This window comes from Lycium ferocissimum, chromosome 1 (assembly GCF_029784015.1).
Source record: "Lycium ferocissimum isolate CSIRO_LF1 chromosome 1, AGI_CSIRO_Lferr_CH_V1, whole genome shotgun sequence".
Lineage (NCBI taxonomy): Eukaryota > Viridiplantae > Streptophyta > Magnoliopsida > Solanales > Solanaceae > Lycium > Lycium ferocissimum.
Window position 1 is genome coordinate 6812404 of NC_081342.1, and position 144179 is coordinate 6956582.

Consider the following 144179-nt stretch of genomic DNA (forward strand, 5'->3'; position numbering starts at 1 on the left):
AAAGTATCTGAAGTTGGCTTTGTCAAGGCCTTAACTTTAGTAAAAATAAAAAATAAAAAAAATCTGAAGTTGATCTTGGCAAGTCATTATAGTTCGAAATGCAACCATTATATGTGCAAGTTAGACTTTACCATGACCACGACTTCAGTAAAAACTATCTGAAGTTTGGCCTTGCCAAGGCCACGACTTCAGTAAAAGAAAGTCTGAAGCTTGGTCTTCCTAAGGCCACAACTTCAGTAAAAAAATGTCTGAAGTTGGCCTTGGAAAGTCATGCCAAACTTGAGGCATAAGTGCTTGATGTCTGGCCTTGAAAGTTGAAAAGGCTACACTTCAGACCACAAATGTCTGTAGTTTGCCAAACTTGAGATATAGGTCTTTTGCAACCTTGAATTCCTGCATATATATGAAGTAGTTTCAAAGTAGGTATATCTGGGGAGGGGGAAATTTAACTTCGAGTACAACTTAAATGGCGGTCCCCAAATCAATTATTTGCTCAATTTCCGAATTAACTCTTTCCCTTTCTGGCCCCAAATTTGCTCAACTTGGGTAGCTCTTGGCATACAAAACACAAAAGTATAACTTACAATAGCACAACATTTACAAAATTTACATGCCCTGACTACGGGACATTGAGTAAGTTATTACAAGTTATTCTTTGTTTTCTTTATTAGTTCATGGCTATTTAATACATCCTATTGGAAATTAAGTTCTGCAAAATTGTATAATTGCAAGAACAAAGCAAAATAAAGTTGAGAGCTGATCAAATCCAAGATTGCTTGATGCAATAGTTGATTTTGAAGGTATTCACACCAATAATATGTGGAAATATACACAACGACTCCACATCTTCTTCTTTCATCGTCATATACTGTCACACAATATATTTTAAGAGTTTAATTACACTGATATTATAAAGGAATTCTTACACTCTAAAACCACCTAAAAATAACTATAAGTAACTGTTCATAATAATGACATGAGTAATCTAGTAATAAGACAGATTACATGCTACAGCAAGTTAGAAAACACAAATTCCTTAGGCCATTAGTGCACATTTGGACGTATTAGGTAGGGGTGGCAAAAACAACCCGTGAAACATGATCCATCCAACCAACCCAAATTTGAGCAAGCTAATGACTCCCTCTATTTATTAACTCAACCCATTTTGATCCGCTCAATTCAATATATCTAAATATTGGGTGATTTTAGCTAAATATGTAGCCCCAATTGACTCAGGAGAAACTTTTTGAAAAGTTTTTATTGTTTGACGTATTTTATATAGTTATAATAAAGCAAAAAATTTATTAGGTAATTAAAAAAATTATAGCTAGGTGTGTTCACGGGCTGATGTAGCCTTTTGGTTACGTGTTCATCTGAACCCATAACTTTTGACACGGAGTATCAATATATATATGTAAAAACCAACTAATATATCAAGAATATTAAATATCAACCCATAATTTTAGCTAGGGGTTTTCACAGTTTGATGAAAAATCAATCCAAACAGAAAATCAAACCAAATCGATTTTATAAGCCGATACTTCTTTGGGTTTGGTTTTGTTTTATATTTTAAAAAATTAACAATATTGGTTTGGTTTATTTTCTTTAAAAAAAAAAAAAAAAAAAAAAAACAACCGACAACCAACCAAACCGATAAATTATATACGTAATTTAATAATATACAATATTAAATTTTATAAATAATTTTAAATATTTTGTATAGTTTTTCATCAAAATTTTAGTTTTATCCTTAATAAATTAATGTGCTTTAGGCCTGAAGTTCATTTCTTAAAAGAAAGATATGAATCCAAACCAATTTATGTGAAGAAACAGCTATGAGATTTTTACCTTAACTTTTTTGTATTTCTTATAAACTTTATTCATCTTATTAAAGCTTATGGATCTCAAGACATTTCTCCATAATCCAAGAAAATTGTAGCCACCACAATGAAAAAGTAATAAAGGATTTAAGTTGTCAGAGAATGAAAATTCTTCTAATTATAGGACAAAAATAAAAAGAAAGAGAGAAATACAATTAATTTTCTTGAAAATGGAAAATCGAGCGAACTAAACTGATAGATGTACATTATCTTGGTTCGTTTGGTTTTGATAATTGCAAAACTGAGTAAATTGTGTTGTTTTCTTTTGGATTTTAACTAAAAACCGATCCATGAACCCCCCCTAAGTTTAGCAGTACAATGAGTTTAATGCTAAGAATCTTAAAAGTTGAACTCGTTAAATTAAATTCCGGACTCACCTATGATCACAACAAAACTAACTATTAACCCAGTCATTTTTTTAACTCAATTCATTTGACCAGTCTAATTTCTCCCAACACGCCTATTTAACACCCTTACTAGCGATTTGTTTCAGCCTGTTATATGGTAATTTGCCTTATTTACTAACATGTTACCTTATATACACTAACGGTATAAAAAAACATGGGATGGGTTGTAGACGAGTACCTTGTTATATGTAGAGGAGAAACTACTGGAGCACATTGGAGAGCTTTATAAAACTCTAGCTAGTGCATTTGACCATCTGTGCAATAGAGAGGGGTGCACGTATCATAGGGACTAGTCGATACATGACAATTGGAGGTGAAAATTCGACCATTATTGTCATGATAAGTTGAAGAAGCAACCATATTTGGATCATGATGATGATACATAATACTATTGATCCTTACATCTTCAGTACTAACTGTGTCCTCTTCAATAGTTCCACAAGAATTTGCTTTACTTGCCTCACCAAATTCATCATTTCTTGCAAATCTTCCCCTCACTCTTGGCCTACTATCTGCTAGTGTTTTTCTGCATGCATACTGCATAAAGGCCTCCAAAATCAAACTCAGCAAAAAAAAAAAAAAAAAATGAAAAAAAAATGCAGGATATCAAATATAATAAAATGGTAGGGTTAATTTCGCGTATAATCACTGAATTTTACTCACTAATGTAAAGACATAAAACTTTTCCTTTTGTCGCATAAAAGTAATTGGACTATCCGTATGTTACAAAAAAAAAAAAATTAAAACATGTACACGTAAAAGGGTCTCGGCGCCAGAAATTTAACCTTTTGATCATTTGTATTTTCTGAGCAAGTCAGTTACTTAAATTGATAAAAGATAATTTGTGACTTTACTGTTATAGTTGGTAAAACTTTGTTTGTGTTACTATGACAAGAAAATAGTATGACATTTAGTTACTTCACTCTTATGGTGGGTATAGTTCAATAACCATACGTGTAATTAATGGTAAGATGGTTTTTCATTAGTCTTTCTGGTCCGGAGATTTCTAGAGGGAGGTTGAGGGGAAATAAAAGTTGAAAGAGTTTTTAAGTTATATACACCTTCAAATATAAGATTTTTTAACATCAATTATAGTAGGTAACCTGTCTTATTTTGTTGATGGCAAATCTCATACTTTAAGAAGTCTTACATGTAAGCATCCTTCGAATAATTTGGTAATATAAAAAATACCTTGATTTTTTTGCTGAAATTCCTCTCATTTCTTTTCTTCATGTATCTATGAATCTTCTCCCTCCTTTCCTCAGGTGAACACCTGCCGGTTTTATTATAACTAGGATCTTCAAAGCTTGTTATCTCTGTCGCCAAAGTGTTAGAACAACCAGCACCACTAACCAAATGCTGACTCTCACTGCTGAGTGCCTTCAATAAAAAAAGAAAATTATATTTAACGAAAGATCAAGAAGAATCAAGTTTCACACCAGTGGTAGAACTAAAATTTTCACCGAGAAATTCAAAATATAAAAAAATATGCATACGAAGAAACCAAAAGAATTCGACATATAGTGTGTATATATATATATATATATATATATATATATATGAAAAAAAATTGATCTATTTACATAATACTAATTTTCCGGCAAAGGGGTAACTTCGAAGGGCGCAAGGGGTGCATCTGAAGCCCCTTGCAAGAAAAATTACCACTTTATATTTTAAATCCTTTGCTGAAAAATCTTGGCTCAGCCACCATCTATCATGCACATGAAAGGAAATCAGTACCTGAAGCTCACTATTGTAGATCCTTGGCAATGCATCAGGGCAAAAAAGTCTACTATTCTCTCCTTGAAAATCCAATTCTTGATTTGGCAATTGAGATCCAAAGAACAAGGCACTATTAGCAGCTGCAGCAAATACTGATGAAGTTTCAGAATTGATTGTACTGTTGAGATTCCCTTGGAGGTAATTTACCATGTTAGGATCAAGAAGTGCACAAGAAGGAGAAGAAGAAGAAGCGAGGCGCATGTAAGGAGGAATGGAGGACAACGATTCGTCTTCGTATGCATGACCTAATGGAGGCCCCATAAGGGAATGATACTGATGAGACAGGGGACCATTTATAATATCTGTAACAGGGCCATGATGATTGTTAAGAGGATTTACGTCGAATTGTCCCTCTTGTTGTTGAAGGAAATGATACGAGACTGTAAAATTTGCGGATGGTATGAAGTCTATTGATGCAGAAATGTCATTCTCAATTTCCTCTTGAGTATCAAATATCATCGATAGACTATTGTTGTTGTCCTTATTATTGTTGTTGTTGTTGTTATCGTTGTTGGGGCTAACATTGGTCGTGCTGGTGGCTGCTTTTGTGATAATATCATCATTCTTTTCACTAGTGCTTTGGAATTTGTTTAGATCAAAATTGGTATCATAAGAGGATTGTTCATCATAGCAACAACCATTTGAGCTAGAAGCTACTTCTGAATTCTGTATTTCTGAAAAAAGTTCAGATTCACAGAACTTCAGAATTTGATCATTGAGTGGGCTTGACATTTCTTCCTGCAAAAACAAAAAATCATAATCAAATTTCTTTAGCAGAAAAAAGACTTATTAGTTGCATCTTTTCTACTACGACCTTTTTCATAGAATAGAATCATGTTGTTACGTATATTAGCTAAAAACTACCTTTTTCATGCAACTGCCGAGACTAGAGAGATGCCTAACATTTTACTAGGTACACTTAAAACTCTTGTGGCATCTGAATTGTACAAAAAGGGCATGAATTCTGAGGATCATGTAAGTGAAAGCAATAGTGCAAAACATGAGAGAATCCAAAGTTGGACAAGCAATGGGAACTTTTGTAGCTTTAAAAGCCTATTATGATAAGCATGTGACTTGTCTATGCAATTTTTGAGTTCCTTTCATCAAAATCCCGTTTACAGAACCTTAGAAACCGAATCATATTTCATAGTTAGAGAACTTGAGCAATAAGCTGAAAAGCTAAATATTCCATTTTAATTCAAAGCTGAAAAACAATAAGAACTCTTGATTTTAATGCAACGTAAGAAAATGACAGGAATAGTTGGTCAGGCACCATTTGAGATAGCAAAAATTTTAAAAAGAAAACAGAAAAAAATGATGAAATCTTATTGGTCATAAAACCTTCTCAGTACTAGTAATACTTTTACTGAAAATAAATGAATGGAAAAAATCTTGCAAATGGCTGGTAGAAAAAATCACACAATGAATGAAATGAAGGCAACAACATAAACATAAATTGTTAGTAGTAAAAAAGAGTTAAATTTGCCAATGAATACAATTAAGACAGCAAAAAAGTTGTTAAGATCTAATTTAAGATCTTGACAGAAAATTAAAGAGAAAAAGTCAGATAAGAGAACAGAGAAAAAAATATTCAATTCTCAAAACCCCATTTCTATAAGACTTGAATCTTGTCTGTATATCTGTAAAAGAAAACCTATAAGAAATCAACATAGCTTGTTTTTTGAAAAAAAGTAGTATACATTGAAAAGCTGGTGTTCTTGAGGATGAAACATCATGTCCTGCAACATTGTTCTTTCTTGATTAATTTTTTTAAAACTTGAAAATTTATACCATGCATAATATCAATGGAGCAAATTAAAAAAAGAATGATTAAACAGAGAAACCTGAAATTACCACTCTTTCTGTTACCTTAGTGATACTCATGTTTGTAACCAATGGAAGAGAGAAATCCATGCAAGAAAAGTAGGATTATTTTTTGGGCTGGAAAACAGAGAAAAGATATTGGATTATTATGAAAATTAAGAAGATGGTATATGAAACATTTGGGATTATAATAACCTGTGTTGGTCTAAATGGAAATACAAAGGTACGTTTGTTATATAGGTTCATGGATTGACCGTACATTTGAGTCAAACCGAGGTTGTCGGTGGGCCAGCCAACTTGTGAGATATTTCATTGGTTTTTGACACGTGAAAGGATGTCTTATCTGGCATTTTGATTTTTTTTTTCCTTTTAATGTTAAATGGTATAATCATAAAAGTACCCAATTTGATGAAGTTGTATTTTCCATACTTTTTCAAAAAAAAAAAAAAAAATATATATATATATATATATATACACACATATCAATGCCCTTACGAGGTAGTGATGAGGTAGATTAACTATGTCGGTATGAAAGTCATTTAGATAAATTGATATCATACTATATTCAGTACTTTTTTTTTCTTTATGTATTTCTGCAAATGAACGTCTGTCCTATCCTTGATGAATAGAGTTACCTGGTACTTGTTGTTGGTGGGAGGTGGCAGGTTGGGGTGTTCGATTTGGGTCGATTTTTAGTCAAAACCAAAACCAAACTAATTTAGTCGATTTTTTCATTATTAAAACCAAACCAAACATAATATATAACCATCAGTTTAGTTATTGTCAGTTTTGGTTCGGTTTTTAAGAAACCTAATGATATTTCTCTTTTTTTTTCTATGATTAGGAAAGACTTTTCCGTCATTTTTCAACTTAATTAGTTATTACCCTTTTACTGTGGGAGCTATAATTTTCTTTGATTACGAAGAAAATGTCTTAAGATCTATAAGCTAAAAATCAAGTGAATAAAGTTTATAAGAAATACAACTTTTTTTAGGTAAATCTCATAGTTTTTTTTTTTTTTTTTTTTTAATAAATGAGTTTGGATTCATGAATTTCTTTTAAGAAATGAGCTTAAGATGTAAAGTTCATTAGCCTAATAGAGATAAAGAAAATTTTGATTAAAAAGTAAACAAAGTATCCAAAATTATTTATAAGAATTAATATGAAGCATATATATAATTGTAAAATAGTGTATATTATTATATCGGTTCGGTTTGTTTTTAATAAAACCAAACATTATCAGTTTTGCAAAATTTGAAACCAAACCCAAACAACTATCGGTTTATTTAATTGGTTTGATTTGGTTTGCAGTTCAAATCTGTTTTTAACTAAACCGTGAACACCCCTAGTGACAAGTATCTCGTGGAATTAGTCGAGGTAGGGGTGTTCATGGTCCGGTTTGACTCGGTTTTGGTTAAAACCAAATTAAACCAATTAAGTCGATTTTTTCTAATATTCAAACCAAACCAAACCATTATAGTATAAATTCTATCGGTTTCGGTTTTGTCGGTTTGGTTCGGTTTTTGCGAGTTTTTTCGGATTTTAAGAATGTATTAATACAAAAAACCTTTGATTCAAATGATAACTAAATACGGCTTTGACCGTGATCTATTCAAATCTAAGAATCTTCTTAATCAATTCATTAACTTTATTTAGGTATAGGCCTGTGGCTATGGGTGTAGGCATTATAGAAACATAACATCTACCTTTCATGATTCTAGTTACCTTCCTACATATAGCCTTTTGATATTATGCAGCCCTTCGGAATTTTTGTTATCTAGACTCATCGTGTTTATGAAGCATTGAGAAGAAAGCACAGAAGTTAAAACGGAAAATGATAAACAGAAAGACAAAGTCATCTACCCAGACTTTTTAAATTCTAATTGCCATTTGCTTCCCTTTAATTTGTTACGGATAAAATGCTAGCTTATTAGTAGTAATTTAGCAAATTTCTTTTTATTTTACCTTAAACTTAAATGGGCTACAATTTTCTTTCTAATTATTTGAATTTGTATTGGACTTGGAATGAGCCAAATTTTGAAGAATATATATATATTTTTTAAATATGTATGTATCTATCAGTTTGGTTCGGGTTTTTTTGGTTTAACACCAAACCAAACCACATGTTATTGGTTTTTTAAAATTTAAAACCAAATCAAGTCAAACCAAGCTGGTTTTCGATTTATTAAATCGGTTTGACTCGATTTATCGGTTCGGATCGGTTTTTTGGTCTCATTTGAACACCCCTAAGTCGAGGTGCGCGTAAGCTGGCCTGGACACGCGGTTATTAAAAAAATGAAGATCGGCAGTGGAAGGAATTGAGAATAACTATCTTATTTTTAGGTAATATTGAATTCTCATGCTTATTGTTTAGCCTAAAAATGAATTAGGGGGCACAACCATGAATACAGTTAGTGAGATTAGAGCGCAAGAACTCAATGGCTTGCTTGTGTATTTATATGAAACAAAAAAAGAAAGACTCAACTTGCTTAGCAAAATTGTAATGGTGGACAGGAGATTACATAAGAAAAAAGTTTGCAAGGAAAATTATGGGTGTTACATGAGTTGTTTTATAAAAAACTTTAGTTTTTTGGAGATGCGTGCATCATTAATACTAATTATCCATCTGAAAATGATATTTTTTGGGATAGTTTTTTCAGTCAAAGACATCAATAACAATAAGCAAGACTATCCATATTCGAAACAAGCAGCTCTTCGGGGAGAATATTTATTGTAACTTTGAATAAAAAGAACTCACTTTTAAGGGTTTGTTTGATACGAAGGAAAATGTTTTTCTGAAAAATAAGTAATTTTTACTTATTTATTAATGTTTGGTAAGTAAGCATAAAATAGTATTCAAAAGCAATTATACATAATCCTAGAGAAAAGTTTTTCTAAAATTTTTGACTAACAAACATGAGAAATTGAAAGTATTTTCCTCCCTATCAACAGACCCTTGTTCCACAATAATTTTGCTCTGCGTATATATATGTTATAACTATTTCCCATTTTTGCAAAAGAGGGCTTTTAGAATAAATGTTTGTGAAGGTGATATCAATTTCTAGCATGTTAACTATATAGCTTTAGTGAATGCATGCTTCTCGAATATTTCTTCAATTATAGATAGGTGCTCAATTCTGGTACAATGAAAGTGCTATATTACTGTAATGAAAGTGCTATATTACTGTACTAACTCCCAAAAAGTGGCTCTAATAGTAAAAATAATTAAATTGTATCATTAGAAATTCCGTATTTACTAGCTGTTTTTGTTGTAAAGGAAAACGTTTTAGAAATCTTCTCCGTGTTAGAGATCGAAAAAGAAAAAAAAACTTGAAAATCCTTTGCAGTGCGACAACATTTTCTACTATTCTCATGTGTATAATTTATTATGCAAAATTTATCTTATGTGGAATATGAACATAATTCTATCTTTTAGTTGAAGATCACTACTAAAAAAAAGGGCTTTTTCGACCAAAAAATTTCGACCACATTTTTGGTCGAAAAAAAATCGACCACACGCGGTCGAAAAATCAACAATTTAATTTTTATTTTATTTTTCAGTAGAATTTCGACCACACGGGGTCGATTTTTTAAAATAAAAATATAATTTCGACCACGTGTGGTCGAAATTAAATTTTGTATAAATAATAAATGGGAAACATTTAAATTAAAAAAAAAAAATTTAAAAAAAAAAATCAATTTTCGACCACATGTGGTCGAAAATTGGAAAACATTTCTACATCAAATATCTGCCAATTTCGACCAGTGCACTGGCTGGTCTTGTCTTTAATTTTCTAATTTCATTTCATTTCTCTCTCTTTCTCTTACCTCTCTCCCTCTCCTCTCTCTACCAACACACACCACCTCTCTCCCTAGATCTCCTCTCTACCCACACCACCAGCCCAGACCCTCAACCCACCGCCTTCCGACCACCGCCAGTCCACGTCGGCGGCGCAGCCATTCATGTACGTTTTTCGTTTTTCTTTTTTCTTTTTCCAATGTCATGAACACTTACCAATGTATAATAATCTCATGTTATTAGCTACATTACCTTCTATATTTAGTAGATTTGATAACTTTATTTAGTTTATTTAGTGTCCAATATTTGTTTTAGGGTTTATTTTAGGTTTTTTTTTTTGGATTTTGAGTTGAAATTGTATAATAATCTCATGTTATTAGCTACATTACCTTCTATATTTAGTAGATTTGATAACTTTATTTAGTTTATTTAGTGTCCAATATTTATTTTAGTTTTTTAATTTTTAATTTATAAATGTTTTTGTGAGTGATATTTTTTTTCCCCTTTTGGTTCCGACTTCCTACTAACGCTATAAAGTATAAAACCGCTCCTTTTTTTTTAAAAAAAAAAACAGTCATTCTAGAAAAAAGTTTTGCAAGAATTTGGAAACACTTAGTCTTAAACGGAGACATTTTTGGGGCAGCTCTTTTTGCAAGATTTTAAAAAATCTCCACAAACAAACGACAAATTTTACTCTGAAATTGACCATCCAAATTGGATTGGACGGATTTACAGAGGATACTAGTAAGCTAAACAATTACTCCCTCCGTCTCAATATATGTGACACCATTTGACTAGACACCTAATTTAAGAAAGAAAGGAAGACTTTTAAAATTTGTGGCTCAAAATAAACCTTAGATATTTGTGTGTCCCTGAATTTAACCTCTGCAACAAATTTCCCGTAATGAATCCTTCTTGAGAGTGCCTTCAACAAAAAAACATTTTAATTTCAGCTTATAATTATTGCAATTCAAGTCAGCCACTTAAAGTAAAATAGGCTTTAATAAGAAATGATAATTTAAATAATGTGTTGCTCATTGTCTTCTAACATGTGTTGAAGTCACATTTTTAGTATAATCTGCAAGTTGCTGGAAAAAGCAGGGATATTAAAAAGTAAAGAGTTCATAGCTTTATTGGAAACTGCAAGAATCAGAATTTTGTTCTTTATGTTTGCCTTGCTGGATTAATTTTATATGGGGTTAATGTTTGGGTGTTAACAAGGTTGATATTTTATTCCCTTTGGTGTAACAGTAGTTTTTGTTATGGACTCAACAGGACATCTTGGTTTATTACCAAAGTTTGTGGTGAGATGGTGAGTGTCCCTCCACCTTAATTATAGGGTTTGAATGTGGTTTTAATTTGGACTAGAAGTACTTTTAATTTTAAGATGTTTAAGTGTTTGAACGTAGTTTATGATGTTTAAGTGTTTGAATGGACAATGTTTAAGTGTTCAATTGTTTGAACATTGTTTATGGTTGTTGTGTTGAATTGTTGATGAATTGGATGACTCTTTTGGTTGATGAATTTGGTTATTTGAAAATTGGCAGGTGGGATGTCAAAAACAGGCAAATGCTGAAAAAAATATTCCAGATTTTCGACCACATGTGGTCGAAAATCTGGAATATTTTTCAATTTCGACCACAAGTGGTCGAAATTGTGCAAAATTTTTTTTATATATTTAAATATAAATAATGTTTTCGACCACACGTGGTCGAAAAAGTTAAATATAATTTAATATAAAAATAATTTTTTCGACCACATGTGGTCGAAAACAATTTTTCCCTTAATTTCGGTAGAATGTGATTTCGACCAAGCTGTTATCGACCTACGCGTGTGGTCGAAAAATTGGTCGAAATATAGGCTTTTTCGACCTCGTGTGGTCGAAATTTTTGGTCGAAAATCCCTGTTTTTTTAGTAGTGGATTAGATTAACTGTTGGCTACTTGGTTAGTGTAAGAAATTAAATATTATCACCTCATGCAAATTTTCACTCCGTCGTACAATTGTAGTACTTTATTTAAATTTAGATATAGAGTTTAAGAGGGCAAAAAATAATTTTTTGTGAGTTCTGATCTTAAATGGGTCATTTGATAATCAACTAAATCTTCAATTTGTTATTTGTAAAGAAGAAATTGAAGCAAAATAGCCATTAGACAATGACTTGGGTTTACTTGAGACATCAATATAGTATTTAGCTCAACAGAAATAAAATTATTTTCCCTAGGATCCTATTAAATATAATAGAGAACGATAACTAGAAAGATTGTTAAAATCGCCCTCTTCTAAAAGGATCATCTACAAAGTCATTCGTGTAATCTGTATTGAGGCCAAAAGCTGACATAAATGTTATGGGTAGAATTCTTTCGAATTTTGTTCACATCTTAAATCTATAAATTGACTCATCCCCTTAAAAAAGCCTAATGGAACCTTCCATATTCCATTTTGAATGAAAGACCTTTCAAATAATGAATCTTATACTATGATCCTGAGCCTTCCAAGCTAACAATGCTAGTTCGATCCCACTACATGCTCTATTTTTCAAGTTTTAAAAGCATACAATTAAAGATATACGAGAAGTTTAAAGTTAAATTATTTTTAGATATATAAATGTGTTGTTCTTTTTAAATTGACCAATAAAGACATAGTGTCACATGAAAGAACAAAGAGAGTATTAATTATATGCTTCATTGTTCAATTTACATGTTTAAGTTGAGAATATATACTAATGAATTATCATTTAATAATAATAATGTACGTACAATATATATTATGTATTTATTAGATCGAACAGAAACATGGAATTGGAATAATATTTTACCTTGAAACATTGTCAGCGGAAACAAAAACATCAAAGCATAAGACATAAACCTTATCCTTCAGACTAGCATATAAGTATCTTATTCTTTGATATTATCGGTCCCTATAAATAAGAGTATCAAATTACTTATCACCTTAAAGTTCCTGCACTTTTTTTTGCACAGATTGTCCGTCAAAGGCGCTGGTATTTAATTTTTGTCCTTCAAACTGCTGGTCTTTCATTTTTGCCCTTCGCTTAAAAAAAGGCCGAAAATATCGCGAGATTCTAGGTTCGAACCCTGCTTAGTAAAACAAAAAAAAAAAAACCGCAAGGCAGGTTTTCTTAGCAAAGTAGGCCTATTCGGGCAAAAGTTTGCCCCTTAAGGCCTAACTTTTGCTCAAATAGGCCTACTTTGCTACGAAACTCTGCCTTATGAATTTTTTTTTTTTTTTTTTTTTACTAAGCCGAGGTTTGAATCAAGAACCTCGGGTATTTTAGGCAAAGGACAAAAATTAAAGCCTAGCAATTTGAGGGGCAAAAGTTAAAGACCACCCCCAAATAAGGACAACCCTGCAAATTGCCCAAGTTCCTGAAGTTCGGAAATTATACGTTTTTCTTCAAAAACCTATGTGGATTACGCTTCATATGGTCTTTAATTTTTGTCCCTCAATTCGTTGGTCTTTAATTTTTGCCCCTGCTTCTCATTTAATGAAAATTTGTGGGCTAAAGTACCCTTTTCGCACCAGAGATTCTAGGTTTGATCCCCAGCAGAGTCGAAAATAATAATAATTTCGCAAGACATAAGTTTCTATGAACCTATGCCCGTTTGGGCAAAGTAATATAGAACCTATGCCTTGTCCGACAAAAGTTTGTGGAAATGAAGTTCTGCCTTAATTTCGCCATAGGTTCTATGTAATTTCATAGAAACCTGTGTCGTGTCCAACATAGTTTCTATGTAACCACATAGGGAATAGGCTTAGTTTCATATGAACTTATACCTTATTTTTTATTTTTTGACTAAGCGAGGGTTCGAATCCAAAACCTCGGAGCATTTTCGACCACCTTTTTAAGATAACGGCAAAAATTAAAGACCAATAATTTAAGGAGCAAAATTTAAAGACCAACGCTTTTGAAGGGCAATCGTGCAAATTGCCCGTTTTTCTTTCCATAGCCCATAGGCAAAGGTGGGTTGAAACCTTTGTTTATTGGATTCAACTTAATTTGGTATTTTTGAATTATTAAATATTAAAATCTTGTTCCATTATATCATAAGTATAATCAATTCAGAGCTGAATTTTTTTAATGTTAGTCTTATTAAGTTTAAATTATGAACCAACCTTTATCTATAGGTAGTGTAAACAGTTTCTAGTATTTAAATTGTTTTTGATAACTGCCTCACCTAATTTTATGATTACTTGCTTCCGACCAACACAAATATAGGATAAATGAATAATCTAAAAATAGCGTAACATAAAAATTTATAAAGTGGAAAGGGAGAAATCTAGAAAAAAAGGAACAATATTTCGTGATTCCAAAAATCTAGGCCACACTTTGGACTAAAATACCCAGTCCTAACTGGGTTACTTTGCATAAAAAATCACCTTTATGTAGTCCAACATGGGAGGCAAACACACCCCACCACCCCTATTCCCCCAAACCCCCAATCCCCCCCCCCCCCAAAAAAAAAAAAAAGCCCAATCCGTGACAACAAGAAAGAATAATATAGGAAGTTATAAGAATTCCAAGAAAACCTTGTACTAAGGCACCAACAGAGGTTATTCTAGTCTTTTTTCGAACCAAGATGGCAGGGCAAATTTAGAATTTGAACATTAAGGATTCGAACAAGAAATTTTACCATAACCCATTTAATTTGCCAAATTCGAAATCTATTATTTGTATTTGGTAAATTAATTAACACATATACATGGTCCAAGTAAAAAATATTAATTTTTAATGAACTCATAAGTTATACATTAGATCCACCCTGCAACCAGGTATATATAGTTGTTTACAATTGCATCAAAGGGTGTGATCTTGTGATCAATGAATTGGGTTGAGAATTATGAGGTCCTAGGTTTAAATTCCAGTAGAGTAAAAAATAATCGTAGGTGATTTCTTGACAAAGTTATCTGACACTTATGCTGGTGGAAATATAGTAGCTAGGTATCCCCTGAAATTAGTTGAGGTGCGCACAAGCTGACTCAAACACCGCTGTTATAGAAAAAATATTTGTTTAAAATGGGCAATGTGCATGATTGCCCTTCATTGGGGGTGGTCTTTAATTTTTACCCCTCAAATTGGTGGTCTTTAATTTTTGACCTTCGCTAAAAATTTCTTGGTCAAAAATTTTTAAAAAATTTGCAAGGTAGAGTTTCGCAAGGCAGAGTTTTGCATGGGCAGAATTTTACAAAATTCTGCCTTAAGGCAAAGTTTTGAGTGCCTTGCGAATCGAACCACCTGCCTTGCGAAAATTCCTTCTTTTTTTTACTGAGTTGGGGTTCAAACCTAGAATCTCGGGATATTAGACGAAGGGCAAAAATTAAAGACCACCAATTTGAAGGACAAAAATTAAAGACCACTCCAAATGAAGGGTAGTCCGCGCAAAAAAAAAGGTTTAAAACAGATGGTTCACCCGTTGTCCTCACAATGGGCTACTGACTAAATGGTTTTGCTAATGTGGTAAAATGCACTTCATGTAAATCATAATTCTACCAAAAATAGCAAGCAGGCCTTTCTAAGGACACCTTCCTTTTTTACTAATTATGGAAAGATTCCAGCTCTTCCAATACTAATCCCTAATGAAGTATATATATCTGAGCAATATATAAGTAGGAATCAACACAAAGAAGATTATATTTTTTTTCTTTTAGCATTGAGATATATATATTCCAAGCATTGATGAGATGGTTGTAAATTGTAAGCAAAGTTTTTGTATGTGTTGTTCATGTCAATGACTTTTATGAGCACTATTTATTCACACATGGTAGCATCAATGCCAATAGGTGTGGAGATGGGCATCAAGGCTCTTGCTTGGGGGGCTAACAAGACACTGATTCTAAAATGATATGACTGAATGATTCATTCTATATCGAGGTTTGTTGTTTAATTTTGATATGATGGCGCACCACCAAATGAGACTAGAACCTGAATTATTCATCAAATCAAAGGCCTATAGATAGTAGGCACTTTTTTTTCCATAGCATGCATTCATTGGATGCAATAATGCCTTTTTCTGATATGTCTAGGTTAAATCAATCAAAAATACTTCATGCAGTTAAGTCTGTGAGGTATCCTTGAAAAGTTTCACATTATTTAAAGTATTCCAACACTTTATATATCTAGCTTTCTTTTTTCTTTTTTTCTATTCAATTTTCAATGTGGAACTAAGTTCACGGTACCGACAATCTCTTATTCACAAACTAAATATTACATGGCTCGTCACAAAGATTTATGGGTTTATCTCTAGAGATTCATGGTCCGTCGTTCAATTTATTCCAGTATTTATGATCATCAATGTTTTTATGCATGTGTCTCCAAACTATGCATAAAGACAATAAGCTTGCCTAGACAAGCAAAGGTAGTAAGCTAGCCCGTTTCACGTCATCACTCTGCCATCTCAACATATACTCGTCTCCCCGCACTATTACTTGTGATTCGAACAATTGGGCTGCCTCATATTCATCAAGAGTACTTCTTCCAATACCTTATATACAATTTTCCCTTTTCTTTTCAACTTGTGTCGCTACACTTTATTCGCACACAGAATAATGGCCTTAACACGGGATAACAATCTCTTACAGTAATATTGCAAGGTAAAATAACGCACGATAGACTTATTATAATCACGTCATTCTATGAATTATGCATGTGTGTAGTAGAAGCTCAATGCACTGAGTGGTTCTTTTTAGCTTAGGTGTAGGCTTCAATAATGGTCCTTTCCTTTTCCCATCCTCCAGCCAATTCTTCTTCCATGAGGGACTTCAATGAAGCAACATTTTTGGATTTCCCGTTCATCGTGTCGACCGACCCAGACCCCGTATCTGTCCCCGATGAAAGTCAGGATGAAATCTACTTTCATTCAAAACCAACTCACTCTAAGGAAAGGAGAGCTTTGCGAAAGTTTCAAAAGAAATTATTTATTTATTCATTTATAGGTTATGACTTGGAAAAACAAACCTAGACCTATAGATGGACAGTCTATATACCTCCCTGTTTGGTGATATAAATCTTTTTTAAGTCTGTTCTCATTCCCTTTGATATCAATTAGAGCTAATGACACGAACAAAAAGAGAAAGAAAAAAGATAGTAGTTCATGCATATTACAATCAAAATCATTTTGAAATTCCTATCTTAAGGGCCTGTTTGGAAAGCCACCTGTGTAATTAATCATGTAATTACACGGTTTAGGTCCGTTTTTGTTTGACTGTGAGTAATTACACATTTAGGTGGGAATTGAGGTGTAATTACACTCTCCAATTCTCAAGGGGGGGGGGGGGGGGGGGCTGAGAATTGGGTGTAATTACACCCTATAATTACAGAGTTACTTTTTAGTTTATTTCTTTTTAATTTTATTTTAATTTGTTTTCTTTTTTAATTTATTTTTTATTTCTATTATTTAATTTATTTTTTAATTTATTTTAATTTGTTTTATTTTCTAATTTATTTTTTATTTCTATTATTTGATTTCTTTTTAATTTTTAATTTTTAATACTATATTTTTCTTTTTATAGAATTTATATTTCATTTCCTTTCTTCTCATTCCCAACCTTTACTTCTTGTGGTTCTATGTAATTGCTCGTATTTTTTTTTAATTTTTAATTTTATTCATTTAGCATAACCGTGTTAATATTTTAATTTTTGAAACTACATCTCTTAATATTACAAAGAATGAGTCATTAGCAAACTTGGCATATAAAAAGTGACGTTATTAAAGTAGAATTTTGTTATGAATGAGGTTATTGACTTATATTTTCCCTTTCCTTTGAATTATAGGAGTATTTACTTACGTTACGTTGAAACTTACTTATATAATGTTAGAATTTGACATAAGAGTAGTATGTTAAAAATATTCTTTCGAATTTTGAATTTAAGTTATATTTTCAATTTTAAAAGTATTTGCTTTAATACTATTGACTTGTTATTTCGCATTGCATGTTGTTTATTTTTCACTTACAGTTGATAGAATTATTGTCAAACATTTGAATAGTATTATGGCATTATATTTATAAATATTCTTTTTTTGTCAAACATCCAATCCCATGATGTTCTCACAAAAAAGGTATGCTTTTAATTTGAAATTATATATCAATTATTTTTTACAATATTAGTTACAAATATATGATTATTAATTAACATATTTTCAAGAAACAATGTATTATTAATTATTAAATAACTAATTTAATATCATTTATAAAGGCACATATTTTTTAAATATTAATTTTAATTTTTTTATAATTAATTTTAGTTTAAATTAAACCAACTGTGTAATTACACTTGTGCAACTAAACAAAGACGGGTGTAATTACACTGTAATTACATTATGATAAACAAACAGGTCGTTGTAATTACAATACTGTGTAATTACTAGGGTAGTAATTAAAAAATAGTTTAAATTAAACCAACTGTGTAATTACACTTGTGCAACCAAACAACACAGTTGTAATTACACTGTAATTACATTATGATAAACAAATAGGTCGTTGTAATTACAATACTGTGTAATTACTAGGCTGTGTAATTACTAAGATAATAATTACACCAATTCCAATTACCAGGTGGCTTTCCAAACAGGCTCTAAGAAAAGAGAAAATCCTAAGTGGATTCAAATCCAATATTAAGAATACAAAAGTCTATGCTAATTTGTCTCGGAAGTCTACATAGAGATACGTACATAAAAAAAAAACAATGTTAAATTTGGCTGGACACCTTTTTATTTTAAGAAACTTTAATTGGTACAGAAATACTAAGATTAGGCTGCTGGGCTGATTTAGCGTAGGCAAAACGTTTTTTCCACTGTTTTAGGGATGAAATTTTGGCTGAACAACACTTTGGTGGCTCTCACATCTTAGAGAAAAAAGTTATAGTAAATGCTAAGCTGTCGATTCTATCTAGTTTTAGAGTATCAGTACAATGTTCCCTATTACCCCCTTATTCTAAAAAAAAAAATTAATTAAAAAGGCCTCAATGGACTTAACCAATTGAATCAAAGATATCTTAGTATATAACAAATCAAAACCTTATATATTGTGTAAAATATCATTGATCAATTGGAGGCAATGACTTCTTTGACGTTTGGATTCTGCTTTGCCAAATAACAGTATGGTTTAACCTCTTAATTTGTCATTGATATTAGATATTAGGTTTCAAATTCAGTTCGGAAAATTATGATCAGCTCAAACTTAGATGGATTGAGATGAAAAACTTGAGCCATGAATCTGCGATGCCAACGTGCAAGAAGGAACAGTGTCTTTTTCATTGATGTTGAACAAATATATACAAATGGTTCAACCCAAGAATCCCTAAAAATATGTGAAAAAAGGTTACATAAAATTCCTAAAAGATTACAAACTCTACATTATACATATATTTACCATATATGTACGACTTATACGGCTAACACCCCTGTCCCCCCTCAAGTTGATGGATGAAGATCCCGAATGTTCAAATTGCAAAAGAGGTGATCAGACTGTGATTTTTTCTAACGCCGCCTTCATAGAGATGTTGTTTATGTGAAGGAACGAAACTACTACAAATGTTCCCAGTAAGTATCTCATCATGAATGAAATGACATATCTCATCATGAATGAAATGACATTCTTTCATGAAAAATATAGGATTCTAGGCTATGTGCAATGCTGTTTTGACTGTCACAATGTTGTTCTTCGACTAATAAAATTGATTTCAATCATTTCATCTCGCATATTGTTATTGACTTATTGCCATGGCCCCACAGTCTGCCTCTACGGACGATCGTGATGCGATATGATGCTTCTTAGTCTTCCAAGAGATGGGAGAATCGTCTAAAGAGATAAACCAACCCGTGAGGGAGCGTCGAGTCAAAAGACACGTCGGCCTAGTCAGAATTACAATGGTAACTCATAAGGTTTCAGGTTCAAATTTCAACGGAGACAAAAACACTAGGTCATCTCCTCCCACATCTGTCCTAGCATTGGTGGACAGAGTTACCTGAAATATATTGTTTGTAGGAAACGACACGTATTCTGTGAAATTAGTCAAGGTGTACGCAAGCTGGTCCAAACACAACAACAACAACAACAATAACAACCCAGTGAAATCCCACAACGCGAGGTCCCAGGAGAGGGTAGAGTGTACACACCGACTCTACCAAGGTAGGACGGATTGTTCCGAAAGACCCCGGCTCAATAGAAGCATAAAAGCATAAAAAGAGGTCGGATAAGGCCGCAGATTCAAAGCGATATGGAAACGCAAATAACTAAAGCGACTAAGCCGATGAAGCCGGTTTGCCAAGGAGCGTAGCTATCACGTATAAAATAAGATAATTAAAATACAGAATAACAAATAGTAGAAGAAATCAAAACACAAGAACTTATATCGCGATAAAGTGACTACTAATATGAAAGGATAAACGTTACTATCTACTAGCATTCTACCCTAATCCGAGTCCTCCATACCCTCCTATCTAAGGTCATGTCCTCGTAAGCTGAATCGCGCTATATCCTGTCTAATCACCTCTTCCCAATACTTCTCTCGCCTACCCCTACCTCTTCTTCGAAACCATCCATGCCAACCTCTCACACCTCCGCACCGGGCATCTCGTGTCTCTCCTCTTCACATGTCCAAACCATCTCGGGGCCTCGCTTCCCCGCATCTTGTCTTCCACCGAGGCCACTCCCACCTTGTCCCGGATAGCCTCATTCCTAATCCTCAAGTCACTCCCCGTGTGCCACACATCCATCTCAACATTCTCATCTCGGCAACTTTCATCTTTTCGAACGTGAGAGATCTTAAGCGGCCAACACTCCGCCCCCCCCATACAACATAGTCTGCCTAACTACCACTTTGTAGAATTTGCCGCCCCAAGTTGTGGTGGCACCTTCGTATCACATAACACTTTCCGAAAGCGAGCTCCATTTCATCCACCCTACCCAATACGGTGTGACATCATCATCAATCTCCCCCGGCGCCTTGTATAATAGACCCAAGATACCCGAAATTACTTGTCTTCCGATGACACAGGTACCAAGCCTCACTTCCACGCCAGTATTCGAGGTGCTTCACCGAACTCGCACTCCAAGTACTGCTCTCGTCCCACTCGGGCCTGAATCCTTTAGACTCCGCAGTTTGACGCCAACCTCTCGACACTTAGCGTTGACTCCGCTACGAGTCTCGTCGATCAAGTCTATGTCATTCGCGAAAGCATACACCATGGCACCTCACCTCGAATATGCCGCGTCATTCATCCATCACAAGGGGCAACAAAAATGGACTAAGAGCCGATCTCGACGCAACCCCACCGCCAACCGGGGTTGCCGAGTCTCTCTCCACCGTCCTTACCTCGGTCTTGGCTCCCTCATACATGTCCTTGATCACCCTAATGTACGCCCAGTACACCTTTAGCCTCCAAGCATCTCCACAGATCCCTTGGAACTTTGTCGTAAGCCTTTTCCGTGTCGATGAATACTATGTGTAAGTCCCTCTTCCTCTCCCTATACTTGCTCACCGCCCCCGTACGATGGATGGCTTCGTAGTTAAGTGTCCCGGCATGAATCCAAACTGTTCTCTCGAAATAGATACGCCTCCTCACCCTCATCTCCACCACCCTTTCCCACACTTTCAGTATGGCTTAGCAACTCGATACCTCTATAGTCGTTGCAACTTCGGATATCGCCCTTGTTCTATGTGGGGGATCATTACACTCGACCTCCATTCTTCGGCATCATCGTCGTCTTAAAGATGACATTAAACAACCTAGTCGCCCACTCCAAACCTCGCCGAGCCCGCAATCTTCCAAAATTCTCCAGAATCTCGTCGTGTCTGCCGCTCTTCCTCGCGCATCCTACGAACAAGACCCTTAACCTCCTCAACCTTAATACTCCTGCAATACCCAAAATCGCGACGCCTCCCTGTATGTTCTAAATCTCCCAACACAATGTCCCTGTCACCTTCTTCATTCAAGAGTTTGTGGAAATATGACTGCCATCTCCGTCTAATGTGAGCCTCTTCTACCAATACTTTGCCATGCTCGTCCTTGATGCACTTCACTTGATCCAAATCACGTGCCCTCCTCTCCCTCGCCTTGGCTAGCCTGAACAATTTATTATCCCCGCCTTTTTCCTCTAGTTCGGCGTAAAGGCGTTCAAAAGCTGCCGTTTTTACCATCGAGACCGCCAACTTCGCCTCCTTCCTCGCCATCTTATAAAGTTCCCTATTCGTCCACGTCCACCTCATCCTCGCTTTCTATCAACTTCTCGCATACGCCACCTTCTTTGCTTCTACCTTCCTTCGCACTTCTCCATTCCACCACCAATCCCCTCGACGCCCACCACGACTACCTCGTCGAGACCCCCACCACTTCCCTAGTTACTACCCTAATGCAACTAGTCGTTTTATCCCACATACTTAGTTTCGCATCCCCACTACTATCCCGTGCCCCTATAGTCGTGCAATCTCTCCCATCTCCGTGGCACTAGTCATGGTCAAACTCCCCATCCGATCCTAGTCCGATCACCCTCGCCCTCTTCTTTCTCGTCATCTTAATCCCTAAATCCATCACCACGAGCTTGTGTCGGTTGTAAGGTTGTCGCTCGGGATGACCTTACGGTCTTGCACAAACCTTTATCATCCTTCCTAAGGAGTAAAGTCTATCCGAGTCTTAGCCACCGAACTACGGAAGGTTACCAAGTGCTCCTCCTTTCGGGAAACTCGAATTGGCTATCACCAACCCAAAAGCTCGCGAAATCCAAAAGCGCGAATCCTCCTCCATTCCTCGGCTCCGAAGCCAAACCTCCATGCACATCATCATAACCCCCGAAATAGGCCCGATATGCCCATTGAAATCACCTCCCACGAATAACTTCCTCGGTGGTGGTATGCCTCCCACTACCTCGTCCCCGAAATCCTCCCAAAATCGTCTCTTCCTCCTCGCCTAAGCCCGCCGCGGCCCATACGCACTAATGATGTTCAAAGTAAGCCCTTCAACGACCACCTTAATCGACATCATCCTATCAGTGACCCTCCTAACCTCTACCACCTGATCCCTCAAATTACTATCTACTAAAATGCCTACCCCATTCCTATTGTTATATCCCGCATTTTGTACAATGGGATATTCCGAGTAAATTGCGAAAAGTTAAGGACAAAGTTACATTTTTTTCGGTTTGCTAAGAATAAGAACATAAGTTGCATGATTATCTTTTGTTGGTATGGAGTATTAAGGGTAAATTTGGAGTAAGGAAAACTAGAGAGCTAAGAGTTGAGAAAAAAAATTCATGAAATGGCCAAATGGCCAAGGTGTGGGCCCCACCTATATGTTGGCCAATTGTTTTAAGCCATAAAGGAGCCATGTGTTCACTTCATATTGTAGGAGGTACGTGTATGTATGAATGTATAATTCATGACTATGCAAGACTTATTCATCTTTGTAATTCAAGAAATTTCTAGAAAAATTGAGAAAATTTGGAGGAAAAAAAATGGCACACGACCGTCACACGCTTACATATATATATATATATATATATATATATATATATATATATAATTAGGGACAATATGAGACACTACTCATCATTTTAACTTCAAGAAAATTCAAGAAAGAAGGAGAAAAAGAGAGAGAGGAAAGGGTTCGGCCAAGGTGGTCGAACATGGCCATGGAAAAATTGGTCAAGAAAAAATTCTTTCTCACTAGCTTTCCTACTAATTGGAGGGTCCCTCACAACGTGGAGTAGTTGGTGGAACAAGAAAACCGTTCGTTCTTGCGAAACAAGTCTTAGCCAGTGGAGAAGATGATTGGAAAAGGTGAGGTTTAACTTCCTTTACATGTTTCATAGATGGTTGTGTGTGTTGTGGTATAATGAGATGAATGAAGTTCATAAAGTTATGGTATGTTGTGTGTGGCTGTGTGTATGTGAGATTATATAGGAGTAAAGAACTAACTCACTTAGCATGTTTGGATTGTTGTATTATGGATAGTTGTGCATGTCAGTAATGTGAAAGAACGGATAAAATTCATGAAACCATGGATGTGGGTGCTTGGCCGAATGGGTGTGTTGTGTAGGAATGGTAAGATAAATTTACTTGGTATTGTAGTTGTTGTTGTTATGGAATATGCGATGGAAACGAAGGGTTGATAACTCAAATCAAGTTGTAATTGGTTGCGTGATTTGGAAGATAATGCGCTTCTAATATGGTTTCTTGTTTTAATGAAAATGATGTTGCTAACGTATGGAATTGTTGATATAGTTTATGAATTCGGAAGAGAGAAATGTATTGTGGTTATTCTTATGGCATTTGGAAGTTTTAAGTGAAGTAAGACATGGGTTGGATTGTCTTGGATATTTTGTGAATGGATTATTGATGTTGTAAATATGATTGTTGGTTTCGTTGGTTGTTGATTTGGCCAAGATGAATTATTGGGGATGTTGAAATTACGAGTAAGTGATGAAATTTCGTAGATAAAGTGTTAATTTGGTATTAGATTCTTAAATGATTATGATCGATGGTTGATGCTTAATGGCATTATCAGAGATTGTTGGAAGCTCAAGACTTAAGTTCGGATTAGCGTAGAAGCGGATAAGGTATGTAAACTCCACCTTTCTTTCTTTGAGTATGCCTTAGGGTAAGTAAGCTATGACACGAGGCTCGAGGTAATTCTATTCTCGCGATCCGAGCACGTCTATAACTCTTATTTGTTTCTCGATGTTCATATCCTCAACGTAGTTGAATTATGGTCTTATGTTTTTGCATGACTAGATTTCAAAAGTTGTATAGAAAGTTTTATTTTCAAAAGGGTTTTGTTCCTAAATGATTCCGAAACTACGAACGTCCGTAACTTTCACAGAAAGGCTCGGATCGCTTCAAAATGTCTATGGAAAGTCCTAAAGTGAATAAGGTTCGTAACTTTCCGAGGCGGGCTCGGATTGATTTGACATATGGCCATGACCTCTACGACACTTTGCTATGCTTATGATATATGTTATGTTTCCGAGAGACGTCCGAAAGATTTTTGATATAACTATTGTCCCGATTTTCAAATGACGATTCGTTTATGATTACTTATGAGTCTTTGATAATATTTTATGTGCGTATGGTTTCTCACTACTCTGCTGTGCAGCCCTCAACATGTCTTTCACTTTGCGTCCCGGGCCAGGGCACGTATTCGTGCACCTCGTTGCATTATTCACGCGTCCCTCACTAGGGGGGCGGGGCACGTTATATTTACCGCGTCCCACTTGGGCGGGCGGGGCACGTTATATGATACGATGATATGGGGGAGGTGGCCGGGATGGCATATGATGATTCCCTTTACCGCGTCCCTCCCGTATGGGGGCGGGGGCACGTTACATGTACGTACGCATATGATTTTTTTTACTCTTTACATGATTTTACTTACGCGCGTCCCTCCTTAGAGGGTCGGGGCACGTTATATGTATATATGATGATTTTATGATTTTACTCACCGCGTCCCTCGTTGGGGCCGGGCACGTTATATGTTTTTACGATGATTTTATGACATCGACATGCATGATTATGTTTTAAAGGCAAGTTTTATGATTTTCTATACTCTTTACTTCGGTATGATCCCGCTTCCGTGTTTTAAATATGCTTTACATACTCGCACATATTCCGTGCGACCCCTTTTCTTCGAAACGTTTCGTGCCGCGCGCAATACTGTGTGAGTCAAGATATTAGTAGAAGATGTTCAATGCCGGGATTGGCGAGCTCATTCTCTCGGAGGCTTTGCCAAGTCGATTATTATGTTATGGTTTCACGTTCCGTGTTAGAGACTTTACGAACGATGTCGTGGGTATAAGATGTCGGTTATGTAAGCTATGTAAGCGATGTATTATTACGCATTGTGTTATAAGTTTCATATGTTACAAATTTTTATTTGATTTGATAAGGATGAAAAGCATATTTGACTTTCCGAAAAACTTCCCCGTTATGTATTTATATTATGGCTAAGGGCCAGTATGGTTATGAATGTCACGCAGTCGGCGGTTCGCTCGCCCTCAGGTAAGGTCGGGTGCCATCACACCCATCGGATTAAGGGTGTGACACCTATAGTTCGACTACCGAGAGAACAAGCCTTATACCCGTCTACCTCGCTTAGCTTTGGGAACTGCACGGTTGGTATAACTTGAACCTGACTATATTAATCTTCCTCTTTCTTAAGAATCTTAACTAGCTGTGGACTTCCCGATTAACGTCCCAATATTCCGAGACCTCTCTCGGCCCTAGTAACCTTCCTGCTCTCACCCACTTACCACTCCCAACCCTCCCCGACGAGAACATGACCCTAGTCTACCATCAATAACCAAAGCCACGAAAGCTAGTATGAACTAATAAATTATTGAAAAGGACTACGTCCGCAAATATAACTACAAGTGTATGGACAAAGAATGGATACGGCAACGACGGAGGTACCCGGCTCGATGAGCAGAACACATTGGCCAAACCCAAAACGCTTTGACTACCGCCGAATTCTTTGTTCACACAGTGGTACAATCTACTGATACACTTTGTTCGATGCGCATTCACAGACACGAAAGGGAGAAGAAGAGAGAGAGGAGGGGAAAAGGAAAAAAAAAAAAATGGAGGAGAAAGAGGAGAGCGGATTGGCACGAAAAATGACGGCAATGGAAAAACTCGCGGCGTCGGATCGACGGTATTCGGCCGGGGTGGGACGCCGATGGCAGAGATAAAAAGGGAAAAAAAGGAGAGAGTATAGAAGAAGAAGAAGAAGAAGAAGAGAGAGAGAGAAAAAAGTAGAGTACGTAGGAAAAGTGACGGGCGTTACGGTGTTGTAGTGGTCGAGAAAAAGTGGCCGCGTTACCTAATCGCCGACGTTAGCTGATACGCGATCGCGGAACGATGGCGAGAGCCGGTACTATGACCGTTATAAGAGAGAGAGAGAGAGAACTGAATGGTGTGTCCTAATGTTGTGGCCTTCAATGATATTGATCGGGTGAACCAAAATTGTTAGCATCCTTGAAGCTAACATTCTAATCTTTTAACTCAACCATGAGAGGGAACACTACAATTATAAAAAAATGTCAATTAAAAATATCTTATGTGGACTAAAACCCCTACCTAGTTTGTAAGAGGACTCTTTCTAGGACCAATTAGTCAGAGGGGTAAAAAGGATTAAACATTTAAGCGAAAAGGAGCCCCTTTGGATTAGCTGAAAAAAGTGGCTTTTAAGCATAAGTGCTGAAAGTTATTTTATAAAAAATAGTTACGTGTTTGGATAAAAGTGCTTAAAGATTTTTAGAAATAAGGGCATCATTAGAATTAACAGAAAATATAGGAGATAAAAGGGTAAAGTTATTTGTCAAACCAAAATGGCTTTTAAGCCAAAAAAAAAAAAAAGTTGGGATTGAGCAACTTCTTGGTTTTGACTTATTTTAAGCACTTTTTAACTCAATTTAAGTTATTTTTTATTTTACCAAACACTCAAATAAGTTAAAAAATGACTTATAAGCCGATTTGACCAACTTATAAGCCAATCCAAACGGGCTGAAGGACCAAGAATACTCCTCAACTATTTAAAATAAATCGAATTTACCCCCATTACATTTTTTGCTCAAAAATGTCCTCCAACTATTCAAATAGCTCCAAAACACCCTTCCTAATACCAGTTGCTACTAGGGTTGTTCACGGTTTTGGTTAAATCAAAACCAAACCGAAAATTTAACCAAATTGAATAAAAAAATCGACATTTGATTTGATTTGGTTTTAAATTTTAAAAACTGATAATATTTGGTTTGGATATGGTTCTATTAAAAAGTAATTGAATAAATAATCGATAAATTATAGACATAAATTTTATAATTATTTGTATGTATAATATTAGTTTTTCATAAATAATTATAAAAATTTTATTCCTTTTAATCATTAATTTGATTTTTTGGTCTACTTATTTCACATGATTGTTTAAGGCCGACGTTTTTTAAGAATATGTCCAAGCCCATATTTTAAGTCTTTTAACTCTTTAAGTGTTAAGCGTAAATATATTAACAGAACTCACGTTAGAGTCTAATGTCTTTAACTTAAATTTTTAGTTTTTCTTTGTTAGCCATTTGATTTTAGTTTTTTTTTTTTTCCTCGAATTTATACCTTTCTTTTTTCTTGTCTGAATAGGTCCTAAACTTCTAATATTTTTCATATGAATAGGACAGAGGTTGTAGATTTGGAGGTTCCTATAGAAGATAATTAAGTAACTATAAATAAAAGTTATCTTTGAACCAAAAAAAAAAAAAAGACATGTCTAAAAATCGAACCAAACCAACAATAACCAAACCAGTGGTTATTATTTTATTTGGTTTAGTCCAAACCAGAGGTTATGGTTTTAGACATTTAAAAATCGATTAAATTGGTTTGGTTATGGTTTTGATCAATAACCGACCCAAACCGAATCATGAACACCGCTAGTTGCTGCAAAACAAGGAAAAATTGACCAATTTTATCATTTGAAATGGGGTAGTTTGGAGCAACCGTTAGTTGAAGGGCACTTTTGAACCAAAAAGTAACGATCAGAGGGCATTTTTTGAGCTAAAAAACATAACAGAGGGTAAATTTGATCTTTTATCTCCAATACCTCAGGGGTATATTTGACCCTTTGCCCAACATTTAAACTTGAAAAAAGAGCTGGAGGTCAGGTCGGGTCGGGTCGTACCATATCCCATCATTACCATGTGAAACCCTCAGTAATCATTTCTTTCTTTTCCTTCTCTTCCGCTCTCACTCCACACATCACCTCCATTTCCGCTGCTTAAACCCTAACTCTAAGCTCTTCCCCTTTCTCTCTCATTACACAATGAACTGTTCAAGTAAGCTTCGCTGTTTTTCTCTATGCATATTATTCATAATTATATACGTCTTATTTTTGTTGTCTCTGATCTATAGTGTTTTCACTGATTTTTTTGGAAAATGTTTGGTTACAGTTTCGGGTGAGGTGCCGGAGGATCCAGTGGTTTCGAAGAAGTCAGGACTCCTTTTCGAGAAGCGTTTAATTGAACGACACATCTCCGTCAGTTTATATATCTCTCTTTTTTTTTTTTTTTTTAATTATGGATTTAAAATAGGGAAACAGAGAATATTTACACGCTTTAGCTCATATTTTGAGTTTGTTACCCGGTTTAGCTCACATTTGTGTATAAACACCTTTTGTACAATGCTTTCCCCCCAGTTATAATTTTGTATAAACTGAAAATATGGCTACATGGTGTAATGTTTTATGTTGGGCTGTGTATTATACACAACAACAACAACTACATATCCAGTAGGGAGGGTAGAGTGTACATAGACCTTACCCCTCTACCTTTTGATGGGTAGACAGGCTGTTTCCGATAGATCCCCGGCTCAAAGGAAGGCTTAAAATTATATACCTGGACAGTATACAAGAGGTTTAACAAAATCAGTACAATTTTTATAATTTGTTGGGTTACCAATTTATGCTTGCTGTGTTATTTACAATCCTTTGTAGGTTATTAATCTATGTTTTGCTATAAAGAGCTATCTGTAATTTGAGTTAAAGTGACTAATAGCTTTAAAATTCTCTACATTGTCGGAATACTAGGAGCCATTTGGCCATGAGAGTTTCGCTTTTTTATGGATTTTTTTCCACTTTATTTCAAAATCATTGTTTGGTTATAAAATTTTCAAATCCAACTTGGAGTTGGATTTCATATTTGGAGAAGTGCTCCAAACCTGTTTTCCAACTCCGTTTTCACAAAATCCCAATAAAGTGCTCTCTTCTCTCCTTTGCAAAAATATAACCAAATACAACTCCAACTTCATAAATTCCAAACAAAATGAAAAATATTTGGAATCTATGGTCGAATGCCTACTTAAACTCATCTTCTAATGCTCTGTGCACTAAAAGAGCTATTTTTAATTTTTCTCCTGTATTTTTAATTTGATTTGTGTTGTTCATTTTGTGGTCAATCTTGAAAAGAAAAGGGTTGAGTGTCCGAGCTTGTTGTGATGTAAAATATAGGAAGGAGAAACTTAGACACTACTTTGTTAAACAAGATTGAACAACTGTGCCTCAATCTCATGCTAGTTAGGGTCGTCTGTGTGAATCCTCTAATATGCCATCTGTTTAATTTGGGTCCGTTTCATTCAAAAACTTAATAGATTGACTCCTGTATATTTATCAAGTACAGAATCTGAATCACTGGTCTCTTACCCCCCTGCTCCCTCCCCCTCTCCTAATGGGTTCCATAATAGCTAATAGAAACTTGAGCTGCGCCAACTTAGGTTTTCTTGAAAAATGAAAGATTGAGCAGAAAGATTAGCATCTTAGCTTGATTGTCGGAGATTTTCCTAGTTGTATGGAGGGAGAGTATTACCATATATTTTTTTTTTGGGTAAAGTGGTATATTTTGACCTCTAGCTGAACTGCTGAAGGCTGCCTGCATTTTTCTCAAGCTTATATGTGTTTATTTCCTTTTGGTTGGTACAGGATTATGGTAAATGTCCTGTTACCGGAGAGCCATTGACGGCGGATGACATTATCCCTGTTAAAACTGGCAAGGTAATACTGTCTGAAATTTATAACATTATATGCTCCTAATATTTCCCAGTATTAGCTTTATGGTATGATCTCAAAGGGTTTACATTGTGGAGCTTACTATTATTGGTACTTATTGCAGATAGTTAAACCCCGACCTGTACAGGCTGCTAGCATTCCTGGGATGTTGGGAATGTTTCAAATAGTACGTGTTTTTGATCTTTGATTTTCTGCTTTCAGTTTCTAAGGTTTGTTGGCAACTTAATTAATATGTAATGCTGTGGAACCGTGCTATTCAATTATCATTTTGCGAAATTATGTTTTTGTTAATCATCTCCTTTGAAAGCATTTCTGCAAAGATTTACCTTTGAGTGTTCTGTTGGAAGATTTAAGCAGGTTTCTCATGATATGCCCCCATATCCCTCAGAATGCTTTTTTTTAATAAAAGGGATTGCTTAAGTATTTGTCTTTGTCCATTGTTCAATTAGAATGTGGCAGGCAGCCCAGGTTAAAATCATCATCTCAAGATTTATGGTCATAACTTAGTTCTTGATTCCAAATAAAGTCTGACATCATTACATGTGAATATTAATTTTAGCAGCATTATTTCTAGTGCGTTGTTGATAGCTTACTCTTACTCTTAACTCTAACTGGTTGTTTAGCAAATAGCGTTTTCATCACTTAATCCTTTACTTGTTGTGACTACTAAAAAGAATTACCATTTATCTTGGAGCATCTGTTACATTTGATGCTTCTGTAGTCTTAATTTTCTTTTGTCTCGTAGGAGTGGGATGGTCTGATGCTGTCAAATTTTGCATTGGAACAACAACTACATACTGCAAGGCAAGAGCTGAGCCATGCTTTATATCAGGTGAAGTGCCTTACATACACTTAAGCATCTAGAACTCTTTATTCCGGAGAGTTTATCCTTGAGATCGTCTTTGATGGCATAGATGCGATTATTGGTTTTCTAAACTTTGAGGGCTTACTTAGGTTGAGAGGAAGTACAAGTTGAATGTTCTGAAAACTAGGTGTTACAAAGCATGAATAGTACTTTCTTTAATTGACCGTGAAATCCGCCTGGATAGTACTTGAATCCATGTTTATATATATCATCTTGTGAGATATCCAAAATTTCTATTCCACAAGTTTTACAGATTATGCATATATCAAGTAGTTGAAGTCAGTTAAATCAGAATGAAGATCTAAAGGAAATATTCGCTACAGTTCCAGAGAAACATAAAATAGAACCAAACATCTAAATTTAGTAGTGAATTTCATCTCTTTTCCTTTACACTTGGGGCATGATTAACTAAAGAGTTTGAAGCTAACCTATCGACAAAATTAAAAAAAAAAGAAAAGAAAAAAAAAGTCTTGTTTGTTGTGGTACTGACCCATTTATTCCACTATGGATTTTATTTGTGCAGTGGAAAAAGAAATTTAAATGAAGGGAAAATAATGTCCCACTAGTTGCCATAAGAGTGATATGATATATCACTGGCGTGTTTCTAATTCGTTGATGTTTTAAGGCTTTATTTAAGTTCGTCGTTCTTATCTAAGGGCGAGGCTGGTGGTTAATGAAGTGGGTAGAGAACTATGAGGTCACAGGTTCAATTTCTAGTGAAGACAAAAATTACTAGGTGGTTTCCTCCCATTTTCCTAAGCCTTGGTGAGCAGAGTTACCTTGTATCTATGTTGGGTGGAGGTAGTAGGTTCCTGGTGAAATAGTCTAAGGTGTACACAGGCTTGCCCGGACACCACCGTCATAAAAAAAAGTTGGAAGTTTTTTTTTTTTTTTCTTTCTTTTTTTCCGGTTATATTTTTTCCATTATAACATGTCATTTATTGTTTCAAGTTTTCTATTTTGTATAACGGGAAAACATTATTTGTTTGGTTAAACCCAACATCCTTGGACTCCCTACCTAGGCGCTCAACAGTGTATCTTTTCCACTTTTGCTCTCTTTATGACTCAAAACTCCAACTTTATATTGGAGATGGGGGTTCCTTACTACCAGCTATCTCTCTCGTGTCACAATGGAAAAAGAATTTTAAGCAAAGCAAAGAAATAAGTAGTGCCTGTAAAGTGACATGAGTTTTTTCTTGTGTGACATGAATCCTCCTTTAAAGAAAATCACAAGCAAGAGTGGTACTCATACTGGTGTCTGTTGGAGTCAAAATTGAGTATGAATTAGCATCTTAAGATTTTGTACTGTTGCTTCTTGAGCCAACAATCAGGTTCTCGATTCACTGTACAATTTCAGTGTTTTGTCATTTTTCCTTGTCCTGTCTTTGAAGTCCACAGTTGTTATCTCTTCTCAATCTCCAAAATTGACATCTGGACAATTTTCTCCCGGTTCTCTCGCCTTATATTCTTGTAGTAGCTGCTTGTCCATAATACATTGTTCTGCGTGCTTCATCTTGTACATGCCTTGCTAACTTTATGTCTTATCTTGGCAGCATGATGCTGCCTGCAGGGTAATTGCAAGGCTGAAGAAGGAAAGGGATGAGGCAAGGGGGTTGCTTGCACAGGCTGAAAGACAAATACCAATGGCAGCCACTACAGCAGTTGACACTGCTGCTTTAAGCAACGGGAAAAGAGGTAGTTGATGTTTATGCTTTTATGTGTCTTATACCATCTTTTTTCCCATACTTATGATTCATGTTGTCAACCTTGATCAATAGCTGCCGAGGATGAGGAGATGGGCCCTGATGGAAAGAAAATTCGCCCTGGAATATCACAGACCGTCATTGAGACTCTTACAGACTGTAATGCTGCCCTTTCACAACAAAGGAAAAAACGACAGGTAATACTGCTACACGCGCTTAGAGGGCTTTATAACTAGTATTTTCCCTCATTCGCTTCTGATATTGCATCCCTCCTTTCTTTAGACTAATGTGAGTAGGTGTTATATGAGTTCTTTGTGCTGCTGCTTCTCCCAGTTAGATGATAAATGATATTTCACTTTTTTCCCACCTAGATACCGGCAACATTGGCCCCTGTGGATGCTGTTGAGAGATATACCCAACTGAATAGTTATCCTCTTCACAAAACCAACAAACCTGGAGTTTTGTCCTTGGATATTCATTATGCTAAGGTAAGTTCTTTCTTCTGTGTTTCATTATTGCCCATAAGGGAGATTCATACAAAATCTGTTTCTTGGACTTGGCCTTGGGTACTTATCCAATGTGCGGTTGTGAATTGTGATCCTGGCCAAGTACCGATGCCCGTGTCACGCCTGTTTGACACTTATGTTGACTCAAATGAAGGATCCATGTAATGTAGACTAAAATATATCCCCATTTGGGTTTCACATTAGCTAATATGAGTCATTTAGTTTTGAAACTTCTACTTTTAGTACAGTTGCATAGGCGTTGCATAAATGGCCTTGCCACTGAAAGTTGTCTTTGTCTCTACATAAATATTGAGTGCTTATCTAGATAAACATGTGATAAATTTTTTACTTTTGTGTTAAGGCACAAGTGGTTTTACAGTACTATGTTCCTATGGCTATATACTCGGAAGGTGAGCTAGTAAGTTAGATCTAGAGCCTGTTCATACATCTGCATTATCACATTAGCGCAAAACCGAGGAATAATTTGTGTCATTAGGAGATTCTCTTTAAAAGATGAAATATTTGATTCATGTTTATGCCAAATGTTGCAGACGTTCAATGATTCGTGCCACTTAAATCTTGTACTTTGACGTTCAATGATTCGTGCCACTTAAATCTTGTACTTTCTTGTGTTCCTTGTTTCATATTTATGGTTCAACTTCTTCAGCATGTCTAATTTCTAATTTATGCTTTGTCAGGACATAATTGCTACTGGTGGAGTTGATTCAAATGCTGTGGTCTTTGATCGACCTTCAGGACAAATTATATCAACACTAAGTGGTCATTCAAAGAGGGTCTGTCATCTTATTGATACTTCCTTTTCTTACTATTACTTGATAATTCATTACCTGTGTTTCCTTAGCAAGAATTTCTGTCTCAGTATATTCTGCCTGTATAGGTTACCAGTGTAAAATTTGCAGCTGAGGGTGAAATAGTAGTCTCTGGTTCAACAGATAAGGTAAACCTAATTGTTTCTCTTTAGTCCGAGTTGAACATGCACTTATCATTCAATAGTAGCCTTCATCTTCCCTCGTCTTGTTAAAGCTTATACTGTCTTTAGTATGTTCTCACCTTCTATGGTAGGTATGTGCTACTTTTTTAGAATTACTGAAAAGGGTCCACTTCTAAAGAATATCTAAACATGAGCTAATGATATTAGATGTTAAAGTATAGAGTTTCTTTAAATTTTGCTCCCAAATTTACACTTTGATGTCATCAAAATTTACACTTTGATATGCTTTCAAGAACAGAGCGGTATTAAAAAGGAAAAGGATTATTTTGATTAAACTTTTGTGTTTGTATCTATTGCTTTATCCCTTCAGTTCTATCCTCTAGGTTCGGATCTGGTTAGAAGTGGGATTTGGAAGTTTTTCATATGACAGAACAACTTTAGATTCAAAGGTTATTGTCATTTCAGATTGGTTTGGCATAGAGGCGAATTTATGTAGAAAAATTGGGTCACGTGAACCCATGGTCACTTGACTAAACTCGATATATTATGTGTATAATTCTGCAAATATATCTAATATTAACTGAAGGAACACATGGTCAAACCAGGTCGAGTGGAGCACTGGTTAGGGGCTGGGTTTAATTCCTCAAGGTCGCGGGATCGAACCCGACCTGCTGGACTTTTTTTTTTTCTTTTTTCTAAAGCCTTTTAACTTTCCTTTTTTATATTATTTCTAAACCCTTTTTCTTCTTTAGTTCTAATTACCTAAAGGCAAAAAACGTTTTCCTTTTCCTGTGCTCGCCAAGTTGACGTCACTATAAAATTTTATATCTTTTCTTAAAAGCAATGGTTAACCCATCCTCTTGAAATCCTGGATTCGCCTAAGTATTAATAATATAAACAGTATGCCGTTGTTGTTTAATGCACAGTTGCATGACTAGCCTCAGTTGCATTCTTCCTTCGATGTTTACTAAACTGTGTAGCTGGGTTTTGCAGACAGTTCGCGTGTGGCAAGATTCTAAAAATGGAAGTTATGACTGTAGGTATGTCTTGAAGGATCATACAGCAGAGGTAATCTCATATTAACATCTCATTGATCAAATACTGAAAGTTCTAATATTGAAATACCTTCTTATTATTGAAAAACAAAATGCTTGTAATTGCCTTGCTTGGTTGCACAAAACTTACTATTGATTCTGGAAAATAAACTAATGACATTTCTGGTGGTGATCATCAATCTCGGTGCCCCATTTAGTATTCGATTTCTTTGGATAGTTCTTTCTAGGCTTAGATAGGAGAATGGTAGAATAGATTATTAAGAAATGAAAGATGGGATTGAACTAGTCTATTTGACTAATGCTTCGTTATACTAGAAAATTGTAGTTTTTTATTGGTAGTCCTGTCTGCCCTGACGTCGGAATAATCATTATAATATGATGATAGCACCTGATTAGCAAGAAATTCCCTGCTCTTATAGTGCACAGCTATAGCCCTTTGTATAGGTTGGGTGCTTGTTTAAGGCCATAAAGTGCTGCCTTCCACTGGATAACAATGCTTTCATCTCCTACCACTTTATTTTATACTCTATCCAGAAGATGAGAATTTTTTTCCCGATTTAAATAGGGGTAGTCCTAGATCAAAATATTGGGAATCGCACCTTGTACTTGTGTATGAAGAGTAGATTAATTTCATGCATAGTGCAAAAAATGTTTTGGATCCGAAATTATTTGGGGAGTATATATATTTTTTCAGAATGGTAAGGTTGACTTGGGGAGTGTATCTGCTGTTGTATCAACTATCAAAGAGAAAAAAAGTATTTCTTTTGTCCTTGGAGTTGTCTTTACCTCGTGGTAGTAGTTCCTTTGTCACCCAGACTAGTTTTACAGGAGCTTCCACCTCTTGAATGCATACCTGCATGTCTTTAAAAGTTTTTCCAATTCTATTTGAAGGAAAAGTAAAAATCATTTTTGGGGAATAAGGGGCCGAGTGGGATATTACCTGCCATCTAATATAAGTTTTGCAGACCCGTGAAATTGCCTTTACCTTTACATTTTAACATTACTTCAGTTTTATGTTGTAGTTTTCAAATGAATTTAGTTCATTCTCAAACCTTTTAATCAGTGATTGAACATATATATCTACCAATGATTGCAGGTACAAGCTGTCACTGTCCATGCAACCGATAATTATTTTGTGACTGCTTCTCTTGATAGCACGTGGTGCTTTTATGATCTTGCTACTGGTTTATGCCTTACACAGGTTTCTTTTTCCTCTGGTCTCATTGTCAAGAAACAATGTATAGATGTCTGGAGTCGTCAACTTTTAAACTGTTGACTTTTGAAAAGAATTTAAATTATAATGCAGGTAGCAGATGCTTCAGATTCTGAGGGCTATACTTCCGCAGCTTTCCACCCTGATGGTTTGATCCTTGGAACAGGGACTTCAGGGTCTCTGGTCAAGATATGGGATGTTAAAAGTCAGGTCTGTTTGCCTCAAAGGCAGCATGAGTGCTCATGTCATTCCTTTTTCTAGTATCCAAGTATTCTTACTGTTTGTTTTCTCTGTGTGTGTTGTGTTTTTTGGGTGCTTCTCTTCAGGCAAATGTTGCAAAATTTGATGGCCATGTTGGGTCTGTAACTGCTATTTCCTTTTCAGAAAATGGTTATTTCTTAGCTGTGAGTATTCTAATACTGAATTAAGCTTTTGATAATCTTCCTTTCATCAGCGTAAAGCGATTTATGATTGAACTTGCGACTGATGTTTCCTTTGTGTGTTAATTATCAGACTGCTGCTCAAGATGGTGTTAAACTTTGGGATTTACGCAAATTGAAGAACTTTAGAACTTTCTCTCCTTACGATGAAAATACACCAACTCAATCAGGTATACCTTAACTGTGTTCTACTGAAGCAAGACACTGAATCCATGTTACGAATCAAAGAAGCTTTGGTAGTTCGTAAACGAGATATTTAGTGTCTGCATTGAGCACTTTTGGAAACTCAATTTTTTTGTTTCATGAATGAATTACTGTAAATATTAGAGCATACTTACTTAAGACTCGCTGTGGCTTATGAGACATTTGCTTTTTAGTCTGGAAGCTTTCACATTAATGAAGTATGTTTTGAGTATACTATCTCGGGTTTCACAGTTGTTTATGGGCCATTACCTTTTTTTAGTTTGGTATCTTTTTAATTTAAAAGTCTATATCAGAGAATCATTTTTACACTGCATTGACATATTATTTACCACTCAGGCTCCTTTGGAGTAGTGTCATATCAACTCGATCGGACCTTCATCTTTCGGGATGTTGTTTTTTACTATTTTTGTCATAAATTCATCTTTTCTTGCAATTTTATGCACATGTAAGATCGTCTAATGTTTCTGTTTCTCCTTTTACTTGCAGTGGAATTTGACCATAGTGGAAGCTATCTTGCCTTGGGAGGCTCAGATATACGGTAAGACATCTACACAAATATTGGGACACAGATAGTTCTCATTTTTCTTTAACTTAAAAAGTAGTTCCCCTTACTGGGTCCCAAAAGACTTGGCATAGCTCAATGAAAAAATAGAAACCATGATTTGGGGTGGATTGTTTGTCATCATTCTTTATTACCCTTATTATAATTGCCATTATGTATCCCTAGTTAAATGATATCAATTAAGAATTAACGTCATTTCTTTCGGATTGTTTGTCATCATTCTTTATTACTGTGTATCTAGAAACAGAGTTTATCTTTCTCTGCTGAAACAGAGTTTATCAAGTCGCCAGTGTTAAGGCTGAGTGGAATCACATCAAAACCTTCCCCGACTTATCAGGCACAGGTATAGTGTTTCCTCTCATTTTAGACTCTAAAATGTGCTTTCAATTACTTTTGCTGCCCCATATGTTTATTAAGAGAATAATAGTCATTGCTATCATGTAATGCAGGTAAAGCAACATGTCTGAAATTTGGTCCAGATGCATCTTACATAGCTGTCGGATCTATGGACCGGAATTTAAGAATATTTGGGCTGCCTGGTGAGGATCAAATGGAGGGTTAGGCTCATTTCCAGCATAAATGCAAACAGCGTCACCATAGCTTCTGCCTTTGCGTCTGCTGCAAGATCACTGTGTTATCTCGAGGGCAGGAGGTCGATGAGTTCTGTTCTTTAATATGTAATTCTTCTGGTTTTTGCTTAATTTTTGGGGTGGGCAGGCTAATAGACATACCACCAACTTGGGAAAAACATCTGAAGTGCAGAGTTTGTTTCAGTCGCAATATCATCCTTGGGTTTAGTCTAATGTACCATTATTGTGTAACCATTGTCCATTCTGGAAGCAAAAGTAAGAATAGAAATGATCAGTTACAGTATATTGAAATGTCATGTTAGTAGCTGGAGTAGATATTCCTATAACATTGCATTTATGGGTTTTGGATGACATTCAAGTTACCAATTTATCTCCATGGACTCTTTACTATATTTTTCCCCATGTTAACCAACATTTTGATTGTCCCTTCAGGGACATCTGATTAAAAAACCAACATTTGATTCGAATTCACTGTTATGTGTAATTTTAGCAGGCTTCTGAGAGATGAGACTAGCATGTCTTAATTTATTCTTTATATTTTTGTTGAGGCAAATATTATACGAGTCATATAACCCTTTTTATGGAAAACATTTTCACAAGATCTTTAAAGCGTAATAACAATAAATAACTGTTCAAAGCATGGATTAAAAATTGAGAGCAAAGTTTTCATATTGGTCGTACTTGCAATCTAGACTCGTGTCGAAGTTGGTAATGGTGTTTAAAGAAATGGGAGATGATGACGGTAGTGGTTTTCAAATTTGAGGATGACATTAGTGATGATTGTGGTGGTGGCAGGCCAAATTTGGACGAAGGTGGTGATGGTCGTTCAAATAATGAGGACAAAGTGGTATGGTGGCGGCGATGACGACAGATCTGAAAAAGAAACAAGGTGGCGACGGAAAGAAGGGGAAGGAGAAGGGTGGATGGTGGGGCAATGGTAAGCAGGACGGTGATATATGGTAAGAGTAAAATGAATAAGAGATGAAAAAACAAATGGATAAATAAATGCCTTTCAAGTGTATCACACACCGCCATATTAGCGAAAAACATCTAAAAGACAAGTAATGTTCAATAGGAACAAATCCAAGTTTTAGTGTCGAAGTGAATAAGTTTAGGGGGTGGGTTCAGTATTCAGCCTTATAACAAGACATCAAATCTCTTGCACCTTTTCCTCATGAAGCGTGAATGTTTGTGAGAAGTATGTTTTAAATTGCTGTTCATCCAATTAGAAATGCAATTCTCTACACTGAAATATGTAGGTAAATGCAACTTCAAGAAGAGTTCAGCAGGTTATATTGTATGCTAGAATTAGCTCAGTAATAAAATGCACAGCTTAAAAGGCTCAAATAATACTCAAAAAGCTTATGTGGTATATATAATATCACATTAATCAATACACTAGAAAGACTCCCCTGGCTGGAAGGATAGAATGTGCTAAATAGAAGGACAAAAAAACTCTCTACATGCATTTCAACTCTCAATTGCTAGAATCTCATTCCTTGGCTATAATTGGCCCATATACAGCAGGAAGCCTCTAAAAAGGAGGAAGGTGCTTCATGGACATGAAAGAATAAATATAGGTAACAAATAAATATAGCTATTCTACAATATAGCTAACAAATAAATGAAGAGAAAATTTAGGTTTGTCAAGCGGTGAGGTATCGAGACGCGTGCGCAAAACCCCATAGCTACATTAAGAAGAACAAGAAATTGTCAGAGATTGGTAATAGAATGTTGAATGAATTGTTCGAATATTTCATCAGTCTGCTACAAAAAATACAAATGTCCTAGCCCTAGAACTCATTCCTACTGATTTTGAGACAATTTATAACAAAGACATGATAATCTTAAGCTCTTTATCCACAAGAAAGTATGTTTGAGTTTTGAGCACATTATTTTGACTTCTGAAAACTGCCCAAACACTTGAAACAGCTTATAAATAATCAGTTTTTCCGACAATTATTCGACGTTTCTATTAAGATATGACCCTTGAAAGTGCAAATAGGAGTAATACATCAGTTATATTTTTTCATATTTTTCACTGGTATGTGCTTTTAACGTTAGATAAAAGTTAACCTCCTAGACTTTTGGTTCTTAAAATTGAAGCAACTAAAAATCTCCGATTCTCCTTCAATCAGTCGATTAACGATGTCTCAGTCTGAAACTAGTAAAGGTCATCCACATGAATCCTTTATATCTATTCCGCTCTATTTAGGTCCATTTCATATCAATATTGGTAAATAATTTGCTTTTGATTGGAAAACTAGGAGTTGTTTAAATATTACACTTATACACCACGACTGATCTGTATGTCTCTAACCAAACTAAAAAGACTCATCCCAAATATCAAATCCAATGTAGTACAATAACTAACGAACAATTCAGCATTAATCCTCATCCGAGCATACAAGGAATTTCTCCTTTCTTTGACACAAAACTACTAGGAATCATTGATATACATTTAAGTAATAGGCTGAACCACTGAAGTATACATAGTTAAATACACATGATACAATCAAGTGTACTCTGCGTGTGTGTGTGTGCGGGTGCAAAGCAAAGCAAATTCACTCCTCGGAATTATTAGGAATCATGAATGAGTTTTACCTAAATTGACCTTTCTTGGCTAGGTTTCCTCTTTCTTTGTCTCTCTCTTTTTAAGTTGGTAAATCATTGATCCTCAGATAGTTCTTAGAAAATAGATTGGAAGTAGAATAATTAATGGGCAAGAAGACAAAGGGTTAATAAGAAAATTACCTCAACATTCTTCAGTTCAAACTCTTGATCATGTGCCAAGAATGAGTTCCCAAATGTTTCACAAGGTCCACTGCTGCCAGATAACCTTCGCAGAAAATTGGAAATAAGAAAGGAAGAAATTTGCAACTTGCAAGCCAATGTATAGTGCAAGGCAGAGAAACTCACAATTCACTGTCCAAGCTTAAAGCAAAATTTCCGCCTCCTCCAAGTGCCAGGATGTCATTCAAACACAAATGAAAATATCTATTGGCACCTATTCCAAAAATGGCAACAGTTTAGCTTATGTCTGCATGAATTACTTCAGATTGGGATTCTTGGGATTTTCTTCAACTAATATATGGTGATTTGCCTTTTGTATCGTTGCATTACATGTATCATAATGTGTATACAAAGCCCATATGTTATGTTATACAACAGAGACCCAAGTTTGGATGTGTATGTATCATACAAAAATGCTTAACAAAAACATGAACAAAAACATGAACAATCTCACTAAGACATTGAAATTTATGTTATTTTATTTTATTTTGTATTCGGTGGTCTGTGTGTAACATTTGAGCAACAAGAAGAAATATTTTTTCAGATTAACTGTTCAAAATACACATTTTCAATCAACTCTTGCTCCTCCTCTCAGCAAACAAAAAGAAATACTCCCTCCATTTCAATTTATGTGAACCTACTTCCTTATTAGTCCGTGCCAAAAAAAGAATGACCCCTTTCTATTTATTTTGTATTTATATACACAAAATATATGTGGTTTAAGCTCCCGTTTGGCCATAGATTTTGGGAGCATATTGTGAAGATTTGTTTTCAAATCTTTGTTTGGTAGACAGATTTTGAAGACAAATCTTCAAATCCCAAACTTTGGCTCAAACCTATTTTTGGGCCAAGATATTTTTTGGCCTTTATTTAACTTTTTAAAAACTACCCCAAACTTATATATTTTATAAAAAAAACTCTATTTATGACCCCTCCTCTCAGCAAACAAATTTCCAAATTAAAGCCTCCATTTCATAAAGTGAACGACTAAACTAGTTAGTCCGTTTTTTTTCTTGAACGGATGGATCTTTGTATATTTGAATTGAAACTAGTAAGTGTGTTATTCAATGATTTAAAATACACAAAATATATGTGATTAACAAGTATATATGTTTTGTACCACATAGTTTACGTAATGTTACGTGTTTTCCAAAACAAAATGTAAAATATGTTTTGAAAAACTATGTGTACATTTTCAAAACTTGAAAAACTTCACCCAAATTAAGTTTTTCAATTTTTTTTTTTTTTTTGGTTCCAAACATAAATTGAAACGGAGGGTTCACATAAATTGAAACGGAGGGAGTAAGAAAAAAGAGGGTAAATATCATATTTGGAGATTGAAAGAATCTCATCAAGGGTCACAATAAAGGACCATACCAGGCTTTCAACTAAGTTGCAGTGAATTAATTTGCTGATAATTGTTAGAAAGGGTTAAGACTTTTGAGATATGTTTATCACCTCAATTTGCCAGTGACAGTACACACAACAGTACCTACTAAGAAGTAAGAACCAGCCTTCATTTTTCATCAGAGAGACTAAACTATGTCGAAAGGGGGAAATTAAGGTTCCTGGTAAACATGTAACAACGCAACATAATAAAACTAGCGATAGCTTTTTTTTTTTTTTGAGAGAAAAAAATTCTGAAAGTTTTATTATGTTGCACTCTTTAAAGCAGGCTTTTGGCATACATCTTCGACGGTATACTTAGCTGGGGTGAAAAGCATAGAAGGGAAAGGGTTACTTCTCTTGTTAGGTAAGGAAATAAAGAGGGGATAAAAAGTGGATAGGTAATGCCAGTTTATCAATCTCTCCTAAACAAGACAGAGAAGGAAGTATATGGCTTTTACATACCTTCCAAACATATTAAAAACATGGAGACGTTTATGAGTTATGGAAGTAAAAACCTTCCTCTTCTCAGAACTAGATATAGTATAAATGTGCATCGATTACATTGAAGATAAGTAGATTCCAATCAGCCGTAACAGAGTCAAATACTTTCAGATAGGTTCATCAAATGGCCTCTATCTCCAACCATAATGGACAACTTTCCTCGTGAGTCTAAATAACCATACAACACAATGCAACAACTGGAAGAGCCAGTTTCCATAAATAATGTTTAAACAAATTGGCTCGTGTATATAATTGTGAGGGCTCATAATTCATCCATGCAGTTTCTCCCAAACGGAAATTTTCTAGTACTGCTTTCATACGAACTGAAATGGTAACAATCATCCAGACAATTTCCTTACCTGTTGGTCTAAATAACCTTGGTTCGCCATATAGCGTTGTGAATACAAATGTTTGATTTGTTCCCTGTCAACAATAATACAATAATAATATTAGCCATGTAAACAAAATCAAAGCTAGGTGAAGATGAGAAAGGCAGATATAGGCTATTGTTTTTTAATTCTTCATTTGGAGTTGAGGGGGTTTGAGACCCCGTTTCTGCACCAAGTCAATTACCAAGAGTAAGATTACACAAGAAACTGGTGGTTTTCTTTTTGAACATTACTTCGCTATTAGATTTTTTTCAGTTAAAGAAAATTTAATCCTGCATTTGATTGCTTTATTACTTGGTACTTCCTCTTTGCAGTAGGCCTCAAAGGTGCATCAAGCAACCCACCAAATACTGCACCCTTCTTATCACCGGTAATCTGAGACAAACATTATAAAGAAAATTCATCTTCAAAAGAAGGAACGGATCCTTTAAAAATAGCTAAAATGTCGGGAATGCATGCATGACAAATATTTGCAGCAATTTAGGTGAACATACCAGCAAGCAAGGACCAGAAATATCAGCGCTCTTCCGAATAAGAGTACGAAGTGATATACCGTGTCTGGCCGTGCTGCCCTTCATTAGAATGAACAGGTTAGTTATTGATACTGTATTCAGGCTACCAAAGTTGCATCAGAAGTAGCAGTAGAAACAATTTTAAAATCAAGATTACCTATATAACAAGATCCATTGACAACCTTTCACTATATTAGGAAGGGCAGACTGGAAAAAATCATATAAATGTGGAGTAATGAAAACAGAATCAGTGGTGAGATAGGCCATGGACTGGTCAAAACTGTGTCTATCAGGAGCATCTTCAAAAGTTTCCGAACAGCTGGCAATGCTCCCAGCAGAATTAGGCTCTCCATTATCCTTGTCTGTATTTACTGTTTCCTTTTTTTCACAAACTGAACTACTGATGGAGCCATTTTCACCTTTTTCTGGAAGAATATCTGGTATGTAATCATCGTGAACCTCAAAATTATCGAGAGGTTTATCGCGCCACGAGAAACTTTTACTTCTCCAAGTATAAGAATTTGATTGAAGTGGTTTGACCTCTCTTCGATCTCTTATATTCACAAAATATGTTGATGGTAGAAGGAAAGAAAATATCGATGTGATAGATTTTCCCTCCTTGGTATACGGCCTGGCCTAAACACAGAGAGAGGTAATGTTACAAATAATATGTAAGCCTTAATCAAACAACAAATCTTCCAATGCAGAAAAAGGAAGGGAAAACAATGTAGAGCTTCTATTTATGCTTAAATAAACAAATATTCTAAACAACAATAGAATAAGATAAATGTCGCATGAGTAGTAGCTCACTCTCCAGCAGGAAATGCAAACTCTATATGAATATACATATAATTCTATTCAATATCGCAGCTGACAAATGCTGTTCCATTTAGTGACAAACAACTATAAACAAACCCGAGCTTGAACGCCCAGTGTTCTTTCTTGTCAACTTTTATTCTCATAATAAATATATCAAGTACTTCATATTGTGCAACCTCAAAATAAACAACCATGAAATAACTAACTAAATACTTCGATACTTTTAAAAGTTTCATCTTTTATTGTCATCTTAATTTCTGCTTTCAGTTACATGATTCACCTCATATACAAATTCCTTAGACATGATAAATAGCTTTTATCATTTTACTTTTTAGTTTCAGTTACCTATATCATATTCATATACAAATTCTTTAAACATCACATATCATTTTTCTCTTTTTTTTATTCAGTTACCAATTTCATGCTCATATATAAATCCCTTAAACATCATATAAAGTTTTCATCTTTTTTTTCTTTTTTTAGTTATCCAATTCAGTTTATGCACAAACTAATCACCCCAAATTGACAGATCACCAAAAGTTAACATTTTTCCAGCAAAACCAATTGAATTACACATATATTAATGAACAAAAAAACTTTAAATTAACAAAACATTCAAGAAAGCTTAAATTCTAACAAAGAAAGATGAAAAAAAGAACCTGAGATTGTTGATCAACAGATTTAGAAGGTGAAGCTGAAAATAGACGTGAAAGTTTCTCAGAAACTGTATCCTTTACAGCATACATAGTTCTTTTTTTTTTTTTTTTTTTTTTTTTTTTTTATTTTCAAGAACCTTTGAAATTTAGAACAAAACTGAGATTTAAAGAGTTATTTTGAGATACCCAAATTCAAAAATTTATTGAAAAAGGCAATGTGAATGCAAAAGGGTGTCTTTTTCTTGAATTGCATTTGGATTTTTTGGGATCTTGATCTGAGCACCGACGGCTTTTGTAAATAACAGCTGAAAACAGAAGGAAAAACAAAAAAAAAAAAAGGATGAATTGGAAAATAAGGGAACTTTTTTTTTTTTTTTTGGTCGAAAAATAAGGGACTGTCTGATTAAAATTTTAGACCAGGATATTCTGATTTTGACTTTGTACCGACTTTTTTTTTTTCTTCTTCTTTTGACTAGTTGGTAGGGAGAAATGGGGGGAAACTAATTTTTTTTTGGGAGAAAAATGAAATTAATTTTATGAATGGGTGATTTGCACAAATAGGATCTTTGGGTATCCCAGTTAAACTTTGGCCTGATTAAGAAAAAGTGCAACAATTTCGTTAGGATTGGGAGCAAAATCTGAGTGAATTTTCTTATTTGAGATTGGGAAGATTTAATCCTGATGAATCGCTAGGATTGCAGTCATACGATTTGCCTTAAACAATAAGTCATACACTCATAGTGATAGATTTTGGCCATATATAGAGCGTGATGATCTTTTCAGCATTGGTGCCCGAAATTTTGACAATTCATTAGGCTAAAATCCTGACAATTACCATAACTTATTGTGCATAAATTTTAGCAACATATTTTTGCTTCAAAATTGATTGAAATTGTTTCAATTCAATTTCAAATTTGATATCCAACCTTCTAATGTTAGTAAAAATAATTTTCATGTTAGATTTTTACCCAATCCTTCAAAAATTAATAGACTCGTTTTATCTCCTCTACAAACAAACTCAATAAAATCCAATTTTAGTGCCCTTTAAGTTTCTATAATTCAAAATTATCACAATAAATAACGCGTCTTCAAATTTCTACTGCACAGAAGGAGGAGAAGAAAGAAGAAAAAGTACAACAACAACAACAATAGCAGGTGAGTCCCACAACGCGAAATGCCAGAGAGGGTAGAGTGTACGCGACCTACCCCTACCTTAGGTTGGAGGGCGTTTCCGGAAGACGCCGGCTCGAAAAGCATATGAAAAGGTCGATACGGGCAACCAAATCAAAGTAATTATGAAAATGAAAACAATGAAAGTAAATAAGTCGTTATAAACCAACAAATACTCGCAAAATCGAGAGAAAATAGAGTAATATAACTAATCGTAAGAAAGGATAAACGCGACTACTTACTAGCCTTCTATCCTAATATGAGTCATCCATACCCTTCTATCTATGATGAATGTATATATTTGCACAACTTTATTTTAACCTAGTCAAATTAAACACCACCCTTTCAAAAGACCAACTCGTGAAAATTTAACTTTGTAAATTGGACATCTGTAATCACGTTTAGATTAGCCGAATAAAAAGCATAATTTAAACATCAAGTCATAGATTAAGGTAGGGTCGCAATCCTAACATATGAATGCTTGTTGACGTCAAGTATAAACCAATTTTAACTCAAGGAATTGACTAATCACATAGTTAATTTGATCGTTTAAGTTTATACTTTGTTTTTGTTCTTTTGAAGTGTGATAACCACGACAGTGACAAAGTCTCAGTAGAAATAAACAATTAAACTCAGGACATGAAACGTCTTCTTCTTCTAAACCTTAATCATAGTTTCGTAATATTCTTGTCTTCTACTTCAATTTTAGGATAAAACATTCTTCAAAAAGACAAAACATAATTTGAGAATTAATTAAATTAAAAAGAACGCGGAAACAGTCGCCGCGTGTGATCGGTTGAAGCTTATGGTATAGAAAATACAGACTACAAAGGACCCATAATTGAACATTTATTAAAAATTAAAAACAAGAACACTAAAAAGTAAATATTGGAAGCTAAAAATATACTAAAGTGCTTCACATGGCGGTGAATTTTTTTACAGGAGCAGTAGTTTTTTGCAACTCTTGTTTCTAATAACCCTTTCAGTACAATTTATTTTCGTCCTTTAGGGATCAACAATAATATTTAATTTGCACATCCAGTGTGAGTCGAAACCCTACGAAAATATTTCGGTATTATTTTTTATAATTTAAATAGAAGAAAATGATATTACGAATGATATGTGAGATATGATTCATTTTTCGAGTGATTGATTCCACGAGGGCTTAAACATGTTTTGAACCACCAAGAAATTTAGAAATTGGGACAGATTTGAGCAAAATGAGATGGATATCAAATAGAAATCAATAACGGTTGAAGAGTCCCACATCGGATAAAAAAAAGAGAAAAAAGATGGATGGTCTGCTTATATGGTCTTGGATAATCCTCCCCTCATGATCTAGCTTTAGGGGTTGAATTAGGCACAAAATCCATTTCTTTAGAATAACTTTTGTAAGCAAGTCTTGTAATTAACCCATACTGATTTAACTTAAATAAAAATAACTAACACCAATAAGAGCATACGTAGTAGGATAAATGAAATCTCTCCACCTTTAATCATGGATTACGAATTGAGTCTGAGAATAGAGAAATTCATGGTAGGGTGTTGAATGCAACCATTTCACCTAATCGTTTAAGACTTTTAAGTTATATACCCAATATCGTCCTCTCACATGGGGGTTTGATAACTCTTAATTTCATAATGAGAGACAATGAGACTTGAATTCATGACCTTTGCTTTTGTACCACTTTGAAGTGTGTGCCATCTAAAAGTTTAAGCTAATTAAAATTAGATATCAAACTTTTAATTTTTCTTAATTATAGATTAGCGATTTCCACTTTAATAGGCTCTATGCCATACTAATATGGAATAGTCGAAATAATGACCATAACAAGATAAACAAAAAATCTTTATGAGCTACTGTTAGCAGCTAATCTCCCAAATCTTGCCAATTTCAAGCAATCTATCTTGCAGTTACTGTTAGAAGCTAATCAATCAAATCTTGCCAACTTAATATCTTGCAGTTATCACATGATAAAGACTGGTTGCCATAACTATATCAAGCCATTAATAAATAAGTTCAACTATCTCATGCTAGCTTATAGATAGCCGTACTTGTACCATTGATTCTCAATAGTGATTCAACCTCCATTAAAGAATGTTCAATTTCAGACAACCAAATCAAAACAAATATACCGTGAAACTTAATTAATGATTTCAAAATTCAAAATCTTGAAATTTACAGTATGTTTTTCATATGTACTTTGGTCAAACTTTCACCGTTTATCCATGTTTACTCCCACTCTCCCAACTCTCTATTACCTAGGGAATATTTCTTAACACTTTACGAGTTGTTTTTTTGTTGGTTTTTAAAACCATATTTTTTTGTTCTCATTCTCTTCAAATACTACTAAAATATTCTGTCTCAATTAATAAAAAAAAAAAAAAAAAATTCCCCCCATATGGCCATTGTTAGTAAAAAATAGATTTAGAAGTTAAAATACAGTATCAAATTGTCCTGGTACATATATATGTGTACTGATAAAGATACAGATACCCTATTTTCTCAGCTCTGCACATCCAAAGATAGACAATAGTAGGCCATCTAAAAAGAAAGTGAATCCCAAACACCACTACTAAAACCAAGACCCCTTTTTCCAGATTAAAAAAAAAAAGAAAAAAAAAAGAAAAGAAAACCAAACTTCAAGAAGAAAGAGTACTAGTGATATCCCTTACTAATTTCTTAAGCAAAAAAAAACCCCTTCAAAGCTGCATTCTTTTCTCTCTCAAAACCTTCATAAGAGCAAAAACCATGCTATAATTTTTCAAGAATCTTCAATGGGGTTGCCCAAGAAACCACTTTGTTGCATTTTCTCTGTTTTCTTGGTCATTCTTGCAATTTTCAAACTAATAGCACCAGTTGAATCTGCATCTGGTGACACTACTTTAGTGTACAAAGGTTGTGCAAAACAGGCATTATCAGATCCATCTGGTGTTTACTCACAAGCCCTTTCAACTCTTTTTGGCTCACTTGTTCCACAATCTTCAAAGTCTAATTTTTACAAAACTACTACAGGTACCGGCCAAACAACAATAACAGGTCTTTTTCAATGTATAGGTGACCTTTCAAATGTTGATTGTTATAAATGTGTGAATGGTTTACCTATACTTTGTTTTTGTTCTTTTGAAGTGTGATAACCACGACAGTGACAAAGTCTCAGTAGAAATAAACAATTAAAGTACAGGACATGAAACGTCTTCTTCTTCTAAACCTTAATCATAGTTTGGTAATATTCTTGTCTTCTGCTTCAATTTTAGAATAAAACATTCTTCAAAAAGACAAAACATAATTTGAGAATTAATTAAATTAAAAAGAACGCGGAAACAGTCGCCGCGTGTGATGGGTTGAAGCTTATGGTATGGAAAATCCAGACTACAGAGGATCCATAATTGAACATTTATTAAAAATTAAAAAAAAAGAACACTAAAAAGTAAATATTGGAAGCTAAAAATATACTAAGTGCTTCACATGGTGGTGAATCTTTTAATAGGAGCAGTAGTTTTTTGAAACTCTTGTTTCTAATAACCCTTTCAGTACAATTTATTTTCGTCCTTAGGGATCCACAATGATATTTGCACATCCAGTGTCACTCGAAACCCTATGAAAATAATTCGGTATTATTTATTATAATTTAAATAGAAGAAAATGATATTACGAATGATATGTGAGATATGTTTCATTTTTCGAGTGATTGATTCCACGAGGACTTACTACTCCTTCGATATAAACCAATATATCTATCACTCTCAGCTAGCTGAAACATGCTTTGAATCACCAAGAAATTTAGAAATTGGGACAGATTTGAGCAAAATAAGATAATGCCCTTTGGTAAATCAAATAGAAATCAATAATTGTTGAAGAGTCCCATATCGGATAAAAAAAAATAAAATTGTACAATCCTTTCCTCATGAGCTAACTTTAGAGGTTGAATTAGATATAAAATTCATTTCTTTACATTAACTTTTGTAAGTAAGTCTTGTAATTAACCCATTCTTATTTAACTTAAATAAGAATAAGTAACACCAATAAGGGCGTATGTAGTAGGATAAATGAAATCTCTCCACCTTTAATGAGAATAGAGAAATTCATGGTAGCGTGTTGAATGCAACCATTTCACCTAATAGTTTAAGACTTAAAGTTATATACCCAATATCGTCCTCTCACGTGGGGGCTTGATTCTTTTTACGAGGCAAGCACAAGAAAACTCTTAATTTTCATAATGAGAGACAACGAGACTTGAATTCATGACCTTTGCTTTTATACCACTTTGAAGTGTGTGTCATCTAACAGTTTAAGCTAATTAAAACTAGTCATCACACTTTTAATTTTCTTAATTATAGATTAGCTATTTCCAAGCTATTTCCACTTTATTAGGCTCTATGCTGTACTACTTTGGAATAGTAGAAATAATGAATTTCGAAGACCATAATAATAAACAAAAAATCTTTATGAGCACACTATTTCTAGCTACTATTGGAAGCTAATCTCTCAGATCTTGCCAATTTCAAGCAATCTATCTTGCAGTTACTGTTAGAAGCTAATATATCAAATCTTGCGAACTTAATATCTTGCAGTTATCACATGATAACTATTGGTTGCCATAACTATATCAAGCCATAATAAAGAAGTTCAGCTGTCTCATGCTAGCAGTACTTGTACCATTGATTCACAATATTTATTCAAACTCCATTAAAGAATGTTCAATTTCAGACAAACAAATCAAAACAACCAATACAAAACAAATATACCGTGAATCTTAATTAACCATTTCAACATTCAAAATCTTGAAATTTACAGTATGTTTTTCAAATGTAATTTGGTCAAACTTTCACCGTTTATCCACGTTTACTCCCACTCTCCACGAGTCCGGAACCAAAATGCCCTCAAAAAAACCACTTTGTACCAAAATACCCTAACAAAAAAAAATGGTACAAAACTACCTTTAGCGCAGTAATTTATTGCGCTAAAGCAGTTCACGGAGACGGAGCGTTAACTTCAACTTAGCGCGATTTTTCTTGCGTAATAGAAACGATTAAAAAAAAAAAAAAAATTCTATAACGCAGTAAAATACTGCGTTACAGAAAAAGTACAAAAAAAAATTAAAATTGGCCAACTTTATTTTTTTCAACACTAAGTGTTTTTTTCCATAATTTGACCAATGATTAGTCGTGTGTCAAGACTTCGAAACGTCAATATTTTATATAGAACCTGATTTTTTTATTGCGTACAATAATGTAGGCTCAATACATCAAGGATATGTAAACGTTCGGATCGTCATTTTAGGGGTTGAAAAAGTGCCCGAAGTAAGTTTTGTTTGTAAACTTTAGGTTTAAGTGTTCTATATACATAGACGTCCATTTTTGTTTGAAGACTTGTTGTCATTAGCTTAAAGTTTTTTATTTTTAGGGTTTAGATTTAAATGTGTTATTTCGAATATACGCGATTTTTTGCGCTCGGACGTCCAATTTACGCGATTTTTTTTTTGTAACATATTCGAAAGAAAGTTATGCATTAAAAAATAACACACTTAAGGAACTTAGTGTTTTTTTCCATAAAAAGATCGCAACATCTTATTTTAATAAATCTTTTCTTTGCAGCGCTTAGTGTTTTTTCCATACTTTGACTAACGATTAGTCGTGTGTCAAGACTCCGAAACGTCAATATTTTATATAGAACCTGCTTTTTTTTTTTGCGTACTATAATGTAGGCTCAATACATCAAGGATACGTAAACATTCGGATCGTCGTTTTAGGGGTTGAAAAGGTACCCGAAGTAAATTTTGTTTAAGGTTTAAGTGTTTTATTTTTTAAGATTTTGATTTAAGCGTGTTATTTTTTAATCAAGACATAACTTTATTTTGAATATAAATATAATTCTAAAGAATATAGGGAAAAAAACTAGTTGTAAAGTGGTCAAACTTTAGATGGTCATAACTTTGCGCTCGGACGTCCGTTTTACCCGTTTTTTTTTAACTTGCGTATTTTTTCGAGATCTATGCGGACAAACAGCCGCAAGGCGGTTTGGTCGAGCCGATTTTTTTAAAAAACACCTTTTATCCCATTCAATTTCAATTTTCCCCCAAATTGGCGTGGAATTTTCAGTTTTATTTACTTATAAGATGATGATACGCAATAGATTTCAACGTAAAAATTCCGAGGTAATATAGCTATGAATGTCAATTTCACTTGCGGTTTCAATTTTTGAAAATAAAGTCTAATTTTCTCGACATATAAAGTTGACTAAAATAACCTTACGGTCAAACACTAAATTTTTTCAAACAAAACTTACTTCGGGCACCTTTTCAACCCCTAAAATGACGATCCGAACGTATACGTATCCTTGATGTATTGAGCCTACATTATTGTACGCAGAAAAAAATATCAGGTTCTATATAAAATATTGACGTTTCGGAGTCTTGACACACGACTAATCGTTGGTCAAAGTATGAAAAAACACACTAAGTGCTGCAATTTTTTTTAGTGCTCGCTATTTTACTGCGCTATACAAACCAAAAAAATATATATTCTTTAGCGCAGTAAAATACTGCGCTAAAGCAGTTAAAAACCTTTTGGCAACGGCTTTAGTTTCAATAAATCTAAACCCTAAAAATAAAAAAAAACCTTAAGCTAATGACAACAAGTCTTGAAACAAAATGGACGTTTATATATATAGAACACTTAAACCTAAAGTTTACAAATAAAACTTACTTGAGGCACCTTTTCAACCCCTAAAATGACGATCCGAACGTTTACATATCCTTGATGTATTGAGCCTACATTATTATACGCAGAAAAATTATATCAGGTTCTATATAGAATATTAACGTTTCGGAGTCTTGACACACAACTAATCGTTGGTCAAAGTATGAAAAAAAACACTAAGTGTTGCAAAAAATAAAATTGGCCAATTTTTTTTTTTTTTTTAGTTTTTTTTTTGTTTCTATAACGCGTATTTTACTGTGTTATAGAATTTTTTTTTTTTTTTTAACTGCTTCTATAACGCAGTAAAATACTGCGCTAAAGCAGTTAACGGCTTCGTCTCCGTGAACTGCTTTAGCGCAGTAAATTACTACGCTAAAGGTAGTTTTGTAACATTTTTTTTTGGTTGGGGTATTTTGATTCAAAGTGATTGTTTGGGCGGCATTTTGGTTCCGGACTCCACTCTCCACCTCTCAGTTACCTAAGGAATATTTCTTAACACTTTATGAGTTGTTTTTTGGCCAAACCCATCGACAAACACCTGTGGCCGTCCACTTCTTTCACTTGAGCACCTAAAGTGGCCCTTGTTCCATTTAGACACTTCAGTTGGGTCATTCCTATTCCACTTAGACACTTTTTGCATTGTTATCGGAGTAAAACCAACACCAGTTGTCTCCTACGTGGATTAAGTGACCAATTAAATTGTGCCAGCTCATTTAAATTGTGCCAACTCAATTAAATTGTGCCAACTCATTTTAATTGCAAATTCACTAATTTGTAAATTCGTGGAGTTTTGACCATTAAAAATTGGGGCTTTTGGGCTGGTTGGATGTGCAATGAGGTGGCGCCCCCTTTGGTGTTGATTTTGCTCCGACAACGGTGTAAAAAGTGTCTAGTGGAATAGGAATGACTCACCTGAAGTGTTTAAATGGAACAAGGGTCACTTTAGTGCGCTGTGAAAGAATTGGATATCCGGTGTCTGTCGATGGGTTTGGCCTTGTTTTTTTGTTGGTTTTTAAAACCATATTTTTTGTTCTCATTCTCTTCAAATACTACTAAAATATTCTGTCTCAATAAAAAAAAAAAAAATCCCCCCATATGGCCATTGTTAGTAAAAAATAGATTTAGAAGTTAAAATACAGTATCAAATTGTCCTGATACATATATATATTATGTGTACTGATAAAGATACAGATACCCTATTTTCTCAGCTCTGCACATCCAAAGATAGACAATAGTAGGCCATCTAAAAGGAAAGTGAATCCCAAACACCACTACAAAAACCAAGACCCCTTTTTCCAGAAAAAAAAAGAAAATAGAAACTAATTTCAAGAAGAAATAGAGAAATAGTAGTCTACTAGTGATATCCCTTACTGATTTCTTAAGCAAAAAAAAAACCTTCAAAGTTGCATTCTTTTCCTCTCAAAACCTTCATAAAGAGCAAAAACCATGCTATAATTTTTCAAGAATCTTCAATGGGGTTGCCCAAGAAACCATTTTGTTGCATTTTCTCTGTTTTCTTGGTCATTCTTGCAATTTTCAAACTAATAGCACCAGTTGAATCTGCATCTGGTGACACTACTTTAGTGTACAAAGGTTGTGCAAAACAGGCATTATCAGATCCATCTGGTGTTTACTCACAAGCCCTTTCAACTCTTTTTGGCTCACTTGTTTCACAATCTTCAAAGTCTAAGTTTTACAAAACTACTACAGGTACCGGGGGGTCCACAATAACAGGTCTTTTTCAATGTATAGGTGACCTTTCAAATGTTGATTGTTATAAATGTGTGAATGGTTTACCTATACTAATAGACAAACTATGTGGCAACCCTACTCCTGTTGCTGCACGAATTCAACTTTTAGGATGTTACATGTTATATGAGGTATCTGGTTTTCCTCAAATATCAGGTATGGAAATGTTGTACAAGACTTGTAGTGGGAAAAATAATCCAGGTAGTGGATTTGAAGAGAAGAGGGATACTGCTTTTTCCACATTGGAAAATGGCATGGCTAGTGCTAGTAATGGATTTTACACAGCAAATTATGAGTCTATTTTTGTTTTGGGACAATGTGAAGGAGATGTGGGAAATTCTGATTGTGCTGAGTGTGTTAAAAATGCTGTCCAAAAAGCTCAAGTTGAATGTGGTAGCTCAGTTTCTGGCCAAATTTTCCTACACAAGTGCTTTGTCAGTTTTAATTATTATCCAAATGGGGCTCCCAAAAAACCATCAGCATCTTCAAATTGGTATCCATCTGCTTCAGCAGGTACATTTCTTGAATTGATATGACATCTTAATTTTAGGGATTTTTCATTTCTGGCCGGTCAACCCAAATTAATTACTGACGCTAGCTAAAATAGACAACACATATACACTGATTTTGTATATTATATGTATACCACACATATATTATACGTTTATTTATACTTCATATACAAGATATACACATTTGCAGGCTATTATTTTGTCAAATTTGTTACTTGAATGGTTTCTGGTTTGTCCAAAGAGTTAAAACACCCTAATCAAGATTTTGTCTTTCTTAGACTTTTGAGCTGTCCACTTCATTAATTTAGTTGTACATGTTATTAAAAAAGGATCTTGGAATAAACAAATAAGGAGCATGGTAAATTGATTTTATAAGATGTCACTGTCAACAAGATGTTTGTCTAGCTTAGATTTGTGTGCTATCATTATATACTTGTTATCAATAGTTGTGTAGTAATGAGAGTTGTGTTCAATGAATGTGTTGGGATAGGCCAAGACACAGGGAAGACAGTGGCTATAATACTAGGAGGAGCAGCAGGAGTTGCTTTTCTAGTCATTTGCATGCTGTTTGCACGGAACCAAATGAAGAAACATGATGGTAAGTGCAAACTTAACCAAGTGGTAGTAAATATTTTGAATAATAACATTTTTGATCCCTCAATTATTGATTAATTATGATTTTGGTCCTTATAATGTACGTCACACCACGTCTAACCTTCACTTATATAGGAAACATGTTATATTTGGACCACTTCTAGAAGTATATTACTCTCAATTATGGAGTAACAGTACAAGCTTAACATAATATATGCATAATTAAGATGGTTAATAATTTTGGGAATATGTGAATATTCATAAGTAAAGGGATCAAAAGTATACATTTCAAGTAATTGAATGTTAAAATGTGTTGATAAGTCAGATATCACAAGGTATAAAGTTAGAATTTATCAATAATTGAGGGACCAAAGTGCTATTAGCCCTAATTTTTTCTATGGTTTAAATATCCTTTAAATATTGCCATTTGCTTATGTTATGTTATGATTTAAATATTTGCTGCAGATTATTGAAGGGATCAGCTGTGTATTATAAAGGCTGGCAAAAGCTTTTTCTTAGGTGGATTCTTTCCTTGTTTAGATTTTCTTCCTGGAAGAAAAAAAAAGAATTTTTATTTTCTTGAAATTCCTAAAAGTGAGGGAGTTTGTGAGCTGTAATTCTTGGAATTATTAGGTAAAAAGGGGAAAAACAAAAAAACCATTGAGCAGAGAGTAATTTTGGGGTGATGAAACTGAGATGAATGGGACATTAAATTTTGGAGAAATGATGTAAGAGTACATGTTTTTGTCAACTATGAAGAAGATTGGAAAAGAGCAACTAATGGTTTTGGCCTTTTTCTCCTATTGCCATGTGCATGTTGTCTCTTTTCTCTCTGTCTCGAATAACGGTTCTCCATTTTTCTTTAAAGTTTTATACTTTTTAGAAAGTTTTCTCCCTCTCTGTCTGTGTGTGTGCATTTCCACTTGTCTAATATATGAATTAAATATTAATTTATGTTACTTGGGTCAATATCCAAGAACAACATTGTGGTTTTAGCATCTTCATCAGTTCAGTAATTTTTTTTTTTTTTGTTCCACCAAACTTAGAATGCAGAAGGATAAAAGGAGGTGGAGATGGCAAGGATGTTTAGAATAATTCATTCAAAATCTGTATATAACATTCTTATTTGATGTGCCCTCCTCCTTGTTTGCCTGTGTTTATCGTGCATTATTTGGTGTGCCCTCCTCCAGGCCAACTAAGGTCCGGCATATAATTTGCATACACATACTTTTAACATTTAATCATAATTACGTGAAATGCATTTTCACTCTAATTTTAATTCTTAAGATTAATTGTTTAGTAAGATATAGATAATCGATGCAAGTAAATATTTACCTTGCTAGTTCACTCGAAGCTTTCATTATGTAAATGGGGTTCAACAATCAGTGTATATAGAGAAAATGATAAAACAAAGGTACCTTATCTTTGGTAGTACGTTCAAAATAGTCCTTTAAGTATCAACCAAGTAGTTTTGGGGTGTTTTAAGTTTGTTAAAAGTGAATGCTTTTGGTTACGGTCAAATATTTACCAAATTCTGATTGTAAAATTTAACTGGAATAGTAAAAAAAAAAAAAAAAACCAGAAATACCAGAAATTTGCGTTAAAATTCAAAAATCGCAACATAAAACTACACCATACATAAAAATTAGACAAGAAATTAACAGAAACTGCACCTCAAAAAATTACACTAAACTCTTGAAATAGACAAGAAGATTTTTTTTAAAAAAAAAAAAAAAAAACATAAACTACGAAATCTTTACTTCCAACAGTGAGTTCTCATTAAATATTTTCTATATTTTCATAATTCTGAAAAGTTTAACTACCAGAGTTTGGTAAATATTTGACTGTAACCAAAAGCGTTCACTTTTGACACCTCGAGCCAATGTGATTCCTCCACTGCTTCCGGGAGAAAAGTTAGTTTGTTTAGTACTTATTCATTCAGCTCCACACAATACTATGCATGGAAAAATAAGGAGTTTTATCAGACTTTTAAAGTTGATAGTCACTATACCACTCAGCATTGATCTTCAAGTCTTGATGTCACTCCTTTTCAATACACTAGTGAGAATCTTTCTTTTCCCTAAACTGAGCAATCCTTTTCTTGATTATGACTCCTCCCACTCACATTATGTGTACATACATAATAGTACTACATATATATATAAATATTAACACTCACTTTAAGCACCATACAATAGTTCTTTAGATGAGCAAGACATAACCCCACGGCATACAGTTGTGCTTCCAGTATACACTTGCTTATTAATTAAAGGTTATAAATTTTCGTGCAGTCTGATTTTTGCAAACAGGACATTGAAAATCAAGTAACCGGATCTACTGCAAATTTTCCCCTGGTAACCCCGCGGCATACAGTTGTGCTTCCAGTATACACTTGCTTATTAATTAAAGGCTATAAATTTTCGTGGTCAGATTTTTGCAAACAGGACATTGAAAATCAAGTAACCGGATCTACTGCAATTCCCCTGGTAATTCTAGGGAATTTAACCAAAAGACTTGGGCTCAGTCATAAGCCAGAATTTTTACTTGCCAGCATATTCATAGAGTTAGAAGACAGAGAAAAAAGGGGGTTCGGGTCTGAGTGTAGTGATCATGCCTTAAAAATAGAGATTAGTGGTCGCTTACAAATGTAATCTGTTTTTTGACACATTGTTTAAGACGACAACAACAACAATAACAATATATCTGAAGAAATCCACAAAGCGGGGTCCTGCAGTGGAGAGCGTACGTACCTTACCCCTACCTTTTCGAGGCAGGTTGCTTCCGATAGGCCCCTAGATAAGCGTGACAAGCAATTCAAAAGTATTTATGAACAAATAAATAACAAAAGCGAATACTGTTTAAGAAAACCATTTAATATAACACTAATCGGAGCTTTGATACTCTTATCTCTTCTTTTAACAAATTAAACCTGTACATTATCCCCCACAAACATCAAGGTGGGAATTGAGAATCTGCAAAGCTATCTCAAATCATCATGAATTTAAACAGCAAACAAAGAAATGAAGAAAACGGCCAAAAAAAGTGTAATAAAACAGTTTCCACCTTCAAGGGCCAACAGAATCATTCAATCAAGAATCATGGAAATTGAAGCCTCAGAGCATTTCTGCAGAATTAGCAGTTCTTTCTTTAAGCTCTCAAGAAAATAGGTTCAGCACTTTAACCTTTGCCCACCTAACCCGTTTGGCCATGAGAAATTTTCACTTTTTTCTGGATTTTTTTTTCACTTTATTTGAAAATCATCGTATGGTCATTAAAATTCCTAATACAACTTGAAGTCGTATTTGAAAGTTGAAAAACACCTAAAACCTTGTTTTCACTTTCAGTACAGTCAAACAACCAAATATTCTTTGCAAAAACTATAACCAAACACAACTCCATCTTCAACTCCTACTTCAAAATTCCAAAAAAAGTGAAAAATATTTGATTTTCGCGGCCAAACACCTGCTAACAAATTAAAGTCATGCCTCCCAACTTAACATCAAGATGGGAATGGGGAATCAGCAGCAAAACAAGGTGATTGGAGGAAGCAACAACGTTGTAGCAGTAACTTCTCATGATCATCATCTACATATTGAGCAGTAGGTTTTTAAATTTAATTTACCCTTTCATTATTTTTCTTAATACTCCCAAACTCTTAAAAATTCTCATGAAAATTAAAGACTTCAATTCCCTGATTATGTTGTTTGTGAATAGTTATTATGTAGAAACAAGGCTAAAGAAACTTCTCTGCATATGTGGGGCCGGGTTTCCTTGTTTCGTTAGCATATCTTGAACCAGGGAATTGTACGTCACTTAATATTTCCGTTCATGCCTAAATTTTTAGTTTAGAGCTCACATAACTAATTTATGGAGTAAATATCTCAAAAGATCACTTAACTATGGGAATTATATAGCAAAATCATTCAACTTTGTTTTGTATCATAAAATCACTCAACTTAGGGCTTTCTCTTATAAAATTACTCAACCAAATTTGTCATCAAAATCTTAAATGGCAAAATAAATTAATTTTTTATGCCATGAACTCTACAAATAAAACAAAATTAAAGAAGACTCATATCTTACACTCAACCCACCCTCCTACAAATCAAAATGGGACTTCATCTGAAGACAGAATTGTTTCGATTTGGAACTGCCGGTGATCATGAAAACTCATCTATATATGTAGAAAAGAAATATTAAGTGACGTACAATTCCTTGGATCAAAATATGCTAAGGAAATAAGGAAACTTGGCCCCACATATGCAAAGAAGTTTCTCCGGCCATGCTTCTACATGATAATTATTCACAAACGACAGAATAAGGGAATTGGGAAGTCTTTAATTTTCATAAGAATCTTCAAGATTTTGGGAGTATTAAGAAAAATAATAGAAGGGCAAAATAAATTTAAATACATGGTGCTCAATATGATATGATGATCATGAGAAGTTACTGCCAGGATGTTGCTTCCTCCCAATCACTTCATTTTGCTGCTAATTCTTCATTCCTTTTTCCTTTTTCCTTTTTCTTTTCTATTTTGCTCTCTTTTTTCCATAAATTCTGTGTTTACTTAGATGTGTCTCCTTATTTATAGTGCACTAGTTTGAACCTTTCTTGTTCTGATGTCATCATGTCAGGTAATTGAGAAAGCCAGGAAAGTTGTTTGGGATTGGTGGATAGGGGTTCGAGGGGTGGGGGCTGCATATAAAAACAGTTTAGTACTATCATATTTTTTCCGGAAAAGGGCCAAATATAACCCTGTACTATGAGAAAAGATTTAAATATATCCCTAGTTACACTTTCAGTTCTTATATTATGGGTTCAAATATACCCCTCCCCTGTTAAGGTTGTCCAAAGTGTACATCCAATCCTACATGACCATCCAATCCTACATGGCATTGACATTTGATGAAGGCATGCCACTTCAGCGCCCCTAACCCATTTTACCCCCTCCTTCTATTTGTTCTTCTATCACTTTCTTCCCCTCCACCACCATTGGCACCATTACTGCCACCAAGGCCATTTCTTTAGTCAATCAAGTAATTTATCGAACAGAAATGCTGGTAGATACAACAAATCAGGATTTTGGAGCCTGATAACAAACTAAATGTACTATTGGGTTATTTGTTCCTGTACCAAAGAAATTCAGATAGCAAGAAAAATGCACACAATCAAAATGGGACAAAAACTATTAATACAATATGTTATGCTTATCCCAGCAACATTTTTTTTTTTTTTTTAAGTTTTTCAATTTTCAATACAGCAAGAACCTAGAGTGTGCACTGTGCAGGCACCTTTAATCTTAAATAATAACAAAGCCTTAATGCTACACAAGATTCTACAATAAATATCTCTAAGTATATTTTCATAAATCTAGAGCATCTTGTCCATCATGCTAACATGTATCTAGAGTATCTTGTCCATCATGCTAACAATAAATAAGGTGGGATTTTCATCCATTCATTATGACCCATAATGTTGCCATCTTTCTGATTTTGTACCTAAAAATTAGTTTAAAATATTCAAGTTCTTGCCTTTTTTCTCATTTCTTTTTATAGGTTCCCATAGCAATAAACAAGTCAAATTATGTTTAGCTTGAAGCAAAGATTTAAGAACGAGACAGCCGACAATAACCCCCACCTCCCCATACAAATAGGTCATGATAGAAAATTAGAACCAAAAATTTTGGCCCTAACATTTAGCTCAGGTTTTTATTGAAATTTAGCAGTCAAATAAAAACTACCAGATATTAAAGCAGGTACAAAAAAAGGGAACACCAGAAAATCAAGAATCCCAGTACTAATTCTCAAAGAAAAAAGAAGAAAACAAAACATGGCTTTGCAACTAGCTCTTCATAAATAAACAAAAATAATATCTTTACAAAAATGAATGCATCCAAAAAGAAAGCAACTTTTTCAGAAACTCAGTACTTCATAAATAAACAAAAATCATAGCATCTTTTTAAAATGAACATAACAAAAGAGAGAGCAACTTATTGGGAGTTCCAACTTCCACTATGGGTATTTCAGAAAGAACCTTAAATTTCCCTTCTACTATCAAACTTCATTTATTGTCACCATTGCCACCTAACCACCATTAATGGTGGTAATGCTAGTAGAGGGGAAGAAAATTTTAGAGGTGGAAGAACAAATAGAGGGGACGAGTAAAATGGGTTAGGGGCACTGAAGTGGCATGCCACGTGGCATCCACCTCATCAAATGTCAGTGCCATGTACGATTGGATGTCCACATTGGGCAACCTTAACGGGGAGGGTGTATTTGAACCAATAATATAACGATAGAGGTATATTTGGACCAAAAGTATAACGAGTGGTATATTTAAACCTTTTCTCAGAGTACAGGGGTATATTTGGCCCTTTCCGTATTTTTTTGGTCGAGCATGTATATCATATTCATGTATTTATATGCAAATTAATAAATAGAAAAATTCAAAAACCTGAAAAGAAAAAAAAAAGGGATAGTGACATATGTAATAAAAGATTCCATCATATGTTTCCATTTTACAGACATTATTGACATGATATTATTGGATAATTTGTTTTTTTCCATCATGTCAGATTCTTTTGATGACAAATTTGATTGAGTGATTTTATAAGGGAAAAGCTCTAAGTTTAGTGATTTTATTGACACAAAACAAAATTAAATGACTTTGCTATATAATTCCTCATTGAATGACCTTTTGAGATATTTACTCCTCATCTTTCAATCCAAACATTGATTCAACAACACAACATAATTCGGTATATAACAATGCATTATGAAACGACTAGAAACAACAATTCAAACAGGCTGTAAAAGGATAATTACCTCTACTTGCACCAGGTTATCAATCTTTATCACTTATATGTCAACTCTTGGGATGTGAGCAATCTTAGGCCAGTCCTCCCCTACTTCCTTCTGGCATCTTTGCTTCAGGCCTGATGAACATCCTATAATATTTAGCGCTTGCAATGCCGCCAGAGATCGCATGCCTTCTGGAAAGGATGTCAACATAGGGGAACCAGCAATGACCAACCAATCAAGGGCAATGAAGTCGCCTATCCATTCTGGAATTGTCGCGAAGTTAGGACATTCCAAAATGTCTATAGATTTCAAAGTACCCGAGAAGTGTTGGAGCCAAAGTGGAAGCGATGTTAGCTTGTCAAGCCTAAAAACGCTGAAAGTTGATAAATTCCCCGGGACTTCAAATCGCATTGCTTCTTCGATGGACAAGTCAATTAGAGGGCAATCCTCTATAAATAGAGACTCAAGGGAAGTGAGATGAGTTAGACAGGTGGATAGAGAGACGAGATTTCTGCACTTTTCAATAGACAAGGATTGGAGTGACACGAGCCTCTTGAACACATCCTCTGGCATAGTTGCTAGGCCCTCAACAGAACGTATAGTCAAATTATTTAAATCGCGAAGAGGAGAATGATGATGAGGTGGGAAAAGAATTTGCTTCAACAGCTTCTCACTTATCATCACCAAGACAAGTTTTTTTTGGGAAGCAAAGTAGTGTTCATATGTAGGAGTATTTGATGGTAGCATGAATTTATCATCATCACCTTCAAGTCCATCTATGTTCTCCACAAAGTCAAAATTCCATAGTACAAGACTTTGGAGAGAAGGCAGTTGCCATAGTGGTGGAAGTTTTTGGCATTTATGACACCCTCTTATGTATAGGTTAACAAGCTTAGGTAGCAAAAAACCAAGATTCTCAACCATCAACCAACTTGGAAACCTTGACCCACTGTAATTTTCTATTCGCAAGCTTTCAATGTTTTGGTGCGGCTGCAGGGCCTCCAACATTATCAGGTCAGCTCCAGTATCATCCTCATGATCTCCAAATTCGAACTTTACACACAGCTGTCGGAGATGTTTCATTCTTTTCACTACATCGGTGGGCATTCTTTCTCCAATTGCAGATGTTCGTCCCATGAACTTTATTTCTAATCTATTTCTAAGATCAATAAGGCCTTTTAGTTCATTCAACTTGTCACTTGCCAGACCAGATATGCAACTTTCTTTGCCTACAATAAAACTTGTCAATGTCCGTAGAGACGTCAATTGGCCAATTCCAGGTGGCATATCTTCCAGGGATAAGCAATAATCAAAATCCAAATGCATGAGACTTGCCAAATGCCAAAGTCCTGGTGGAATATGGGTTAATGAGAGACACTTTTGACATACCAAACGTCGAAGGCTCACCAATCTCCAAATATCTCTTGGCAACTTTTTGAGTTTATAGCAACTAACCAATTTTAGAACTTGTAGATTATGCAATTTTGTGATGGAATTTGGTAAAGTAACAACGCTTTTAGAAGAAATAGCAAGATATCTTAGATGCTTCAGTCCACCTAGTGATTGAGGCTGAAGTTCTATCTGCAGGTGACATAGATGTAGAACACGCAAACGTTCAAAACTTGAAATAATTCTCCCCAAAGTTGAATTGCAGATGACACCATAGATAGAGTCATTTAGGTAAATAAATGTCCGCAATTTCATATGCTTCCTGTAGAAGGGACTGGGAAATACCAATGAATCATCAATCTGGAATAAACAAGAAACGTGGAGAGTTTGTTCTGGTACAACTTCTGTATCTTCAGTTTTTTTGATACTGAAGAACTCCCCATCTGCAACATCTTTCGCGAGATCATGAATAAGATCGTGCATTTTGTAAAAGTGTTGAAACGATTCACGTTTTTCACTTTCTTGAAAGAATGACCTTCTTAACAAATCCATGAAATATGAATTTGCAACATCTTCCACATTATCTCTGTTGTTAGTAGTTGATTGAATAAAGCCTTGAGCAATCCACATATCAATCAAATCAAATCTATGAATTTCGAAATCCTTTGGAAAGAGGGAGCAATATGCGAAGCATATCTTTAAATGCTGAGGAAGGTAACTATAGCTCAATCTCAAAATGGCCATCACATCGTTGCCTCCTCGTGTGATACTTGACAAATCTTGATTCTTGAAATATATCCACTCGCCCTCCGTTCTTTTGAGGCGAAGTAGGCTTCCTACTGACCTTATTGCAAGAGGAACTCCTCCACACTTCCTCACAATTTCCTTTCCTATTTCCACCAAATTCGAATTTTTGCTCTCATTGTTACATTCAAATGCTATTTTTTCAAACAATGTCCATGCCTCTTCCTTTGAGAGGTCCCCTAATTTATGTTGGCGAATACTTCCTGAAACTTCCGCCGCCACTTCCGAACGGGTAGTCACTAAAATCTTACTTCCCTTGGCTCCACCGATCAACATATTCTTCAATCTCGACCATTTTAAGGCATCTTCATTCCACACATCATCGAGCACTAGCAGATACTTCTTCCCATCAAGCATTTCTCGAAGCTCGTTTTGTACTGCATCTAGTTGAAGGTAATTAGCCTTCTTCCCTCCTGCAGATTCGACAATTTTTTCTGCAATCATTTTCACTTCAAAAACATCTGAAACACAAACTCACAATCTTTTATCGAAATTTTCCTTAACCATTTCATCATTATACGCCCATTGTGCAAGAGTGGTCTTTCCTAGTCCTCCAAGGCCAACTATTGATATAACAACAACATTCTCTGCAACCTCAGAATCCAAAAGAAAATCCACAATTTCCTTTTTATCATCATTCCTTCCAATCACTTCTCCATCAGGCACAAATGAATAAGTCTCTCTATCCAAATTCAATTGGACTGAATTAGGCCTCAGAAGCAAAGGTTGCCTCCCTTCAACTGGGTTTAAGGAGCCCATATCTTCTGCAATTAGATCTAGAGTTTCTCGAATTTCCTTGAAACGATGACTTATCTTAGGATTATAAAGCAGAGGATTTGATTTTGAGAAGAAGATCTTCCCCTTATTCACCAGTTTTCGATGCGTAACTTCAGTGGCGAAGTCATCCAAGAGATCATCAGCCTCATAGAAAACTTTTTTAAGCCTCCTTATCCAGTCCTGTTAGGATCGAAATAACCATGTGTCATGTTGAAGCTAACAAAGTAAACACTAAAAGACGATAAATCAGACAACAAAAGAGAAACATGCCAAAAGAAACACAATAATTTAACATGGTTTAATCAACCACCTGTCTCCACAGGCAGAGATGAGCAATTCACTATATAAAAGAGAATAAGTGGTTCACACAAGTAACAAGGTAACACTTGGCTCATAAATTCTTCCCCTAAAAAAACTCTCAAACCCCTTAAGGCTATATTGTGGAGAAGGAAGAAGCCTTAATTTATAGAAGTTCAAAACCCTTTTCTCAAGAAAAAAGATTAGTCAAATATGAAAAGTTCATATTTTAGGAAAAGAATTACTACTCAATTATGGTAAGAAAATTAAGGCAAACACCTAATAATTCCCTCACCTGGTGGCTACTCCCCTGGTGCTCCTCTGCATCAGTGAGTACGGCTTGGATTGAAGAAACTGTAGTAGAAAGCTTGCGAAGCTCATTATTCAGTCCCCCAAATGATGATCCTACTTGTTGAGCTACAGGGGAACCCAAGTTTTTCAAGATTTCAGCAGCAAGCTCGTATAGAATTCCAGCCATGATCAAAAGGTAAGTACGGAGTATATGATTTGAAGATGAACAATTTTTTGGTGTTGTAAAATGTAGAAATTGCCTTTACTTAACGCAACTATATGAAGGGTTGACGAAGACCTTTGACTTGGAAGTCTCTTCCTCAGAAGTAGGGTGTATCACTGTTAACTAAAAATGGAACCAAATTAACTAACACCTTGTTTGGATGGTCCTTACATGTTATTTTATAATGTATGGTATTAATATGGTTACTGCGTAGCTTAAACGGGTAAAAACTTACTCACCCAAGGTTTACACCAAATCAATGAATATGTGATATGTGTTTGAATATATACAAGCATCACTTAACACTTATTAATTAATGTATATATTCACTTCATTAAATCACTTAACCATAATAAATTGCAATGATTTAATATAAACACTCGATGTGGGTAAGCATTTACCGTTTAAACGGCGCAAGATAAGCTTTCAAGAGTATTCTCAAAAGGCCCGTGTGATCTATGCGCTAGGTAGTTTGAGCAGCTCTATCCTCTAGCGGAGAGATAGGACAATTATAGAGTATGAGATACAGTTCACTCAATTATCTTGATACCTAGGAGGAGGAGAGATGTTATATCCCGTATTTTTGTACATTGGGATATTTTAAGCTAATCGCGACAAGTTAAGGACAAGACTATTTTGGGATACGAGGTAGAGACTTTTAACCTCCGATTTTGTTTTAATGCACAAGTTGCTTATAAATTTTATTTGGTATAGAAATATTAATGAAGATTAGGGATTAATTAACCATGATTAGATTATTAAGTGGGATTAAGATTTAATTACTTCATTAATTAGCCATTAGTGGCCGTGTGGGCCCTACCCATGGCTTGGCCAAATTTGATTGGCTCAAGCCATGAGTGGGACATGTGTCCACCTCTTAGGAGCCATATAAGTATCAAATTGATGACAAAGGAAGCCATTTCATCATCTTCACAACTTAAGAAACCTTAGAGATAGAAAGAGAGGCTCTCGGCCATGGCTGGCCGAGATTGAAGCTTTTTGATGTTGATCAAAATTTGATTTTCTTCTAGTATTTCAACCAATTGGAAGGTCCCTAGTAACGTGAAGTAGCCATTGGAGCAATCAAAACATTCATTCTTGCAATTCACAAATTCTAGCCAAGTTGAGAAGTCAAGTGTTAAAGGTAAGGTTTAATCCTCTTTTACGTGTATTAAGGGTGGTTTGAGCATGTTGTAATGTGTAGATATGGATGAAATTCATCGAATTATATGTGTTGGTGTTGAAGCCATGTAGGGGCTGTTTTGTGTAGAAGAGGATGAACTAATTTTACTTAGTATTTTGGTTGTTGTTGTTATAGATTTTATGATGAGAATGAAGGATTTAATGGTTCAAGTTAGAGTTGTAATTGTTTGTGGGCTGTTGTAGAAGTTAATATGATGTTAATATAGTTTCTTGCATTTATGTGAATAATGTTGCTAACGTGTGGTTGTTGGTATAGTTCATGAATTTGGAAGAAAAGAATGTGTTGTTGTTGTTCTTGTTGAGCTTGGAAGATTATATGTTGTATTGTGTGTTGGTTGGGCTGTTTTGGAGTGTTGTACGGGCTGTCCGGAGTGTTCTCGAGTCTTGTTTGAATAGTCTCGGGTTGATACTTGAATGTATGATTAGTGATGTTGACTTGGTTATATGTGGTTGGTTTGAATATAAGGGAAACGTCGTCTAATTATCTAGAAAGAAGTTACTAACGTTAGAATACGTTTTGAATCTCCCCGCAGCTTAATCGTAGTTCTTCACGTCTTAATATAGGTTGAGGTACTGTTGGGCAGCGTATACGTGTTGTGTTGCGAGTAAACGCTAAAGGTATGTAAAGCCTATCCCTTCTTTCTTTTGGCATGTCCTAGACGTAAGTAAGATATGATATGAGCTTCGGGGTAATTCTATTCATAAGTTTCGAGCATGATTTATGATTCTTATTCACTTCTTGATATTAGAATTCTTAAAGTGGTCGAGCTACTGCCTCGAGTCTTCTATATGATTGGATAGTAAATGATATATAAAGGTTCCTATTCCTAAAGGATTCTGTAATAAGTAATGTCCTTAACTTTCATAAGCTGTCTCGTATTGATTTGATACATATCTATGGTCCCTGAGACTTTCCTTAATATGACTATCGTTTGATACTTGAGTGTTAGTTAATCTACTTGTCGATTGAGTCTCAGATGGTGACCTAGTTGTATATTGTTACTCACTACTCTGCTCGTGCATATGGTTGTTACATTTTTCACCGAGTCCCGGGCCGAGTATGTTATCACGCACATTTTACTACATTATCCACCGAGTCCCTCACTAGAGGGCCGGGTACGCTATATGATGATATGATGATATAATGATATGATATGGCACCGAGTCCCATGATGGGCCGGGTACGGTATATGTGTACATGACTTTATTCACCGAGTCCCATAATGGGCCGGGTACGGTATATGATAATGATATGCATGATTTCATTCATAAGGTACAGGTACAGTGACTTCTTGACTATTATACTTGTCTCCTGGAAAATCCCTATTTCAGTTATGATCTTTCTTATTGTATTTCTTGCTTTATATACTCGGTACATATCTCGTGCCGACCCCTTTCTTCGGGGGGGCCGCGTTTCGCCCCGCAGTACGACACTCGTTTTGGTGATCCGCCGGCCTTAGGATATCTATTCGGCTATCTTGGAGTGCTCCCTTGTCCGGAGCCTAGATTTTTGGTACGGATCCTCTTGTTGTATATATGTGTTTATCCGGGGGTACGGCGGAGCCCGTCCCGTCATATGATCGTTGTTACTTTTAGAGGTCCGTAGACACATATGTGTGGGTTGTATATAGTTCTTGTTCGGTTATGTATTTATGACTTATGTTTTGGGGCGTTCCCATTCGTAGTGGCGGCCTTGTCGGCTTGTATATATATATATATATATATATATATATATATATATATATATATATATATGGGATGTTGTGTGTAGTTGCAGCCTTGTCGGCTTGCGAATATATATATATATATATATATATATATATATATATACATGTCTTGGAAGTTGTGTGTTATGGTAGCCTTGTCGGCTCGTGTATGGCTGGGACGTTCCCCTATATTATGATAGCCTTGCCGGCTTATGTGCGATATTATATGTTGAAAGTTGTAACTCCTCAGGAGACAGGTTGCTATGATATGTCTATATATGCGACAGTTGTGAGACGGCGTCTTGCCTTGTTATACATAAGTTCTTATCATGCTAGTTGTGGACTGATTATAGTTAACAGGTGTATACGAGTGTCCAGCTCGGGCACTAGTCACGGCCTACGGGATTGGGTCGTGACAAGAGAGTCCGGACGTACTTTAGCACATGAGGTACGAAGATCTACTTATATTATACTGTCCAGTATAATTTTGATAAATATAACATTTGAATAAATTATATGGTTTCAGTCGTTTTATAATACCACACACTGACAACTTAAAAATAAACTCTCAATTTACAAAGAAAAAGTAGGCTACGGGTAAAGGTATAAAAAACAAAATAAAAAAATTAATTACGAAGTGATCACACCAAATTGATCATTTCATAAAATTACACTTTTAATAGTTACATAGCAATAAATTTAACAAAAACCTCATAGTCAGTAGAAACAAAAAAATTGTGAGCATTTACAATCTTTATAGCTTTACTAGATTTGCGTTTTTGTCACCTACTATCTTTTTTTGTTCATCTACAAGTGAAGTACGTAATGGCGAGGATGTGGAGGAGGAAAGGCTTGTTTGCAGGATAAATCTCAAATGTCTGGAAAACTGCATAGCGACTAGTATGCTATTGTTGTTTATTTAATCTACCACACGTGAATGAAGAATTACACTAAGAACAAGAGAAATATGTGATTATCTTGAACAAGAAGAAGAAGAACACACAAGCATTGTAGAGAGAGAATTTCTGTGATTCATTCTTATTTGATTAAATGATGAGATCTGTGATATCTCATATATATACATGTACAAAATGATTAAGAGTCTAACTATTATTAACTAACTAACAACCCTCCTAATTACTCTTAAGGACTTAACTAACTTTTCATAAATCTGTTACTAACTTTTAGATGGACAGTTTGGTCCATTAAGTTTAATGCTTCTTCACTCCCCCTCAAACTAGGTAGGAGATGCTTCAAAAATGTTTATCATACCTAGTTTGGAGCTTAGGTATTCATGTTGCACTTTTTTCAACCCTTTGATCAATATGTCAACAGGTTGTTCTAATGTAGGTATGTATTTGGTTGACACAATACCTTGAACTATTTTTTCCTTATAAAGTGGCTATCAATTTCAATATATTTGGTTCTTTCACGATATATAGGATTTGCTGCAATTTGTATAGCAGCCTTACTATCAGTATGAATCTCAACAGATTTTGTAAAGTGAATATCAAGTTCCTTCAATATACCCAATAGCCAAATAATCTCAGAAACTGTGGCTGCAATGCTTCTATATTCAGACTCTGTTGAGCTCTTGTATACAATAGTTTGTTTTTTTTGATTTCCAAGTGATCACAGAGTCTTCTAGCTTTACAACATAGCCTGTTACTGATCTCCTGGATATAGGACATGATGCCCAGTCTGCATCACTGAAAGCAAAGCAATTCTGTGTTCTTGTTACTTGATAGAAGTATGCCTTGTCCAGGCTATTTCTTTAAACATCTTATAATTCTTATGGCTGCATCTATATGTGACTGCTAAGGTTCTTGCAAGAACTGACTTAGTGTTTGGACACTAAATGCTATGTCGGGTCTAGTCATGGTAAGGTATAATAGTTTACCAATGATCCTTTGATATAGACCTTGATCTGTAGATTTATCTTGAGCTAAATACTCCAAGTGTTTCTCTTTTTCTCCTTGTTGTAGGCTCTCAGCCTTAGCTTGTTTCCTGATGTACTCGTCATACTCCCTAGTAGTAAGTTTGACATTTATGTCAATTGGAGTACTGGCTGGTTTAGCTGCAGTTAAGACAGTTTCAGAAAGTAACTCTAGTGCATACTTTCTTTGGTGCATCAATATGTCTCTGCTAGATCTGGCAAATTCAATGCCAAGGAAGTATTTCAACTCACCAAGATCTTTAATCTTGAAGGCTTTCTGAAGTGATTCTTTTGTTTCTTTGATCTGTTGCAAATTGCTACCTGTGATTAGTATATCATCAACATATACTAATACTATTGTAATCACTCTACTTTATTTCTTAATGAACAAGGAGTGGTCAAATTGACTTTGCTTGAACTGTGCCTTTTTTAGGGCCTCAGTAAGCTTTGCATTCCATTGTCTTGGAGCTTGTTTAAGCCCATACAAGGATTTAATGAGTCTACATACTTTCATCTCCCCTGGCTCTTGAATCCCTGGGGCAATTCCATGTAAATTTCATCATAAAGATCACCTTGTAGAAAGGCATTATAGACATCCATTTGGTAGACATGCCATTGGTTCATAGCAACAAGAGATAGTACCATTCTAATTGTTTTCATTTTTACTACTGGAGAAAAGGTTTCTTGATAATCAATGCCTTCTTTTTTGCTGTAGCCTTTGGCCACAAGCCTAGCTTTATATCTTTCAATCTCTCCATTTGCTTTGTACTTTATCTTATAAATCCATTTACAGCCTATAGGGATTTTACCTTGAAGCAGTTTAACTATTTTCTAAGTGTTATTGCTTTCCAAAGCATCTATCTCACATTTCATAGCATCTATCCACTTTGGATCTTTCATTGCTTCTGCATAATTTCTAGGTTCAATACTAGTTGACATATTAGCAACATAAGCTTGATATGTAGGATTAAGCTTCTTATATGAAATACTGTGATTTAGAGGATAGGGAACATCTTCATGGATATTTAGAGACACAAAATCCTTCATCCAACTAGGTGTAACTTTGGTTCTAGAGGACCTCCTTTCAGGAAGTGATGTAGTTGTGGAAGGTTGTAAGGGAACACTGGAAATGGCAGGTGGTGGTACTGATGTGGGAGTTACATCTGGTGATTCCATCCTAGAGGACTGATTATGACTTTCACTATGAGCTATTTCATGCTCTATATTGGTACCAACAAGTACACTATTCATATTTCCATCAACAAGCCTGATTGTCTCAGATTGAGTAGGTACCATATAAGAGGAATACTCAGTGTCAAACAAGTATGCATTTGAGGTTGTGTTAGGTATCAACCTAGGGGTGTTGGAAGTCATAGACTCAAATGGAAACACTCATTCCTTAAACAGTACATCTCTACTCACACACAGTGTCTTAGCATGAAGGTCATATAAAATGTAACCTTTTTGAGTCGCAGAGTAGCCCATAAGTGCAGCAACTTTAGATCTAGACATAAGTTTGTCATGTTCTTGAAGATTTTTAGCAAAACACAAACAGCCTATCACACTTAGATAGCTGATCATTGGTAGTTTGTTGTATAATCTCTCATAGGGAGATTTGTTTGTTAATATACTGCTTGGCATCCGGTTTATCAGGTACACAATAGTTTGTACACAAATTCCCCAGAATTGAATTGGAATTTTTCCTTGAAATCTTATAGCCCTTGTAACCTCTAAAATATGTCTATGTTTCCTCTCAGCCACTCCATTTTGTTGAGGAGTATATACACAACTAGTTTGATGAATTATGCCTTTATTTTGAAGCATTGTACTACAAGTAGTATTGAGGAACTCAGTTCCATTATCAGTTCTAACACACTTGACAGTTGTGCCAAACTGTGTACTAACATAATTCAGGAAATACTGTAAGATCACACATACATCAGACTTCAGTCTAAGTAAAAAGACCCAAGTCATTTTAGTAAAGTCATCTACTACTGTTAAGAAATATTTGTGGCCATCAAATGTAGTTGTTTTATAAGGACCCCATACATCCATATGTATAAGATCAAAAGCAGTAATAGTCTTGATACAACTGCTAGGAATTTTTTCTCTAACTTGTTTTGCACAAGGGCAAATGGTGCAAGAATCAATATGCTTTGCAATAGTGTTTATGCTAACATTCAAAATATTATTTAAAGAAACAGCTGACATATGTCCCAACCTCTTATGCCACAAATCTTTATCAACAGCATCGGAGATCCACTTATTTCCATCTCTGGTGTTTCCAGCAAATAGAGCAACCTTCTTGTTTTGTATGAAGGACCGATTTACTAGAATATAGAGTCCATTTTCTAGATTACCAATCTCCTTCACCTTCCCAGTGAAGAGATCCTGGAACACACAAAAATCAGAAAAGAAATTAACTGAGCACAGTAGCTCTCTTGTAATCTGTGACACAGGCATCAAATTATACTGAAATCGAGGTATATGAAACACATTCTTGATTTTGCTTCTTTCAGATATGATGCTAGCACCTGTATGAGTTACTAGTGACACATCTCCATTTGGGAGGTATATCTTTTTAGGTTCATTAGTTTGTATCACTGTATCATTGTCTAGCAACTGTTTATCAGCTACCATGTGATTGGTAGTACCAGTGTCAATTATCCAGTCTCTAAGACTTTTATCACACATTAGTGCTGATGCAAAGTTCTTAGAAGCATGTAAAGCAGTATATATACCTGCTAATGCTGAGAGAGCAGTGTCACCTTCACCTTTGTTTTTGAGTCGGCTCACTATGTGTTCATATGGTCCTTTAGAAAAGCCATATGGTCCTATCTGCTGCTCTCCATATTCTTTACTGCTTCCTGCTCCTCCTGGATGTTGAGATGTGCTACTACCACTTTGCAGTCCCTGACTTGAATTTAGCTGACTTACTTGTCCATCAGTCTCAGCCACAACATTATAGGCAGCAGGTCTTCTAGAGTTAAAGTCAGAACCACCTTGATAGTTAAAGTTAGAACCACCTTAATAGTTGCTTGTTGGATTGTTGTACTGCCTTTTCTTGGGTCTATAGTCAGCAGGATATCCCACTATTTTGAAGCACTTCTCAATGGCATGATTCCTCATTTTACACAACTCACAATACTGATTCTGAGGCTGACTTTGAGGCTGTCCAAAAGGCCTCTTAAACTTTTGATTTCTAGAGTTGTTTCTAGAGTACATAGCTACATCAACATTTCCCATGGAGGTAGGATTCAGACCTAGTGACCCTGAAGCAGCAGCTATGGACTTCTAACCCTCATCACTAGCTACCATAGAATAAGCTTGGTTCAAATTAGGCATAGGACACATAAGTAGAATCTGACTTCTGGCTTGGTTATAGCTTTCATTAAGCCCCATTAGAAATTGGAACAACTTCAACTTTTGTAAGCGGATCACAAACTCTTTAGATTTTTCACAGTTATAGCTAGGTATAGGAATCAAGGCTTCAAACTCTTCCCATAAATTCTTCAGTTTAGAATAATAAGCAGAAACAAAAGATGTGCCTTGTGTGAGAGTCGCAATTTCCTTGTGCACATTAAAAGTTCTAGATCCATCAATTTTATTAAATCTTTCTTATAAATCTTCCCAGACTAATTTTGCATTCGTTGCATACGTCATTCCTCCTAACATTCCTCTTTCTACAGCTGCCATAATCCAAGATAGAACTATGGCATTAACTCTTTCCCATCTATTCCACAAACTTTGTGGAAACTTATCCTTACTACATGTGCCATCTATTAGGCCAATTTTATTTCTCCCTAATAAAGCAATTCTCATTGAATTATACCAGATAGAGTAATTCTCAATGCCAGTTAATTGAAAAAGATAATGTAAATTCCACTCTGATCAGTAGGTGCAAAAAATAAAGGATGATTGTAATCAATCTCAATACTTAGGTTTCCAGTTGCATTTTGAGTGGATCCATTTCCTTGATCACCTTGAGTATTATTGTTGTTGATCTGAGTATTGTTGACACTGACATTGTTGTTTATTGCATCATCAATTGCCATTGCTGTACCTTCAAGATTTTTTTCAGATTTTTCACCCGATTGTACTGGTTTGAGAGGAATATGAACTTTGATACAAATCGATTGAATTCGCTGTGTAATCACAGTGTACGCTCTGATACCATGTTGTTTATTTAATCTATCACACGTGAATGAAGAATTACACTAAGAACAAGAGAACTATGTGATTATCTTGAACAAGAAGAAGAAGAACACACAAGCATTGTAGAGAGAGAATTTCTATGATTCATTCTTATTTGATTAAATGATGAGATCTGTGATATCTCATATATATACATGTACAAAATGATTAAGGGTCTAACTATCATTAACTAAGTAACAACCCTCCTAATTACTGTTAAGGACTTAACTAACTTTTCATAAATCTGTTACTAACTTTTAGATGGACAGTTTGGTCCATTGAGAGAGAATTGAATTTTGTAACATGTTGTAATATGTTACTCCTTCCGGATCAAAAAAAGAGTTCACTTAGCCTTTTTTTCTTGGATAAAAAAAAGAGTCCACTTAGCAAATCGAGAAAGAATTAACCTTGTTTTTTCATATTTGCTCCTATTAAGTGTTAGATGAGCAAATCCCAATGCCTATTTAATTAGGGGTAATTTAGTCAAATTATCTATTTTTGTCTGGGAGTTAGTATTTTCTTAAGGGGTGTGCAAATGGCTAAGTGGAATCTTTTTTTGATCCGGAGGGAGTACTAAATACTCCGTATTTAATTGGTTAGTCATTATATTAGTAGCAATTAATTAAATTCCTTAGTTAATAATCATAAATAAAAAGAAAGAGCCATACCATGACCATCCAAACCAACAAAACCAGAAAACAATCAAATCGATAAATTCGTGTGTGTGTATATATATATATATAATTTGATTTGATTTTAACAGTAAAAAGTCGATTAAATTAATTTAATTTTAATTTTAATCAAAACCCGATCACCAATCCAAACTATGGAACTCCTGCTCACAACAAAGGGCACGAACTATGCTGGACTCCCACAATTATAGAACAATAGAAAGGGTCACTACTAATTCTAGGCAAATAATTATGGATTTAGATTACAACGAATAATGTAATTAAAGTTAATTATACAAATAATAATATTCTTTTTAAACAACCTAAAAGGAGGAGTAAAGACAATAATGAACATGAGTAGAAGTAGATAGACAATAATGAACATGAGTAGAAGTAGATCTTATAGGGAAATCAGATCTATACATAAACTTAGTCAGAAACCAAATTAAAACAGTACATTATCCCCCACAAACATAAAGGTGGGAATTCAGAATCTACAAAATACAAACAGAGAAATGAAGAAAATAGCCAAAAAAAAAAAAAAAGTAATAAAACACTGTCCACTTTTCTTCAAGGGCTAACACAATCAAGAATCATAGAAATTGAAGCTTCAGAGTAGTAATTATGCAGAATTGGCAACTTCTTAAGTGACTCAAATCTCCAATTTCCTTCCTTAATCTCATGCTTTTCACTAATTAATTCAGTTTTTGGATTCAACCCTTTTGAGATAATTGATTCAGCACCTTGACTTTCACTTGCCCCGTTCTGCAACTTTGCAAATTCAGTTGTCCAGAGATTTATCAGACCAGACATTTTTCTGTACTTTGCTTTATGTGTGTGTTTTTCTGTTTGATGGTTTAAGTTAATATTATAAAGTGACTTTATATACTAGTGAATTTTTTATTTATTACTACTACAAAGTTGGAGCACACAAAATTCATAGTAGTATATATTTTTAGTAGTCAGATTTACACTTGCTTTTGTTGTGTGCGGCTTTGTTGTGTGCGGCATCCTGTTTTCAATTTTGATGGATATACATACAAATAGTATTTGCTATGTGTCCTAAAACTATGACTTGAAAGTAGTATACGTGTGACTTTTGGCCCACATGGCATGATTTGATTGGTTGTTCTAAAAGAAATTGGTTCTTCCTGTTGGTAATTCAAACTGTGTGCGTGGGTTGGCCAGTTTTCCGACTTGTAGTTGAAAAATAACCCGAATATTATTAAAAAAGAATAAACTACTTTTAATACGAAAATATACAAAAATATCTTTAGTTAAAATACGAAAATTTGAAATGAGGTTCGAACTTATACGAGTTCAAACTCTTGGATACCCAGGAGTTTGATTTTTATAACTTAAAACTAGTGTCATTTGGTCCGTGCTGGGCCCAAACCGATATTAAAAATTCAATTTGTAGATATTTTTTCTGCTCTTGATTTTTTATTCTTGTAACCTCAGTTTGACATTTTTGAAAGACTTCTCAAATATTAAAGTTAAAAAACGTATGTCAAAAGAAAAAAATTTAGTTTATATGTTAGATTTTTTAAGAAAAAAAAATCAATAATTGAAAGTTATTCTAATTTAATGAATTTTTTTGATACAAGTCCTCGATGATCTAAATTGAGGTTTTCATATGTTAAATTAATGTCATTTGAGTTCTTTGAATTGAACTCATATTGGCTAACTACTAAAATATATTATCTGGATAATTAATAATTTATATAATTTAGGAAAAAATATTTAAGCTCAGCATGAAAAAGTTATTACTCCTAAGACACACATAAAATATTTTATCCGATATTTTACAAACTATTACAATTGTAAAACATATACTTTTTACAATTATCTAGTATTATTATTACTGTATCTAGGTGAAATTGTATTTATTTAAATAAAATGTTTGAATTAGAATATATATAAAAATAATATTTTATAGTTCCTCTTTTAATATTAGTAATTTATTAGATAATTTATGTTAAAAGTGCAAGCACGTAAAATTTAATTAATTAACTACCATACTTCAGAATTCATTTTTCGATTGAGACGGAAGGACTATAATTTACATTTTTGATACATTTTAAAAATATTTAGCAATGAAATAAGTTATTTTTTTTTATTCTTTTAAGTGAAATCCCTTTTAATTATGTTTGTCAGCATGTACGACATAAAATTACAGGAAAAAAAATTAAAATAAAATAATAAATAATATTATAAGAATAATTTTTTTAATTATAGGAAATTTTTTTAAAATAAAATAATAAATAATATTATAAGAATAATTTTTTAATCCCATAATTACGCCTATGTTAAGATAGAATTTGAATGGTAGGATAATTATTTACGTTTCTATAATAAATTCTTATGGAAAAATATAATTTGGAACAAGTTTAATAATATTTCCACATAAAACACTTAAATATGTATGAGTATGTTTTGTTTTCATGATATCATCATTTTTAGTGGCATAAAAAAAAGCCCTAAAAGTTCTTAAAATTTACCAAAATATGTGACATTTATAGAGTCATAAATATTTCAAATAGGATAAAAAAGAATAAAAAAATTCATGTGAGGACTACAAAAAATAGAAATTCTCCCTTATATATAGTAGTAATTTTAGGGCATTGTAAATAATTGTAAAAGAATTCCATTCAGGTTTAACTTCATAGCGCCCTTCGGGTTGAAAGTATAAATGTATTGCTTATTGACTTTGTGTAAGAAAAGCAATGACATCACTTCTTTCTCTCATAGAATCAATCAAGTTGTAAACTTTACTTTTACTCCCTTAATTTTTAATAGTTAGAAAACAGCAGTCCCTTCCACCTTTTGAATGAGATCGATAACCTCCTTAAGCAACAATTTTCGATAAGCTTTAATCTCTTATCTTTTAATGGCTAATCAATAATACCCCTTCAATTTTTAAATAGGATAGATAACCCCCTTTAACAATATTTTTCCCTGAGCTTCGTAATTATTATTTTTTATTCTAATCCGACATATTAGATATTAAAACACCAAATTATGTATGTGCCCGTTACGAGTGATCTTGTATGTGCATCCTTAGAATAATATGATTCTAAAACTCAAAAGCCTAAAGATAGTGGCCTCGCTAATATTAAATTGAACCTTTTTTTTTTTTTTTGTGTGTGTGTGTGTGTAGCATACATTATTTTGCTGAAAATGAATAATTCTTCTTAATCCTAGTAAGTAAGAACTTCAAAAGTTGCAATTGCTTTCTACACTAAAAAATTCTTAATGAACACAGAACCCTAAAGTACTATATATCACAAAATTCAACCAGATCTAGCTAGCATTTACATTAGGATTCTAAGCAGCATTATTATAGCAATTGTGTCCATTTTGTCACTGATCGTATTTCAATTAGGCATAATAGATCCGTCAGAATAATTTAATCTTCCAACTAGTATAGAAAAACAAGAAGACGATTACTTTACAATTTTTTTTGGGCAAACTTTAATATGGATCATGTTGCATACCAGAACAATCCCAACAGAAATATAAGTTTTTCATTTTTTTTATTTCTTCAAGTATGTAGGAGTTGAACAAAAAATATAATAATTCTAAAGCTCACCGGAAAATGTTGCTCAAGGGAGTTTTTGATCCCATTAAAAGGTGAAGAGGATAATTTTTCCCAATCATTAAAGATTAAGGGAGTAAAGTAAATCTTACTCATTACTTAATTAAGAGTACCTAACACTAAAAAGGGCATAGAGGTCAGATTGTTCTCATTTTTGTATTAATGATAAAGATTTTAAAATAATTGTCATTAGGAAATTAAAATAAATGGTATAAGTATAATATTGCAAATCACTAGGGATTAATGTTATGAAACCATAATTGAACGGATATCTCTAAAATTATTCCTAAATTAAAAGTTAGAGTTGCATAATATGATAGTTAATGTTTTATACAAATTGCAGTTTGCAGATTGTACTATACTTATTTTTGTTGTCTAATTTTGATTATCAAATTGTACTATATTTATTTTTTGGCAACAACTGTAACTACAATTGTGCTATATTTATTATTTGGGTCTAATATTAATTTCATTATCAGATTGTACTATAACTTTTCTTAAATTCAACTGAAATCTTTGGTTATAAATAGCGTTACTCTAAAATCTAGCATCCCAGATACAAAGGTATAAAATACATATATTACAAATTATGAATTTCACAAAGGTTCTAACAGTGGCATTTCTCCTTATTATGATTTTTTTAGCAAATAGTAATGCTATTACTACGGTTAAAATGTCCTGCGATATAAAATGTAGATTAGCATGTTTGGGCAATCCTGTTTGCATAGCAATTTGCATTAAAAATTGTCCTCATTCTATTTCTTCTAAGGCATTGAAATGTAAGCTTACTTGTTCAAATGAGCATTGCTCCAAGTTCAAAGAAGGTATACTTCTTTTCATATATATTTTAAATTCATAATTCCGTCCCAATAAATTAAGTTACTATCGTTAAATGGAATCAAAATAGGCTGAGTTAATAAATAGACGGATTACTAATCTGAAATGAGTTCGGTTGAAAAAGCTAAAAACCTGTCATAACCCAACCGTCTTATTCTTGCTAGCTTTTGTTTCTTTGTTTGTTTTTTTAGAATTTGTTGAAGTACCTAATCTTTTTTTGACTATATATAACATAGTATTAAAAATAATAATGTATTTTGAACAATATCTTGATAAGGTTTCTCATTAATCAATTTGAACTACTGTATATATAGCGCAATTTTTGGATGGACTGAATTGGACGGGTCAAAATAGAATGAGTTAATAATAAATATGCGAGTTAATAACCCATCTAAATTTACGGTGATTTGGCGGGTCATATTTTTATAGTCTAATATTGCCACGCCTATTTATGTTTGTCCCAATAAGTCAAGTTTAAGACTTACTTTTAAACAATTTTTTGCTAGATGAGGAGCTGATAAGCAGCTACTTGGATGAATGTTCAACAAAAGATTGCACCTAGTTAGAAAGGCATGTACTATTATGCTACTTGTTTACTAAAAGAAAACTAGAAAAAGATATTACTATCTTGATGAATCAATTTTAATCAAGTTATGATGTCAATGAAGTACTATGTTTTAATAATCCTTCTTTTGATTTGCAACCTCCTTTACTATCTCTTTTCTTCTTCTAATAAAGAGAAATGAAGTAGCTAAGTTTTGTACCAATGAATGATTTGATTTTATTTCTATTAGGCAAATATTTAATATCGGGTAAAATAAACTTTTTTGATATACAACAGCGGATGTCGAATATGGTGTGTTGGATATACAATCTGCTAATTTCACTGTTGCAATTTTTTTTCCTAATATTTTGGACTATTTTTTGTTTCCACTAAAGTGACAAATACAAGGACGAGAAGAAATAATTTAAGGAAAATCATATTTATGCAAAAAACTTATTAAACTCTCTTTCTCACTCTTTTTGAAGTCCTCTGCACTGCTAAAACAATAATTCTTGAAAGAAACGGTTGGCATTGAGCTTTCTAATGCATAATAATTAGATAATTAGGAGTTATGGATATTACCAATACCAATTAAAAGTAGAATTTATGTGAGAAGGTATGAGTAATGGAGATGATTTTCTTTAAAAAAAAAAAAAAAAATTGTGAAGAATAAGAAAAGAAGTCAAAAAAGATAAATAGAATCCTTTATCAAAGAGATATGTCATATCACTTTGTCTACACCGGGCTGTAATATATATATGGATTTTGCTAACCTATAACATGAAGGTTGTAGGATAGCATCCTACCCATTTTTTTATTCACTTAGCTATGAAAACTTATACGACTAAACGACGGAGAGTTTTTTCCCAGTCGGACTTTATATTGTTTGAACTATCTTTCTGATTTCAATTGGGTGCGCTTCGGGCTCCATTGTCACGTGAAATTTTCAGAAGAGCCTTTGCATTATTGTCCTTCTTTATAAATTAACATCATTGGTCCTAGTTTCTTTCAAAAAATGCTTTATTAAAGCTACTTTTATCAAAGTTGTTTTCATCCGTCTTTATTCTTTTTTCAACGAATCTGCTTTTTTCTTTGTCTTGGCTGTCATGATTATATGTCTATTCGTCCTTTTTACGTGTCAAGGTTGTATAGTGCAGTAGAATTAAAACCCATCCCCGAGTCGACGTCGTTTGGATCTTGTGAATCTTTTCCATTTGGTATCAGAGCTAATTTTTCTAATCCTATTTCATTTATTAGTTCTTCTTCTTCTTCTGAATCTGATGAGTCTATTTTAACTTTTTCTGTCTTATTATTTATTCTTTTTGGACACGTATTTGCTAAATGTTCTATACTTCCGCACGTAAAACATTTTAATCTGTTTTTATAATTTCTTTTTGTTCTATATTTTCTCACATGTCTATTTTTATCTAAATAAGGCTTTCTAAATTACCGACTTTCTAAGATAATATTTCTTTTTATTGTAGCTTCTATTGTATTGTGGTTTATGCTTCCTATATTTCTTCCTCTTATAATTATCCTTATCGTAACTTTGAGTAGTGTATACAACTTTTTATAAAAACTCATTTCATTTTGTTTTAACTGTTTTTATATTTGTATACGCGTACACTTTTCTTGTAATATTTCCATTATATGTTGTATTTTATGTCTTGTTGACCATCTTGCATTAGGATGTTGTATTACTCCTTCTATATTACTCTCCTAGTTAGTATATTATTAACTTGTGTTATTGTAAAAATCTATGTTATATAGATCTATGTTTAAGTAATTTATTGTTATTATGGATCTGTTACTCTTAGTATATGATTATTCTCTTAATTTCTTAATAAAATCAATGGATTAACTTTTGTAAATTCCTAGGTGATGAGAGGCCATTAAAATGTCCAAAGATGATAAAGGACGAAATGTTGGCCATGTCCAGGGTGTGATTAAAGAAGAGAGTTATTAAGAACAAAGATTAAGATAAAGAGATGAACAGTGTAACAAGATTCATGATTGGACAGAGTCCGGATTATTATTCAAAAAAAAAAAAAGGGGAGATAAACAGAAACTTAAATAAAACTACATGGCCAATATATATATATATATATATATATATATATATATATATATATATATATATATATATATATTACTACTATATATAAGAGAGGATCTCAAAGTTTTTTAGTCCTCACATGAATTTTTTTGTCCATTTTACCCTTATCTGATGCTTTAATTACCTTGCAAGTTCTTATCCATTTAGATAAATTTGAATAACTATATGGGTTCTTATGCTACAAGGAGTGATGATGTGGAAAAGTGATATTGACACCACAAAAGATCTATTTATTCAGCCAAATTTTTTTTTTTTTTTTTTTGGTAATTGAACTTTTGTATTAATTACCAATTGAATCCTGTACAAAGCCATAGCAGCGGTGACTCACTCTGCTATCCAAATTGAAACTATGCAAATGCAACAGACCTATGTAGTACAAAGCTAGACTACTAGAATTTAAGTTGGTACATGATATTTCTAATTCTAGGAGATGCTCTGCAACAGCAAACAGTGGCTATTATTATTCAACCAAATTTAAAATTGATTAAAAAATTATTGTCTTTCTTTTATGTGGAGATAATTATTAAATTTGTTTAAAATTATGTTTTCCTATGAAATTTATTATAGACAAATAAAAATGCTATCTTGACATTCCCTTTCTATGTTAGTACATTCTTAATTATTTAATTTAAATTATTTTTCATATATAACTAAAAATATTTCGACAAAGTAATTTAAAAATATAGTTAAGCTCTCTGAATAATAATAATACTAATAATTTCAAACGAGAGTGATTTTTTTCACATTTTTGGATATTGGAATGTTTTAAAAAAAATGAGATAATCAACATTTTGTATAATTTACGACAAATGGTTAGTTAAACATATACTAAACTACATCGTTTAAGAAATCACAATATAGATTTCTTAAAAAGTTAAATTAAATTAAGAACAATTAGAAAATACATCATTTCTTAAGGACGGTGAAAGACTAAAATAAGAAAACAAATAATTTCATTTACTTTCCAATTTCTTTTGTATGATTTAATTTGAAGGAACATCTAAAAAAGTATTTTGTCGTTTCAATTTAAAAGTTTTCTTTATTTATAAATTAACATCATTGACGTTATCATAAAACAATTTGTAACAATAAGTATTTTTTTATATTACTTGAATACCATAATTATTTGTTTCTTTCAAAAATGGGTTAACCAATATCAGTTTAATTGAGAAAAAAGAAATTAAGTTAATCTGACATAAGGTAAAACTCAATTTGAATCATTAAGAACTTTAATCTAAAGAAAATTCAGTTAAATAAAAAGGAGAAGAGTTTGGTGCGTGCATTTGTTTGAAAATAAAAAGGTGGTATAAATATACTCTAAGGAAAATGTTGTTATTTAACTTACAATTTTTTTATATGATTTAATATTCTAGCAATATCGAGAAATTGTTGAACCACCTTTACAAATGATAAAATATTACAAAAACTAGAGTAGCGAAAAAACACATAAAAAAGCTGCAAATATAAATTTTAAATTAGGACCAAATGCCACTAGTGTGTGTGAGTGTGTGTGTGTGTATATATATATATATATATATATAATTTGGTAGTTGCATAATTAGAGTCGCATAATTTGACAGTTAATGTTTTATACAAATTGCAATCTGTAGATTGTACTATATTTATTTTTGTAGTCTAATTTTGATTATCAAATTTTACCATGTTTATTTTTTGGTAACAACGGTAAATACAATTGTCCTATATTATTTGGGTGTAATCTAACTTTATATCATATTTTTTTGTAACTTGTCTTAAATTCTTCTGAAACCTTTGATTATAAATAGCGTTACTTTAAAATCTAGCATGCCAGATACAAAAGTCTAAAATACATATATTACAAAATATGAAATTCACACAGGTTCTAACGGTGGCACTTTTCCTTATCATGATTTTTGTAGCAAATTGTAATGCTGCGTTTAAAGTGCCTTGCGAAATTAGATTAGAATGTTTGGGCAATCCTATTTGCATAGCAATGTGCTTGAAGGTTTGTCCTCGTTCTATTTCTTCTAAAGCATTGAATTGTAAGCTTACTTGTTCAAATGAACATTGCTCCAAGTTTAAAGAAGGTATACATCTTTTCATATATTTTTTTATTCAATGATTCCCTCCTAAGTTAAAGGAGTGTCAAATGAGTCAGTTGGATTGAATTTTGATGGATTAAAATGGGCTGAGTTACTAAGTGGATGGATCATTAATTTAAAATGAGTTGGGTAGAAAAGGCTAAAAACGGATCAACCCATCCAATTCTTGCTAGCTTTAGTTTGTTTGATTTTTTTTTTTTAATAATTTCTTTAAGTACCTAATAAAACATTTTTTTTATTATGACTATATATAACATATTAAACAAAAAATCATATTTTAGAAAATATCCCCGAGAAAAGTTTCTCATTGGTCAATTTGAATTATATATGAGCGCAATTTTTAGATGGACTGAATTTGGTGAGTCAAAATAGAATGAGTTAATTAATATGTGGGTTAACGACCCACCAAAATTTAAGGTGATTTGACGGGTCATGTTTTCATATGCTAATTTTGTCATCCTATCTATGTTTGTCCCAATAAGACAGATCTATGACTCCTCATTTGTTTTCATTAAGATTAAGATTCCGAATATTAAGATGTGCATTAAGATCTTGTCCGATGAATGCACATCCGAATATTAAGATGTGGTCTTTAGATCCAACACTAAATGATTAAGATTTCTTTGTTTTCAATATCCGAATGTGCATGTTAAATACATTATATCAGTAAAATATTATAAAAATCTCATTCCAGCAAAATATAAAATTATATTTTTGATAGAAATAATATTTTGAATATTATATTTGATAGAAACATTAAACTATCTGAAATGCAAATTAAATTTCTATATCAATATAAAAAATTACAACAAGGTAACATGAATTATTTTTAACAATTCAACATAAATTAATATTTTAATTAAAAAAATTATCCAGCTAACTGCGGCAATTTGAATTATCCATGAGACAAACACACCTGAGACAAGATAAACAACCCACAAACAAGCAAAATACCAACTACATATGAAATATTCTCCGACCTCTTGATTTATAGTTAGTGAAACATAGAACCCAGTCTGCATTACATGATCATGCTTTACAAATTGTTCCAGAAACTGAAGCATCAAGAGAGCTAATATACAAGTTGGAGTGTTATATAGTCTCAAGTGAAAAAGGGCAAAAAGAAAGTGACTTTTCTTCCAAATTGAATTGCTTGGATTAATATACTGTTGGAAAATATTATTTGAGAACACAAAAATACATGAAGAAGAAGATAAAGATGAAGGTTTGACAATATGAACAATGAACACAACATCATGATTGAGGCTTGAAACATGTCTAAACACTTTCCTAAAAAATCATATTTGCTCCCTCTACTCTTTGAGATTGCTATGGGATTTTATGCAAATAGTTTTAGTAGATATATGGCTCTCCGAATTTACAGCATAAGCAAATAGTGAAGAAAATTCTATAGGAAAAAAACTTGAACTTGATCTTTTTTGAATTGGAGAAGAAAGAGTATTTTGCAGACAAGAATATTCTACAGGATTAAAAAGTTATGTTGGAATGTTAAAGAAGTTGGCTTCAAATAAGAAGTAGTAATGAAAGGACACAACCTTTCATTTAAGGCACCTTTTCATTTAAAATGTTTAATTTTATTTAAACAAAATTCCAACATAAACATGTATTGGTGTTGTATGGTAACTATAACGAAATTGCAGCCATCACCAATATCAACAACGCGCATCTACCATAGTGCCCCAAACTCATAAATTCCTATCACGGTATAATCTCATCACAGAACCTCAAACTCAGAAAATAAAGTTTCTTTATTACTTTGAGCAAAAAGTTAATCTTTTTTGTAACAGAAATATCTAAAAACACAGTAGGTTGATACATGGGCGGAGCCACTTTTAGCGAAGGTTAAATGTTAGATATTATTAGTATATATTTAATTTTGCACACCCTTAATACAAGGAGAAGAAAATTTGAACACCCAATAAATACCATTACACCCAAAAAAATTGTGAATATCAAAGATACTATACAAAATACTTGTAAAGATTATGAAAACTTATCAAGAGGGAAAAATGGTATTTGGTTGAGAAAGAAGAGCAAAGGCGTGAATATTTTTGCCAGAGGCGTGAAAGGTTTTGTTCGTGTATTATTTTAATGAGTCTAAATGGAATAAGACAAGATATCCGATTTATTCGGATGTATTCAAAGTATCTATTAAGAACTTTTATAAGGAAACAAAACAAATGCACTTAATGGGTCGTTAATTTTTTAATGAGTCCGAATAATAATTAAGAATCAGACCTTAAAAACAAATGCACTTAATGAGATGAATCTGAATGATTAAGATTCAGACCTCCATTAAGTGCAAACAAATGAGGCCTTACTCTTTTAACAAATTTTTACAAGACGAGGAGCTAATAAGCAGCTGCTTGGATGAATGTTTAACAAAAGATTGTACCTAGCTAGAAAGGCATGTACAATTATGCTACTTGTTTACTAAAAGCAAACTAGAAAAATATATATGACTATCTTGATGAATCAATTGTAATCAAGATATGTTGTCAAAGAAGTACTATGTCCAAAACTTCAAATAATCCTTCTTTTAATTTGCAACCTCCTTTACCATCTCTTTGTCGTCTTCTTCTAATAAAGAAAAATGTAGCAGCTAAGTTCTTTATCAATGAATGATGATTTGCTTTTATTTCTATGAGGCAAAAAATTCAATATGGTGTAAAATAACCTTTTTTGATACGACAGCGGATGTCGAATATGGTGTCAATCAAACTTGTTTGATATAAGATCTGCTAATTTCACTGTTGCAAAAAAACTAATATTCTTCTGATTTTTTAAAAATATTTTGGACTAATGTTTGTTTCCATTAAAGTGACAGATAAAAGGACGAGAGGAAATAACTGTTGAGGAAAATTACATTTATACAAAAACTTATTCAGAAAGCAAATTAAACCTATACATGGAGAGTAAAATCAAACAGAGAAATTAAAGTTATAAAAAAAAAAAAACAGCAAGGAAAGAAAAAGGTGTAATAAAGCAGAATCCAGTTTCCTTCAAGGGCTAACGCAATCAAGAATCATGGAAATTGAAGCTTCAGAGTAGTAATTCTCCAAAACTGTCAACTTCTTAAGTGACTCAAATCTCCTAATTAGGACAGAGTGGAAACTCCAATTTCCTTCCTTAATCTCATGCTTTTCACTAATTAATTCAGTTTTTGGATTCTTTTCTTCCACTTTTTTCTGCAACTTTGCAAATTCAGTTGTCCAGATATCTATAAGACCAGACATTTTTCTGCACTTTGCTTTATGTGTTTGTTTTTCTTTTTGATGGTTTAAGGAATTATTACAAAGTGACTGTTTATATACTGGTGAAGTTTAGGGGAAAGATAAAGAGTCAAAAAATTTTGTTAAAAAGTTGCAGCACACATATTTCATATAGTTTCAGTTGGACAGATTGACACATTTTTGTGTGCAGTTTCCTGTTTTTAATTTGATGGATGCTATAAACTATATACTAATACAGTGTCCTAAAACTGTGAGTCAAAGTGGTATACACTGCTCGTAAAAATTAACTCAGATGCCAGTTTTCCAACCACTTAGTATTAATTTAACCACCATGGCACCATTTAAAATATAATTATAGCTTTGATGGATACAAATACATTAGACAGGATTGAAGCTGTGGGTAAGCCTTGAAGAACATCTTATGGCTGTTTTTGAGTGTGATCCTGATCTCCTTGCTTTCCCTTCATTGGATCCTAGTCCAACTTTAGACATATGCATGCACATTACTTTTTAAAGAAATTTTAAGTTAAATATATATTGTCGAAGAAATTTTAAGTTATATATACCGTCGGTATAAGGAACTTTTTTACCATCAGGTCACCTTAATCAGTTATAGCAGATAATTTATCTTATTTTTAAGATTACAAATCCAACATTTTAAGGGACTTACCCATAGATATATTTTGGATGACTTGATACTTCTCGTTCATCCATCATGACATTGTCCCAGTGTTTTAGGGCATCCACTATAATAACCTAGCAATGCCATAAATCTAGGGGTTTAAATGATAGTGTGATTACTATATTCTCTACATTGCAATTCGATTTATGTCAAAATGTGTTACTTGTAATCTTCTCTTGATGTGGGAATATATCTTCCTTGATAATACTTTCTGTAAATAAATCTTGGTTTTGAAACATGCTAATCTGTCGGGGCGAATGTACAAGTTAAGATACGGGTTCCATGTCACAAGCTCCATTCCCTTCTTTTTTTATTAACATTCAGATAAACTTGCGTGCATCTCGACTAATCTATCTAATACTTGCTACCTATTACCAACACTTATATCGAGTAACTTTGTCCACTAAATTTTAGACATGAAAAGAAATCACCTAATGTTTTTATGTCTTAATATATAACTTCGGACAAACGCCATTCTTGATGAAAGTTAATAGCGACGTCTCTAAAGAGAAGGCAAAACACTTTAATTCATATTAATTCACCAAAGTAAAACCTCGTTTCAGATATTGCAAACAAGAAAATGGCAAGTCAAGAATATTCTCAACAACTAGAGCTCTAGACATGATAGTCTTCATAACCATATCTCTACTAGATTTTCCTAAACCTCTGCTCACAACAAGAGATGTATTACATACCCAAGGCACAGACACTACATAAGCCAGACCATTGTTGGAACTCTTACTCCCTAACAAAACTTCTTTGTATGCTCTGCACACTTTAGAAACATACTTTCCCATCGGCAAAAGGTGAGAACCAGGTGGACTGAAATCAGCATCCCTGAAGTCTACATCTGAGTGAAGGTTTATGACAACGGTTCCATGCTCGGGGTGAAGTTGGTCTGCGAGAGCATTGAGGAAAGGAGAGTGTGGATCCCACAGGGCGTGAGGAAAGATATCTTCCCCGTCATAGGCATCGATGAAAACTAGATCATAAAGATTTTTGTTCTCAAGGAGAAACTTCTCAGCATCTGATTCGTGTAATTGAAGCCTCTCATGAATGCCTTTCCATTGTACTTCTTCAATAGGATCAGGAATTGACTGTGCACGACTACCAGATGGGGTCATAACTGAGTAAGATGGGAACCCCATTGCTTGGACTGAGGCTGAGATAACCACAGGGTCAATTTCAGCTATGTGCACTTCAGCACCTGATACATTGTAGTTGGGAAAATATCAGTACGTCAAAACAAGCAAAAGCTAGTTTAGGAACAAGTGCACGCAAAGTTTCAATAACAACGGAGAGAAACTGAAGTCCTAAGAAGTAAACATGAGAATAGGATTTAAAAGCAGAGAACACATAGTTTCTCTTCTAGGCAATCTGATATTTATATCTATTCACCAATAATAGAAACAATCCAAGATGTTCATTGTACAAACATATTTCAAATCAAAAAACTATAGAGACCACTATAGAACTTTGTAATATTTGTATAACAGTGCTCCAGGTTCTACTATTAGGAACAAAAGTTTCTCCTTCATCATTTACCCACATCTATGTGAACGAAACAAAAACTACTTGGATGAATTTTCTCTGACACAGAGAACAAATACTTCATTATTTAGCCCCCTGTCCATGTGATCCAAACAAAACCTACAGACCAAAATCACAAGCAATATTCAAGTTAAAAGGCACTCATTCTGTCATTTATTCTTCCACCAGACCTTGCATCCTATATATCTTCTAGAGAAAAATGAAGTTCCTTTATAAGTTGGAAGAATTCAGTCAGTATTATATTTGAGTTATCAGAGGGACCAACTATAATTCAAGAAACACATAATCTAAAGTTTCCTATATCATCTTTACCTGCATCATGTCATGTCAGGTTATACGCCTCAATACTTGCCTTCAAGATGAGTTTTTACATCAAAAGGAGGAGAAATATGTGTCTTTAATATCAGAACCAGTGATAAGAAGGATTGGATAATGGTTTCCCATTCAGACAATGTCAAAAGACACAACGCCACCAAAAGAATGCTCAAATTCAGAGGCTTAAAAGGGAGAATAAGCAGGATAAAGCATTCCGAACCTTGGATTTTACTCGCCAAAAACAAAGGTATGCTTCCTCCACCATGCCCAATGCATAAAATATTCATTGGTTTTCTCCCATAAACTGCACTTTCAAGATCAAATTTGCAAGATGCTATGGTAGCCAAGCCAGCAGAGACCATGCTCTTCACATCTGTGGAGAAGATGATATCAAAAAGATGCAACAAATGTGAAAGCATGATTATCTTTGAGGAGAACTGGACAAGTATGACACATTGAATAAGTTTTAGTACAGGATAAGGCATACTTTACCCTATTGAAACCCCCCCTCCCCCTCAGTACTTAAAGTAAAGGGATCTGACATGAGAAAAGTGCCTGACATTCTTAATTCATCTTAGTTTTATTTTCAATATCACTACCATCTTTACACTCGGTTTAACAAAAATTGAGATTCATTGCACAAGAAGAGAGAAATCATGCAAAGGAATTGGTGTAGGAAAGAGAAAAGGTAGCTGTAAGCTGAGTAACTTGTATATTCCTCTATGCCCTTTCTCATAGTAAAGCAGCAAAATTAATTCTCGATAACAAAGACCAGACCAACTCAAGAACCAAATGCAAAACTAAGAAAAAAACTTACTTATTTAGGGGGATCAACCAGCTATTGAAAAGAATAAGGCAACAATAGTACCATTCATCCGTTAGTTTTATTATTAGAGCATGCCTTGTCTGCCTCTCTATGTAGGAAATTAAGACACTAAAAGCTTACTACCACAAACAGAGAAAAAGCATATGCATCCTGAAAATGTTCTACACGCAAACCCATTGCAAAGGAGCTGCAGCACAAAAATAAGATTGCAATATTTACATGGAACGGCGAGGCACTCTGCCTGTTGCATCAAGCATATCGAACCAGGATCTGATTCCCTGTAAGCAGCCATAATTTTAACGGTGCTTTGGCGAGTGTCGTCGTTAAAGTGAAGATTACGCCATTGGTAACCAAGAATCCTGAAATTCCCATTGTGTTCATGCCCCGGATATATCTTTTCATACCTCTTCTGAAGCCAATTCTCTATTCTTGCCCAATAACAATTTTCCTGACAAAATAAGTCATTTTCTTATTTCTACTAATGAGTAATGATTCAAATAAAAATCCATTTTTAGTGGAAACATCACATCCCATAACAAAAATAACAACAACATCTCAATCCCAAACTAGTTAGAATCAGCTATATGAATCCTCAATATCCCCATTTCCCTCCATGTGGACTCCATTCCCATAATTTGCATTTCCAGAGAACTTTAGAAGTGTGTACATACACACACACACACACACAGAGTTAAGAGTCCCACAATGGGATGAGTAATTGGCCTCCATATATCGACTTGGATTATCCTCACCCCATGAGCTAACTTTTGGGGTTGAGTTAGGCCCAAGAACCATTCTTTACCCACAACTTTCAGCTTCCAATAATTGGCCCGCTCCTCTACTCTTCTCCACTAAAGTACAAAACAGGATTCACCAGCTGGATTCGAACTCGTACTTACAACACATGCAGCATTGTACTACCTTTATTATAGAAATCAAAGCCTTAGAACTATAACTTAATAGCTCTCTTTAGCTAATAAAAGGAGCATATTCAACTATTTATCCTAGTTAGAACTTTGAAGTTCTTGAAATACTACATAAGAGGATTGGGAAAATTAGAGCCAAATACCATTCGGCCATCTTGTTTACAAAATATGTACAGAGTGTATAGATAGTGTATAAAGGGAGAGAAAGAACTGAACTGGTCGGGAAGAAGGGAAAGCTACAATAGAAACGACGCCGTTTCCCTTATCAGACACTGATCGGAAAACAGTGTGTCCATCGGAAGTAGAGTTCCACCATTCAGATGAATAAAACCAGTCGCCTTCATCTTCTATACTTTCTCGTATTGCTGTTGATAAACGCCTTAGCTGCAATTGCGAAATCCGTTTGCTTAAATTCAACATTTCTCATAAACCCTTTCTAAACCCCCTCTATGGATATTTCGGGTCCTTTTTAAAGGGTCATTATATACCCGATAAATTGTTCAAATTTATCTTATCTTACTATGGGTAGAAAATTTATTAATTTTACTCTTTAGGTTCGAGGGTAAATACAAGTAAGTACGTGAGAAATAACCGAACCGGACATAGAAACGGCCGCTCTAGCTAAAGCATGAGCAACTTGATTTCTAGAGAAACGAGACACTAACTTGAAAATCTTTCATTAGTGTCTCACAATCGAAAACAAAAGAATCGAAATAAGAAATATTTGAAATGTTTTCTTTCGAGAAGAGCTTGAAGAACTAACGGATTATCTATGTCAATCACCACATAACTATTAGCAAAGCTGATCTTAACCAGTTGAGAGCTTTCCGAAAGCCCATAATCCTTGCACTAACGGGCTAGGTACTTTAATATTTTAAAACCTTGCTGCCCGCGAATGAAATCTCCGCTTCTGAGTTCAAAGTATTTTTAATAATAGATAAATATTTTTAACATTTTTCTTTGCATCATTTATTCTATTTCTTTAGGATGTCCCTGAGAGTAATATATATATATTTCATGAAAATTACAAACTTCACAGTTCCATGATTATGTTGGTTGTGAATAATTCTTATGTAGAAAATGGCTGGAGAAACTTCTTTGCATATGTGAGGCCAGGTTTCCTTGTTTCCTTAGCGTATCTTGAACCAGGGAATTGTACGTCACTAATATTTCTTTTCATGCCTAAATTTTTAGTTTAGAGCTCACATAACTAATTTATTGAGTAAATATCTCAAAAGATCACTCAACTATGGGAATTATACAGCAAAGTCATTCAACCTTATTTTGTAATCACTCAACTTAGAGCTTTCTCTCATAAAATTACTCAACCAAATTTGTCATAAAAATCTTAAATAGCAAAATAAATTACGCAATTTTTTAGCCCATGAACTCCACAAATAAAACAAAATTAAAGAAGACCCATATCTTACACTCGACCCACCTAGCCACAAATCAAAAATGGGTCTTCATCTAAAGCCAGAATTGTTTTAACAGATCTCGTGTGTTGACACCCAATTTTGTCCCACCTTTCCTCCGAAATACCTATTTTTTTTCGCTTCCAATATTTTTGCAACTTTAAAAATGATTATTTGCATTTTTTACTATAATTATTAACTTTTATTAATACCGGCGTTTCATTATCCTGTCATTATCTTTTATAACCGTTACTGCTACCATTATTATTATTATTATTATTATTATTACTATTATTTCGTTATTATTATTTACTACCAGTATTATTGTTATTCGATTTTTATCATTCAAAGATTTTGCTATCTTATGCACACGCTTCGCAATTATCTTCGCATAATTAAATAATAGCGTTTATTTACTATTGATTTTCAACATATTATCGCACGGCTATTACGACATCACTTTATTTTTATCTGAGTACTAATAAATACATACTTTATATGAGATAATATTTTAATACATGTCAGCATATAATTAGTCAAAATGGGTCTTTTACTTCAATTTAGAAGCCTACATTTTAATTCACCCCAACCCAATTTTCAGATCAGCCCACGTTTTGATACCTAGCCCATATTTTAAAGCAACAACTTAGCAGCCCATGTTAAAAATTCACCAACCCAAGCCCACATTTTATTCATCAGCCAAATTATTGGTCCACATACAAGCCCAATTCACCCCAACCCATTTTAATACCCAATCCATACTTTAATACACGGTCAAAATTGACCCAGTCCACAAACGGACCGGGTCCGACCCATTCCCGTTCAAAATAAGAGGGTTTCCCTTCATTTTTTTCGTCTCCTCCGCCGCACCCCCATCCCTTCTCTCTCTCTTTCCCTCTTCTCCTTCATCGTTTCCTTCACCCCCCACGTTGCCTCTGCCGCTTCCACCTTCCCCTGTTCCCCACGCTCACTGCCATCCCTATTCCCTCTGTTCCCCACGCGTCTTCTTTTATTATTTCAACACAATACGAAGCAAAACCCTATAAATAGGGGCGTTTGAATCGCTTGAAAGAGAGGATTTTTTTTTGATTGAGGTAATTCCGAAAGAACTAAGTTTTCAGCCGCATAAAAACCCTCAATGAAAGTTGTATCTCCAACTTTGAATACTTCAGAAATACCAGCCTTTAATCGCACGAATTCCCCTTTTTAAGGATTAGTTTGATTTTCTAAACATCATTTCCAGCACTAAATTCCCCTTTTTGTTTTGCCCTTGTTATTTGTTTGAATCCGAGCGTGAAAAAAGTAGATTTGAAGTGTTCGAGGTTAGATCGAAACCTTCGCACCCACTTCGCTGCACCCGAAGGTAATTCTCCATTCTTTATTTCTTGTCTTGCATTTTCTGGTTACTCTGTTTGTTTTAGTTTGTCATTCTGTGATAAAAATATGTTATTATAGTTAAGTTAGGTTAGTTTGGTTTAACAGATAGTCTGTTTGTTTGTCGATATTAATTCAAACTTAATCAGTTTCGTATGATGGCTTAATTATCGAGTTTGGCTCTATTTATGTAATTACATATTAGGTGTGATAATTTGGTTTTAAGTTAACTCGAATGAAGGAGTTACTTATGTTCATTGATTTAAGTTGCGCCTTGCCGTGAGTTTGGCTAATTAGCTGGTAGGATATTCGAATCTTGATCAAATAGTGTTGTTAGGTCAAGCATGATCAGTAGTTAAAATCTGTAACTGATTTCCATTTGCTCCCAATTATGTTAGCAAAGAACATCCCCATAAGATTTGATGTATTTCGGTAATGATATAGTAATGTCGAGGGCTGAAAATTGTAATATAGAGAAAGCATATCCAGTTTGTACTATGATAAGACTAATGGCTTGTGGATAAGATAAATAAATCTGGTTTAAAATCAGCATAAGGTAAAATTGACGTGCTGTTTGGAGCTATTAATATACATCAGTTTCAGTTCTTGGGCTGGTTTGCATTGTCTTAAGGAGGTTAAAATGAGACTGCATTTTCATGAGTTTGATTTTTTTTAACAGGCTGGTTTTCTTCTCAAAATAAGGCTTGCTAGTTAAAGAAAAAACACTCTCCTTTTTAATCTAATGTGTGAATTGCCTGATGCTAGCGATGATTATTTGTGAGTCATGTTCGTTTGCTTAATGTGATAAGAGTCAATCTACCAAAAGGAACAAACAGTCTTTGAGAAGTCATGTATTTCTAGTGTGAGCTTAAAGGAAATAACAGGTTATATTCAGATCATAAGCATAATACCCACAAGTCATAGGTATTGAGATCTTGCACTTGGTTGTTGTCTTACTATCTTTGTCCAAAAAGGATGATCATGAATCTGTAAGAGAAGTAGGAGGATAATCATTGTATGTTGAAGTACTAGCTTTGAAATCTCCACATCATAAGTCTTTGATTTTCAACTCGATGCAGCCCTTTAAGTTGATGTGTGTTCATGAGTTAAAACTCGAGTTAAATATGCCAAATCAATGTTATTGTCGTTTCCCTGTAATTCAGTTGAGAAGTCGAGTGCTAGATTCTACTATTCGTACTTATCCTTTGAGTATTTTTAGGCATGGTTCCTTTTCCCAGTGTGCTTTGAATTAGGCATCATGATTTGGTATATATTATATGTTATATTTCAAGCTACGTATGAATCAGGTGTATTTTAAAGGAAAGAAATATATTTTGGATTTTGATTAGTTAAGAATAGAATGAGTTCAAGATAAGGCATCAAGTCACATTTGAATATTTTGAATATGCTGTTATGGACTTCCAATTAAAAAGATTATATTGCTGCGTTTTGGCCTTCCTACTGCCATGTACTGTTGTTACTTGGTTGCTGCCTTTTCTTGAATAAGCTATTACTGCCCCTTCGAGGCCAACAACTGTTTCATTAAAGTCTGTGTTGTATACTTAAATGCATGTCTGTGTTGTTTAAACGTAGCCATAAAGGATTTGTCAAATTGAGCATGTTCCACTTAGGAATAAGAAGTGCCTTTGCCTCTCGGTAGTTTGCACACGTGTGTCTAAAACTGTCCATTTAGGAGTATGCGTTCGTTCTCTTAGATTTTGCATATGCTCATCGGATCATACTTATTCCGCAGGCTGTTAAGTAAGCGTAGATTGATATGTTTTGTTTTTTGTATTGGAGTATGTGAGATGACCATCAATTTCTTTTTGCTCTTCTTGCATTTTTGAATTTGCCCATGTTGAATTATCTCCTCATATTCTCTATCTGATTTTTGTTTGTGGTGTGATATACCTCAAAGTATACATGGTGTATAGAACTTAATATACACTAGGTATATACCAAGGTCGTATATTAGTGTATACCTTTCAGGTATACCATGTATGCTCCGAATATCATGCGTATACTGGCCATTGCATATGTCTAAACTGCCACGGGTCTGTTATATTCGGGCCAGTATCTCCCCTTCTAGCTGCTGAGCTTCTACTGTATGCTCAGTGTGAATTATTGGGACTGTTTTGAATATCGTATGGTTTGGATCTTTACTTCATCACTGTTGTTAAATCTCGGGTCTCACCCTGTCTCTACCTGTGTTGGGCCTTGGACTTAATTTACGGTTCTACCCATTTTGCCCATTCTTTTACAATCTCTTGTTTAGGCCGTGTTTGTTTGTCTTAGCCGAATTAAAAATTAATTTTTCTTATTGTTATATGATAATATTTGAAATTTCCTTCTTTGAGTTATGAATCTTGCATTATTAATCATCTAGATCCATACTAATCCTTATCTTTCGTTTATGCATGACTATCGCATACGAGTCGCTCGAACTCGTCTCCTCCCGCATTCGGCGTTGGGCCAAAGGCCCAACATGACTCCTCTCGTGTCTAACTCTGTCTGCAGCAGCAATACAAAGAAAATCACTGGGCTTAGGCCCAATAACGTGAACAGTTCCAGCAGTTGGGCCTCAAAATGGGCCGGATCCATTTCATTTCTTTTCCTTCTCTCTCTTCCTTATTTTATGGTTATGTATTTTTATTTGCTTTGTATGTCTAACACCTTATCCTATTTATTTATTCTATTTTATTTTATTGACTTAGAGGAATTTAGAAAATTAGTGGGTTCAGTTTTAGTAATGGGTAGTTAATTTAAGAAAACTAGTAATTAGTTCCATAAGTTTCATTTTCTTCTTTTATATTAAAGTTACTTATAGTATTTATAATATTCACTCTTAGAACAATGGATTTTCAATAAGCGTAAACTGATATTTTTGAGTTAAAGGAATCATATTTCATCATCTTGGGAATTTTAACACCACTAACACGCAAGTAGGAATCAAAGAATATTCTGTAGACATCTTTTAAGGATTATCCAAATTATGCACATTTTTGCCAAATGTAGTTAATAAAATATAATCTTGTTAACACTCTTAAATCGCAAAATCAATTGATATCTCACCATTTGAGTTGTTTCAAATATTCATTAAATGGGCATAAATTCGCATTTTTCTTCTATTTATATATTTTATGCAAATCTTATTTTTTATAGCATCAGCGTTATTATTTAAAGTCTTTGCAACATTTGCAAGTCTATTTTAAATGGCATTTGAAGTTTCCTTTTATGCAAATTATTGTATTTTCTACAAATCTCATCCTAAATAGTATTTTTATCTAAAGCCTAGCAACTTTTATAAGTTTTATTTTAAATAGCATTTAAACTCTTCTCTTATGCAAGTTACTATATTCTTACAAGCATTATCTTAAATATCATCATTGCTTTCATTTAAGGTCTAAGCAACTTTTTATAAATTTTATTTTAAAATAGCATTTAAAGTCATCTTTTATGCAAATTATTATTTTCTGTAAATCTTATTCTAAACAACATTATTACATTTTTCTTTAAAATCTTAACAATATTTCTCAGCCGTTTTTCTTAAAACGTAAAATTTGCATTTGCATCTTTAACCTTAATTAATTAACCTAAATTTGACCGGATAACCGTAGTTAACGGATCTTAGAGGATGCCTAACCCCTTCCCTTTAGGATAATATAGAACCCTTACCTAGAATCACACTGGTTAAGCAGACTATTAACGGAGGTTTAGTTAGATTTACCTTAGTTAATAATTAGGTGCCCTAATTCACCTTAAAATCAATTAGGTGGCGACTCCTTAAAACAAGCGATATAGGAATCTCCATGTTGTCTTTTTTAACCTTCGGTTAAAATGGGGTATAACATCGTGATTATTCAATTTGAAACTTTAAGTGATTATGAAAACTCATCTACGTAGAAAAGAAATATTAAGACGTACGATTCCCCTGATCAAGATACGCTAAGGAAGAAAGGAAACTTGGCCCCACATATGCAAAGAAGTTTCTCCGGCCATGTTTCTACATGATAATTATTCACAAACAACATAATCAGGGAATTGGGAAGTCTTTAATTTTCATGAGAATTTTCAGGATTTTGCGAGTATTAAGAAAAATAATAAAAGGGTAAAATAAATTTGAAAACCAGGTGCTCAATATAATGATGATGACCATGAGAAGTTACTGCTACAATGCTGCTTCGTCCAATCACTTGGTTTTGCTGCTGATTCTTCATTCCTTTTTTTTTTTTCTTGGCTCTCTTTTTCATAAACTCTGTGTTTACTTAGATGTGTACTGGTTTGAACCTTGTTCTATGTCATGTAATTGAGAAACCCAGAAAAGTTATTTGGGATTTAGTGAGTAGGGGATTTGAGGGGGATTGCATATAAAAACAATTTAGTACTATGATAGAAGCAAGATTTTTTTATGTTTTATTTTTAAGTTCTTCAATTTTCAATATAGCAAGAACCTAGAGTGTGCAGGCACGTTTAATCTTAAAAATAACAAGCCAGGGAACATAAGTAAGGTGGGATTTTCATGCATTCATTATGACCCATAATGTTGCCATCATTCTGATTTTCTACCAAAAAATTATTTTAAAAAATTCAAGTTCTTCCCTTTTTTCTCATTTCTTTTTCTAGGTTCCCACAGCAATGAACCAGTCAAATAATGTTCAGCTTGAAGTAATGATTTAAGAAATTGACAGCCAACAATACATCCCCCCTCCTTTCCCAGGTCATGATAGAAAATTATAACCAAATGTTTTGGCCCCTAATATTTAGCTCAGATTTTTAGTGAAATTTAAAGACAGTCGAACAAAAACTACCAGATATTAAAGCAGGTCAGAAAATGATCTCTTCATAAATAAACAAAATAATATCTTTACAAAAATGAATCCATCCAAAAGAAAGCAACTTGATAAATAAACAAAAATAATAATATTTTTGTAAAATGAATAAAACAAAAAAGAGAGCAACTTATTGGGAGTTCCAATATGGGGATTTCAGAAAGAACCTTAAATGTCCCTTAAACTTCATTTATTTTAACTTAATGGTAAGCAATATTGATGGAGGAAGGAAATTTTAAGCGGAAGAACAACAGTGATGTGGTAAAATCGGTTGTAGTGGCATGCCACATGGCACCCACCTCATCAATTGTCGCTATATCGATTAAATATCCATCTTGGACAACTTTAACGGAGGATGGGTATTTGAACCAATAATATAACAAATTTCTTTGCCTACAATAAAAGATAACTTGTCATTTAACTATTTTCTCATAGTACATGGGTATATTTGGCCCTTTTTCCAAATTTTTTTGGTCCAAGCATGTATATCATATTCATGTATTTATATGCAAACTACTAAAATAGAACAATTCAAAAGCCTAAAAAAGAAAAAAAGAATAGTGACATGTAGTAAAATTCCATCATATATTTCCATTTTCCAGAATTATTGACATGATATAATTGGATAATTTGTTTTTTCCATCATGTCAGATTCTTTTTGATGACAAATTTGGTTGAGTGGTTTTATAAAGAGAAAAGCTCGAAGGCTCACCAATTTTATTCCAAAATTAAATCTCTTACTACATAATTTGAGTTAATGACCTTTTGAAATATTTACCAATTTCTTTCAATCCAAACATTGATTCAACAACACAACATAATTCGGTATATAACAATGCATTATGAAACGACTAGAAACAACAATTCAAACAGGCTGTAAAAGGATAATTACCTCTACTTGCACCAGGTTATCAATCTTTTATCACTAATATGTAAACTCTTGGGATGTGAGCAATCTTAGGCCAGTCCTCCCCTACTTCCTTCTGGCATCTTCGCTTCAGGCCTGATGAACATCTGCTAATAATTAGCTGAACATCTGCTAATAATTAGCTTTTGCAATGCCGCCAGAGATCGCATGCCTTCTGGAAAGGATGTCAACATAGGGGAACCATTAATCATCAATCAAAGCCTTAGAACTATAACTTAATAGCTCTCTTTAGCTAATAAAAGGAGCATATTCAACTATTTATCCTAGTTAGAACTTTGAAGTTATTGAAATACTACATAAGAGGATTGGGAAATTACAGCCAAATACCATTCGGCCATCTTGTTTACAAACTAAGTACAGAGTGTATAGATAGTGTATAAAGGGAGAGAAAGAACTGAACTGGTCGGGAAGAAGGGAAAGCTACAATAGAAACGACGCCGTTTCCCTTATCAGACACTGATCGGAAAACAGTGTGTCCATCGGAAGTAGAGTTCCACCATTCAGATGAATAAAGCCAGTCGCCTTCATCTTCTATACTTTCGTATTGCTGTTGATAAACGCCTTAGCTGCAATTGCGAAATCCGTTTGCTTAAATTCAACATTTCTCATAAACCCTTTCTAAACCCCTCTGGATATTTCGGGTCCTTTTTAAAGGGTCATTATATACCCGATAAATTGTTCAAATTTATCTTATCTTACTATGGGTAGAAAATTTATTAATTTTACTCTTTAGGTTCGAGGGTAAATACAAGTAAGTACGTGAGAAATAACCGAACCAGACATAGAAACGGCCGCTCTAGCTAAAGCATGAGCAACTTGATTTCTAGAGAAACAGACACTAACTGAAAATCTTTCATTAGTGTCTCACAATCGAAAACAAAAGAATCGAAATAAGAAATATTTGAAATGTTTTCTTTCGAGAAGAGCTTGAAGAACTAACGGATTATCTATGTCAATCACCACATAACTATTAGCAATTCTTAACCAGTTGAGAGCTTTCCGAAAGCCCATAATCCTTGCACTAACGGGCTAGGTACTTTAATATTTTAAAACCTTGCTGCCCGCGAATGAAATCTCCGCTTCTGAGCTCAAAGGATTTTTAATAATAGATAAATATTTTTAACATTTTTCTTTGCATCATTTATTTTATTTCTTTAGGATGTCCCTGAGAGTAATATATATATATATATATATATATATATAATGAAAATTACAAACTTCACAGTTCCATGATTATGTTGGTTGTGAATAATTCTTATGTAGAAAATGGCTTCTTCTTTGCATATGTCGGGTGTTTCCTTGTTTCCTTAGCGTATCTTGAACTTGTACGTCACTAATATTTCTTTTCATGCCTAAATTTTTAGTTTAGAGCTCACATAACTAATTTATTGAGTAAATATCTCAAAAGATCACTAACTATGGGAATTATACAGCAAAGTCATTCAACCTTATTTTGTAATCACTCAACTTAGAGCTTTCCTCATAAAATTACTCAACCAAATTTGTCATAAAAATCTTAAATGGCAAAATAAATTACGCAATTTTTTAGCCCATGAACTCCACAAATAAAACAAAATTAAAGAAGACCCATATCTTACACTCGACCCACCTAGCCACAAATCAAAAATGGGTCTTCATCTAAAGCCAGAATTGTTTTAACAGATCTCGTGATTATTCAATTTGAAACAGCCGGTGATTATGAAAACTCATCTACGTAGAAAGGAAATATTAAGTGACGTACAATTCCCTGGATCAAGATACGCTAAGGAAGAAAGGAAACTTGGCCCCACATATGCAAAGAAGTTTCTCCGGCCATGTTTCTACATGATAATTATTCACAAACAACATAATCAGGGAATTGGGAAGTCTTTAATTTTCATAAGAATTTTCAGGATTTTGCGAGTATTAAGAAAAATAATAAAAGGGTAAAATAAATTTGAAAACCAGGTGCTCAATATAATGATGATGACCATGAGAAGTTACTGCTACAATGCTGCTTCGTCCAATCACTTGGTTTTGCATGCTGATTCTTCATTCCTTTTTTTTTTCTTGGCTCTCTTTTTTTCATAAACTCTGTGTTTACTTAGATGTGTACTGGTTTGAACCTTGTTCTATGTCATGTAATTGAGAAACCCAGAAAAGTTATTTGGGATTTAGTGAGTAGGGGATTTGAGGGGGATTGCATATAAAAACAATTTAGTACTATGATAGAAGCAAGATTTTTTTATGTTTTATTTTTAAGTTCTTCAATTTTCAATATAGCAAGAACCTAGAGTGTGCAGGCACGTTTAATCTTAAAAAATAACAAGCCAGGGAACATAAATAAGGTGGGATTTTCATGCATTCATTATGACCCATAATGTTGCCATCATTCTGATTTTCTACCTAAAAATTATTTAAAAAATTCAAGTTCTTCCCTTTTTTCTCATTTCTTTTTCTAGGTTCCCATAGCAATGAACCAGTCAAATAATGTTCAGCTTGAAGTAATGATTTAAGAAATTGACAGCAAACAATACATCCCCCCCTCCTTTCCCAGGTCATGATAGAAAATTATAACCAAATGTTTTGGCCCCTAATATTTAGCTCAGATTTTTATTGAAATTTAGCACAGTCGAACAAAAACTACCAGATATTAAAGCAGGTCAGAAAAAATGATCTCTTCATAAATAAACAAAATAATATCTTTACAAAAATGAATCCATCCAAAAAGAAAGCAACTTGATAAATAAACAAAAATAATAATATTTTTGTAAAATGAATAAAACAAAAAAGAGAGCAACTTATTGGGAGTTCCAATATGGGGATTTCAGAAAGAACCTTAAATGTCCCTTAAACTTCATTTATTTTAACTTAATGGTGGCAATATTGATGGAGGGGAAGGAAATTTTAGCGGTGGAAGAACAAATAGGGGAGGGGTAAAATTGGTTAGGGGTGCTGAGGTGGCATGCCACATGGCACCCACCTCATCAATTGTCAGTGCCATATAGGATTAAATATCCATCTTGGACAACTTTAACGGAGGATGGGTGTATTTGAACCAATAATATAACAGCAGGGGTATATTTGGACCGAAAGTATAACGAAGATTTATTTAAATATTTTCTCATAGTACATGGGTATATTTGGCCCTTTTCCAAATTTTTTTGGTCCAAGCATGTATATCATATTCATGTATTTATATGCAAACTACTAAATAGAACAATTCAAAAGCCTAAAAAAAGAAAAAGAATAGTGATACATGTAGTAAAATTCCATCATATATTTCCATTTTCCAGACATTATTGACATGATATAATTGGATAATTTGTTTTTTCCATCATGTCAGATTCTTTTGATGACAAATTTGGTTGAGTGGTTTTATAAGAGAAAAGCTCTAAGTTAAGTGATTTTATTGATATAGAACAAAATTAAATGACGTTACTACATAATTCCTCGTAGTTGAATGACCTTTTGAAATATTTACTCCTCATCTTTCAATCCAAACATTGATTCAACAACACAACATAATTCGGTATATAACAATGCATTATGAAACGACTAGAAACAACAATTCAAACAGGCTGTAAAAGGATAATTACCTCTACTTGCACCAGGTTATCAATCTTTTATCACTTATATGTAAACTCTTGGGATGTGAGCAATCTTAGGCCAGTCCTCCCCTACTTCCTTCTGGCATCTTCGCTTCAGGCCTGATGAACATCTGCTAATAATTAGCATTTGCAATGCCGCCAGAGATCGCATGCCTTCTGGAAAGGATGTCAACATAGGGGAACCATTAATCATCAATGAATTAAGGGCAATGAGGTCGCCTATCCATTCTGGAATTGTCGTGAAATTAGGACATTCCCAAATGTCTATTAATTTCAAAGTACCCGAGAAATGTTGGAGCCAAAGTGGAAGCGATGTTAGCTTGTCAAGCCTGAAAACGCTGAAAGTTGATAAATTCCCCGGGACTTCAAATCGCATTGCTTCTTCGATGGACAAGTCAAGTAGAGGGCAATCATCTATACATAGAAACTCAAGCGAAGTGAGATGAGTTAGACATGTGGATAGAGAGACGAGATTTCTGCAGTTTCGAATAGACAAGGATTGGAGTGACGCGAGACTCTTGAACACATCCTCTGGCATAGTTGCTAGGCCCTCAATAGAATGTAGAGTCAAATTATTTAAATCGTGAAGAGGAGAATGATGATGAGGTGGGCAAAGAATTTGCTTCAATATCTTCTCACTTATTTTCCCCAATTCAAGATGTTTTAGGGAAGCGAAGTAGAGTTCATATGTAGGAGTATTTGATGGTAGCATGAGTTTATCATCATCACCTTCAAGTCCATCTATGTTCTCCACAAAGCCAAGACTCCATAGTACAAGACTTCGGAGAGAAGGCAGTTTCCATAGTGGTGGAAGTTTTTGGCATTTATGACACCATCTTATATTTAGGTTAACAAGCTTAGGTAGCAAAAAACCAAGATTCTCAACCATCAACCAACTTGGAAACCTTGACCCACCGTACTTTTCTATTTGCAAGCTTTCAATGTTTTGGTGCGGCTGCAGGGCCGCCAACATTATCAGATCAGCTCCAGTATCATCCTCACGATTTCCATATTTGAACTCTACACACAGCTGTCGAAGATGTTTCATTCTTTTCACTACATCGGTGGGCATTCTTTCTCCAATTGCAGATATTCGTCCCATGAACTTTATTTCTAATCTATTTCTAAGATCAACAAGGCCTTTTAGTTCATTCAACTTGTCACTTGCCAGACCAGATATGCAACTTTCTTTGCCTACAATAAAACTTGTCAATGTCCGTAGAGACGTCAATTGGCCAATTCCAGGTGGCATATCTTCCAGGGATAAGCAACAATCAAAATCCAAATGCATGAGACTTGCTAAATGCCAAAGTCCTGGTGGAATATGGGTTAATGAGAGACACCCTTGACATACCAAACGTCGAAGGCTCACCAATCTCCAAATATCTCTTGGCAACTTTTTGAGTTCACTGCAATTAACCAATTTTAGAACTTGTAGATTATGCAATTTTGTGATGGAATTTGGTAAAGTAACAACTCTTTCAGAAGAAATAGCAAGATATCTTAGATGCTTCAGTCCACCTAATGATTGAGGCAGAAGTTCTATCTGCAGGTGACATAGATGTAGAACACGCAAACGTTCAAAACTTGAAATCATTCTCCCCAAAGTTGAATTGCACATGAAACCATATATATAGTCATTTAGGTAAATAAATGTCCGCAACTTCATATGCTTCCTGTAGAAGGGACTGGGAAATACCGATGAATCATCAATCAGGAATAAACAAGAAACGTGGAGAGTTTGTTCTGGTACAACTTCTGTATCTTCGTTTTTTTTGATACTGATGAACTCCCTATCTGCAACTTCTTTCGCGAGATCATGAATAAGATCGTGCATTTTGTAAAAGTGTGGAAACGATTCATGTTCTTCACTTTCTTGAAAGAATGACCTTCTTAACAAATCCATGAAATAGGAATTTGCAACATCTTCCACATTATCTCTGTTGTTAGTAGTTGATTGAATAAAGCCTTGAGCAATCCACATATCAATCAAGTCAAATCTATGAATTTTGAAATCATTTGGAAAGAGGGAGCAATATGCAAAGCATATCTTTAAATGCTGAGGAAGGTAACTATAGCTCAATCTCAAAATGGCCATTACATCGTTGCCTTCTCGTGTGATTCTTGACAAATCTTGATTCTTGAAATATATCCACTCGCCCTCTGTTCTTTTGAGATGTAGTAGGCTTCCTACTGACCTTATTGCAAGAGGAACTCCTCCACACTTCCTCACAATTTCCTTTCCTATTTCCACCAAATTCGAATTTTCGCTCTCTTTGTTACATTCAAATGCCATTTTTTCAAACAATGTCCATGCCTCTTCCTTTGAGAGGTCCCCTAATTTATGTTGGCGAATACTTCCTGAAACTTCCGCCACCACGTCTGAACGGGTAGTCACTAAAATCTTACTTCCCTGGGCTCCACCGATCAACATATTCTTCAATCTCGACCATTTTAAGGCATCTTCATTCCACACATCATCGAGCACCAGCAGATACTTCTTCCCATCAAGCATTTCTCGAAGCTCGTTTTGTACTGCATCTAGTTGAAGGTAATTAGCCTTCTTCCCTCCTGCAGATTCGACGATTTTTTCTGCAATCATTTTCACTTCAAAAACATCTGAAACACAAACCCACAATCTTTTATCGAAATTTTTCTTAACCATTTCATCATTATACACCCATTGTGCAAGAGTGGTCTTTCCTAGTCCTCCAAGGCCAACTATTGATATAACAACAACATTCTCTGCAACCTCAGAATCCAAAAGAAATTCCACAATTTCCTTTTTATCATCATTCCTTCCAATCACTTCTCCATCAGGCACAAATGAATAAGTCTCTCTATCCAAATTCAATTGAACTGAATTAGGCCTCGGAAGCAAAGGTCGCCTCCCTTCAACTGGGTTTAAGGAGGCCATATCTTTTGCAATTAGATCTAGAGTTTCTCGAATTTCCTTGAAACGATAACTTATCTTAAGATTATAAAGCAGAGGATTTGATTTTGAGAAGAAGATCTTCCCCTTATTCACCAGTTTTCGATGCGTAACTTCAGTGGCGAAGTCATCCAAGAGATCATCAGCCTCATAGAAAACTTTTTTAAGCCTCCTTATCCAGTCCTGTTAGGATCGAAATAACCATGTGTCATGCGGAAGGTAACAAAGTAAACACTAAAAGACGATAAATCAAACAACAAAAGAGAAACATGCCAAAAGAAACACAATAATTTAACATGGTTTAATCAACCACCTGTCTCCACAGGCAGAGATGAGCAATTCACTATATAAAAGAGAATAAGTGGTTCACACAAGTAACAAGGTAACACTTGGCTCATAAATTCTTCCCCTAAAAAAAACTCTCAAACCCCTTAAGGCTTTATTGTGGAGAAGGAAGAAGCCTTAATTTATAGGAGTTCAAAACCCTTTTCTCAAGAAAAAAGATTAGTCAAATATGAAAAGTTCATATTTTAGGAAAAGAATTACTACTCAATTATGGTAAGAAAATTAAGGCAAACACCTAATAATTCCCTCACCTGGTGGCTACTCCCCTGGTGCTCCTCTGCATCAGTGAGTACAGCTTGGATTGAAGAAACTGTAGTAGAAAGCTTGTGAAGCTCATTATTTCGTCCCCCAAATGATGATCCTACTCGTTGAGCTGCAAGGGAACCCAAGTTTTTCAAGATTTCAGCAGCAAGCTCGTATAGAATTTCAGCCATGATCAAAAGGTAAGTACGGAGTATATGATTTGAAGATGAACAATTTTTTGGTGTTGTAAAATGTAGAAATTGCCTTTACTTCACACAATTATGAAGGGTTGACGAAGACCTTTGACTTGGAAGTCTCTTCCTCAGAAGTAGGGTGTATCACTGTTAACTAAAAATGGAACCAAATTAACTAACACCTTGTTTGGATGGTCCTTACATGTTATTTTATAATGTATGGTATTAATATGGTTATCACAGAAAAGGCTTAAACGGTAAAAACTTACTCACCCCAGGTTTACACCAAATCAATGAATATGTAATATGTGTTTGAATATATACAAGCATCACTTAACACTTATTAATAATGTATATATTCACTTCATTAAATCACTTAACCATAATAAATTGCAATGATTTAACATAAACAAGCATCACTTTAACACTTATTAAGAGTATTCTCAAAAGGCTCCGGTATATAGTTCACTTCATTAAGAGATCACTTAACCATCAATTATCTTGATACCTATCCGACGTATTTTAGCACATGAGGTACGAAGACCTACTTATGTTACATAAATAAATATAACATTTGAATAAATTATATGGTTTCAGTCGTTTTATAATACTACACATTGACAACTTAAAAAATAAACTCTCAATTTACAAAGAAAAACTAGGCTGCGGCTAAGGTATAAAAAATATTAGGTTAAATAGTAAGATAGGATTTTAATTAAATAAGTAAAAACAAAATAAAAAAAAACTAATTACGAAGCGATCAAACCAAATTGATCATTTCATAAAATGATACTTTTAATAGTTACATAGCAATAAATTTAACAAAAAACTCATAGTCAGTAGAAACAAAAAAATTGTGAGCATTTACAATCTTAATAGCTTTACTAGATTTGCGTTTTTGTCACCCATTATCTTTTTTTGGTCATCTACACATTAAGTACGTAATTGCGAGGATGTGAAGGAGGAAAGGCTTGTTTGCAAGATAAATCCCAAATGTCTAGAAAACTGTATAGCGACTATTATGTTATCAACTGATGGAAATGTTCCTGAACATTTTGACGGAGAATTGAATTTTGTAACATGCTGTAATATGTTACTAAATACTCCGTATTCAATTGGTTAGTCATTCGAGCCCTAGGGAAATCACCATTATTATGGATTTAAAGTGAATATCTACAAATTAGACAACTTAAAAATTAAAACTCTCAATTATACAAATCCGAAAAATATTCTTCACGTAAAAAAAAAAAATAAAATTAAATTAGTTATAATCATAAATCAAAAGAAAGAGCCATATCATGACCATCCAACACATAGTTTTAATTTTAATCAAAACCCGATCACCAACCCAAACTATGGAACTCCCTGGTCACAACAAAGGGCACGAACTATGCTGGACTCCAAAATTATAGAACAATAGAAAGGGTCACTACCAATTCAGGGAAAATAATTATGGATTTAGATTACAACGAATAATGTAATTAAAGTTAATTATACAAATAATAATATTCTGTTTAAACAACCTAAAAGAATATGTTAAAGGGAAATCAGATCTATACAGAAACTTATTCAGACACCAAATTAAAACTATACATTATAAAAATCAATGTAAAGAAAACACAAAAAAAAAAAATGTAATAAATCAATGTCCACTTTCCTTCAAGGGCTAACACAATCAAGAATCATAGAAATTGAAGCCTCAGAGTAATAATTCTCCAGAATTGGCAGCTTCTTTAGTGACTCAAAATTCCTTAATCTCCAATTTCCTTCCTTAATCTCATGCTTTTCACTAATTAATTCAGTTTTTGGATTCAACCCTTTTGAGATAATTGATTTAGCACCTTGACTTTCACTTGCCCCGTTCTGCAACTTTGCAAATTCAGTCGTCCAAAGATTTATCAGACCAGACATTTTTCTGCACTTTGCTTTTATGTAGTAGATGCTATATGTGTGTGTGTGTTTTACTTTGTGATGCTTTAAGGTGTATATTATTACAAAGTGACTCTTTATTTACTGGTGAAGTATTTTATTTATTACAAAAAAGTTACAGCACACAAAATTGAGACTATATTTTTATTTGTCAGATTTACACATGTTTGTGTTGTGTGCGGCATCCGGTTTTTAATTTTAATGGATATATTATACAATGTACTACTTTACTATGTGTCCTAAACTGTGACTCGAAAGTAGCATACGTGTTAGTTTTGGCCCACATGGCATGATTTTTTAATTGGTTGTTCGAAAAAAGAAATTGGTTCTTCCTGTTGGTAATTCAAACTGTGTGCGTGGGTTGGCCAGTTTTTCGACTTGTAGTTGAAAAATAACCCAAATATTATTAAAAAAAAATAAAAATAAACTACTTCTAATACGAAAATATACAAAAATATCTTTTGTGAAAATGCGAAAATTTGAAATGAGGTTCGAGCTTATACGAGTTCAAACTCTTGGATACTCCGGAGTTTGATTGTAAATAATTGTAAAAAAAAATTCCTTCAGGTTTAACTTCATAATATCAAGCTCCCTTCAGGTTTAAAGTATAAATATATTGCTTATTTACTTTGTGTAAGAAGAACAATGACGATCATATCTACACTCTTTAAATGATAAATCACTCTCACTTCTTCTAAACTTTACTTTTACTCCCTTAATTTTTAATGGTTAGAAAACAATACTCCCTTCCACCTTTTGAATGGGATTGATAACCTCCTTAAGCAATAATTTTCGGTAAGCTTTAATCCCTTAACTTTTAGTGGCTGATCAATAATGACCCGTCAATTTTTAAATAGGATAGATAACCCCCTTTAACAATATTTTTCCGTGAGCTTCGTAATTATTATTTTTTATTCTAATCCGACATATTAAAGATTAAAACACCAAATTATGTATGTGCCCGTTACAAGTGATCTTGTATGTGCATCCTTAGAATAATATGATTCTAGACTCAAAAGCCTAAAGATAGTGGCATCGCCAATATTAAATTGAAACTGTTTTTTTTGTGTAGCATACATTATTTAGCTGAAAATGAATAATTCTTCTTAATCCTAGTAAGTAAGAGCTTCAAAAGTTGCAATTGCTTTCTACACTAAAAAATTCTTAATGAGCCTAAAGTACTATATATCACAAAATTCAACCAGATCTAGCTAGCATTTACATTAGGATTCTAAGCAGCATTATTATAGCAATTGTGTCCATTTTGTCACTGATCGTATTTCAATTTGGCATAATAGATCCGTCAGAATAATTTAATCTTCCAACTAGTATAGAAAAACAAGAAGACGATTACTTTACAATTTTTTTGGGCAAACTTTAATATGAATCATGTTGCATACAAGAACAATCCCAACAGAAATATAAGTTTTTTATTTTTTTATTTCTTCAAGTATGTAGGAGTTGAACCAAAAATATAATAATTCTAAAGCTCACAGGAAAATGTTGCTCAAGGGAGTTGTTGATCCCATTAAAAGATGAAGAGGATAATTTTTCCCAATCATTAAAGATTAAGGGAGTAAAGTAAATCTTACTCATTACTTAATTAAGAGTATCTAACACTAAAAAGGGTATAGTGGTCAGATTGTTCTCATTTTTGTATTAATGATAAAGATTTTAAAATAATTGTCATTAGGAAATTAAAATAAATGGTATAAGTATAATATTGCAAATCACTAGGGATTAATGTTATGAAACCAAACTTGAACGGATATCTCTAAAATTATTCCTAAATTAAAAGTTAGAGTTGCATAATATGATAGTTAATGTTTTATACAAATTACAGTTTGCAGATTGTACTATTATTTTTGTTCTAATTTTGATTATCAAATTGTACTATATTTATTTTTTGGTAACAACTGTAACTATAATTGTACTATATTTATTATTTGGGTCTAATATTAATTTCATTATCAGATTGTACTATAACTTTTTTTAAATTCAGCTGAAATCTTTGGTTATAAATAGCGTTACTCTAAAATCTAGCATCCCAGATACAAAGGTATAAAATACATATATTACAAATTATGAATTTCACAAAGGTTCTAACAGTGGCATTTCTCCTTATTATGATTTTTTTAGCAAATAGTAATGCTATTACTACGTTTAAAATGTCCTGCGATATAAAATGTAGATTAGCATGTTTGGGCAATCCTGTTTGCATAGCAATTTGCATTAAAAATTGTCCTCATTCTATTTCTTCTAAGGCATTGAAATGTAAGCTTACTTGTTCAAATGAACATTGCTCCAAGTTCAAAGAAGGTATACTTCTTTTCATATATATTTTAAATTCATAATTCCCTCCCAATAAATTAAGTTACTATCGTTAAATGGAATCAAAATAGGCTGAGTTAATATATAGACGGATCACTAATCTGAAATGAGTTTGGTTGAAAAAGCTAAAAATTTGTCATAACCCAACCATCTAATTCTTGCTAGCTTTTGTTTCTTTGTTTGTTTTTTCAGAATTTGTTGAAGTACCTAATCTTTTTTTGACTATATATATAACATAGTATATAAAATAATAATGTATTTTTAACAATATCTTGACAAGGTTTCTCATTAGTCAATTTGAACTACTGTATATATAGCGCAATTTTTGATTTTTACGAGTCAAAATAGAATGAGTTAATAATAAATATGCGAGTTAATAACCCATCTAAATTTACGGTGATTTGGCGGGTCATATTTTTATAGTCTAATATTGCCACGCCTATTTATGTTTGTCCCAATAAGTCAAGTTTAAGACTTACTTTTAAACAATTTTTTGCTAGATGAGGAGCTAATGAGCAGTTGCTTGGATGAATGTTCAACAAAAAATTGCACCTAGTTAGAAAGGCATGTACTATTATGCTACTTGTTTACTAAAAGAAAACTAGAAAAAGATATTACTATCTTGGTGAATCAATTTTAATCAAGTTATGATGTCAATGAAGTACTATGTTTTAATAATCCTTCTTTTGATTTGCAACCTCCTTTACCATCTCTTTTCATCTTCTAATAAAGAAAAATGAAGTAGCTAAGTTTTGTACCAATGAATGATTTGATTTTATTTCTATTAGGCAAATATTTAATATCGGGTAAAATAAACTTTTTTGATATACAACAGCGGATGTCGAATATGGTGTGTTTGATATACAATCTGCTAATTTCACCGTTGCAATTTATTTTTTTAAAAAATATTTTGGACTATTTTTTGTTTCCACTAAAGTGACAAATACAAGGACGAGAAGAAATAATTTAAGGAAAATCATTTTTATGCAAAAAACTTATTAAACTCTCTTTCTCACTCTTTTTGAAGTCCTCTCATTGTTAAAACAATAATTCTTGAAAGAAACGGTTGGCATTGAGCTTTCTAATGCATAATAATTAGATAATTAGGAGTTATGGATATTACCAATACCAATTAAAAGTAGAATTTATGAAGATGAGAAGGTATGAGTTATGGAGATGATTTTTTAGAAAAAATAAATTGTGAAGAATAAGAAAAGTAGTCAAAAAAGATAAATAGAATCCTTTATCAAAGAGATATGCCATATCACTTTGTCTATGCCGGGCTGTAATATATATATATATATATATGGTTTTGCTATCCTACAATATGAAGGTTGTAGGATAGCATCCTACCCATTTTTTTATTCACTTAAAACTTATATGATTAAAAGACTTATTTTTTCATTAAATTGTTTAAAGAATCTTTCTCGATTTTGTCTTTCCATTGTCACGTGAAATTTTCGTAAAACCGAGTCCTTGACACATAGCTTTATTAAAGCTACTTAAAGTTGTTTTCATCCGTCTTTATTCTTTTTTCAACGAATCGAGCACCTTTTTCTTTGTCTTGGGATCGATGATTATATATCTATTAGTCCTTTTACGTGTCAAGATTGTGTAGTGTAGTAGAATTAAAGGATCCCCGAGGATGTTTGGATCTTGTGAATCTTTTCCATTTGGTATCGAGCTAATTTTTCTAATCCTATTTCATTTATTAGTTCTTCTTCTTCTTGAATCCCGAGTCTGTTTTTTAACTTTTTATCGTCTTATTATTTATTCTTTTTGGACACGTATTTGCTAAATGTTCTATACTTACGGTAAAACATTTGAATCGTATAATTTCTTTTCTGTTTTTATATTTTCTCACATGTCTATTTCTATCTAAATAAGGCTTTCTAGGTTTTCATTTCTAAGATAATATTTCTTTTTATTGTAGCTTCAATTGTATTGGAGTTTAAGAATTTATATCAACAATCATAAGAATTTATTGTAACTTTGAGTAGTGTATACAACTTTTTATATCCTCATTTCATTTTGTTTTATTTTATTTGTATCTTTGTATATGCGTAGCTTTTCTTGAAATTTCCATATATGTTGTATTTTATGTCTTGCCATCGAGATTATACGTCTCTCCCGACTATGGTATATTATTATTCTTGTGTCCATTTCATCATATATATAGATCTATTTTAAGTAATTTCGTTAATTGAATTTTAGCTCTTAGTCTATGGTTATTCTCTCATATAAAATCAATGGATTAACATGTAAATTCCTAAGTGTTAGAGAGGCACAAAATGTCCAAAGATGATAAAACCCTATGTTGGCCAATCCATTGGTCTCTCTCTCTTTCGTAGTTCCTCCCTCTCTTATTCGAAAAAAAAGCACCCAGATAAACCCCGAAATAAAACTACATGATATATATATTACTCTTTTCCCAACATTGAATGCATAATGGAGGTAAGAATTTTTTTGTCCATTTTACCCTTACCTCTTTATAAGTTCTTATCCATTTAAAATAATCAAATGGGTTCTTATGCTGAAGGAGTGATAATGTGGAAAAGTGATATTGACACCAAAAAGATAATCTTTTTTTTTTTTTTTTTTTTTGGATAAACTTTGGAAATTACCAATTGAATCAAATTTATTGTCTTGTTCCAAATTCTTTCAAATTAATGAATCTTGAATGGTGCTATTCAACCCGATCAAAGGACGTCGAATGAATTTGTTTACAAAACTATAGATTCTTTAAATTTGTTTCTTGTTTTTCCAAAAAATTATAGACAATTGTCGATCAAACTAGTTCATTCTTAATTATTTAATTTAATTTTTTTCATATATAAAAAAATATTTCGACAAGAAAAAAATATAGTTAGGTTTTTGTCCAATAAAATGTGAAGCTATTTTTTCATTTTTGGATATTGGAATGTTTTACAAAAAATGAGATAATCAACATTTTGTATAATTTATGACAAATGGTTAGTTAAACATATACTAAACTACATCAATAAACCCAACAAAATTTCTTAAAAAGTTAAATTAAATGATAATTAGAAAATACATCATTTCAATGACGGTGAAAGACTAAAGTAAGAAAACAAATAATTTCATTTTCCAGCTTTTGTATGATTTAATTTGAAGGAACATCTAAAAAAGTATTTTGTCGTTTCAATTTAAAAGTTTTCCTTATTTATAAATTAGATCATTGACGTTATCATACAACAATTGGACAAAAGTATTTTTTATATTACTTGAATACCATAATTATTTGTTTTAAAAAATTTAACCAATATTAGTTTAATTGAGAAAAAGAAATAAAAGTCCATTTCATTAATCATTAAGAACTTTAATCTAATGTAAATTGACAATAAAAAGGAGAAATTTGGTGCGTGCATTTGTTTGAAAATAAAAGGTGGTATAAATATACTCTAAGGAAAATGTTGTTATTTAACTTACAATTTTTTTATATGATTTAATATTCTAGCAATATCGAGAAATTATTGAACCACCTTTACAAATATATATTACAAAAAATAGAGTAGCAAAAAAAACACATAAAAAAGCCTATATATATATATATATATGATTTGATAGTGCCACTAGTGTGTGTGTGTATATATACATAATTTGGTAGTTGCATAATTTGATAGTTAATGTTTTATACAAATAGCAATCTTTAGATTGTACTATATTTATTTTTGTAGTCTAATTTTGATTATCAAATTTTACCATATATATTTTTTGGTAACAACGGTAAATACAATTGTCCTATATTATTTGGGTGTAATCTAACTTTATATCATATTTTTTGTAACTTGTCTTAAATTCAACTAAAACCTTTGATTATAAATAGCGTTACTCTAAAATCTAGCATGCCAGATACAAAAGTCTAAAATACATATATTACAAAATATGAATTTCACAAAGATTCTAACAGTGGCACTTCTCCTTATCATGATTTTTGTAGCAAATAGTAATGCTGCGTTTAAAATGCCTTGTGAAATAAAATGTAGATTAGAATGTTTGGGCAATCCTATTTGCATAGCAATGTGCTTGAAGGTTTGTCCTTATTCTATTTCTTCTAAAGCATTGTACTGTAAGCTTACTTGTTCAAATCAACATTGCTCCAAGTTTAAAGAAGGTATACTTCTTTTCATATATTTGTTATTAATTCCCTCCTAAGTTAAGTCTAGGGGTGTCGGACTAAATTTTGGTGGATCAAAACTGGCTGAGTTAATAAATAGGTGGATCATTAATCTGAAATGAATTGGACTGAAAAGGGTAAAAATGGGTCAACCCATCCAATTCTTGCTTGCTTTAGTTTGTTTGTTCTTTTTTTTGCTTTAGTTTTATATATATATATATATATATATAATTTATTTAAGTACCTAGTAAAACTTTTCTTTATTATGACTATATCTAACATATTAAACAAAAAAAAAAACATATTTTAGAAAATATCTTGACAAAATTTCTCATTGTTCAATTTGAATTATGTATGAGCGCAATTTTTAGATGGACTGAATTTAATGGGTTAAAATAGAATGAGTTAATTAATATGCGGGTTAACGACCCACCAAAATTTAAGGTGATTTGACGGGTTATGTTTTCGTATGCTAATTTTGTCATCCTATCTATGTTTGTTCCAAGAAGACAGGTTTATGACTTACTTTTTTAACAAATTTTTACTAGATAAGGAGTTAATGAGCAGCTGCTTGGATGAATGTTCAACAAAAGATTGCACCTAGCTAGAAAGGTATGTACAATTATGCTACTTGTTTACTAAAAGCAAACTAGAAAAATATATTACTGTCTTGGATGAATCAATTGAAATCAAGATTTATGTTGTCAAAGAAGTGCTATGTTCAAAACTTCAAATAATCCTTCTTTTAATTTGCAACCTCCTTTACCTTCTCTTTGTCGTCTTCTAATAAAGAAAAATGTAGTAGCTGAGTTCTGTATCAATGAATGATTTGCTTTTATTTCTATTAGGCAAAATATTCAATATGGTGTAAAATAACCTTCTTTGATGTGCGACAACGGATGTCAAATATGGTGTCAATCAAACTTGTTTGATATACAATCTGCTAATTTTTCTGGCGTAAAAAAAAAAAAAAAATTAATATTATGGCTTATTCACTTTCGTTGTTTCATTTTCATAATTGTTTTGAATTGTTTACCCATATTTAACCTTTCCTATGCTTTTTCCGAGGTCTTGGAATGCCTCCTACCTGCAAGGTAGGGGTAAGGTCTTCGTACAATCTACCCTCCTCCCGCACCTCACATTGTGGGACTCACTTGGATATGTTGTTGTTATCTTCTTATTTTTTAAAATGACAAATATTTTGGTCTATCTTTGTTTCCATTAAAGTGACAGATAAAAGGACTGGAGGAAATAATTGTTAAGGAAAATCATATTTATACATAAACTTACTTGGAACCAAATTTAACCTATACATGGAAAAGTAAAATCAAACAGAGAAATAAAAAAAAAATAGCAAAGAAAAAAAAAGTTGTAATAAAGCAGACTCCATTTTCCTTCAAGGGCTAACTGATAAGTTGGTATTTTACCAATTTATCTCTTCTTTAAGCTTAGACTTTTGCTATATTTGATTGAGAAAATAGTGCATTTAATGTCGTTTACTTCTATTTTATAAGGTTTTTGTGATTTAAAAGTGATCGGAAAAAAATCAAGTGAAAAAGAGACAAAAAGGAGCCTAATTGAAGAAAATGGAAAAAGTGGCTAAAACTGCAAAAAACGGCCAGAATTGAAATTCTGAAAGTTTGGGGCTGTTTTGGTCATATCTTGATTTGGAAAATTGTGGAACTACAAAAGGAAGGCTTGGAGGAAATTTCTCACATCTTTGGCCATTTTCACAAGATTTTTGGAAGCTAGGGTTCTTCAACCAACATTTTGGAAGAGAAGATTGGAGCACTTTAATGAGCAAACTCTTAATCATTTCTTCAATTCCTTGTTATGTATTGAATATTTAAGTGTGTTGTATTTTATTCTCTCACTTGCATCTTGTTTATGAGAATATCCATTATCAAGTGTTGAATTAAATCTCTTATTTTACTTATGTATTGAACAATTTTTATTTCTAATGAAGTGGGTTAATGTTTTTCTATCAACTCTTCATACTTTAATGTCTCTTAATGGTTGCAAACATTATTTGTGCCTAAGTACTTTTGCTTTGCTTGAGAAAGAAAGTGAAAGTTAGGAAAATAGTTAGATAGTAAGGATTTGGGTCATTAAATCCATTTAATAACTTGAGCTAGAGATAGGATGGTTAACTTGAGGTTGAATTGATTGTGTTTAACATCACCCTCTAAGGCTTGAGAAAGCTTAGAGTGAAATTCATTGATTTGGTTGAGAGACTTTCAATGAGATTTTGGAAATCATTATCTATTAACATAAACCTGCTCATAGTTGTAAAATACATTGGATCATTACTTGAGAGTAATTTCTCTTGTTTTCCTTTGCTTGTGAGGCCATTGATCATTTTACTTGCTTTCTAGGTTAGTTTTGTCTTTGTTAGATTTTCAAAATCCAAATATTGAGTAAGTGTTTGGCTTAGCTTAGTTGGTGAAATTTCTTACTTGTTTAAAAAGTCTTTATATTGTTCCCTATGGATTCGACCCCGACTCATAGTTGGGTAAATTATATTGCGACGACCGTGTACACTTTCTCTTTGAGGAGTGAATTTGGACGTTATCACTAACACAATCAAGAATCATTGAAATTGAAGCTTCAGAGTATTAATTCTACAAAACTGTCAACTTCTTAAGTGACTCATATCTCCCAATTAGAACAGAGTGCAAACTCCAATTTCCTTCCTTAATCTCATGCTTTTCACTAATTAATTCAGTTTTTGGATTATTTTCAGCCACTTTGTTCTGCGACTTTGCAAATTCAATTGTCCAGATATCAATAAGACCAGACATTTTTCTGCACTTTGCTTTATGTGTTTGTTTTTCTTTTTGATGGTTTTAAGGTATTATTTTTAAGGTATTATTACAAAGTGATTACTTATATACTACTGGTGAACTTTAGGGAAATATAAATAGCAAAAAGGAACTCGGAAAAGTCGGTTTCTTGTTAGAAAGTTGCAGCGCACAAATTTCATATTAGTTTCAGTTAGACAGATTTACACATTTTTGTGTACAGCTTCCTGTTTTTAGTTTGATGGATGCTACAAACTACATACAAATACAGTGTCCTAAACCTGTGATTCAAAGTGGTATATTAAAAGAAAATGACAAACAATCCCTTATTTTTTGTAGTAGGTTCAAATAGTCCCGTCTTCGAAAAGTTTGCCAAAAAAAATTAGCGGTTTGTTTCCCTTCAAATATTTAGTATCAAATTCTAATTGTTAATTAAATTGAAAATTGTTAATATTTTTTTTTTAACCGAAACCACCAGAACTGCAGCACAAAAACTACAGGATACACAAAGATAGACCAAAAATAACAAGAAAATATCAGATGGCCAGTTTTCGAAACACTTTTTTATTTTACCACCATTTAAAATATAGTTAAGAATAATTATTATTTAGAGCAAAATTTATATTAGGACAAAAATACTCTTGGCTAAATCACGAAATAAATCTAGCAAACTCTAGGAACGATTCATGAAGTTCAAACTTTCATAATCAAAGTGTGAAGATTTGCTGGAATTACTAACTTTTTAATTGATTCATGGAATTCAAACATTTATCAGTTCAACCTTCAGGAACGATTTATGGAGTTCAAACTCCAAGATACATATACTGAAGTTTTTTTATACTTTAATTATCTGATTAAAACATAATTAGTGATCTGAAAAAATGTTATTTACCAATTTCTCCCTACGTGCTCTGCTCAATTCATTGAGTTGTTGGTCCATATATATAGCTTGGTTTAATTGGTTGTTCAAATTAAAAAAGAAATAAAATTGGTTCTCTTGTTGGCAGTTCAAACCGTGTGCGTCCCCATAGTTATTTGGCTGAAAGTGCCTCTCAAATCTTAACAAAAGACATTTTAAGCTTATATAATAAAATTATTTATACTTTGAAGTTTATTCTTCAAGATTTTCAGATGCAAAGTTGAGCGGTGGAGAGAAAGAATGCATGTATGGAGATATTTTTGGTCAGAGGTGACGGCGAAGCTAGAATTTTGTATTTATGGGTTTTGAATTCTTAAAAATACAGATAAATTATTTATGCATATTAAGTGAATTCTTAAATACAAGTACAATAGTTAAGCCAAAATTACTAGGTTCTGCCGAACCCGTAAGTGGAGCTGGTGGCCTGGTCGGAGGTTCTAAAGTCTACGAAAAATATCTAAATTTACAGAGTAAAGGAAGAAGTTCATTACTAAGAAACCCAGTGATCTCGTCTGGCTTGCCGGGAAACTTTGATGAATTAACTTGTTAGATAGCTAAATCAGTTTTGAACATTTATTTGGTCAAATTTTATATAATTTCAACGTTACGTTTTGACACATGCACTTATTATTATTTACACTCTGTGAAACTAATTTCAAAGTTTGCAGAATGAGTAATTTTAAGTCAACCGTATTCCCGATAATTGATCATTCTGCAAACTTCAGAAACAATTTTGCAGGCGACTTGTCGACAATTGTGCACACGTAAAAGATAATGGGAAATAATTAATTTAGAAAATTGCTCTTCAGTTGACCTAATTAAGAAGTAATGAACTATCATGATTTTCTATCCCTTTTTCTGGGGATTATGCATGTTAGGATTTAGATTAATCTATCCATATAAAGCATTTTACATATTGACAACGGCTAGTAAAATATTCTATTGAATATTCGATTTAATTATATGATTCTCATGTTGGGTTATAACTAGGTATAAATTTTACAATTTAAAGTTTCGATTGAAGTTATAGTAAATTTTCTCATCAGTATTTAGTATATTCGATCGCAAGAAATGTATACTACTATGCGTTTAATATATAAAACTATACGTATGTCTTCCATCTTAAATTTGTCACATGTGCAAGTCGATGAGTCAGATGTACTTATATATCACACTTTGTATAATAATTTTCGACTACTCAGAACATGTAAAAGTCAACTTGTCAAGTACTAGGAAAGATTAGTATAGTAGTATTAGTTTAATTTACTCCAATTTTTGCGAAGTTGATTTGCATAGAAGGTTGATTCATTTAGTATATATTTCAGACTTATAGCCTATGGGGTGCACTGCGAAGAAGCTGCATCAAAGCTCTGCAAGAAACATATTTGAAGGTTAAGAGAGTTAATAAACCAAGAGGTACAACATTTTGATTATTGCTATTTTATTCTTGAGATTAAGTTTTATTTATTATCTATGTAAGAAAGTTGTCATACTATCAAATTACCCAAGGAATACTACATGCAAGTTTCTTTAAAATGTGTCGTTTGTAATATTGAAAATAAAATAATTTTTTTCTAAAACAACAGATAAATGTGATCTGATAGTATAATTTTTTTTTTACTCTGACGGCTTAATTCAGATATGCAATACTCATGATTTTGAGTTTCTTTCGTTTATTTTCGTCTACACATACACAGCTGCATCGCATTTAGTTCTTTTTACTGGGTTGATGGATTTTCGGTCTAAAATCATGTTTTCTCTTCTTTCTCTTTTTACAAGCAAAAGTTAATCAATTAGGTTTAGCTAGCTAAGTGATGCTAGCAACAGGGGCGATTCTAATGAAGATTAGTAAAGTCTTTGCTTTAGATTCCACAAAATATTAATAATAGATTTTATGATTTAATTTCTAGGTAGAAATTATTACAATTAATATAAAGCTTGTACATAAAAGAAAGGAAGTAAAAGATCTTTATTAAAAAAAAGACTGTCTGCTTGTAATTGATGGCTACTAAAAAAGACTGATGAAAAAGAAAACATGAGAATTTGGAATTAAATATTACCCTAAATCTAGAATATTTCTCAAAACATAATGATCACTCTAATATTATTGATAAGACTTACTTTCTGAACTTAAAACTCAAATTGTAAAGTACGTTGAGATAAGATTTTAATTGATGTACTCATGAATATGATTAAAGAAATGTGATTCTTTTCTAAATGCTTGTAGGAGTATCACTTATTATAGAATAGTAACTCTTTGGTACAGTCGCAATTCCTTGACTCTCTAATTAATATTTGTGAATGATATCAATATTTTTTATGTTGAATTGTATAATCATTAATTTCATCTAAATGTTTATCGTTTTTAATATGCTCATATCTAGGCTTGGTTCTTTTTTATGAGTCAAGTACATGATTTTTTTTTTTATAATGGGCGGTGGTGATGCTCGAACTCAAGATCTCTATCTACTACGGTATCATGTTTAATTGTGTGGTCATCTCATCTAAAAGATTAAACTATTATAGATAATACATTTTTATTTACTTAATTATAACTTCTAATAGATGGAACATCAAGAGGCCAACAAGATGGGGATGCAGATGGAGATCATCTCCATAAACAAAATCAAGCCAGCTAAACCAACTGCCCATCACTTGAAAACACACAAAGTTTCCCTTTTGGATCAACTTGTTGAACATGCTTATGTTCCTCTTGTTCTATTCTATGCAAATGACAATTTTGGGAAATTTAAGAACAATGAACACCTTGATATAAGATTCCTTCTTAAACAATCCTTATCAAAAACCTTAGTTAGCTTCTATCCACTTGCTGGAAAAGTGAAAGATGATATGCAAATTGAGTGCAATGATGATGGAATTCATTATGTTGAAGTTCAAATACATTGTGAACTCTCAAATTTTCTTAGCCCTAAGCCTAATAATAGGTTGATACACAATTTACTTCCTTTCGATCCATGTTCTAAAGAGTTAGCAAAAATGGACTTTGTGGTGATGGTTCAAGTGAACTTCTTTGAATGTGGTAGCATTGCCATTGGAATATACTCTTCTCACAAGATAATTGATGGTCATTCTATCTTGACTTTCTTGAAATCTTGGGCATGTGAGTCATCTTCAAGAAAACATGTAGATCCTGATTTCACTACTTCACCGTTGATTTTCATCCCTAGTCCTAAATTGCCAAAGGAATTAAGCTTGACAATGTGGCCTACTCTTTTTGGTGAACAACCTAAGTGTGTGACAAGGAGATTTGTATTTGATGCATCGGCCCTAGCCACGCTAAGGGCCAAAGTGCAACCTTCCACTCGTGTTATGGCCGTGATGGGGCTCATATGGAAAACCGCAATGGTTGCTTCAAATACTATATCAGGATTTCGAAAACCCTCCATTTTCACCTTTTCGATGAACTTGAGACCTCGTCACTCACCACCATTGTCACCATATTCCTTGGGGAACATTATGTGGAACACTGCTGCTTCGTACGATTGTGATACTGATCTAGAGGTACGCCATGTCATAGCACGTTTAAGGTCAGCTGTTGAGAAAGTCAACGACAAATTTATCGAAGAAATAAAAGGGGAAGGAGGTGTTCTCAAGCTAGAGGAAAAATTGAGAGAGTTGAAAGAAAAGTATTATTCCAATAAGAATGCTCTTTATCTTGGTTGTACTAGTTTGTGTAATGGTGGACTATATGAAGTAGATTTTGGATGGGGAAGGCCTATTTGGTCTAGACCAAGCAGTTTTGACACAGGTCTTCCAATTGCTACAAATTATATTGCTTTAATGGATACAAAAACATCAGTTGGGATTGAAGCTTGGGTAAGCCTTGAAGAACATCTTATGGCTCTTTTTGAGTGTGATCCTGAGCTTCTTGCTTTCTCTTCATTGGATCCTGGTCCTCTTTAGATATATGTATGCATATTATTGTTGTAAGTTATGTACATCGTCGGTATAAAGAATTTTTACACCATTAGGTGATCTTATTTAAAACATACTTCTCATTCATCCGTTAGGACATTGTCCAACTGTTTTAGGGCATCCACAATAATAACCTAGCTATGCTATATATCTAGGGGTTTAAATGGTTGTACGATTACTTTATTCTCTACACTGCAATTCGATTTATGTACTCCAAAGATGTTGCTTATAATCTCCCCTTTATGTTATTAGGAATATATCTTCCATGGTTATTTCTTTATGTAAACAAATCTTGGTTATGGAACATGCTAATATATATGTCTGGGCTGATGTACAAGATAAGGTACATGTCGGGAAGGTTGTACAAGGTAAAGTACGAGTTCTATGTCACAAATGAGATTTCCTATGTCACAAATGAGATTTCTCATGGATCTATCCCAGTTTTAGGGTTAACCAAAAGAAAAATAGGTTAATTACATGAGTTTCAAACTGAAATTTGAATGAATAATCCGTACATCCATTTTTTTAATGTCACAAGGTCCATTTAATATTTTATAACAATGACATTTGAAACGACATAACTTGTGCGCACCTTCATTAATATATCGAGTACTTGTTACCTCTTACTAATATGTTCGGATAACTTTGTCCAATAAAGCTTAAACATATGAGAAGAAGTACCAAATGATTTTTTTTGTTTTAAGATGGGAATTTGGACAAGTGTCATTCTTAGGTGCCGTTTGGCCATAAATACCAAAAACAAATTCACTTTTTTTTTTTTTTTAGAATTTTTGAAGTTGGAGTTGTGTTTGGCCATAGTTTTTGAAATTGTAATTTTTGGTGAAATGTAGTTGTAAAAAAGTGAAAAAATTTTGAAAAACAAGTTTTTTGAGTTTTTGGTATTCCGGAATACAACTTCAAGTTGTATTCGGAATATTTATGGCCAAACGCCCAAAAGTGAAAAAAGTGAAAAAAAATTCGGAAAAAAGTGAATAATTTTTATGGCCAAACGGCACCTTAATATGATGGATGTTACTACACGACAGCTTTGAAGAGAAGGCAAAACACCTAATTCATATTAATTCACCAGAGTAAAACCTCGTTTCAGATATTGCAAACAAGAAAATGGCAAGTCAAGAATATTCTCAACAACTAGAGCTCTAGACATGATAGTCTTCATAACCATATCTCTACTAGATTTCTCTAAACCTCTACACACAACAAGTGATGTATTACATACCCAAGGCACTGAAACTACATAAGCCAGACCATTATAGGAACTCTTACTCCCTAACAGAACTTCTTTGTATGCTCTGCACACTTTAGAAACATACTTTCCCATCGGCAAAAGGTGAGAACCAGGTGGACTGAAATCAGCATCCCTGAAGTCTACATCTGAGTGAAGGTTTATGATAACGGTTCCATGCTCGAGGTGAAGTTGGTCTGCGAGAGCATTGAGGAAAGGAGAGTGTGGATCCCACAGGGCGTGAGGAAAAACATCTTCCCCGTCATAGGCATCGATGAAAACTAGATCATAAAGATTTTTATTCTCAAGAAGAAACTTCTCAGCATCTGACTCGTGTAATTGAAGCCTCTCATGAATGCCTTTCCATTGTACTTCTTCAATAGGATCAGGAATTGACTGTGCACGACTACCAGATGGGGTCATAACTGAGCAAGATGGGAACCCCATTGCTTGGACTGAGGCTGAGATAACCACAGGGTCAATTTCAGCTATGTGCACTTCAGCACCTGATACATTGTAGTTGGGAAAATATCAGTACGTCAAAACAAGCAAAAGCTAGTTTAGGAACAAGTGCACGCAAAGTTTCAATAACAACGGAGAGAAACTGAAGTCCTAAGAAGTAAACATGAGAATAGGATTTAAAAGCAGAGAAGACATAGTTTCTCTACTAGGTAATCTGATATTCATATCTATTCACCAATAATACAAACAATCCAAGGTGTTCATTTTACAAGCATATTTCAAAAAACTATAGAGACCACTATAGAACTTTGTAATATTTGTATAACAGTGCTCCAGGTTCTACTATTAGGAACAAAAGTTTGTCCTTCATCATTTACCCACATCTATGTGAACCAAACAAAAACTACTGGGATGAATTTTCTCTGACACAGAGAACAAATACTTCATTATTTAGCCCCCTGTCCATGTGATCCAAACAAAACCTACAGACCAAAATCACAAGCAATATTCAGGTTAAAAGGCACTCATTCTCTCATTTATTCTTCCATCAGACCTTGCATCTTATACATCTTCTAGAGAAAAATGAAGGTTCCTTTATAAGTTGGAAGAATTCAGTCAGTATTATATTTGAGTTATCAGAGAGACCAACTATAATACAAGAAACACGTAATCTAAAGTTTCCCATATCATCTTTACCTGCATCATGTCATGTCAGATTATACGCCTCAATACTTGCCTTCAAGATGAGATTTTACATCAAAAGGAGGAGAAATATGTGTCTTTAATATCAGAACCAGTGATTCTCACAACCAATTTCTTTTCGAATTCCCGTCGAGGCAGGAGGCGGAGAGGGTAAAAATGGGTGATTGGTTTTGGAATGGAAGAAGCCTTGCTCTCGAATGGTGGTCTCCGGTGGCCGGAACTCAACTTGCAACACCAAAGTCTGCTTCCCGATGGGTGAGAGCTTTCGGAGTTCCATTGCATGCCTGGTCGGAGAAAACCATGAAATTCATCGGTGATTCTTGCGGTGGTTATGTGGATACTGATGAGGACACGAAGAAGAGGAATCATCTCTACTGGGCTCGTATTTGCATCACTGATTCTACCCAGGAGATTCCCAGAAAGATCGATCTGAAATATGAGGATTGGACCTTTGAGATCTCCATTGTTGCTGATGCTGTTGCAAAAATTACAGCCTCAGGGAATGGGCCACAGGGGCAGGTTATTGACCAGCGGTCCAAGACTACAGAGCCAGCATGTGTCATGCCTGCAAAGTCAGAGTTTTTAAATTTTGAATCTCCTAGGGTTGGGCCATCCTCTATTTCAGCCCAACAGCAGGGTCAGGCCCAAACTTCAGTCCAGCCCAGAGTGGACCACTTATATTATTCCAGAAGGCAGAAAAGGAATAAAGCTCCCCTTATTAAGAAAAGACCACAATTACATGAGTGGAAATCAAAAGGGCCGGCCCAAACCCTTTATCAGGAAACCCCTACTCTTTTTACAAAAGGGAAGGGCCCAGCTGAAACTTTCTATGCGGATTCAGTAGTGACGACTAGTCAATCTCTTGTCAAAACTGATCACGATGGTTCTATGGCAGATAATGACGATGCAGATGATGAAGCGGAATACTTGCAATCCCTCTCTCTTCTCACTCTCCCTTCTTTACACCCTGAATCTCACTTGCCCAATCCTCAGGGTTTTGATTTTTCCCCTTCCTCTGGAAGTGATACTTTGCAATTAACATGGGATGGGTATAATCACGATATACATCAGGATATTCATACTCCAACAGTAATTGAGATGTCGCACTGGACTAAAATAACCATGACTAAAGCATGCAAGGCTTTTGGGGTGAATTCTTTAGGTTTCGAGCCTGAAATCTTCGATATGATTCTGCGCATGGAGCAGAAAAGGCAATCTCAATTGCAGCAGCAAAAGGGGAGAAGTAGCGAGACTAAGAAACCAAAAAAGAAGGAAGAATTAGAGGCAAAGAAATTGGCTTGCACTATTACATATGAAAAAGGTGAAGGATCCAACAGGGGCAGGCAACTCAAAGCCTTCTCTGAATGAAAGCCAAGATCATTAGCTGGAATGTAAGGGGGCTCAATGATACGAGCAAGAGGAGCACCATCAATTCTCTTATTCAGAAATGGAAGTCCGACATTCTATGTTTGCAGGAAACTAAGATCCAAGGCTGTTCTGTGGAGATAGCTAGACAGTTATGGGGTTCAAGATGGGTTGAATGGGTGGAACTGAAAGCCAGTGGCAATAGAGGGGGTATAATTATATTATGGGATAAAAGACAATGGAGTTGTATTGATGCACACCAGGGACAACACACTATGTCAACTATGATGGAAGGTGTTCAAACTAATTTCAGATTCTGCTTTACTGGTGTCTATGGGCCACATACTAACTGGGAAAGGGATGACTTCTGGAACGAATTAGCCGGTGTAAGGGGCCTTTGGAATGAAAGTTGGGTCATCGGAGGAGATTTTAATGTGTGTCGTTTTGAAAATGAAAGATTCAACTGTATAAGAAGATCTAGAGCCATGAAATGCTTCTCTGAATTTATTCAAGACATGGACTTAGTTGATTTACCATTGCAAGGGGCATTCTATACTTGGACCAGGGGGGAAAATTCACTACAAGCTTCTAGAATTGATAGATTCTTGATTTCTTCAGAGTGGAATGACGCTTTTGGCTCTGTGAAACAATTGGCTCTACCCAAGGCTATCTCGGATCATAAACCCATCTCCTTAGAGAGCGGTGACTGGTCTAATGAACCTTCTTATTTTAAATTTGAAAATATGTGGCTCCAGCAGGAAGGTTTTACTGACTTGGTAAAGCAGTGGTGGCAAGGCTACGTGGTTAATGGTTCTCCGGACTTCATCCTCTCTCAAAAGTTGAAATCTTTGAAAAAGGATTTGGTTACATGGAACAGGGAGGTTTTTGGCAAAGTTTCTACCAGAACTAACAAAGCTTTGGAAGAAATCTTATTTCTTGAACAGGCAACTGAAGGGAGGTTACAAACTCAAGCTGAAAAGAACAAATTATTGCATTTGAAAATGGAGATCCAACAGTTAGCTAAGGCTGAAGAAACATCTTGGAGACAGAAATCAAGATGCCTGTGGTTGAAAGAAGGGGACAGAAATACTAAATACTTCCAAAGAGCTGCCAACTCTCATAGAAGTTGCAACTGTATTGATAGGTTGAAGGTGGGGGACAACATCATTGATGACAGAGTGCAAGTAAAAGATGCTATTCTTGACTTCTATCAGCAGTTGTATGCTGAGGATGAAGCTTGGAGGCCTTCAGCAACCTTTGAAGGCTTGGGTTGTCTGAACCAAGACGATAGGGATGCTCTTGAACAACCTTTTGAAGAAGAGGAAGTGTTGAGTGCTTTAAACTCTTGTGCCCCTGACAAGAGCCCAGGACCAGATGGCTTCACAATGGCCTTCTATCAGAACTGCTGGGACACTATTAAACAGGACCTTATGGGAACTTTTCATCATTTTCACTGCAATTGCCACATGGTAAAATCCTTCAATGCTTCTTTTATTGCCCTTATCCCTAAAAAGAAAGGTGCTATAGAACTTAAAGACTTTAGGCCTATCAGTCTTATTGGTAGTGTCTACAAGTTGGTGGCAAAGGTGCTGACTGAAAGATTGAAAAAAGTGATTGGGAGATTGGTCTCAGGTTATCAAAATGCTTTTATAAGAGGCAGACAGATCACTCAGATCACTGATGCAGCTCTTATAGCAAATGAAGTCTTGGATTGGAGACAAAAAAGCGATGCCCCTGGTCTCTTATTCAAGTTGGATATAGAGAAGGCTTTTGACAAACTCAACTGGCAGTATCTCACTTCTATTCTAAGGCAAATGGGGTTTGGTGAGAAATGGATCAAATGGATTAAATACAGCTTTTCTACAGTTAAATTTTCTGTTCTGGTCAACAGAAGTCCTGTAGGGTTCTTCTCCCCTAAGAGAGGGATAAGGCAAGGTGACCCCCTATCTCCCTTTCTCTTCATTTTGGCCATGGAGGGTCTCAGTAACATGCTGGAAAAGGCAAAGAAATTGCAGTGGATTGGTGGTTTTGAAGTGGGTAACAGGCCTGGTCTTACCGTTCCTGTTTCTCATCTTCTCTTTGCTGATGACACCCTTATTTTTTGTGGTGCTGAGGAGTCTCAAGTGAGGTATCTCAACCTCACCCTTATGATCTTTGAAGCCTTATCAGGGCTCCACATTAACATGATTAAAAGCATTATCTACCCTGTTAATATGGTTTCAGATTTAGAGTTTCTGGCCAGCATCATGTATTGTAGCACTGGCACTTTCCCCACCACATATCTAGGACTCCCCTTGGGAGCTAGTCACAGATCAATGGAGATTTGGAATGTGGTCATCGAAAAGTTTGAGAAAAGATTGGCCTCTTGGCAACAACAGTACCTTTCTTTTGGTGGCAGAGTAACACTCATCAATAGTGTCTTGGATAGTATTCCTACTTACTTCATGTCTCTGTTCCCAATACCATCAGAGGTTCAATATCAACTTGACAAACTAAGGAGGACTTTTTTATGGGAAGGTAATAGCGAAAATCACAAGTATCATCTAGTCGAGTGGGACAAAGTAACTATTCCAAAACATCTAGGTGGTCTTGGTATAAAGGATTTAGCATTACACAACAAATGTATGTTAATGAAGTGGCACTGGAGGTTTAACCAAGATGATGCTGGTCTTTGGAAGGAGATTATCCAAGCTAAATATGGTAGCACTAGCCATTGGTGCTCCAACCCAATCTTAACTCCTTATGGAACTGGTTTATGGAAAGATATCAGGAGATTGTGGGATGAGTTCTTTCTCAACACTTCCTTCCAAGTGGGAAATGGGGCTCATCTTCTATTCTGGAAAGACAAATGGCTTGGCTCTATTACTCTTAAGGATGCTTTTCCCAGGCTGTTCCCTATAACAACTAACCCAGATTCAACAATTGCTCAGAACTGGGAGGACAACTCATGGAATTTGCACCTAAGGAGAGACCTAAATGACTGGGAAATAGAGGACATGATAGCATTGATTGGGTGTCTACAGAACAGTCCAGTTCTCACTCAGAGAAATGACAGACTTAAGTGGGGCAGTAACAAGGACGGTTCTTATTCTGTCAAAGAAGGCTACCTGCTTCTGACCTCCAACAAGGACCTGATTGATCAATGGCCTTGGAAGCTCATTTGGAAAATCAATTTACCGCCTAAAGTCTCCTGTTTCTGCTGGGTCGCTCTAAAAGGGCTTGTTTAACTCTGGACAACCTCATGAAAAGGAAATTTCATCTCGCTAATAGATGTTACATGTGCCATTGCACCTCTAAAACCATTAACCACCTATTCTTACACTGTCCAGTTGCTACAGATGTGTGGAATATGTTCCTTACTTTGTTTGGTTTGCAATGGGTTATACCTCACACTGTCAGGGAAGTCTTTGTCTGTTGGAGTTCTTGGAAAGTTCGGAAGGCCATCAGAAGAATCTGGTCTATGGTCCCTGCTTGCATTTTGTGGTGCTTATGGTTGGAAAGGAACCAAAGATGTTTTCATGGTATTGTAACTGCCAGCTCAAATCTCAAGGCCAGATGCCTGACTACTCTTTTTAGCTGGATTAATTTTACCCTGCATATAACCCAGACTCCTTTTTGGATTTTATTGCTCCTTAGTCTTATGATAGATTCTTGGATTTGTCAGCTCTCTAGACTTATGATAGGTTTTTTGTTATCTTTGTATGAGCTGATATTTCCTCCTCTTTTGTAACTATGCATCCCCTTGATGCCTTTGTGATTATAAAACACTTACATCATCAAAAAAAAGAAGGATTGGATAATGGTTTCCCATTCAGACAATGTCAAAAGACACAAAGCCACCAAAAGAACGCTCAAATTCAGAGACTTAAAAGGGAGAATAAGCACGATAAAGCACTTTGAACCTTGGATTTTACTCGCCAAAAACAATGGTATGCTTCCTCCACCATGCCCAATGCATAAGATTTTCATTGGTTTTCTCCCACAAACTGCACTTTCAAGATCGAATTTGCAAGATGCTATGGTAGCCAAGCCAGCAGAGATCATGCTCTTCACATCTGTAGAGGAGATGATATGAATTGAAGCAACATTAAAATTGTGAAGGCATGATTATCATTGAGGAGAACTGGAGAAGTATGACACGTTAAGTAAGGTTTAGTACAAGATAAAACATACTTTACCCTATTGAAAACCCTTTCCCTCGGTACCTAAAGTAAAGGGATCTGAAATGAGAAAGTGTCTGACATTATTTATCATCTTAGTTTTATTTTCATTATCACTACCATCTTTACAGCTCAGGTTAACAAAATTTGAGATTCAGTTGAGGAAAGAAAGTTATAGCAGCAAAATGCTCATGCTTATACGCATCTCTGAAAATGTTCTACATGTGAAACCTGAATAGCTGATGCGCAAATGATGGTTCAAAATTTAAAGCCATTATATTTTTTTGGGAAACTAAACATACAGTTAATGAATTATACTCCTAGAGAAATCATACATTCAATTTACATGATCATATGATTGCAAAGGAGCTGCAGTACAAAATAAAACTGTGATATTTACATGGAACAGCAAGGCACTCTGCCTGTTGCATCAAGTATATCGCACCAGGATCTGATTCCCTGTAAGCAGCCATAATTTTAACCGTGCTTTGGCGAGTCTCGTCGTTAAAGTGAAGATTACGCCATTGGTAACCAAGAATCCTGAAATTCCCATCATGTTCATGCCCTGGATATATCTTTTCATACCTCTTTTGAAGCCAATTCTCTGTTCTTGCCCAATAACAATTTTCCTGTCAAAAGAAATCATCTTCTCATTTCTACTAATAAAAAAATTCTAACAGAAACCCATTTCTAGTGGAAATATCACGTCCCATAACAAAAACAACAACATCTCAATCCCAAACTAGTTAGCATCAGCTATATGAATCCTCAATATCCCCATTTCCCTCCATGTGGACTCCATTCCCATAATTTGCATTTCCAGAGACTTTTAGGAGTGTGTACACAGAGAGAGAGAGAGAGAGAGAGAGAGAGAGAGAGAGAGAGAGTTAAGAGTCCCACATCAGATATGGGATGGGTAATTGGTCTCCATATATCGACTTGGATTATCCTCGCCCCATGAGCTAACTTTTGGGGTTGAGTTAGGCCCAAGATCCATTCTACACACAACGTTCAGCTTCCAGACAATTGGCCTGCTCCTATACTCTTCCCCACTAAAGTACAAAGCAGGGTTCACCAGCTGGATTCAAAATTGTACTTACAACACATCCAGCATTGTACCACCTTTATTATAGAAATCAAAGCCTTAGTATTGAAATTAATAAAAAAATATAAGGGAGAAAATATAAAAGATAAAAGGATAAAGTTGTTGGTCAAACCAAAATGGCTTTTAAGCCAAAAAAAGTTAGGATTGAGCAACTTCTTGCTTTTGACTTATTTTAAGTAATTTTTAACTTAATTTAAGCTGCTTTCTATTTTTGCCAAACACTCGAAATAAGTTAAAAATGACTTATAAGGTGATTTGATCAACTTATAAGCCAATCCAAACGGGCTCTTATAGTAGCTCTCTTTAGCTAAAAAATGAGCATATTCAACTATTTATCGTAGTTAGAACTTTGAAGTTCTTGAAATACTACATAAGAGGATTGGGAAAATTACAGCCAAATACCATTCGGCCATGTTATTTACAAAATATGTACACATTGTATTGGATAGATAGGTGTATAAAGGGAGAGAAAGAACTGAACTGGTCGGGAAGAAGGGAAAGCAACGACAGAAACGACGCCGTTTCCCTTATCGGAAACTGATCGGAAAACAGTGTGTCCATCGGAAGTAGAGTTCCACCATTCAGATGAATAAAACCAGTCGCCTTCATCTTCTATACTTTCTCGTATTGCTGTTGATAAACGCCTTAGCTGCTGCAATGGCCAAATCCGTTTCCTTAAATTTAACATTTCTCTAAAACCCTTTCTAAACCCCCCTACGGAAATTTCGGGTCCTTTTTAAAGGGTCATTATATACCCGATAAATTGTTCAAATTTATCTTACTAATGTAGAAAATGTACTATTCAATTTATGTAAACATATTATTATTTGGGGAATCTACGAGTTGATTTTTTTTATCATGTTTTCTTTATATTTTTTCTAAATTATTTGATTTATAAATTATCATGATTTATATTACTTTTTATGTAGTTTCTAAATATATAAATTTTATTTTTACAAATTTGAAAAATATATATCAAAATTTACGATCAAAGTTATAAAGTTTGACCCTCGTACTCCAAAAAAGTTCACATAAATTGAAATGAAGGGAGTATTAGGTTTACTCTTTAGGTTCGAGGGTAAATATAAGATAAGTTTTTTTTTTTCTTCTTTTTAACAGTATCTTTTCAATTATTACTCAAGTCAAAGGTAAGTACCTGAGAAATAATTGAACTAGATATAGAAACAACCGCCGCCCTAGCTAAAGCATGAGCAACTTGATTCTTAGAGAAACAAACATTAATTGAAAATCTTTAATTAGTGTCTTACAATCATAAATATTATTTGAAATGTTTCATTCGAGAGCTTGACGAACTAGCTGATTATTTGTCTCAATCACCACACAACTATTAGCAAAGCCGATCTTAATTAGTTGAGAGCTTCCTGGACGCTCATAATCACAGCAACTAAGTACTTTATTTAAAAACCTTGATTGCCCGCCAATGAAATCTCCGCTTCTGAGTTCAAAGTATTTTTAATAATAGAAAAATATTTTTAACATTTTTCTTTGCATAATTTATTCTATTTCTTTAGGATGTCCCTGAGAGTAATTCTTTTTTACATATAATACGTTTATGCCAGATCAAGAATATTAGTATATAATATTTGATAAATTACTATGATCTATTAGGGTCTTATGACGATGAAATATCCTCTTGGGCACGTCTGATTATTTGTTTAGCAGAAAAATGTATCGTACTTCAAATTGTTGACAAAAGATTTAAAAGAACCCATGTTTGCACTAGTGGTAAATGGCCAACTGAAATTCAAACTCTTAATCTTATTGTTTAACTATGGCCTTTTGGCCATGAAAATCTACTTGGGCACGTTTATCTTTTACAATTAGAGAAGTTTTTCCCCTATTTAAAAAGTATATTGATTCCAAAAACTGTGAATATTACTGCTATAACATTGGGTGTGAGTTCATCTGCTCCAATTATAGTAGACATGTGTATATGCTCATACCCGTGCTTATAGAACGTGGTATGCTTCCTTAGAGAAATTGTTTGGTGCACATGAGCAGTGACTTGAACAACATCGTCTTAAAGAGAGTGAACATAACAAATAAAGGGATGAATTTTCAATATTAATGCACAGACCAAAACCATATCTAAGTTGATTCAATTTAAAGGGCATCATGTACATCTCCTGAGGGGAAAACGAACATTCATTTATAAGTTGAAAGAATTCAGTTAGTCTCGTATTTGAGTCGGTACTAAGGATATAAACTGCCATACAAGAAACACGTGTGCTTGAGTTGCCTGTGTTACTTCTGAGACTGCATCAACTTGTACTGGGATTATTCACCTAATACAGACTTTCAACACATGATTTTGTGTCATATTCCAGAAAAGAAAAAAGATGCATCCTCAATGGCATAACCTCCAACACTGTTGATTATCAGTTTTGACATCTAACTTTAAATGATTGGTTATAAGATTAACAAATTTCTTCATTCATCTTCTTTCCGCTACAATAGATAAAAGTTGCCCAAGAAGAGAGAAAACAGAGAGGAATTGATAACAGGAAACAGCAGAGCTATTGAAAAGAACAAGGCAACAAAGACACTCAAAATCTATTCATCCTAAATGGAAATAAAGTCATGAAAACTGTCGTAACCCCAAACTGGGACTGACACCTTTATTAGTGAGAATTTACACCGGTGATTTAGCTCATACTTCCCAAGCAGACATATTTCATCTCTAAATATTCATCCATCCCGTATTTAGAACCTTCACGGCCAAGACCTGATTGTTTCACGCCTCCAAATGGAGCTACCTCAGTTGAAACTAGTCCTTCATTAACTCCAACGATTCCATATTCAAGAGCTTCAGTGACACGCCAAGCTCTTCTAATATTTGTTGAGAATATATAAGCAGCTAAACCTGCATTAGTGTCATTAGCCATATGGATTGCTTCTTCATCTGTTTTGAACTTCAATAGAGGGGCAACAGGTCCAAATACTTCCTCCCTCGCCAAGAGCATCTCATTATTAACTCCAGTTACGACTGTAGGCTCGTAGAAGGTCATGCCAAGGCTATGTCTCTTTCCCCCAACAAGCACACTGGCTCCTTTTGAAATAGCATCTTCTACAAAAGATTCAACCTTCTGTACTGCTGCTTCATTAATTAAAGGGCCTTGCTCTACACCTTCACTGAAACCATCTCCAACTTTCATGCTTTGGACAGCTTTTGCAAAAGCATTTGCGAATTTATCATATATCCCTTCTTGCACCAGTATTCTATTGGCACATACACATGTTTGTCCAGTGTTACGGAACTTTGTTGCAAGAGCTCCTTTAATAGCTACTTCAAGGTCTGCGTCATCAAAAATGATGCAAGGTGCATTGCCTCCTAGCTCAAGAGATACCTTTTTAACAGTGGCAGCAGCACCTTCCATCAATTTTTTCCCAACCTTGGTCGAACCTGTGAATGTAATTTTTCTAACCTGTGGGCTCGCAAGCAGTGCGTCTCCAATATCAGGTGCATTTCCCATAACAACATTCACCACGCCCGGTGGTATACCAGCTTGAATGGAGAGTTCAGCTGCTGCTAAAGCAGTCAAGGGAGTGAGTTCAGACGGTTTTATCACCACCGTACAACCACAAGCAAGAGCAGGGCCTATCTTTCGGGTAATCATAGCCAAGGGAAAATTCCATGGTGTAATTGCACCAACAACACCAACTGGTTGCTTTAAGACAAATAATCGTCTATCTGCTAACGGTGATGGAATGATGTCACCATATATACGTTTACCCTCTTCAGCGGAGAACTCAATAAAACCAGCCCCGTAACTAACTTCACCAATGGCCTCTTTTAGAGGTTTCCCTTGCTCTAGTGTCATAAGCTGTCCAAGTTCCTCCTTGTGGGCCATTAGCAAATCATACCACTTCCTTAATAATTTGCTCCTTTCCGCAGCAGTAGTTTTGCTCCAAGAACTAAATGCATCATAGGCAGAAGAAATTGCATCGTTCGTCTCCCTTCTACCCATGCATGGAACATCTGTTATTAGCTCCCCTGTTGCAGGATTGTGGACCTTTATAGTCTTCCCGTCATATGAATCAACCCATTTCCCTCCAATAAGAGCCTGACTCCGCAACAATCCAGATCTGTTCAGCTTAGCAGCAAAACTTTGTGTTTCTGTCGTCATCAGACGCACTGGACCTGAAAGTGAGGAACGATATAACATCGCACCAGCAGAAAGTGCCATTCTGGTATGCCCACGAATCATTTGTATCAGGGCCCCCGAATTCCAACTACAAGCATCCAAATGAATAAACTGAGGAAATTAAATCAACATCACCCCAAAAGTGGGAAAAAGGCAAAGATGAGATGGGGAAGAGGGATTGTAATGCCTCTAAGTTATATTGCTTCCCAGTTTCCTAATGTTTAAGAAAATTATACAATTTTATGCTTTCACTTACAAAAACAATGCAACAAGCCAACAAGAGAAAGGGAGAGAGACAGAGCTTAATGGAGTTGTAAATTCACCAATTGTTGCATGTTCCATTTAAAAGTATCTATTAGCATGCACAAATCCAGTTCCCCAACCAATCAGAAAAACAAAAGAATAAAGCCATCATATGTAAGTCCCCACGATATCCAGTGTCAAATACAAATTGTGGGGCGTATCTAGCATTAAAAAATATATAGAACGAGCTATTACGTGCAAACAATGGAAATTCAATCTCCACAGGCTTATTACCTAAATGGCAATTGGCACATTTAATACGTGGTAAGCGTAGTCGTTTCTCGTGGGTTTTCAACACATGGTCACTAAACTTCACACACTGTATTAGCAAAGTCACAAAACTATTCTTTTGTTTCATTAAAATCACCGTACTAGGAGTCTTGGAGTAACCGGTAAAGTTGATGCCATGTGACCAGGAGGTCGCGCATTCAAGCCATGGAGTTAGCCTACGTAAGGTAAGGCTGAGTACAATAGACTTTTGTGGTCTGACCCTTCCTCCGGAATCCGCGCATAGCGGGAGCTTAGTGAACCGGGCTGTCTCTTTTTTTTTTTTTTTTCCTTTTATCAGAAAATAAACTCATCAAAAAGTCAAATTTCTGGGTGAAATTCAGTGACCATGTGCCCCTCAAATTACCTAAACTGAATTTCGAAATTAGAAGTTAAGATACAACAATACTCCAGCTAATCGATCAGTCGAGTTCTCAAGCAACCCCAACCCACAAAAAGTTAAGATTCACTTATTCCACCTTTTGACAAAGACATAAAAAACGTGCCTTTTCAAATGGTATTCAAGAATCTTAACACCAATATTACCACACATGGAAAAGCATAAACAAGCCTTTTTTTTTTTTGCAAGAATCGGATTACAACAGCAGAGAAACAAATGACAAATATGAAATTAAGATAAATTTAGAATAGAAACTAACCTTTTTTTGAGGTTGGATAAATGGGAGATCTACCACGGATGCGACAGTGAGAAGAGAGTGTGATGGAACCCTATATGAGAGATAGTACCTAAATAATCAGCACAACCAATCATAGTTATGTTATGTGTGTTCTATTTTTGCCACGTAGGTGTTTATAATGGTCCACTCCACTTTCTCTCTCCTCTCCCAAATAATCTCTACTTTGTTAAAAAAAGATATCGACTGTTAAATTATTTGAAACAGTAATAAATCCAATGTATTTGGTGGATGTCTATTGACTATTCAATGAATGGTTTATTTATACATGTACCTAATTAATACTATTAGATTTAATACTAGTTATGTGAGCCATGTCTTGGCCCAAACTCAACATATAAAAGTAGATATTTTGGTAAAGAAATATAATTTGTGTTAGTAAATGTGTAAAACAACAACAACAACAACAACCATATACCCATTGTAGTCTCACAAGTGGGTAGTTATATAAAGCAAAATTTTCATTCCATTCCTTTAATATTTTAACTTCCATTTTGATGAAATTATTTAATTCAAATCAAATTTGGAACCGAGAATTTGACATTATAACTTATGTATCCTAATTTTACGAAGTTATTTAGTTCTAAATAAATAATTTATACATAGTTAATGAACTTTTAAGAAAAATACATAATTTAACTTGTGCGGCGAGATGGAGCTGCCCTCTCTTAATCGAGGATTAGGGGTTCGAACATGGATATGGAAAAAAAATCTTTGGAGGAAGCGCTCCCCCGAATAAAGCGATGCGGTGCGAATTATCTGGATTAATTGGGCTCAAATGCGGATATCGAGCACCAATCAGAAAATCTAAGAACGTGAAAAATGAGGTAGGAGGTTCGATAGCTTTTGAAAAGTAGACTTTAAAAACAAAAACAAAAACAAAAAAATTAACTTAAATAAATAAGATTAGGACCTAAAAGTTATTAATTAAAAAGTTTTAAAAAAATTTGAAAATTATTCTGAGGACTACAAAAGTCCCTGTGTTCGATTTTTGAAAAGTAGACTTTAAAAACAAAAAACAAAAAAAATTGACTTAAATAAATAAGATTAGGATATAAAAGGAATTAATTAAAAAGTTTTTAAAAAATTAGGAAATTATTGTGAGGACTACAAAAGTCCTCACATTTGCTCTTATATATAATAGTAATTTGTAATTTATGAATGATTTTCCATCCGTGTACTACCTTTTGCATAAGGGTGTCAGTGGGGCCGGGTCAGTCCCGGTCCCATCCCAGCTCCGGTACCGGACCATCTCAGTCCCGATCAATTTAGGGGATCGGGTAGAGGGGGTAGGGGGAAGGGTAGTGGGACGGAAGGGCGACAAAATCCATGTTAGTCACGTCCCGTCGGGCACATATCCGACGGGCCAGAGACCTGGGCCCCGACCCGCTGGATTTTTTTTTTAGTTGAACAAACCGTTAAGGGTGGCCTTCCCAAGAAATGTGGACGTGGGGACTTCAACGGCTGAGTCCAAAATCAGACCGTTTGGAGTCCCCTTCCCAAAAAAAAAAAAAAAAAAAATCAGCCCCAAAGTTTAATAAATTGCATTTTAATCCAACTTCTAAACTATAAATACCTCTTTGTTTTTATTCATTTTCGCACAAATCATCCATCAATTATCTCTCTCTAATATTTGTTATCAATTCTCTAATATTTGGTGAAATATTATTATTATTATTTTGGTGAATTGGGCAATATTTGAATTTTGGAGCAACTTTCAAGTTTCAAGTAAAAAAATTTCAATTTCAACGTTTACGGTAACGCAGTCGTTTGGTACACTCGTACCATCCTTTAATTTATTTAATTCTTGCATTTTATTTGCATCTTTTTTTCAATTAATTTTCATATTTTATTTTATTATACTTTGATAATATATCTAAAAAAATTAAGATCCCTGTCATAGGTAAAACTGTCGATATCCCTAACCCTTTTAGCCGTAGTAGTAAGGGTAAATGTGCTTCTTCTAGTAAATCTAAAATTCAATTTAGAAACAATATGGACGATTTCACTCATGTTGATGAAACTGATTTTTTTTTCTCTCCCCGGTTTTCCTCCTATTCCAGAAGATTTAGAATTACAAAATGAAGCCCTAGATAGAGCTTATGGTGATTTAGATTTTGATGAATTTGAAAATTTAGAAGAAGAAGGAGAAGAATTAGATTTAAATGAGACACCTACTAGTCCCGTTACCGAAGCTCCAACTCAGACTACATCTCAGTCTGGAGCTACTCTTCCCCCTAAACCTCCTACTCGGGGTACGACTAAGGCGCAATGTCCTAGAACTAGTCCCATATGGAAATTCATGACTTTAGATGAAGCTAAACAATACGCTACTTGTCACAAATGTAAAGGAGTTAAAAAACATGGCAGCGGTGTAGGGGCGGTGGTTGAGATAGACACTTGAGAACATGTGTTGGAAAACCATACTTAGATGCTTGATTAGCAGCCGGACTTAAAAACACACCGACCGACGCTAGTAGCGTCGCTCCCGGTGGATCCGATGGGGGATCTAATGTGGTCCAACAAACTTTAAATCCTTCTAACCTTCTTGTTGTTGAATTTTGTGTGTACGCGTTAAGGCTTGGGCCTGGCACCTTTTCGTTAGAAAATGGATTACACGATACGAGGCTCGAAGATAATGGTTACACGGATACTAATTAGATAATTGGGCTCAATTTCGTAAAGTCGTTCTCCGAGAGTCATTGGGCCGTCAATATCCCTAAATAGAATTGGCTCAAATGATAGCCTAACTAACATGGCCTTTCTTCTACCCCATTAATTGATGGAATAATTACTTGACATAGCTACTTGTAAGAGCTATCTGTGGATAATAACTACTATTTGCAACAATTACATTTCGTAGCTACATAATACAATATCAAGCAGACGTGCTGGAGTGGTTATTGGGTGTGTGCTCTGTCCTCGCAGATTCGAACCCAACCGACCACATTATTTTTCACAGCTCTCCTTGGTATGATTGTATTTCGTCATGTGTATCTCATATGTGTTTGGCTCATATGTCTTGTATCTCATATGTATTTGACTTCTCGTCTTGTATCTGAATGTATTTGGCTTCATATGTATTTTGAATATACATGCTATATTTTGCAATTTTGTTCAAATACATTCAAATAGAGTGAATACATTCAACTTCGCGGCAGCTCGAATACATTCAAATACATGTAACATCAGATAAGGTTAGATACAACTGAACAGTATATTCAAATATAATCAAATATAGTGAAAATGTCTAATGGTAGCTACGCCTTGTAAATATGAAAAAGGTAGTTAGGAATGATTAATTGCTCCTAACAACAACAACAACAACAAGCAGCCCAGTATAATCCCACCATGTGGGTCCGGGGAGGAGTAGTGTACGCGACCTAACCCCCACCTTGAAAGGTAGGGCGGCTCTTTTCGAAAGACCTCGGCTCAAGAGAGAGAAAAGAGAGGAAAACAAGAGGAAAACAAGACAAAAGGTCAGATAGGGCCAAGCATATCGAAAACAATATGATAACAACGAATATATACCAAAAGCGAGAAAGTCATGGTAGAACAGTCCAGAAAAAAAGGAGCATTAACTACTATAGATAAATAAGATAATCAAAGTACAACGGCCCAACAAATATAAGTAGCAATCAAATGCATAAACCGAATGGCAATAAACAAATGAGCAAAATTGCAACTACTATGGTGAAAGTGGTAAGCCACCTAAATTCTCTATCCTAATCCGAGTCCTCCACAACCTCTATCTAAGGTCATGTCCCGGTTTGTCGGAACCGTGCCATATCCCGTCTAATCACCTCTCCGCAATACTTCTTCGCCTCCCTTTTACCTCTCCCGAAACCATCCATAGCCAATCTCTCACACCTCCGCACCGAGCATCCGTGTCTCTCCTCTTCACATGCCCAAACCATCTCGGCCTCGCTTCCTCATCTTGTCCTCCACCGACGCCACTCCCACCTTGTCCTTGGATATCTTCATTCCTAATTCTATCCCTCCTAGTGTGCCCACACATCCACCGCAGCATTCGCATTTCCGTGACTTTCATCTTCCGAACGTGACATTTCGACCGGCCAACACTCCGCCTCCGTACAATAAAGCTCTGTCTAACCACCACTTTGAGAACTTGCCTTTAAGTTTTAGGCACTTTCTTATCACACAACACTTCGAGGCGAGTCTCCATTTCATCCACTCGCACCAATACGATGTAAACATCGTCGTCGATATCCCCATCTCCCTGTATAATAGACCCAAGATACTTGAAACTTCCTGGTTAATTGCTCCTAAAAGGTAGTTATTTATGTAAGTTGCCCTTAATTGATTTACTTAGACTTTCTTTTCTTAATAATTTGGACTAAAATTAACCGCTTTAGACAAATATAATTGTTTTATAAAAATATATAATTAATTAATTAATTTTAAAAGTTCAAAATGTAGCTTTTCTGAAAAGTATGTTTTGAACCTTGGCAAAATAAAAATTGTTGTTTCAACACTGACAATGTGATCTTAAAATTAACTACTCAAACATAAATCGCTACTCTCTAAAAGTTTTTTTTTTTCTAAAAAAAATACTTCTGAGAAAAAGAGACTATTATTTGTTACTGAGTCAATCTATTAAAATATTTGTTACTTACATTAATTCTATTTTGCTTTTAAGTTTGAAT

At 34.1% G+C, this 144179-nt stretch overlaps 10 protein-coding genes across 14 annotated transcripts; 3 read left to right on the forward strand and 7 right to left on the reverse strand.

Annotated features, from left to right (window-relative positions):
- Positions 1-559: 559 nt before the first annotated feature.
- LOC132068216 (zinc finger protein HD1-like) lies at positions 560-6081 on the reverse strand. Of its 3 annotated transcripts, none has more exons than XR_009417357.1 (5): positions 5939-6081; positions 4028-4807; positions 3479-3667; positions 2466-2824; positions 560-868 (listed from the first exon to the last, which is right to left on the reverse strand). XR_009417357.1 is itself a non-coding variant. In XM_059461748.1 (5 exons), exons 1-5 carry the CDS (start codon positions 5815-5817, stop codon positions 761-763), a joined length of 1260 nt encoding a protein of 419 aa, XP_059317731.1. In that variant the 5' UTR covers positions 5818-5890; the 3' UTR covers positions 560-760. The 3 variants fall into 3 exon arrangements, 1 of the variants encoding a protein (XP_059317731.1); XR_009417356.1 differs by lacking the exon at positions 5939-6081 and adding an exon at positions 5770-5890; XM_059461748.1 differs by lacking the exon at positions 5939-6081 and adding an exon at positions 5770-5890 and having other exon boundaries at positions 2690-2824.
- Positions 6082-28346: 22265 nt separating this feature from the next.
- On the forward strand, positions 28347-38613 carry LOC132038482 (pre-mRNA-processing factor 19-like). Its single transcript, XM_059429166.1, has 18 exons — positions 28347-28516; positions 28631-28716; positions 30154-30225; positions 30344-30406; positions 30986-31072; positions 32659-32800; positions 32884-33005; positions 33180-33296; positions 34013-34108; positions 34213-34272; positions 35260-35334; positions 36418-36522; positions 36628-36744; positions 36861-36938; positions 37048-37144; positions 37665-37716; positions 38013-38083; positions 38190-38613. The coding sequence occupies exons 1-18, from the start codon at positions 28504-28506 to the stop codon at positions 38300-38302; spliced, it is 1566 nt and encodes a 521-aa protein (XP_059285149.1). The 5' UTR covers positions 28347-28503; the 3' UTR covers positions 38303-38613.
- A 1067-nt stretch (positions 38614-39680) lies between these two features.
- On the reverse strand, positions 39681-45749 carry LOC132038550 (uncharacterized). Of its 2 annotated transcripts, XM_059429225.1 has the most exons (8): positions 45393-45742; positions 44072-44550; positions 43897-43969; positions 43697-43777; positions 43373-43436; positions 41250-41337; positions 41085-41169; positions 39681-40018 (listed from the first exon to the last, which is right to left on the reverse strand). In XM_059429225.1, the coding sequence occupies exons 1-8, from the start codon at positions 45477-45479 to the stop codon at positions 39977-39979; spliced, it is 999 nt and encodes a 332-aa protein (XP_059285208.1). In that variant the 5' UTR covers positions 45480-45742; the 3' UTR covers positions 39681-39976. The 2 variants fall into 2 exon arrangements, with proteins under 2 accessions (XP_059285208.1, XP_059285275.1); XM_059429292.1 differs by lacking the exon at positions 43697-43777 and having other exon boundaries at positions 45393-45749.
- An 8955-nt stretch (positions 45750-54704) lies between these two features.
- Positions 54705-56909, forward strand: LOC132038674 (plasmodesmata-located protein 2-like). Its single transcript, XM_059429378.1, has 3 exons — positions 54705-55523; positions 56013-56120; positions 56582-56909. The coding sequence occupies exons 1-3, from the start codon at positions 54734-54736 to the stop codon at positions 56587-56589; spliced, it is 906 nt and encodes a 301-aa protein (XP_059285361.1). The 5' UTR covers positions 54705-54733; the 3' UTR covers positions 56590-56909.
- Positions 56910-58947: 2038 nt separating this feature from the next.
- On the reverse strand, positions 58948-66822 carry LOC132038823 (putative disease resistance protein RGA3). 2 transcript variants are annotated; one of them, XM_059429446.1, is made up of 3 exons: positions 66479-66822; positions 62941-65522; positions 58948-61243 (listed from the first exon to the last, which is right to left on the reverse strand). In XM_059429446.1, the coding sequence occupies exon 2, from the start codon at positions 65464-65466 to the stop codon at positions 62974-62976; it is 2493 nt and encodes an 830-aa protein (XP_059285429.1). In that variant the 5' UTR covers positions 65467-65522; positions 66479-66822; the 3' UTR covers positions 58948-61243; positions 62941-62973. The 2 variants fall into 2 exon arrangements, with proteins under 2 accessions (XP_059285429.1, XP_059285374.1); XM_059429391.1 differs by lacking the exon at positions 58948-61243 and having other exon boundaries at positions 61357-65522.
- A 23202-nt stretch (positions 66823-90024) lies between these two features.
- On the reverse strand, positions 90025-102312 carry LOC132038997 (uncharacterized). The gene is made up of 5 exons (XM_059429557.1): positions 102297-102312; positions 93354-93569; positions 92431-92659; positions 91606-91758; positions 90025-90726 (listed from the first exon to the last, which is right to left on the reverse strand). Exons 2-5 carry the CDS (start codon positions 93555-93557, stop codon positions 90053-90055), a joined length of 1260 nt encoding a protein of 419 aa, XP_059285540.1. The 5' UTR covers positions 93558-93569; positions 102297-102312; the 3' UTR covers positions 90025-90052.
- Positions 102313-105126: 2814 nt separating this feature from the next.
- Positions 105127-109152, reverse strand: LOC132039065 (putative disease resistance protein RGA3). Its single transcript, XM_059429633.1, has 2 exons — positions 108802-109152; positions 105127-108388 (listed from the first exon to the last, which is right to left on the reverse strand). The coding sequence occupies exons 1-2, from the start codon at positions 108982-108984 to the stop codon at positions 105296-105298; spliced, it is 3276 nt and encodes a 1091-aa protein (XP_059285616.1). The 5' UTR covers positions 108985-109152; the 3' UTR covers positions 105127-105295.
- A 14518-nt stretch (positions 109153-123670) lies between these two features.
- Positions 123671-125029, forward strand: LOC132061458 (stemmadenine O-acetyltransferase-like). The gene has a single exon (XM_059454277.1). The coding sequence runs from the start codon at positions 123671-123673 to the stop codon at positions 125027-125029; it is 1359 nt and encodes a 452-aa protein (XP_059310260.1).
- A 1090-nt stretch (positions 125030-126119) lies between these two features.
- LOC132061467 (uncharacterized) lies at positions 126120-134822 on the reverse strand. The gene is made up of 4 exons (XM_059454284.1): positions 134563-134822; positions 133377-133605; positions 132719-132871; positions 126120-126793 (listed from the first exon to the last, which is right to left on the reverse strand). Exons 1-4 carry the CDS (start codon positions 134767-134769, stop codon positions 126120-126122), a joined length of 1263 nt encoding a protein of 420 aa, XP_059310267.1. The 5' UTR covers positions 134770-134822.
- Positions 134823-136722: 1900 nt separating this feature from the next.
- On the reverse strand, positions 136723-139573 carry LOC132039128 (succinate-semialdehyde dehydrogenase, mitochondrial). Its single transcript, XM_059429691.1, has 2 exons — positions 139473-139573; positions 136723-138335 (listed from the first exon to the last, which is right to left on the reverse strand). The coding sequence occupies exon 2, from the start codon at positions 138308-138310 to the stop codon at positions 136748-136750; it is 1563 nt and encodes a 520-aa protein (XP_059285674.1). The 5' UTR covers positions 138311-138335; positions 139473-139573; the 3' UTR covers positions 136723-136747.
- Positions 139574-144179: the final 4606 nt, after the last annotated feature.

Excerpts from the sequence above, each read along its gene's own strand:
- LOC132038674 (XM_059429378.1), top strand. The coding sequence starts at position 54,734 with ATGGGGTTGCCCAAGAAACCATTTTGTTGCATTTTCTCTGTTTTCTTG. Across the intron at positions 55,524-56,012 it reads GTATCCATCTGCTTCAGCAG|GCCAAGACACAGGGAAGACA; the intron begins GTACATTTCTTG and ends GTGTTGGGATAG.
- LOC132038823 (XM_059429446.1), bottom strand. The coding sequence starts at position 65,466 with ATGCTTGATGGGAAGAAGTATCTGCTAGTGCTCGATGATGTGTGGAAT.
- LOC132039128 (XM_059429691.1), bottom strand. The coding sequence starts at position 138,310 with ATGATTCGTGGGCATACCAGAATGGCACTTTCTGCTGGTGCGATGTTA.
- LOC132038550 (XM_059429225.1), bottom strand. The coding sequence starts at position 45,479 with ATGTATGCTGTAAAGGATACAGTTTCTGAGAAACTTTCACGTCTATTT. Across the intron at positions 43,437-43,696 it reads CTGCAAAGAGGAAGTACCAA|GGAACAAATCAAACATTTGT; the intron begins GTAATAAAGCAA and ends TATTGTTGACAG. Across the intron at positions 41,338-43,372 it reads AAGGTTATTTAGACCAACAG|GTGCCAATAGATATTTTCAT; the intron begins GTAAGGAAATTG and ends TTTTTGGAATAG.
- LOC132038997 (XM_059429557.1), bottom strand. The coding sequence starts at position 93,557 with ATGTTGAATTTAAGCAAACGGATTTCGCAATTGCAGCTAAGGCGTTTA. Across the intron at positions 92,660-93,353 it reads CTTTCCCTTCTTCCCGACCA|GAAAATTGTTATTGGGCAAG; the intron begins GTTCAGTTCTTT and ends TTATTTTGTCAG. Across the intron at positions 91,759-92,430 it reads AGAGTGCCTCGCCGTTCCAT|ATGTGAAGAGCATGGTCTCT; the intron begins GTAAATATTGCA and ends TCTTCTCCACAG.
- LOC132061458 (XM_059454277.1), top strand. The coding sequence starts at position 123,671 with ATGGAACATCAAGAGGCCAACAAGATGGGGATGCAGATGGAGATCATC.
- LOC132061467 (XM_059454284.1), bottom strand. The coding sequence starts at position 134,769 with ATGTTAAATTTAAGGAAACGGATTTGGCCATTGCAGCAGCTAAGGCGT. Across the intron at positions 133,606-134,562 it reads CTTTCCCTTCTTCCCGACCA|GAAAATTGTTATTGGGCAAG; the intron begins GTTCAGTTCTTT and ends TTCTTTTGACAG. Across the intron at positions 132,872-133,376 it reads AGAGTGCCTTGCTGTTCCAT|ATGTGAAGAGCATGATCTCT; the intron begins GTAAATATCACA and ends TCTCCTCTACAG.
- LOC132039065 (XM_059429633.1), bottom strand. The coding sequence starts at position 108,984 with ATGGCTGAAATTCTATACGAGCTTGCTGCTGAAATCTTGAAAAACTTG. Across the intron at positions 108,389-108,801 it reads ACCAGGGGAGTAGCCACCAG|GACTGGATAAGGAGGCTTAA; the intron begins GTGAGGGAATTA and ends CGATCCTAACAG.
- LOC132038482 (XM_059429166.1), top strand. Across the intron at positions 30,226-30,343 it reads TCCCTGTTAAAACTGGCAAG|ATAGTTAAACCCCGACCTGT; the intron begins GTAATACTGTCT and ends TACTTATTGCAG. Across the intron at positions 34,273-35,259 it reads TCTCTGGTTCAACAGATAAG|ACAGTTCGCGTGTGGCAAGA; the intron begins GTAAACCTAATT and ends TGGGTTTTGCAG.
- LOC132068216 (XM_059461748.1), bottom strand. The coding sequence starts at position 5,817 with ATGTTGCAGGACATGATGTTTCATCCTCAAGAACACCAGCTTTTCAAT. Across the intron at positions 4,808-5,769 it reads AAGAACACCAGCTTTTCAAT|GAAGAAATGTCAAGCCCACT; the intron begins GTATACTACTTT and ends TTGTTTTTGCAG. Across the intron at positions 3,668-4,027 it reads TCTACAATAGTGAGCTTCAG|GCACTCAGCAGTGAGAGTCA; the intron begins GTACTGATTTCC and ends TTTTTATTGAAG.